Source organism: Mobula birostris, chromosome 28, assembly GCF_030028105.1.
Source record: "Mobula birostris isolate sMobBir1 chromosome 28, sMobBir1.hap1, whole genome shotgun sequence".
NCBI lineage: Eukaryota > Metazoa > Chordata > Chondrichthyes > Myliobatiformes > Myliobatidae > Mobula > Mobula birostris.
The window spans coordinates 2,717,949-2,862,127 of record NC_092397.1 but is presented as its reverse complement, the minus strand read 5'-3'; the positions used below and the strand labels follow the sequence as shown (position 1 = coordinate 2,862,127).

The 144,179-nt window shown below is 50.3% G+C and overlaps 4 protein-coding genes across 4 annotated transcripts; 1 reads left to right on the top strand and 3 right to left on the bottom strand.

Annotated features, from left to right (window-relative positions):
• Positions 1 to 12,341: 12,341 nt before the first annotated feature.
• On the bottom strand, positions 12,342 to 21,026 carry LOC140188820 (large ribosomal subunit protein mL49-like). The gene is made up of 4 exons (XM_072245470.1): positions 20,877 to 21,026; positions 17,974 to 18,133; positions 16,604 to 16,728; positions 12,342 to 12,556 (listed from the first exon to the last, which is right to left on the bottom strand). Exons 1-4 carry the CDS (start codon positions 21,024 to 21,026, stop codon positions 12,410 to 12,412), a joined length of 582 nt encoding a protein of 193 aa, XP_072101571.1. The 3' UTR covers positions 12,342 to 12,409.
• A 12,287-nt stretch (positions 21,027 to 33,313) lies between these two features.
• On the bottom strand, positions 33,314 to 91,105 carry LOC140188846 (uncharacterized). The gene is made up of 6 exons (XM_072245500.1): positions 90,280 to 91,105; positions 53,074 to 53,102; positions 49,210 to 49,371; positions 47,520 to 47,586; positions 45,333 to 45,440; positions 33,314 to 36,962 (listed from the first exon to the last, which is right to left on the bottom strand). Exons 1-6 carry the CDS (start codon positions 91,024 to 91,026, stop codon positions 36,219 to 36,221), a joined length of 1,857 nt encoding a protein of 618 aa, XP_072101601.1. The 5' UTR covers positions 91,027 to 91,105; the 3' UTR covers positions 33,314 to 36,218.
• Positions 91,106 to 100,360: 9,255 nt separating this feature from the next.
• On the bottom strand, positions 100,361 to 120,524 carry cdca5 (cell division cycle associated 5). Its single transcript, XM_072245522.1, is given in 8 exon segments — positions 100,361 to 102,393; positions 104,353 to 104,706; positions 104,708 to 104,752; positions 104,754 to 104,795; positions 107,429 to 107,470; positions 111,799 to 111,852; positions 114,497 to 114,549; positions 120,392 to 120,524. Coding segments are annotated over 8 exon segments (705 nt in total). The 5' UTR covers positions 120,426 to 120,524; the 3' UTR covers positions 100,361 to 102,312.
• A 3,827-nt stretch (positions 120,525 to 124,351) lies between these two features.
• zfpl1 (zinc finger protein-like 1) lies at positions 124,352 to 143,850 on the top strand. Its single transcript, XM_072245651.1, has 7 exons — positions 124,352 to 124,541; positions 128,251 to 128,362; positions 134,036 to 134,229; positions 138,161 to 138,227; positions 139,191 to 139,349; positions 141,301 to 141,442; positions 142,946 to 143,850. Exons 1-7 carry the CDS (start codon positions 124,440 to 124,442, stop codon positions 143,136 to 143,138), a joined length of 969 nt encoding a protein of 322 aa, XP_072101752.1. The 5' UTR covers positions 124,352 to 124,439; the 3' UTR covers positions 143,139 to 143,850.
• Positions 143,851 to 144,179: the final 329 nt, after the last annotated feature.

The following is a 144,179-nucleotide window of genomic DNA, read 5'->3' as shown; positions in this document are numbered from 1 at the left end:
CTGCCTGCCACTCTTACTTTTCACCTTACTACTTTGTGCTTCTACCCTCATTTTACACCCCCCTGTCTCTCTGCATTTGTTCCCATCCCCCTGCCACATTAGTTTAAATCCTCCTGAACAACAGTAGCAAATGCTCCCCCTAGGACATTGGTTCCAGTCCAGCCCAGGTGCAGACCGTCCTGTTTGTACCGGTCCCATGTCCTCCAGAACTGGTTCCAAAGCCTCAGAAATTTGAATCCCTCCCCCTTGCACTATTTTTCAAGTCACATATTCATCTGATATATCCTCCTATTTCTACCCTGACTAGCACGTGGCACTGGTAGTAATCCAGAGATTATTACCTTTGTCGTCCTACTTTTTAGTTTATCACCTAACTCCCTAAATTCACCTTGTAGGACCTCATCCCGTTTTCTACCTATATCGTTGGTACCTATGTGCACCACGACCACTGGCTGTTCACCCTCCCACTCCAGAATGTCCTGCAGCCACTCAGAGACATCCTTGACCCTTGCACCAGGGAGGCAACATACCCTCCTGGAGTCTCGTTTGTGGCTGCAGAAATGCCTATCTATTCCCCTTACAATTGAATCCCTTATCACTATAGCTCTCCCACTCCTTTTCCTTCCCTCTTGTGCCGCAGAGCCACCCATGCTGCCATGAACTCGGCTGCTGCTGCCTTCCCCTGATGAGACATCTCCCCCAACAGTATCCAAAACAGTATATCTGTTTAGGAGGGAGATGACCCCCGGGGACTCCTGCACTACCTGCCTACTGCTACGCTGTTTAGTGGCCACCCATTCCCTTTCTGCCTGTGTAGCCTTTACCTGCGGTGTGGCCAACTCACTGAACGTGCTATTCACGACTTTCTCAGCATCGTGGATGCTCCAGTATGAATCCAATTGCAGCTCCAGCCACTTAATGCGGTCTGCCAAAAGCTGCAGCTGGACACAGTTCCTGCACACATAGTCGTCAGGGACACTGGAAGTATCCCTGATTTCCCACATGCTGCAGGATGAACAAACCACGGGGCCGATCTCAGCTGTCATGACCTACCCAATACGTTGCCTCCACTTTTGAAATGTGGATGTGGAATGTTGCCGATTGCCTCGGGAGTGGTATGGGCCTCACTGGGAGCAAGCTTGTCCTCAGCCTCTGCTCGCCGAAGCCTCTCGAGACAAAGCCTTCCTACTCTGTCTCCCACTACTCGGTCACCCGCTACAACATCACCCACTCCATCAAACTGGGAATGGCAGGCAGTGACTAGTTTAATATGTATAAATAAGACGTACTATTTAACTGAGTGATCAATTATGTATTTAAATGAAACACAGAACAAATTAGAGCACTACCAATACCGAACTATAAAGCTACCTATTAGTTCCTCATAGTTATTGAAGGAGGAATTCATCCAGTGTACACCGCTGTGTTCTTTTGATTGACTGTAAATGAACAAAATCAGCTCTGACACCAAGCACAGATAATGGACTGCCTTCATAAAGTGTGCTCAATAATTGCATCCTCCATATCTTTATTCTCATCAGAATATTCAAGATGACCATTGATACCTTCAAATTCATTGTAGTTCCTAATTTGTAGAAGTAGTGAAACCCTTTCATTTTCATGCGCGGCCGTTTCTGACATCTTCAAGTCTGAATGCTTGAAACTGCAGTGAGCTAAACAGTTCTGAGCTGTCTTACTGCTTATTTAGACACATAGAAACATAGAAAACCTACAGCACAATACAGACCTTTCGGCCCACAAAGCTGTGCTGAACATGCCCTTACTTTAGAAATTACCTACGGTTACCCATAGCCCTCCATTTTACTAGGCTCCATGTCTCTAATATCAACCTAAGCCTTCCCTCTCACCTAGCCCTCCATTTTTCTATCATCCACATGCCTATCTAAGAGTCTCTTAAATGTCCCTGGTGTATCTGCCTCCACCACCACCCTTGGCAGGGCATTCCACACACCCACCACTCCTCTTTTAGGAGTCTCTTAAAAGACCCTATCGAATCTGCCTCCACCACCGTGGCTGGCAGCCCATTCCACACACTTACCACTCTCTGCGTAAAAGACTTAGCCCTGATCTCTCCTCTGTACTTACTTCCAAGCACCTTAACACTGTGCCCTCTCATGCTAGCCATTTCAGCCCTGGGAAAAAGCCTCAGACTATCCACACGATCAATGCCTCTCATCACCTTATACACCTCTGTCAGGTCCCTTTCATCCTCCGTCACTCCAAGGAGAAAAGGCTGAGTTCATTCAACCTATTCTCATAAGACATGCTCCCCAATCCAGGCAACATCTTTGTAAATCTCCTCTGCACCCTTTCTGTGGTTTCCACATCCTTCCTGTAGTGAAGCGACCGGAATTGAGCACAGTACTCCAAGTGGGGTCTGACCAGGATCTTATATAGTTGCAACATTACCTCTTGGCTCTTAAATTCAATCACATGATTGATGAAGGCCAATGCACCTTATGCCTTCTTAACCACAGAGTCAACCTGCACAACAGCTTTAAATGTCCTATGAACTCAGACACCAAGATTCCTTTGATCTTCTACACTGCCAAGAGTCTTACCATTATTACCATTAATACTGTATTCTGCCATCATATCTGACCTACCAAAATGAACCACCTCACACTTATCTGGGTTGAACTCCACCTGCCACTTCTCAGCCCAGTTTTCCATCCAATCAATGTCCCACTGTAACCCCTGACAGCCCTCCACACTATCCACAACACCTCCAACCTTTGTGTCATCAGCAAATTTACTAACCCATCCCTCCACTTCCTCATCCAGGTCATTTATAAAAATCACCAAGAGCAGGGGTCCCAGAACAGATCCCTGGTCACCAACCTCCATGCAGAATATGACCCATCTACAACCACTCTCTGCCTTCTGGGGGCAAGCCAGTTCTGGATCCACAAAGCAATGTCCCCTTGGATCCCATGCCTCCTTACCTTATCAATAAGCCTGGCACCTACACTACATCTACTGCTCTATCTTCCTAAATGTGTTAGTCACATCCTCAAAAAATTCAGTCAAGTGCTCATAAGGCACAACCTGCCTTTGACAAAGCCATGCTGACTATTCCTAATCATATTATGCCTCTCCAAATGTTCATAAATCCTGCATCTCAGGATCTTCTCCACCAACTTACCAACTACTGAAGTAAGACTAACTGGTCTATAACTTCCTGGGTTATCTCTACTCCCTTTCTTGAATAAAGGAACAACATCCGCAACCCTCCAATCCTCTGGAACCTCTCCCGTCCCCATTGATGATGCAAAGATCATCACCAGAAGCTCAGCAATCTCCTCCCTCGCTTTCCACAGTATCCTGGGGTACATCCCGTCCAATCCCGGTGACTTATCCAACTTGATGCTTTCCAAAAGCTCCACCACATCCTCTTCCTTAATATCTACATGCTCAAGCTTTTCAGTCCGTTTCAAGTCATCCCAACAATCATCAAGATCCTTTTCCATAGTGAATACTGAAGCAAAGCATACACACTTTTCCACTGTCACACTTGATTGATCCTATCCTCTCACGTCTTATCCTCTTGCTCTTCACATACTTGTAGAATGCCTTGGGGTTTTCTTAATCCTGTCCGCCAAGGCCTTCTCATGGCCCGTTCTGGCTCTGCTAATTTCACTCTTTAGCTCCTTCCTGCTAACCTTATAATCTTCTAGATCTCTATCATTACCTAGTTTTTTGAACCTTTCGTAAGCTGTTCTTTTCTTCTGACTAGATTTACAACAGCCATTGTACACCACGGTTCCAGAACCTTACCATCCTTTCCTTGTCTCATTGGAACATACCTGAACATTTGCCACACTTTTTCCCTGAGAACATTTGTTTCCAATTTAGGCTTCCAAGTTCCTGGCTGATAGCCTTATATAATCAAATAACCATATAACAATTACAGCACGGAAACAGGCCATGTTGGCCCTTCTAGTCCGTGCTAAACTCCTACTCTCACCGACCTGCTCCTAGTCCCACCGACCTGCACTCAGTCCATAACCCTCCATTCCCTTCCTGTCCATATATCTATCCAATTTAACTTTAAACGACAACATCGAACCTGCCTCAACCACTTCTGCTGGAAGCTCGTTCCACACAACCACAACTCTCTGGGTAAAGTTCCCCCTCATGTTATCCCTAACCTTTTGCCCTTTAACTCTCAACTCATGTCCTCTTGTTTGAATCTCCCCCACTCTCGATGGAAAAAGTCTATCCACGTCAACTCTATCAATTCCCCTCATAATTTTAAACACCTCTATCAAGTCCCCTCTCAACCTTCTTGTTCAACCTTTCTCTGTAACTTAGGAGATGAAACCCAGGCAACATTTTAGTAAATCTCCTCTGTACTCTCTCAATTTTATTGACATCTTTCCTATAATTCGATGACCAGAACTATACACAATACTCCAAATTTGGCCTTACCAATGCCTTGTACAATTTCAACATTACATCCCAACTCCTATACTCAATGCTCTGATTTATAAAGGCCAGCATACCAAAAGCTTTCTTCACCACCCTTTCCACATGAGATTCCACCTTCAGGGAACTATGCACCATTATTCCTAGATCCCTCTGTTCTAGAGCATTCTTCAATGCCTTACCATTTACCATGTATGTCCTATTTTGATTAGTCCTACCAAAATGTAGCATCTCACATCTTTCAGCATTAAACTCCATCTGCCATCTTTCAGCCCAATCTTCTAACTGGCCTAAATCTCTCTGCAAGCTTTGAAAACCTACTTCATTATCCACAACTCCACCTATCTTAGTATCATCTGCATACTTACTCATCCAATTTACCACCCCATCATCCAGATCATTAATATATATGACAAACAACATTGGACCCAGTACAGATCCCTGAGGCACACCGCTACACACCGTCCTCCAATCTGACACACAGTTATCCAGCACTACTCTCTGGCGTCTCCCATCCAGCCACAGCTGAATCCATTTTACTACTTCAATATTAATGCCTAACGATTGAACCTTCCTAACTAACCTTCCGTGTGGAACCTCGTCAAAGGCCTTACTGAAGTCTTTCCCCTTACTCCAATTAAACGTTTTCCTAACTTGTCTGTTCCTATTCCTCTCCAATGCTATGGGAAAGGAGATAGAATTGTGATCACTATCTCCAAAATGCTCCCCCACTGAGAGATCTGACACCTGAATAGGTTCATTTCCCAATACCAGATCAAGTACAGCCTCTCCTCTTGTAGGCCTATCTACATTGTGTCAAGAAACCTTCCTGAACACACCTAACAAACTCCACCCCATCTAAACCCCTTGTTCTCGGGAGATGCCAATCAATATTTGGGAAATTAAGATCTCCCACCACAACAACCCTGCTATTATTACACCTTTCCAGAATCTGAATCCCCATCTGCTCCTCGATGTCCCTGTAACTATTGAGTGGTCTATAGAAAACACCCAGTAGAGTTATTGACCCCTTCCTGTTTCTAACTTCCACCCACAGAGACTCTGTAGATAACTCCTCCATGACTTCCTCATTTTCTGCAGCCATAACACTATCTCTGATCAACAGTGCCACGCCCTCCACCTCTTTGCCTTCCTCCATGTCCTTTCTGAAACATCTAAAGCCTGGCACTCGAAGTAACCATTCCTGCCTTTGAGCCATCCAATTTCTGTGATGGCCACATCATAGCTCCAAGTACTGATTCATGCTCTAAGCTCATCCGCTTTGTTCATAATACTCCTTGTGTTAAAATAAGACACAACTCAAACCGTCAGTCTGAGCGCGTCCCTTCTCTATCACCTGCCTATTCTCTCTCTTGCACTGTCTCCAAGCGTTCTCTATTTGTGAGCCAACCGCCTCTTCCCCAGTTTCTTCAGTTCAGTTCCCACCCCCCAGTGATTCTAGTTTAAACTCTCCCCAACAGCCTTAGCAAACCTCCCCGCCAGGGTATTGGTCCCCCTGGGATTCAAGTGCAACCCGTCCTTTTTGCACAGGTTACTCTTGCCCCAAAAGAGGTCCCAATGATCTAGAAATCTGAATCCCTGACCCCTGCTCTAATCCCTCAACCGCACATTTATCCTCCACCTCATTCTATTCCTATACTCACTGTCATGTGGCACAGGCAGTAATCCAGAGATTACTACCTTTGAGGTCCTGCTTCTCAACTTCCTTCCTAACTTCCTGTAGTCTGTTTTCAGGACCTCCTCCCTTTTCCTACCTACGTTGTTGGTAACAATATGTACCATGACCTCTGGTTGTTCTCCTCTCCACTTCAGGATATCATGGATGCAATCAGAAACATCCCGGACCCTGGCACCTGGGAGGCAAACTACCAACCATGTTTCTTTTCTGCATCCACAGAATGGCCTGTCTGACCCCCTAACTATCACTGCTGCCATCCTCTTCCTTTCCTTACCCTTCTGAGCCACAGGGCCAGATTCTGTGCCAGAGGCACAGCTACTATTGGTTAAAAAAAACCTGCTGATTTTTGAACACACACACACCCAACTGCTGCTTTCTAAAACCATTGGCTTAAAGCACGTTGTCGTGTCTAAAGGCTACATAAGTGCACGTGACTGACACTGTTAGAAGCTGCTCGGCAAGTCTCCTGTCCTAATTAAGCAGCATAGTGTAACAGATAAATGAAGGGAATCCTGGCTATTTTCTCAAATTAGTTTTCATTCTTTAAGAGTTGTCCCATGTGCTATAATTATGAAACTCTTACCCCTGCTAAATTAAAAATGGTCCACTTAAGTTTGGCACATTAATGCATGGCTAAGAAGGTAGTGCAGGGGGCTGGGCTTCAGGTTCTTGGATCACTGTGATCTCTTCTTTTGTACAAAAGTCTCAGGTTGCACCTGAACCCAAGGGGGATCAATATTCTCGCAGGCAGGTCTGTTAGAGCTGTTGGGCAGCATTGAAATTAACTTGACAGGGGTGTGGGAACTAGAGTGAAGGGACTCAGGACAGATGGTAAAACAGCAAAGATAGAATACAGTCAGACTGTCAGAAAGGGCAGGCAGATGATAGAATATAATTGCAGCCAGTAGGGTGAGTATCAGTGCATTAGGGATGGAAAATCAAAAGGGGTAGCAAATACAGTACTCAAAGTGTGATATCTCAATGCATGGAGTATAAGAAATAAGGTGGATGATCTTGTTGCAATATTACAGATTGTCAGGTATAACGTTGCGGCCATCACTGAATCATGGCTAAAGAATGGTTGTAGTTGGGAGCTGAATGTCCAAGGTTACACATTGTATCGGAGGGATAGGAAGGTAGGCAGAGGGAGTGGTGTGACTCTGCTGGTAAAGAATGGCATCAAATCAGTAGCAAGGTGTGACATAGGATTGGAAAATGTTGGATCCATGTGGGTTGAGTTAAGAAACTGCAAGGGTAAAAGGACCCTGATGGCAATTATATACAGGCCTCCCAATGGTAGCTGGGATGTGGGCCACAGATTACAACAGGAAATAGAAAAGGTGTGTCTAAAGCGCAATGTTATGATAGTCATGGGAGATTTCAACACATAGGTTGATTGGAAAAATCAGGCTGGTAATGGATCTCAAGAGAGTGAGTTTGTTGAATGCCTAAGAGATGGCTTTTTAAAGCAGTTTGTCGTTAAGCGTACTAGGCGATCAACTATACTGGATTGGGTGTTATGTAATGAACGGGAGGTGATTAGGGAGCTTAAGGTAAAAGAACCCTTAGGAACCAGTGATCACAATATGATTGACTTCAACTGGAAATTGGATAGGGAGAAAGTAAAAACTGATGTAGCAGTATTTCAGTGGAGTAAAGGAAATTACAGTAGTTTCAGAGTGGAGATGGCCAAAGTAAATTGGAAGGCGATGCTGGCAGGGATGACAGCAGAGCAGTATTGGTGTGTGTTTCTGGGAAAAATGAAGAAGGTGTAGGATTGATGTATTCCAAAAAAAAATGAAATGCTCAAATGACAAAATAGTACAACCATGGCTGACAAGAGAACTCAAAGCAAATATAAAAGCAAAAGAAAGAGCACACAACAAAGCAAAAATTAGTCGTAATATGGACAACTAGGAAGCTTTTAAAAACCTGCAGTGAGCAACTAAAATAGTTATTAGAAGCATAATATGAAAACAAGCCAGCAAACAATATCAAAGTGGATAACAAAAGCTTCAAGTATGTAAAAAATAAGAGAGAGATGGTAGTGGATACAGGACCACCAGAAAATGAGGCCAGAGAAATAATAACGAGGGACAAGAAGATGGCAGATGAACTAAATGGGTAATTTACATCAGTCTTCACAGTGGAAGACACTAGCAGTGTGTCAGATGTTGAAGGGTGTGAGGGAAGACAAGTGAGTGCAGTTACTATTACGAGGAAGAGGGTAACCAAAAAGCTGAAAGACCTGAAGGTATATAAGTCACTCAGACCAGGTGAACTGCACCCTAGGGTTCTGAAAGAGGTAACAGGAGAGATTGTGGAGGCATTAGTAATGATCTTTCAAAAATCACTGGACTCTGGCATAGTGCCAGAGGACTGGAAAATTACAAATGTCACTCCACTCTTTAAGAAAGGAGAAAGCAGAGGAAAGGAAATTATAGACCAGTTAACCTGACCTCCGTAGTTTGGAAGAAATTGGTGTCAATTGTTAAGGATGAGGTTATGGAGTACTTGGTGACACAGGACAAGACTGGACAAAGTCAGCATGGTTTCCTTAAAGGAAAATCTTGCCTGACAAACCTGTTGGAATTCTTTGAGGAGATTTCAAGTAGGATAGATAAAAGGGATGCAGTAGATATTGTATATTTGGACTTCGAGGAGGACTTTGACAAGGTGCCACAAATGAGGCTGCTTACCAAGTTAAGAGCCCAAGGTATTACAGGAAAGTTACTGGCATGATTAGAGCCTTGGCTGATCAGTAGGAGGCAGCAAGTGGGGATAAAAGGATCCTTTTCTAGTTGGCTGCCAGTGACTAGTGATGTTCCACAGGGTCAGTTTTGGGACTGCCTCTTTTTATGCTGTATATCAATGATTTAGATGATGAAATAGATTGCCTTGATGCCAAGATACAAAGACTGGTGGAGAAGCAGGTGGTGTTGCAAAAACAGGGAGGGTGCAGAAGAACTTAGACAGATTAGGAGAATGGGCAGGAAAGTGGCAAATGAAACACAATGTTGGAAAATCCATGGTCATACACTTTGGTAGTAGAAGTAAATGTGTAGACTATTTTCTAAAAGGGGAGAAAATCCAAAAATCTGAGATGGGAGTCCATGTGCAGAACACCCTAAAGGTTAACTTGCAGGTAGAGTTGGTGTGAGGAAGGCAAATGTAATGTTGGTATTCATTTCAAGAAAACAAGAGTAGGGATGTGATGCTGAGGCTTTATAAGACATTGGTGAGGTTTCAGCTTGAGTATTGTGAACAATTTTGGGCTCCTCATCTGAGAAAAGTTTGTGCTGGCATTGGAAAGGTTCAGATGAGGTTCACAAGGATGATTCCAGGAATTAAATGGTTATAATACGAGGAATATTTGATAGCTCTGGGTCTGTACTTGCTGGAATTTAGAAGGATGAGGGAGGATCTCATTGAAACTTTTTGAATGTTGAAAAAGTAGATGTGGAAAGGATGTCTCTCATGGTGTGGGAGCCTAGGACAAGAGGGCACAGCCTCAGGATAAAGGGGTGTCCATTTAAAACAGAGATGCAGAGAAATTCCTTTAGCCAGAGGGTGGTAAATTTGTGGAATTTCTTACCACAGGCAGTTGTGGAGGCCAGGTCGTTGGGTGTACTTAAGGCAGAGATTGATGGGTTCTTGATCAGACATGGCATCAGAGGGTACGGAGAGAAGGCTGGGGAATGGGGCTGAGGAGGGAACAAAAGGATTCAGCCATGATTAAATGGTGGAGCAGAAGGCCGGGGAGTGGGGCTGAGGAGGGAACAAAAGGATTCAGCCATGATTGAATGGTGGAGAGAAGGCTGGGGAGTGGGGCTGAGGAGGGAACAAAAGGATTCAGCCATGATTGAATGGTGGAGCAGAAGGCCGGGGAGTGGGGTTGAGGAGGGAACAAAAGGATTCAGCCATGATTGAATGGTGGAGAGAAGGCTGGGGAGTGGGGCTGAGGAGGGAACAAAAGGATTCAGCCATGATTGAATGGTGGAGCAGAAGGCTGGGGAGTGGGGCTGAGGAGGGAACAAAAGGATTCAGCCATGATTGAATGGTGGAGCAGAAGGCCGGGGAGTGGGGCTGAGGAGGGAACAAAAGGATTCAGCCATGATTGAATGGTGGAGCAGAAGGCCGGGGAGTGGGGTTGAGGAGGGAACAAAAGGATTCAGCCATGATTGAATGGTGGAGGGAAGGCTGGGGAGTGGGGCTGAGGAGGGAACAAAAGGATTCAGCCATGATTAAATGTAGCAGACTCGATGGGCCAAATGGCCTCGTTCTGCTCCTGTCTTATGGTCAAGTTGATCCTCCAAGAGTCCACAACCTTGTTGTTGGGTTTGAAGGCTTGTGTGCCTCAATGACCTGGAGAGCTATATTGGCTGGACCCTAAGTGGACTTCACAGACAAAAGTCACACCACACTCTTCGGCACAATTCTCCATGCCCGGCGACACACCCATCCTAGCTTTTCATTTGCCCACATTTGCTCCACGTCCCTCTAAGCTTTCCCTATCCACATACCTGATTAAGTGTTTTTAAAATGTTGTTACTGTACCTGCCTCAACCACTTCCTCTGGCAGCTCGTTCCACATATACACCAGCCTCTGGGTGAAGAGGACGTCCCTCAGGTTCCGATTAAATCTCTCCCCCCTTTCACCTTAAGCCTGTGCCCTCTTGTTACTAAATCGCCAACCCTGGGGAGTAGACTGAGTGCATTTACCCTGTCTGTGCCCCTCGTGATTCTACACACCTCTGTAAGGTCACTCCTCGATCTCCTATGCTCCAATGAATAAGATCCAAACCTCCCTCCACGACTCAGTCCCTCGAATCTTGGTAGCATCCTCGTCAACCTCCTCTGAATGACTTGCCAGCTTGTGCTCTTCCCCCTCCCTTGGTCTATTTCATGTATTTCAGAGATACAGTGCAGAGCAGGTCCTCCCGGCCCAACGAGCCACACCACCCAGCAACCCACCGATTTAACCCAGCCTAGTCACAGACAGTTTACAATGACCAATTAACCTACCAACCGGTACTCTGGGAGGAAACTGGACCACCGGAGGAAACCCACGTTCTCACGGGAAGAACGCACGAACTTTCTTACAGAGCACTCCGGATTTGAACTCTGAAGCCCCGAGCTGCAATAGCATAGCGCTAACCGACACGTGGCGCCCTGAATAAACAGTTAGTGATGAAGATGGCGTGGTCCAGGTTAAAAGATAGAGTAGGTTAAACGATGGCCGCGGTACGATAATGGTACTGTGAGATAGGGGTGTGGGAGGGGGAACAGATCGTTCAGTCTCTCCCTCACTCCATCTGTGACAAAAGGCATTTTGAGATGTAATATTGTCACACTAAACCCTTCCCTTTCCCTCCACTAGGACCACAGCCGCGTCAGGAGCATTGGAGGCTTGCGTCCCTCAACGACCCGGAGAGCTACGTTGGCTGGAGTCAGGGCTTTAGGCTTTGGCTCTTGGTAGGGTCACCCATGCAAAGCAGGTCAAAGGGTAGAGGACAGACTAAGAGTGATCCACCGGCCCTCCAGGTTCAGGGGTTCAGCTCAGGGCTAACAACCTTGACTGGGAAAACAAAATTGTTACAGAAACAGCAATGAAGAATCCTTCTACATCCGAATCCTACGGTATTCCTGAGTCTCCACCCATGACTTGCATGGCTGACAGCACTGAAAACTGAGCTATTGACACGATAAAGGAAGCCCTGAACACTGCCAGAGATGGAGGACCTTCACTGCTACCCTAAATGGCAGCGGCAAAACAGGGAGTAGAGAGAGAACTCCTCCCCCTCCCGTTCCACTTCTGATGAAGACTCTCCGACCAATATGTCGACTGTTTATTCCCCTCCACAGATGCTGCCTGACCCGCTGAGTTCCTCCAGAACTGTGTGCCTGTGGCTCCTTCGAACTTCCAGCTTAACGACATCTCTCCTGTAACACGGTGACCACAATTACAAATCACAAAAATGAAAATGACATGCCGGGCAGGAAACCAGAGCAAGTTGTCGGTTTAATGGAGACACAAAAGATGTTGGAATCATGATGGATGATCTCAGAGAGACGAGTAGATCAATATACTGTCTAAGCTGATGAGTCGCTCCGCTGTTCACACTGACCTCTACTTTACTGGGCTGGTGTGCATTCACAAGAGATATGTTTCTTATAACGTGAAAACAGGAGATTTTCTACTGTAGATTTCTGTTTTAATCAAACAATCTCAGCACGCTGTTTAACATCCATTCACAAAACTCAGAACCCCTTCTCCAGCAGCCACGATTTCAGCTCTTTGTCAAAGTAACCTTTCACCCGCAGACTCATTGTCACCTCGTTGACCTGTGTGAGCGGCGTCTTGCCCGTCAGCTGCGCGAGGTATTCCTTCACATCCTTGTCGAGTGTCTGAGGAAGGCAAGAGGGCACCAGAGGGGTTAAAACATGCAGAACAACAACACTCGTGCACAGGACAGAGCGATAGGAAGCTCAAATACCATCTATAAACTTGCTGATGATACAACCATTGTTGGTAGAAGCTTACGTGGTGACGAGAGGGCATACAGGAGTGAGACATGCCAACTAGTGGAGTGGTGTCACAGCAACAACCTGGCATTCAACGTCAGTAAGACAAAAGAACTTATTGTGGACTTCAGGAAGGGTAAGATGAAGGAACACATACTAATCCTCATAGAGGGAGCAGAAGTGGAGAGAGTGAGCAGTTTCAAGTTCCTGGGTGTCAAGATCTCTGAGGATCTAACCTGGTGTCAACATATTGATGTAGTTATAAAGAAGGCAAGACAGCAGCTATACTTCATTAGGAGTTTGAAGAGATTTGGCATGTCAACAAATACATTCAAAAACTTCTATAGATGTACCGTGGAGAGCATTCTGACAGGCTGCATCACTGTCTGGTATGGAGGGGCTACTGCACAGGACTGAAAGAAGCTGCAGAGGGTTGTAAATCTAGTCAGCTCCATCTTGGGTATGAGCCTACAAAGTACCCAGGACATCTTCAGGGAGCGGTGTCTCAGAAAGGCAGTGTCCATTATTAAGGACCTCCAGCACCCAGGGCATGCCCTTTCTTCACTGTTACCATCGGGTAGGAGGTACAGAAGCCTGAAGGCTCACACTCAGCGATTCAGGAACAGCTTCTTCCCCTCTGCCACCCGATTCCTAAATGGACACTGAACCCCTAGACACTACCTCACTTTTCTTAATATACATCACTTCTGTTTCTCTAATCTATTCAATCTATACAGTAATTGATTTACTTATTTATTACTATTTTTATATATTTTTTTCTGTTAGATTATGTATTGCATTGAACTGCTGCTGCTAATTTAACAAATTTCACGTCACATGCCGGTGGTAATAAACCTGATTCAGATTCTGGTGTGTACGCAGAAGGGATTAATTCAGTTGAGACCCTCCGTTGGTCGTGGTTGACCATGAGTATTACGTCCCAGCTGTCTGGCGAGCCAGGGCAGTATGATATGGAGAGCAGGCTCTTGCCCTTGTAACCCTCTCCACACATCTGATGAATCCAAAGGCAGAGGCCGATACAGTAGGTACCAGCATCGTTGCAGGAGTTGCCAGTCGACATTGAACTCAACATAGCACTGCCTTAGGGTCTCCAGCTCCAGATTGTTCAGTTAGGCCTTCCGTGGGGAAAAGGGCCTGTTCTTATGCAGTACTGATTTACGTTCTACGATGCAGGGTTTGTGCAATTCTACTCTTCACTCTGGAGCACCTGGACAACCGCTACACATATGCCAGGCTTCTGTTTATTGATTACAGCTCAGCGGTCAACACCATCATCGCTCAGTGTTAATCGGCAAGTATTAAAACCTGGGCCTCTGTACCTCCCTCTGCAACTGGATCCTTGACTTCCTCATCAGAAAACCTCATAATACTGATACACCTGAATTGAGCTATTCCTCCTCAAATTGTATCATATTATGATCACTGCCTCCTAAGGGTTCATTTACCTTAAGCTCCCTAAAGAAATCCATTTCATTAAATAACACCCAATCCAGAATAGACTTTCCCCTAGTGGGCTCAACCATGAGCTGCTCTAAAAGGCAATCTTGTAGGCAATCTACAAATTCCCCCACTTAGGATCCAGGATTAACCGGATCTTCCCAATCTACATGCATACTGAAATCCCCCATGGCTATCGTAACATTGCCCTTTTGACATGCATTTTCTATCTCCCATTGTAATTTGTAGCCCACATCCAGGATACTGTTCAGAGGCCTGTATATGACTCCCATCAGGGTATTTTTAACCTTGCAGTTTCTTAAGTTGACTCACAATGATTCTACATCTTCCTTATGTCACCTCTTTCTAAGGATTTGATTTCATTTGTTTACCAACAGAGCCACACCATCCCCTCTGCCTACCTGCCTGTACCTTCGATACAATGTGTATCCTTGGATATTAAACTCCCAACTATGATCTTTCAGCCACGACAGTGATGCCCTCATTGTCATACCTACCAATTGCTAACTGCACTCCATGATCATCTACCTTATTTTGTATACTGGGTATTCAAATATAACACCTTCAGTCCTGTATTCATCATCCTTTTTGACTTTGTCCCCATGTTACACTGAAACTCATCCTGCTGACTGCAATTTTGCCCTGTCATCTGCCTGTCCTTCCTGACAGTCTCACTGCATACCAAGACAGTCTCTCTCCACACAGCACTGCAGAAAAGATTTAGAGTCATAGAATCATAGAAAGATACAGCACAGAAACAGGCCCTTTGGCCCATCTAAACAGTGCCCACCCATTTAAACTGCCTACTCCCATCGACCTGCACCGGGACCATAGCCCTCCATACCCCTATCATCCATGTACCTATCCAAACTTCTATTAAAAATTGAAATTCAGTTTGCATGCGCTTGTGCTGGTAGCTCACAACACACTCTCACCTCCCTCTGAATGAAATAGTTTGCAGCCATGTTTCTCCTTAAACATTTCCCCTTTCACCCTTAACCCATGACCTCCAGCTGTCGTCCCACCCAACCTCAGTGGAAAAAGCCTGCTTGCATTTACTCTATCTATACCCCTCCTAATTTTTGGAAGATGTTGTCATGACTCGAGGGACTGAGTTATGGAGAGATTGAACTGGCAGGGACTTTATCCCCTGGAGACTGAGGGCTGATTTTACGAGTCATGAGGGGCACAGACAGGGTGAATCAAGAACTAGATGGCAGAGGTTTAAGGTGAGAGAAAAGGATCTTATCAAAGCTTGTGGGCTAACTCTGAGTATATTTGCATGGAACACTATCACAGGAAAGTAACTTCCATCATCAAAGACCCCCAGCATCCAGGCCATGCTCTGTTCTCTCTCCTACCATCGGCAAGGAGGTACAGGAGCTTTTGGTCCCACACCACCATGTTCAGTTATTACTGTAAGCAGTCCTGGTCACCTACCTGCAGGAGAGATATCAATAAGACTGAAAGAGTGCAGAGAAGATTTGTCAGGACATGAGGACCCGAGTTATAGGGAAAGGCTGAACAGATTGGGATTTTATTCCCTGGAGCGTAGAAGATTGAGAGATTTGTTTACAAAAGTATGAGGGGGAAAAGATAGGATAAATGTAAGCAGGCTTTTTCCACTAAGGTTAGGTGGGACTAGAACCAGAGGTCATGGGTTAAGGGTAAAAGGTGAAAAGTTTAAGGGGAACATGAAGAGGAAATTCTTCACTCAGAAGGCGGTGAGAGTGTGGAACGAGCTGCCAGTGGGAGCGGTGGACACGAGTTTAAGAGAAGGTTGCATAGGTACCTGGATGTGAGGGGTAAGGAGGGTTATGGTCCATGGGAGCCCTTCATACTTACTCCATCCATGTACCTATCCAAACTTCTTTTACAGTTGAAAGGTGCAGGTCGATGGGACTAGGCAGAATAATAGTTCGGTATGGACTATGTGAGCAGAAAAGCCTGTTTCTATGATTAAGTATGTGTATCTATGTCACCTTGTGATTCATTTTCTTGGGGGCATTTACAGGAAAATAAAGAAATACAATTGAATTTATGAAAAAATATACGACAAAGACTGAGAACTCACCACAAAATGCTGGAGGAACTCAGCAGGACAGGCAGCATCTTTGGAGTTGAATAAACAGTCAACGTTTCGGGCTGAGACCTTTCATCAGGAGGAGACTGTTTATTCCTCTCTATGGATTCTGCCTGACCTGCTAAGTACCTGCAGCTTTTTCAGTGTGTTGCTCTGGAGCTCAAGCATCTGCAGAATCTCTCCTGTTTCTGACACACAGCTAATGTGCAAGAGAAGACAATTTGGGGAAATAAAATATTTTTTTAAACTACAATACTGACAACATGAGTTGTAGAGAACTTAAAGTGAGTCTATAACATTGGGTGTAGAAATGGAGGGAACGTTTCGTTTAAACAGTTTTAAGACGACGCAAGGAAACGATCACGTACCCAAATGTCGCCCTCTATCTTCCGAATGACCGTCATCTTTCTGTTGCCATGCGTGATGTCCGTATAAACTGGGAGGTTGTGCATGCGGGAACGCCGGATCATATACGGCAGGTCAGGGGGTGGATCTGGAAAAGATTAAACACCGATTACACACCGTGGACCCGGCAAACACCAGGTCCTTACTGACTCAATGAGCTCACTGGTCACACACCTGGGCTGAAGGTAACCTGAGCCGGGCTGATTGGATTTGAGAGGGACTGAGGGGCAGCTTCTTCACGCACAGGGCGGTGGGTGCATGGAACGAGCTGCCAGAGAAGATGTTTGAGTCAAGTACATGAACCTCATTGAGGGGTGACCTCATTTAAACCTATCAAATGTTGAAAGGCCTCAGTAGAGTGGATGTGGAGAGGATGTTTCCTATAGTGGGGGAGTCTAGGGCCAGAGGACACAGATAGAGTGCGTGTGGAGAGGATGTTTCCTGTAGTGGGGGAGTCTAAGACCAGAGGACACAGATAGAGTGGATGGGGAGAGGATGTTTCCTATAGTGGGGGAGTCTAGGACCAGAGGACACAGATAGAGTGGATGTGGAGAGGATGTTTCCTATAGTGGGGGAGTCTAGGATCAGAGGACACAGATAGAGTGGATGTGGAGAGGATGTTTCCTATAGTGGGGCAGTCTCGGACCAGAGGACACAGATAGAGTGGATGTGGAGAGGATGTTTCCTGTAGTGAGGGAGTCTAGGACCAGCGGACACAGATAGAGTGGATGTGGAGAGGATGTTTCCTATAGTGGGGGAGTCTGGAACCAGAGGACACAGCCTCAGAATAGAGGGACATCAATTTAGAACAGTGATGGTGAGGAATTTCTTCAGCCAGAGGGTGATTATTCTGTGGAACTCAATGCCAAAGGCGGCCGTGGAAGCCAAGTCACTGGGCATATTTAAAGTGGAGTTTGATAGGTTCTTGTTTAGTCAGGGCATCAAAGGTTACGGGGGGAAGGCAGGAGGATGGGGTTCAGGATGATAATAAATCAGCCATGATGGAATGGTCAGGTAGACTCGATGGGCTGATGGCCTAATTTTGTCTTATGTTGATTGATGGTCTGAGGCAGAGTGAAGGAGAATGAGGAGGCTGTGCCAGGCAGGGGAAGGGTGTCTGGGTGCAGTTACTAGAGAGAGGGACAGGTGGATGATAGATACTTTGATTTGGTGGGATAGCAGCCAGAGGTGGTTGGCAGAGTGACGCTGGGCTGAAAGATAAGGGGGAGATTGACGCCCTCATGCAGGGTATCGACCCGAAACACCGACAATTCCCCCTCCCACATCCACACATGCTGCTCGATCCTCCAGCATTGCATCGGACGACACAGACCTCGAGGTGGACACCATCCCGATGGGGTGGGGTAACGGTCGTGTTTCGGAGGAACTGGCACGGTGGTGGGTGGAATCAATCTCTCCACAAAATGGAATTCCTCCGTCGACTCAACAATCCCCGGATATGTGGAACCAGAACCCGGAGCCGTGCAGTAACTCTAGGACAAAACGGAAACGTCACTGAGAACCTTCACAACTGGTGGTCCTGTGAGATCAAACTACCAAAAGCTGCCTGACAGCTGGCTCCTTACCTTCCCTTTCTTTATTGCTTGCTTAGTGGCTCTTTGTTGCTTTTTAAAGCTCCACCAATCTTCCAGTTTCCCACTACTCTCAGTGACTTTGTACACACAAGCTTTTAGTTTGATGCCTTCTTTTATTTCCTTAGTTATCCACGGCCGGCTCTCCCCACCCTTACTGTCCACAACTCCCTAACCCTAACCCGTACGTCTTTGGGATGAGGAGGGAAACTGGAGCACCTGGAGAAAACCACAGCGGTTACAGGGAGCACGTACAAACTGTTAACCGACAGTAGCAGGATTCGAAGCCAGATCACTGGTGCTGTAAAGCATTACGTTAGCCGTGACACTATTGTTTACTCTTATTGGAGAGGTGCGTAATTGTGTCTGTAACCTCCTCTGGCAAAAAGTTCCTGGCACTCTGACTCTCTGTGTTTAAAAAACTTGACCATCACATCGTCAAACTTCCCTCCCCCTCACCTCCAACCTATGCCTGTAGTGTGACATTTCCACCAGGGTAAAAGACTCTGTAACCATCTGCCTAACTATCATGTCTGTGCGCGGACCAAGACCAGATCACAGGCAGCACGCTAAACTCCTTGAAATGGAAACAAACAGGGATTGCCGGAGGTTACAATGGGCAATGGGCACCACTTGCAGCCTGCTCCTAACACATCCTTGGGTACGTTAGCTGTTGATGCAAAAACACATTTCACTGTGTGTCATGATGTACACGGGACAAATACATTTAAATCTGAATCAGGTCATTGACAGGATGCAGAGCTGCTCTGAGAATTAAAGCCAGAAGAATGAAAGATCAAACTTGAAAGCAGAACATAGGGTTAATGACAGGATTCTCAGCAGTGAGGAGGAACAGAAGGATTTTGGGGTGCACGTCCATAGATTCCTCAAAGTTGCAGCACAAGTTGAATTGGTGGTTAAGAAGGCATTTGGTGTGCTGGCCTTCATTAGTTGGGGGATTAAGTTCAAAAACCTTGAGGTAATGTTACAGCTCTATAAAACTCTCGTTAGAGTTTACCACATCAGTGATATGTGAACTGTTACAGCTCTATAAAACGCTATTTAGAGTTTACCACATCACTGATCGGTGATCTGTTCGTTGTTCGCAACAGCTGACTGGAGTTTTGAAGTGGCCGGCGCTCCGCCGAGATAAGGAGAAGCCGGCGCTCGGCCAGGAGAAGGTTTGGAAGGGCTGACCTGGGTGCAGACTATGCTGCTGCCTGCTACTCAAAGACATAGGAGCATGCAGTGTAACAATGAGTGACTGTCTTGGATGTTTTCCTGCGATCGCAAGACCTAGTTGCACATTGATAATGTGAGATGCGGCAGACCTGTTTCCCTTGTTTGGTGGGGAGACAAGTGATGAGGCAGCAGCGTGCTCTCCGTTGTAGTGAGGACAAGGACTCAAGCCGTGGGCTTGCCTGCTGCTGCAGCCCAGGTGAGAACATGCTGGAGGCAGTGTAACCTGGCGTCTGTGCTCAGTTGGAGGCTGCCCTCTCCCGTCAGTGCTGCCCTCCAGTGTTTGACCGGCGGAAGGACAAGCAGGATTGCCAGGAGCTGTCCCATCAATTGGCAAATCGCTCATGGACTTGGTCTATATATGTGCTTTCTTGCATAACGATGTGAGTGTGTTTTGAACGTACGTTCGGCACCTGGGCCCCAGGGGAACACGATCTCATTCGACTGTATCTATGGATGGTAAGAATGATCATGAAACTTCCTTTGATTAGACCACACGGAGTACTGTGTTCAGTTCCGGTCACCTCATTATAGGAAGGATGAGGACACTTTAGAGTGGGTGCAGAAGCTGCCTGGATTAGAGAACATGTCTAATGAGAATGGGTTGAGCGAGCTTCTCTTTGGAGTGAAGGAGGATGAGAGGTGACTTGATAGGAGTGTACAAGACTATAAGGGGCATAGATCAAGTGGACAGGCAGAGGCATTTTCCCGGGAGTGTGTGGAAATGGTTAATAGAAAAAGGCATAATTTTAAGGTGATTGGAGGAGTATAGGGGATGTCAGAGATAGGTATTTTTTACACAGAGAGTGCTTGGTGTGTGGAATGGGTTACTGGTGGTGGAGTCAGAGACAGATACATTCGGGGACACTGCGTCGTAAACAGGCACATGGATGAAAGAAAAATAGGAGGGAAGGGTTAGGTTGAACTTAAAAGGTCGGTACAACAACGTGGACCGAAGGGCCTGTACTGTTCAAGGTTCTAAGCAGAGGCAGAGTTGAGCCCCATGATCTAATCGGAAGACCCAACCTGAAACTGAGAACTTTCAAATGGCAATTAATTCAACTTTTGACTTTACGACTCGGGGGAGCGCGAGGTGAGCTGGCCCCGCCCACTCAATCTGGCCGCGCCCCGTCTCCTCGTTATGGCTCCACCCACCTGTTCTGGCCACGCCCCGTCCCAGACTCCGCCCATTCTAGCCTCGCCTCGTTATGGCTCCACCCGCCCGTTTTGGCCACGCCTCCCAGCTCGGTGTCCGGGCAGCCGACTCTCCTCAATCGACGACTCCGGACTTGTACTCCTCCCGCCGCCGGGACCGCAACCAACCGCACTCCCCCGTCCCTCAAGTTACTGCCCCAGCCTTCCCGGTGGGTCCTGCTCCCGGTCTGATCGCCGCCCTGCCCGCTACCTGAGGCCGAGGGACAATGAGGCGTGCAGCCCTCAGCAAACGGTTCAAAGCAACCGCCGCCATCTTCTGCCGGCTATTGACAGTCCGCGCCTGCGCAATCGGCGGGAGTGGGCGCAATACACATGCGTGGAGACGGCATGGTCCGGGCATTCATCGTTCAAGACCGGCCTCTCTGGGAACAACAACACGCATGCGCAGTTTCGGCAGCTAAAGCGGCGCCTGGAGTCCGGTTTATCGTCCCGGCATGCGTCGTGAAATTTGTTAACTTAGCAGCAGTAGTTCAATGCAATAAGAAGCAAATTTAATAATAATAATAATAAGTCAATTACAAAATACGTATATCGAATAGATTAAAAATCGTGCAAAAACAGAAATAATATATAATAAAAAAGTGAGTTCGTGTTCACAGGTTAATGTCCATTTAGGAATCGGGTGGCAGAGGGGAAGAAGCTGTTCCTGAATCGCCGAGTGTGAGCCTTCAGGCTTCTGTATCTGCTACCTGATGGTCACAGTGAGAAAAGGGCATGTCCTGGGTGCTGGAGGTCTTTAATAATGGACGCTGCCTTTCTGAGACATCGCTCCCTGAAGATGTCCTGGGTACTTTGTAGGCTAGTACCCAAGATGGAGCTGACTAGATTTACAACCCTCTGCAGCTTCTTTCGGTCCTGTGCAGTAGCCCCTCCATACCAGACAGTGATGCAGCCTGTCAGAATGCTCTCCACAGTACAACTATAGAAGTTTTTGATTGTATTTGTTGACGTACCAAATCCCTTCAAACTCCTAATGAACTATAGTTGCTGGCTTGCCTTCTTTATATGTTGGGATCAGGTTAGATCCTCAGAGATCTTGACACCCAGGAACTTGAAACTGCTCACTCTCTCCACTTCTGAACCCTCTATGATCCCAGCAGGATCCTTCAGAAACAACGTGACCAGCAGGTTCCGTCCTCCCTTCGCAAACTTACCGTCGGTGGTAACGGTTTCAGACTGGAACCACTGAATTACTGCAGCAATAAAGACCATGGCCATTCTGCCCATCACGTCTGCCCTGGCTTTGTGTAACCCAGCACATCGCGTCTGCAGATTTTATCCAGCAACTGCCCTGGCAGTGTATTCCAGTCTGTAACCCACTCCAGCAGGCAAAATATTTCCACTTTTGGAGACCCTTCTTAGGAAAATTGTGTATAATTATGTTTTTCTTGTGAATGCTGTGATGTGATAGAAACAGGGAAACATAGAAAACCTACAGCACAATACAGGCCCTTCAGCCCACAAAGCTGTGCCGAACACGTCCTTACCTTAGAAATTACCAAGCCCTCTATTTTTCTGAGCTCCGTGTACCTATCCAGGGAAAAAACATCCAGCGAGTGGCTATTCTATGAGCGAAAACATCTCGTTAAATCCACTCGCTGGATTTTTTTTTGTCTTTGGCACCATTCTTTGTAAATTCCAGAGTCTGCTGTGCGTAAAAATCCCAGGAGGTCAGCAGTTTCTGAGATACTCAAATCACCCTGGGCGGCACCTAATTAATTAGCTTGTTTGTTTCGGCTTTTTTCTGAAAGATGTGCCGGACGCTCTCCGGCTGGCAATGCACCCCTGACGCTGAACATTCCTAATCTTATCATGTTCATAAATCCTGCCTCTCAGGATCTTCTCCATCAACTTACCAAACACTGAAGTAAGACTCACTGGTCTATAATTTCCTCGACTATCTCTACTCCCTTTCTTGAAGAAGGCAACCCTCCAATCCTCCGGAACCTCTCCCGTCCCCAGTGATGATGCAAAGATCATTTCCAGAGGCTCAGCAATCTCCTCCCTCGCCTCCCGCAGTAGCCTGGGGTACATCTCGTCCGGTCCAGATGACTTATCCAATTTGATGCTTTCTAAAAGCTCCAGTGCATCCCCTTTCTTAATGTCTATGTGCTCAAGCTTTTCAATTCATTATGGCCTTCACAGAAGGGTACACAGCGATCAGGGAAGAGATTTTGAGAGTAGGATAATACATGAGTTACTGAGCATGCTTGGAGCCAAGGACAACGCTTTATCGCCCTGAGGGTGATCCCTGGCCCGAGAGGTTCAACTGGACATTGGTAGACATACTCAGAACCCTGGAGATCAGCAAGATGAACAAATAGTGTCAGTATATTCAGCACCTGGTCCACTGCAGTAACTGTACACAGAATGAAACCACTGGATACTTGCTATGTTATTCGATAGAACATAGAATAGTACAGCACAGTACAGGCCCTTCGGCCCACAATGTTGTGCCGACCCTCAAACCCTGCCTCCCATATAACCTCCCCCCCACCTTAAATTCCTCCATATACCTGTTGAGTAGTCTCTTAAACTTCACTAGTGTATCAGGCAGTGCATTCCACGTACCAACCACTCTCTGAGTAAAAAACCTTCCTCTAATATCCCCCTTGAAATTCCCACCCCTTACCTTAAAGCCATGCCCTCTTGTATTGAGCAGTGGTGCCCTGAGGAAGAGACGCTGGCTGTCCACTCTATCTATTCCTCTTAATATCTTGTATACCTCTTTCATGTCTACTCTCATCCTCCTTCTCTCCAAAGAGTAAAGCCCTAGCTCCCTTAATCTCTGATCATAATGCATACTCTCTAAACCAGTCAGCATCCTGGTAAATCTCCTCTGTACCCTTTCCAATGCTTCCACGTCCTTCCTATAGTGAGGCAACCAGAACTGGACACAGTACTCCAAGTGTGGCCTAACCAGAGCTGCATCATTACGTCGCGACTCTTAAACTCTATCCCTCGACTTATGAAAGCTAACACCCCATAAACTTTCTTAACAACCCTATCCACCTGTGAGGCAACTTTCAGGGATCTGTGGACATGTACCCCCAGATCCCTTTGCTCCTCCACACTACCAAGTATCCTGCCATTTACGCGATGTTCAGGCGTGAAGCGAGATCGCTTGTTACCTCTGTTTTGGTACCGGTGGGGAAGACTTGCCACAGAAGACCTATCTTAAGGTTGTCATGCTGAAGGGTTTCAGCCTGAAACATCGACTGTGCTCTTTTTCGTAGATGCTGCCTGGCTTGCCGAGTTCCTCCAGCATTTTGTCTGCGTTCCTCTGATTTCCAGCGTCTGCAGATTTTCTCTGATTTGTATGTCTGACTTCAGTAAGGAGTTGGAAAACGATTATGAACCAGCAAATGTCTCTGCTACCAAGCAAAATGAACAGAACCAGAGGAGATATGACCAAAAGATCAGGTTCTTCGAACGGAGGCTGGGAGACAGCATTCTCATAAGAAATTGGGGCTTGCAGGGTAGCATAAGTTGGCTGACCGTTGGGTGGCTACGCGTTACGTAGTGGAGAGTCAGACGACAATGTGCCAGTTTTCCAGAAGACGGAATTCTCCATCAGAAGTACTTTTTCAATGGAGAGGTATGTGTTGACCCAGAGCCTGACATGGACTTCACACCTAGTAGGAGGTCTCTGCGCCAAAGTTGGAGAACAGAGTGACGAGCAGTGGAGAGGCCTGGAGGCCCGAAGGGAACCAACCCACAAAGTCGTATGGACTCGGAGGATGAGAAAATGGGGGCGTGGTACACGTTACCTGGTGCAAACTCCAGGAGAATCCTGAACCGCCCCATACTGACTCGCATTTAACGGGAGTAGGAGAGGGGTGGGGGTCTAGCAGTCGACAGGCAGACCTGTGGCTGGACATCGAAGGGAAGTTGGGCTCCGATGTAATTGGGGATGAAGCAGAGCTCAGTCAGGTGACGGGAATTCGAGTTGCCGGAATGCACCAGTAAAAGGCAGGGAGAGGCCTCCCCAATTAGACCGAAAAGGTCCAAGTGACTGCTCGGGTCTGAAGATGGGAAACGATCAATAAAGTGAACAGAAACTCTCATTTCTCTGAAGTGACGTCGAACTTGAGATTTTCATGATTATGAAGGAAATGGGAAAAGGCAGAGAGGCCTAACTTTGGTTTCGATTCCAGACCAGATTCAGGTTAGATCAGATTCACACATGAAATGCTGGAGGAAATCAGCAGGTCAGACAGCATCTATGAAGGGGAATGAACAGTCAATGTTTCGGGCTGAGAGTCCTGATAAAGGGACTTGGTCAAATATGTTGACTCTTTATTCCTCGCCAAATGCTGAGTCCCTCCAGCATTTTGTGTGTGTTACTCTGGATTTCCAGCATCTGCAGGATCTCTTCTGTTTGTGTAGGGTGACACAGTCGCGTAGTGGTTAGCACAATGCTTTATAGTACAGGTGACCCGGGACAATTCCCAACGCTGTCTGTAAATTTGCAAGCTCTCTCCATAATCACGTGGGTTTCTTCCTGGTGCTTTGGTTTCCTCCCACAATCCGAAGGGTTAACAATTGGTAGATTAATCGGTCATTGTAAATTGCCCCGTGAATAGGCTGGGGTGAAATTGGACAAAGGACAGGAGGGGCTGACTCCACCCTGTATAAATGATGGTGAGGTGGTGTCCATGGGTTCATAGACCGTTTGGAAATCTGATGGCGGAGGGGAAGAAGCTGCTCCTAAAGTGTTGATTGGAGCAGGGGTGTGGGGGTTCGGGCTCCCGATGGTATTAAAGAGAAGAAGGCATGTCCTGGGTGGTGAGGATTCTTCATGGTGGATGCCACCTTCTTGAGGAACTGTGTTTTGAAGATGTCCTCGATGGTGGGGAGGTTTAAGCCTGTGATGACGCAGGTCAGTCAGCGTCAATGGAGAGGAATAAATGGTTGAAAGGTCTCAAACCAAAACATCTACTCTTTATTTCTCCCTTTGCTTCCCAGTCCTGCATAAGGGTCTCAGACATAAATATCAGTCGTTTCTATACATGCTGAGTCCCCCCAGCGTTTTGTCTGTGTCTCTCCAGATTTCCAGCGTCTGTAGATTCTCTTGTGTTCAGATTTATTTATTTGTCAGGTGTACATTGAAACATCCAGTGGAAATGTGGCGTTAACATTAACAGCCAACACATGGATGTGGCCGGAGGGCAGCCCGCGAGAGTCGCCAACCTTTCGGGCGCCACCATGCTCGGCAAAACACCGCAAACGCAGAACACAAGAAGCAACAAAACCAAGGCAAAACAAACCCCGTTCCTCCCTCACACCCACCCACGCATTCACGCACACACACAGCCCTCCAACCCCCCAACCCCAGGGCAACCCGTTTCTGGACCTGGGGTTTTCATCTTTGAGTTTGAACAAGGATTAACTTGTCCGCTAATAGGAGACACTGTGAACTGAGCGGCGTTGAAGTCGGAGGGTCAAAGTTCATCCTTCGCTCCCTGCTGACTCAGCGACCCTCAACCATGGCTGCCACGCCCCAGTTGACTCAGAGTAATTAACAAAAAATATGTGCTCATGGACACTGTTCTCAGATGGGGAGTGAGGTGCTTTTCCCACCTGTTGGTTCCACCATCACAGGAGGCCGTTCTGCCTCGGCTTTGGGCCAGCTCCCTACTGGAGCAATCCCATCAGTCCTATCCCCCCCCCGTCCTTCCCTCAAGCATTCTCTCTCGTGCCCCAGCCCCACCCCAACCACTGACTCTTTTGCTGTCTTTCTACATCAGACCATAAGACAAAGGAGCAGAGTTAGCCCATTCAACCCATCGTATCTGCTCAACCACCCCATCATGGCTGATTTACTATCCCTCCCAACCCCAGCCTCCTGCCTTCTCCCCGTAACCTCTGACAATCTGACTAATCAAGAACCCACCACCTCAGCTGTAAACCCTGTATACCCAATGATCTGGACTCTACAGCCACCTGTGGCAATGGATTCCAGAGATTTCCCACTCTCTGGTTAAATAATTAGTCATTTAAACATCAAACTAAATGAATCCCTTCTGACTGCACAATGTCCACATCCCTCTGTGCTGTGCACATTGGAAAATTGGTTTATCACACACTAAGGTACAGTGAAAAATTTGCTCATGCATGTGATCCATAGAGGTCATTTCATAAATCAATGTATACTTATTATCGAAGTATGTATGTGGTTTACAGCCCTGAGATTCGACTTCTCCGCAGACAGTAACACACACACACACTTACTTACAGACACACATACAAACAGACACACACATACAGACAGACATACACGGACACGGACACACACACATGCAGATAGACACACGCATACAGACAGAAATAAATAGAAATAGAAAAAGTAGTGTAGTATTGTTCATGGCTTCAATGTCCATTGAGAAATCGGACGGCGGAGGGGAAGAAGCTGTTCCTGAAGCATTGAGTGTGTGTCTTCAGACTCCTGTACCTCCTCCCTGAAGGTAGCAATGAGAAGAGGGCACATCTGGGTGATGGGGGTCCTTAATGATGGACGCTGCCTTTTTGAGGCATCGTTTTTTGAAGATGTCTTCAATGGCTGGGAGGTTAGTGCCCATGATGGAGTTTACTTCGATCCTGTGCAGTACAACCCCACACCCCAGACCCCACACCCCACACCCCACACCCCAGACCCCACACCCCAGACCCCACACCCCAGACCCCACACCCCACACCCCACACCCCAGACCCCACACCCCAGACCCCACACCCCAGACCCCAGACCCCAGACCCCACACCCCAGACCCCAGACCCCAGACCCCACACCCCAGACCCCACACCCCACACCCCACACCCCAGACCCCAGACCCCAGACGATGATGCAGCCACCTGCAATGCCCTCCATGGCACATCTGTTGAAATACCAAATTTCCTCAAACTCTTAATGAAATATAGCCACTGTTCATATTTGTCCATATAAAGAACACAAAAATTAAAAAGTACAATAAATATAAATTCATTATCATTATCGTTTCATGCTGTGACATGTAACATGGGTGATCGTTGTTTTTCCATGACCATGATTGTTCTTGGCAAACTTTTCTACTGAAGTGGTTTGCCATTGCAAATACTCAGCCATTATCAATACTGCTGAGAGATTGTCTGCCTGGCATGAGTGGTCACATCACCAGAACTTGTGAGGAGCACCAGCTGCTCCCATGACTTCACGTGACCCTGATCGGGAGCTCAGCCGGTGCTACTCCTTGCCCAAGGGTGACTGCAGGACAGCGGAAGAAACGAGCGCCTTTTGTAGAGACGTATCTCCACCCAACACCCAGTAAGTATGTGAGACAGCTTACATCCGTGTATTGGTTGTATGTCGATAAAGTGACACGAGACACAGGAGTGACTGACAGGAACTGAGAATTGAGTTTATTGATCATGTGCTCATCAAAACATATACTGTGTTAATAACCAACACGCCCACGGGATGTTCTGGGGGGTGGGGGGCAGCCCCATGTATTACCATATATTCTGGCAACAACATGGCATGTCTACAATGTCCAGTCAAACACAGAACGACAAAGCAACAAGCCCCGTTCCTCACTCCCTCCCTACGACCCTACGAAATTACAATGCCATGAGAAGGGTACTGGCCCAGGTTGACTGGAAAGAGACAGAAATTACAATGGCATGAGAGGGGAAGCGGCCAAGGTTGACTGGAAAGAGACACTAGCAGGAAGGACAGCAGAGCAGCAATGGCTGGAGTTTCTGCAAAAAAATGAGGGAAATGCAAGACAGATATATTCCAAATAAGAAGAAATTTTCAAATGGAAGAAGGACAATATTGTGGCTGACAAGTGATGTCAGAGCCAAAGTAAAAGCTTTGGTGGAAGAAATAAACGAGCAGATTATTATTTAGATGGGGAGAGAATTAAAAATGCAGAGATGCAAAGGGACATGGGAGTCCTTGTGCAGGATACCTTAAAGGTTAACCTCCAGGTTGAGTCGGTTGTGCAGAAAACAAATGTAATTTTGGTATTCATTTCTAGAGGTATAGAATATAAGAGCAGGGATGTTATGTTGAGGCTCTATAAGGCACTCGTGAGACCACACTTTGAGTATTGTTTGCAGTTTTGGGCTCCTTATTTTAGAAAGGATATGCTGACATTGGGGAGGGTTCAGAGAAGATTCACGAGAATGACTCCAGGAATGAAAGGGTTACCATATCAGGAACGTCTGGCAGCTCTTGGGCTGTATTCCCTGGAGTTCAGGAGAATGAGGGAGGACCTCAATGAAACATTTCCAATGTTAAAAGGCCTGAACAGATTAGATATGGCAAAGTTATTTCCCACGGTAGCAGAGTCCAGGACAAGAGGGCACAACTTCAGAATTGAAGGACGTCCTTTTAGAACTGAGATGCGGAGAAATTTCTTTAGTCAGAGGGTGGTAAATCTGTGGAATTTGTTGTCACAAGTGGCTGTGGAGGCCAAGTCATTGGGTGTATTTAAGGCAGAGATAGATAGGTTCTCGATTAGCCAGGGCATCTAAGGGTGTGGGGAGAAGGCAGGGGAGTGGGGATGACTGGAAGAATTGGATCAGCCTATGATTGTATGGGGGAGCAGACTCGATGGGCTGAATGGCCTACTTCTGCTCCTATATCTTATGGTCTACATGCTATGTGAGCACACACACACACACTTAAACACAGACAGGCAGACATACACGAACTACATACACACACACACATATACACACACGCACACAGACATAGTGTCACGTACCCTGTGGCAGGAATAAAGAACCAGCAGAGATGGAAAACACTTTGGAGTCTCATATTGCTATAAGCTACTAATATTTATTAGTAACCACGCAATACAGTAATATAAATGTAAATAAATCAAACTGGTCAGCAATGATTATATATATTTATTTATTTATTTATATAAGTATATCAGTAAGTGTGGATATATATGTATGAAAAACCAAGCTTCTTCAAGTCTAGGGGTAAAAAGATACAGTCTTACGATGATGAGTAAAGATCAGTTCAGTTCAGTTCAGTTTGTGGTATTGAGTTGAGTAGTGATGGAGAGAGAGAGAGGGAGAGATTTGAGTCTTCAAGTGAGCTGACGCCGTCGATCTTCTTGTTGTCCTTCAAAATCCTTTAAAAGTCACCGACTGTGACTTTAACAAAGGGGACCGGTTTTCTGTGGTGGAGCTATCCCCCAGGCGAGGGTGGACACATGGACAACTCCCCACCAGTCAACCCCTTTCCTTTTCACTGCAAGAGCGATGGATCGATCCGCCTGATCAGTCCTCCAAAATCCACTTTTCCTGCGGGCACAACAATGCTCATTCAGTGTCCAGATCATGTGTCTGAGGCCTGTATCATCTGACCTCCTATTTTATCTTCCCGTGCTGAGCATCAACTGTCATTCAAATAACACCTCCTTCCTCTCTCTGTGAAAGAAATACAAGCAGGCAAAAGTCCTTGAGAAGTGTCAACGACCTGCCGAAAATCATAACACCGAGTGTCCATTAAATAACGCCTTCGGTCACCATAGCAACTTACGAGCTGCTCGGTGCTGTCTCCAACGCAGCAGAAATCCAAAAGTTAATTCCAGTGCCTTAAAGTGACAGTCCAACGTTAGTCTTTGTCTCTCTCTCTCTCTCTCTCTTCAAAACAAGATATCGATGTTAAATAACTCTCTCTCCCTTTTCAAAAGCACAGCTAGTAGGGGTAAACGAACACAGTTCATAGGGGTAATTCAGGACCCTATCACAGAATCCTCCATCCCTTTATCTGTAGGATAAGTTATGGGGAATTCGCAGAGTGAAAAATTATAAATCTAACTTGGATTTGTGTTTGTTTGTGAATTTTAACCAGGGTTAACTTCTCCCTTAATAGAAAACATTATCTGCTGAAAAGTGTTGAACTGGGAAGGTGACAGATTATCCTCCCTTCTCCACGGACACAGCGTTACTCAAACGTGGACCCGGTCGTCATACCCCAGTTGGCTCAGTAAAATTCCAAAATAAATGTCTTCGTGAACACTGTTCTCAGACAAAAAAGAGGCTGTATCCCCCTGTCAGTTGCATGTTCACTGGAGGCCATTCTGCTCCTCAGCTCTGTGCTAGCCCCCTACTAAAGGAATAAGTCATTGGAGCTGAGGGCAAAGGACGACCCGGTGTTCAGCTCACTTCTTCGGGGAGCTCTGCTCACGTCAGCCCTGAACTGAATCTGAAACTCCAGCCTGCAGCGACCAGCTCTCCCCTCAGCCCTGAACTGGTTCTGGCTGTACACTCACTTTCAGGGGACACTGCAGTTCCTGTTCTGTGTTCTATTCACTTACTTTTTAAAAATTGTTTACACGATTTGTTGTTTTTAATCGCACATCGGATGTTTAACAGTCTTTTCATGGATTCTGTTGTGTTTCTTTATTTTGTGGAGACCTGCAAGAAGGTGAATCTCAGGATTGTAAAAGATTTACATACATTGATAATGAATACACTTTGAACTTTGGGGCAATGTCATCAGTTCCATCCCCTCCCTTATCTCCCTGAGGCACGGCATCTCAATCTCACTCATGTTACGCCCTTCCACTCAAAGTCGAAGTCAAGTTCATTGTCACATCCACAAGTATGTTTATGTACAGGGACGATGACACACAGCTCCAAAACACAACCTCCAGAAGAAACGCAAGATATGATTTTAAACTGAGATTAGTTCATTTGTCACGAATATCAAAACATGCAGTGAAATGTGGAGTCTCAGTGTAAAAGGCTTGCTTGCATAATTTTGTATACCTCGATGAAATCTCCCCTTATTCTCCTACGCTCCACGAAATAAAGTCCTACCCTGTTCAACCTTTCCCCATAACTCAGGTCCTCAAGTCCCGGCAACATCCTTGGAAATTTTCTCTGCTCTCTTTCAATCTTATTGAAACACTGATGCCTTTGAACGAAAAATCCTACAAAACGTAGCGGATTTGGCCCAGTAAAGGCCTCCCAGCCATTCAGCACATCTACATGAAACGCTGTTGCAGGAAAGCAGCATCCACCATCAGAGACCCCTACCACCCAGGCCATGCTCTCTTCTCACTGCTGTCATCAGGTAGAAGGTCCAGGAGCCTCAGGACTCACACCACCAGGTTCAAGAACAGTTATTCCCCCTCAGCCATCAGCCTCTTGAACAAAAGGGGATAACTACACTCACTTGCCCATCCATTGAGGTGTTCCCACAACCAATGATCTCATTTTAAGGGCTCTTTATCTCATGTTCTCGTTATTTATTGCTATTTATTTATATTTGCATTTGCACAGTTTGTTGTCTTCTGCCCTCTACTCGATTTTTCATTGATCCGGTTGTAGTTACTATTCTATAGATTTGCCAGCAGGAAAATGAATCTCGGGCTTGTACATGGTGACATAAATGTACTCTAATAATAAAACTTACTTTGATCTTTTTGAACTTTGACTGGTATGTATTTTGAGAAGTATCACAAGAGATATGTTTCTTATAACGTGAAAACAGATTTTCTACTGTAGATTTGTGTTTTAATCAAACAATCTCAGCACACCATTTTACATCCATTCACAAAACTCAGAACCCCTTCTCCAGCAGCCATGATATCAGCTCTTTAGTAACAGGGAAAGTCCTGCCTGACAAACCTGTTGGAATTCTTTGAGGAAATTACAAGTGGGATAGATAAAGGGGATGTAGTGGATGTTGTATATTTGCACTTTCAGAAGGCCTTTGACAAGGTGCCACACATGAAGCTGCTTACAAAGTTAGGAGGCCATGGAAAGTTGCCGGCATGGTTACAGTATTGGCTGATTGATGGGAGGCAGCGAGTGGAAATAAAAGGATCCTTTTCTGGTTGGCTGCCAGTGACTAGTGGTGTTCCACAGGGGTTGGTGTTGGTTTTTATGCTGTTTATAATAGTATTTAGATGACAGAATAGATGGCTTTGTTGCCAAGTCTGTAGATGATACGGAGATTGGTGGAGAGGCAGGTAGTGTTGAAGAAACAGGTAGGCTGCAGAAGGACTTAGATTAACAGAATGGGCAAGAATGTTGGGAAATGCATGTTCATGCACTTTGGTAATAGAAATAAATGTGCAGACTATTTTCTAAACAGGGAGAAAATCCAAAAATGTGAGATGCAAAGAGACTTGGGAGTTCTTGTGCAGAACACCCTAAAGGTGAACTTGCAGGTAGAGTCAGTTGTGAGGAAGGCAAATGCAATGTTAGCATTCATTTCGAGAACACAAGAGTAAGGATGTGAGGCCTCAGCTTGAGTATTGTGAACTGTTTTGGGCTCCTCATCTAAGAAAAGATGTGCTGGCATTTGAGAGGGGTGATTCTGGGAATGACAGGGCTATCATTCGAGGAACATTTGATGGCTCTGGGTCTGCACTCGCTGGAATTTACAAGGATGAGGGGGGATCTCATTGAAACCTTTCGAATGTTGAAAGGTCCAGACAGAGTAGATGTGGAAAGGATATTTCCCATGGTGGGGGAGTCTAGGACAAGAGGGCACAACTTCAGGGTAGAGGGGCGTCCATTTAAAACAGAGATGCAGAGAAATTTCTGTAGCCATGGGGTGGTGCATTTGTGCAATTTATTAGCACAGGCAGCTGTAGTGCCAGGTTTAAGGCAGAGATTAACAGGTCCTTGATTGGCCATGGCATCAAAGATTACAGGGAGAAGGCTGGGAGCGGGACTGAAGAGGGGAAAAGGAATCAGCCATGATTGAATAGCAGAGCAGACTTGATGGGCCAAATGGGATTATTATGCTATGTCTTATGGTAATCATCGACATGCAGACTGGTTGTTTCATTGTCTTTGTTATTGTATCACTTTTCATAAATCCTACTGCTTTACTGTGAATGCCGACAGGAGAATGAATCCGAGGGTTGTATATGTTGCCATGTACGCACTTTGATAATAAATTTGCTTTAAACTTTGGAACTTTACAACCATCAGGCTCCTGAACCATCGTGGAAAACGTCACTCACCCCAGCTCTGATTCCACAATCGCTTTCAAAGACTCTACAACTCAAGTTCGCAATATTATCGTTTAATTTTTAATTTGCACAATGCGCCTTCTTTTGGACACCGGTTGTTTCTCAGTCTTTGCTTATGAATAGTTTTTCATTTATTCTATTGTATTTCTTAATTTTCCTCTGAATGCCCGCAAAAAACAAATCTCATGGTTGTTTCCGGTGACATATATGCATATACCTTGATAATAAAATTTACTTTGAACTTTTTGACTTTACTTTGACTTTATTGTTGCTTTGGCGATCGCTGGCCTCTTCAATGATCGCTGACAAGCACTCGCTACGAATAATGAGCACCAGACACTCACAACCTCCTTGAGAATCTTTTGCTCTCCACGGACACTCATAGCCCCCCTTGGGATGCTCTTGTTAACCATGGACGCTCATGGAGTTCAACGTTGACTGGCAACTCGCGCGACATCATTGGTGCCCAAATGTATCAGTCCCTGCCATTCGTTTGGGTTCATCAGACGTGGGGAGAGGGGAAGCCTGCTATATGGGGATCAGTTTGCTCTGCATATCATACTGCCCTGGCTTGTGTATCGAGACAGCTCGGATGCAACAAGCAACAGGTCCCTCAGTTAAGAAGATGCATAATGTGTTGGTATTCGTTAGTCAGGGGGTTGAGTTCAAGAGCTGTGAGGTAATGTTACAGCTCTATAAAACCCTGGTCAGACCACACTGGGAGTATTGTGTTCACTTCTGGTCAGCTCAGTACAGGAAGGATGTGGAAGCTTTAGAGAGGGTGCAGAGGAGATTTACCAGGATGCTGCCTAGACTAGGGAGCATGTCCTGTGAGGAGAGTTTGAGCGAACTTGGTTTTCACTCTTTAGAGTAAATGGATGAGAGATGGCTTGATAGAAGTGTACAAGATGATAAGAGGCATAGATTGAGTGAACATCCACAGACATTGTCCCAGGGTGGAAGTGGCTAATACAAGGTGTTTGGAGGAATGTATGGGGGGGGGGGGGGGGATGGGATGGATGTCAGAGATAGGTGTTTTTACACAGCGCAGAGATTGGTGGGTGCATGGAACACCCTGCCAGAGGTGGTGGTAGGGGAGATACATTAGGGACATTTAAGATACCCTTACATAGCTACTTGGATGAAACAAAAATGGGGGGCTTTGAAGGAGAGATTGATCTTGGAGTAGTTTAAAGGGTTTGCACAGCATCGTGGGCTGAACGGCCACTGTGCTGTAATTTTCTACATTCTCTGTCCTACTTACAGGGAAGGACAAACACAGCCCAACACATACCAACAGCAATGGGGAGAGAAATGTGACAGGAGAGATTCACTGCCGTTCTGCTTCAAACCCCTGAGCTAAACTTCAGGTAGATGGTAGTGGGGATACCACTCCCTCGTACTTGGACGTCTGCCCTAGAGGATACATTATGAAACTGCAACCCCATGGTGTTTCATCCCAGGGGAATCCTTCGTGGATGACTCCCAGTGGAATCCGCTCTCCTGCCGGTCTTTGGGAACATCCTGGGTCGGTCAGACACAATTCAGCTTATTGTGACTGTGCTGGTTCCAGGCAGAGTCAGTGAATCCGTAAGACATAAAACCATAATATGTGGAGCAGAAGGCCATTTGGCCCATTCAGTCTGCTCTGCCATTCAATCATGGGCTGATCCAATTCTTCCATTCATCCCCATTCCCCTGCCTTCTCCCTATACCCTTTGATGCCCTGGTGAGTCAAGAATTATCTATCTCTGCCTTAAATACACCCAGTGACTTGGCTTCCACAGCCACTCGTGACAACAGATTCCACAGATTTACCACCCTCTGACTAAGGTGATTTCTCCCCATCTCTGTTCTAAATGGACGTCCTTCAATCTTGAAGTCGTACCCTCTTGTCCTAGGATCCCCTACTATGGGAAATAACTTCCCCAAATCTTTGCCTCCCCATTTTCCCAGGGTTTTACAAAAGATTCCTGTCCCGTTGCTGGCCTGATTCTTCCCTGCAATCCAGCGGATTCCACCCCACTGCTGCTGTCTGCATGCATTCAGGCTCCTTCCATCTGCTGTTCGCCGACAATATCACATCTCTGCACCAGACCCCCATCCCCATCCACCCTAACTTTCATCCCTCAACGGAAACTTCCCCGTGTCCTGTGAATCCCGTGGAGAGTGATTCGATTCCAACTCCGCCACTGTCTGTGTAAAGTTTACATGTCCTCCCCGTGGCTGTGTGGGACAACCCCCTCCTCCCCCTGCCCAGGAGCTCCAGTACCCTGCCACCACAACGGTGTGTGGGACAGTGGGGTTAATTGTCTTCATGCGTTGGTGGGAATGTGGGATCAGTTTAAATGTGAGTGAGGGTCAGCATGGACTAAATGGGCCGATGGGTCTCTAAACGTGATGTACCTCTCTGAGAGTTGAAGGGCAATTGGGTGACTTTCCTCCCTGTGTGGCTGGAGACAGGGAGGCAGTTCCTGGGGACGGGAGGAGGGAGGGTTTGAAAGTTCGGGAGGTTTCGGGGTGAAGAAGAGGGGCCGCCTTTACTCCAGCCTTCCCCGGCACTGGGCCTTGGGAGGCTTGGACTCCCTCCGGTCGCAGTCCTGGGGCAGAGGTAGCAGCCAGTCCCGGCCGGGGGCGGCCGTCACCACCCCATCCGCTCCGGACCATCCGCGGCCCTGCCACCCTTGCCCCTGCACGTCCGCCGGCTGTTCACCTACCCATTGCTGGGCCCGGCCCGCCGTCCCGGTCTGCCAGGCTGTGGCGCGGTCTCCCGGCAGTGAGGGGAGGCCAGGCTCGGGCCTACTCCTGCCTTGGGCCCAACAGCCAACAGCCTCAGGCCTCAGCCATGAATCGCGTACTGATGTCCACAGCCGCGGACTGGGACATCGCTGCCGCCCATCACTGGCGGTCTCCCACCGGCCTTTGCCGCCTGCCACCATCGGCTCTCCCTCAGGAACCAGGGGCCCGAATGGGTCGTCGGGAGTCAGCTTCAGGCTGCCAGGCACACTCGGGCCCTGCTCCTGGGCGGCAGACAGCCAGTCAGGGGCCTCAGCGTACAGGCCCCAGCCAGGCCGTGGGGCCTCAGACACCAATGGCCCCTCCTCCTCCGCTTCCTCCTCCTGTTGTTGGTGGTTGGTCCAGATTTCCGAGGCTGCGGGGCCAAGATTCCCAGGGCCTACGGCCTCCCACTCAGCTGCCAACCGGTTGGAGTTATCGATGTCCAGAAAGGCTGTGGGCTGTGGGCTGGCCTCACCGCAGCAGAGCTTAGGCCTCAGCACCCGCTCCTACAACAGAGAAGGGTGGCAGGTTAGGGAGCCGTTCAGTGCAGAAAATGGTCTCTCAGCCTATCCCCTCCTGCTAGCCATGGATCCCCATCCCAGCTGGTCCCATCTGCCTGACTTTGGTCCTTGTCCCATCAGGCTATTAATTGGACCACACTGGGCATATTGTGAGGGTTTTTGGGCACTTTAACTACAGAAGGACATGACAGGCCAGGAGAGGGTCCAGACAAAGATTGCAAGATCGTCGGAACGAACAGCTTAACGTAGGAAGAATGTTTGACGCCTCTGGGCCTGTACTTAAGAAGAATGAAGGTGAAGTTTTACTGACATTGGAGAGAGTGGGACAGTGGGATTAGTGTGGGGACTGACACAGGGCTGTGGGGAGAGAGTGGGACAGTGGGATTAGTGTGGGGACTGACACAGGGCTGTGGGGAGAGAGTGGGACAGGGGGATTAGTGTGGGGACTGACACAGGACTGTGGGGAGAAGGTGGGACAGTGGGATTAGTGTGGGGACTGACACAGGGCTGTGGGGAGAGAGTGGGACAGTGGGATTAGTTTGGGGACTGACACAGGGCTGTGGGGAGAGAGTGGAATTAGTGTGGGGACTGATACAGGGCTGTGGGGAGAGAGTGGAATTAGTGTGGGGACTGATACAGGACTGTGGGGAGAGAGTGGGACAGTGGGATTAGTGTGGGGACTGACACAGGGCTGTGGGGAGAGAGTGGGACAGTGGGACAGTGGGATTAGTTTGGGGACTGATACAGGGCTGTGGGGAGAGAGTGGAATTAGTGTGGGGACTGATACAGGACTGTGGGGAGAGAGTGGGACAGTGGGATTAGTGTGGGGACTGACACAGGGCTGTGGGGAGAGAGTGGGACAGTGGGATTACTTTGGGGACTGACACGGGGCTGTGGGGAGAGAGTGGGACAGTGGGATTAGTTTGGGGACTGACACAGGGCTGTGGGGAGAGAGTGGGATAGTGGGATTAGTTTGGGGGCTGACACAGGAGAGTGGGATTACTTTGCGGACTGACACAGGGCTGTGGGGAGAGAGTGGGGCAGTGGGATTAGTTTGGGGGCTGACACAGGACTGTGGGGAGAGAGTGGGACAGTGGGATTACTTTGGGGACTGACACGGGGCTGTGGGGAGAGAGTGGGACAGTGGGATTAGTTTGGGGACTGACACAGGACTGTGGGGAGAGAGTGGGACAGTGGGATTACTTTGGGGACTGACACGGGGCTGTGGGGAGAGAGTGGGACAGTGGGATTAGTGTGGGGACTGACACGGGGCTGTGGGGAGAGAGTGGGACAGTGGGATTAGTTTGGGGACTGACACAGGGCTGTGGGGAGAGAGTGGGATAGTGGGATTAGTTTGGGGGCTGACACAGGAGAGTGGGATTAGTTTGGGGACTGACACAGGGCTGTGAGGAGAGAGTGAGACAGTGGGATTAGTTTGGGGACTGACACAGGGCTGTGGGGAGAGAGTGGGGCAGTGGGATTAGTTTGGGGGCTGACACAGGAGAGTGGGATTAGTTTGGGGACTGACACAGGGCTGTGAGGAGAGAGTGAGACAGTGGGATTAGTTTGGGGGCTGACACAGGAGAGTGGGATTAGTTTGGGGACTGACAGGGCTGTGGGGAGAGAGTGGGACAGTGGGATTAGTGTGGGGACTGACACAGGACTGTGGGGAGAGAGTAGGACAGTGGGATTAGTGTGGGGACTGACACAGGACTGTGGGGAGAGAGTGGGACAGTGGGATTAGTGTGGGGACTGACACAGGACTGTGGGGAGAGAGTGGGACAGTGGGATTAGTGTGGGGACTGACACGGCTGTGGGGAGAGAGTGGGACAGTGGGATTAGTGTGGGGACTGACACGGGGCTGTGGGGAGAGAGTGGGACAGTGGGATTAGTTTGGGGACTGACACAGGGCTGTGGAGAGAGAGTGGGACAGTGGGATTAGTGTGGCGACTGATACAGGGCTGTGGGGAGAGAGTGGGACAGTGGGATTAGTTTGGGGGCTGACACAGGAGAGTGGGATTAGTTTGAGGACTGACACAGGACTGTAGGGAGACAGTGGGACAGTGGGATTAGTGTGGGGTCTGACACGGGGCTGTTGGGAGAGAGTGTGACAGTGGGATTAGTTTGGGGGCTGACACAGGGCTGTGGGGAGAGAGTGGGACAGTGGGATTAGTTTGGGGGCTGACACAGGAGAGTGGGATTAGTTTGGGGACTGACACAGGGCTGTGGGGAGTGAGTGGGACAGTGGGATTAGTTTGGGGATTGATGCAGGGCTGTGGGGAGAGAGTGGGACAGTGGGATTAGTGTGGGGACTGACACGGCTGTGGGGAGAGAGTGGGACAGTGGGATTAGTTTGGGGACTGACACAGGGCTGTGGAGAGAGAGTGGGACAGTGGGATTAGTTTGGGGGCTGACACAGGAGAGTGGGATTAGCTTGAGGACTGACACAGGACTGTAGGGAGAGAGTGGGACAGTGGGATTAGTGTGGGGTCTGACACGGGGCTGTGGGGAGAGAGTGGGACAGTGGGATTAGTTTGGGGGGCTGACACAGGGCTGTGGGGAGAGAGTGGGACAGTGGGATTAGTGTGGGAACTGACACGGGGCTGTGGGGAGAGAGCGGGACAGTGGGATTAGTTTGGGGATTGATGCAGGGCTGTGGGGAGAGAGTGGGACGGTGGGATTAGTGTGGGGACTGACATGGGGCTGTGGGGAGAGAGTGGGACAGTGGGATTAGTTTGGGGACTGACACAGGGCTGTGGGGAGAGAGTGGGACAGTGGGATTAGTTTGGGGGCTGACACAGGAGAGTGGGATTAGTTTGGGGACTGACACAGGGCTGTGGGGAGAGAGTGGGACAGTGGGATTAGTGTGGGGACTGACACAGGACTGTGGGGAGAGAGTGGGACAGTGGGATTAGTGTGGGGACTGACACAGGACTGTGGGGAGAGAGTGGGACAGTGGGATTAGTGTGGGGACTGACACAGGACTGTGGGGAGAGAGTGGGACAGTGGGATTAGTGTGGGGACTGACACGGCTGTGGGGAGAGAGTGGGACAGTGGGATTAGTTTGGGGACTGACACAGGGCTGTGGAGAGAGAGTGGGACAGTGGGATTAGTGTGGGGACTGATACAGGGCTGTGGGGAGAGTGTGGAATTAGTGTGGGGACTGACACGGGGCTGTGGGGAGAGAGTGGGACAGTGGGATTAGTTTGGGGGCTGACACAGGGCTGTGGGGAGAGAGTGGGACAGTGGGATTAGTGGGGGGTCTGACACGGGGCTGTTGGGAGAGAGTGGGACAGTGGGATTAGTTTGGGGGCTGACACAGGGCTGTGGGGAGAGAGTGGGACAGTGGGATTAGTTTGGGGGCTGACACAGGAGAGTGGGATTAGTTTGGGGACTGACACAGGTCTGTGGGGAGAGAGTGGGGCAGTGGGATTAGTGTGGGGACTGATACAGGGCTGTGGAGAGAGAGTGGAATTAGTGTGGGGACTGACACAGGACTGTAGGGAGAGAGTGGGACAGTGGGATTAGTGTGGGGTCTGACACGGGGCTGTTGGGAGAGAGTGGGACAGTGGGATTAGTTTGGGGGCTGACACAGGAGAGTGGGATTAGTTTGGGGACTGACACAGGGCTGTGGGGAGTGAGTGGGACAGTGGGATTAGTTTGGGGATTGATGCAGGGCTGTGGGGAGAGAGTGGGACAGTGGGATTAGTGTGGGGACTGACATGGCTGTGGGGAGAGAGTGGGACAGTGGGATTAGTTTGGGGACTGACACAGGGCTGTGGAGAGAGAGTGGGACAGTGGGATTAGTGTGGGGACTGATACAGGGCTGTGGGGAGAGTGTGGAATTAGTGTGGGGACTGACACAGGGCTGTGGGGAGAGAGTGGGACAGTGGGATTAGTTTGGGGGCTGACACAGGGCTGTGGGGAGAGAGTGGGATAGTGGGATTAGTTTGGGGGCTGACACAGGAGAGTGGGATTAGTTTGAGGACTGACACAGGACTGTAGGGAGAGAGTGGGACAGTGGGATTAGTGTGGGGTCTGACACGGGGCTGTTGGGAGAGAGTGGGACAGTGGGATTAGTTTGGGGGCTGACACAGGGCTGTGGGGAGAGAGTGGGACAGTGGGATTAGTTTGGGGGCTGACACAGGAGAGTGGGATTAGTTTGGGGACTGACACAGGGCTGTGGGGAGAGAGTGGGGCAGTGGGATTAGTGTGGGGACTGATACAGGGCTGTGGAGAGAGAGTGGAATTAGTGTGGGGACTGACACAGAACTGTAGGGAGAGAGTGGGACAGTGGGATTAGTGTGGGGTCTGACACGGGGCTGTTGGGAGAGAGTGGGACAGTGGGATTAGTTTGGGGGCTGACACAGGGCTGTGGGGAGAGAGTGGGACAGTGGGATTAGTTTGGGGGCTGACACAGGAGAGTGGGATTAGTTTGGGGACTGACACAGGGCTGTGGGGAGAGAGTGGGACAGTGGGATTAGTGTGGGGACTGACACAGGACTGTGGGGAGAGAGTGGGACAGTGGGATTAGTGTGGGGACTGACACAGGACTGTGGGGAGAGAGTGGGACAGTGGGATTAGTGTGGGGACTGACACAGGACTGTGGGAGAGAGTGGGACAGTGGGATTAGTGTGGGGACTGACACGGCTGTGGGGAGAGAGTGGGACAGTGGGATTAGTTTGGGGACTGACACAGGGCTGTGGAGAGAGAGTGGGACAGTGGGATTAGTGTGGGGACTGATACAGGGCTGTGGGGAGAGTGTGGAATTAGTGTGGGGACTGACACGGGGCTGTGGGGAGAGAGTGGGACAGTGGGATTAGTTTGGGGGCTGACACAGGGCTGTGGGGAGAGAGTGGGACAGTGGGATTAGTGGGGGGTCTGACACGGGGCTGTTGGGAGAGAGTGGGACAGTGGGATTAGTTTGGGGGCTGACACAGGGCTGTGGGGAGAGAGTGGGACAGTGGGATTAGTTTGGGGGCTGACACAGGAGAGTGGGATTAGTTTGGGGACTGACACAGGTCTGTGGGGAGAGAGTGGGGCAGTGGGATTAGTGTGGGGACTGATACAGGGCTGTGGAGAGAGAGTGGAATTAGTGTGGGGACTGACACAGGACTGTAGGGAGAGAGTGGGACAGTGGGATTAGTGTGGGGTCTGACACGGGGCTGTTGGGAGAGAGTGGGACAGTGGGATTAGTTTGGGGGCTGACACAGGAGAGTGGGATTAGTTTGGGGACTGACACAGGGCTGTGGGGAGTGAGTGGGACAGTGGGATTAGTTTGGGGATTGATGCAGGGCTGTGGGAGAGAGTGGGACAGTGGGATTAGTGTGGGGACTGACATGGCTGTGGGGAGAGAGTGGGACAGTGGGATTAGTTTGGGGACTGACACAGGGCTGTGGAGAGAGAGTGGGACAGTGGGATTAGTGTGGGGACTGATACAGGGCTGTGGGGAGAGTGTGGAATTAGTGTGGGGACTGACACAGGGCTGTGGGGAGAGAGTGGGACAGTGGGATTAGTTGGGGGCTGACACAGGGCTGTGGGAGAGAGTGGGATAGTGGGATTAGTTTGGGGGCTGACACAGGAGAGTGGGATTAGTTTGAGGACTGACACAGGACTGTAGGGAGAGAGTGGGACAGTGGGATTAGTGTGGGGTCTGACACGGGGCTGTTGGGAGAGAGTGGGACAGTGGGATTAGTTTGGGGGCTGACACAGGGCTGTGGGAGAGAGTGGGACAGTGGGATTAGTTTGGGGGCTGACACAGGAGAGTGGGATTAGTTTGGGGACTGACACAGGGCTGTGGGGAGAGAGTGGGGCAGTGGGATTAGTGTGGGGACTGATACAGGGCTGTGGAGAGAGAGTGGAATTAGTGTGGGGACTGACACAGAACTGTAGGGAGAGAGTGGACAGTGGGATTAGTGTGGGGTCTGACACGGGGCTGTTGGGAGAGAGTGGGACAGTGGGATTAGTTTGGGGGCTGACACAGGGCTGTGGGGAGAGAGTGGGACAGTGGGATTAGTTTGGGGGCTGACACAGGAGAGTGGGATTAGTTTGGGGACTGACACAGGAGAGTGGGGAGAGAGTGGGGCAGTGGGATTAGTGTGGGGACTGATACAGGGCTGTGGAGAGAGAGTGGAATTAGTGTGGGGACTGACACAGGACTGTAGGAGAGAGCGGGACAGTGGGATTAGTGTGGGGTCTGACACGGGCTGTGGGAGAGAGTGGGACAGTGGGATTAGTTTGGGGGCTGACACAGGAGAGTGGGATTAGTTTGGGGACTGACACAGGTCTGTGGGGAGAGAGTGGGGCAGTGGGATTAGTGTGGGGACTGATACAGGGCTGTGGAGAGAGAGTGGAATTAGTGTGGGGACTGACACAGGACTGTAGGGAGAGAGTGGGACAGTGGGATTAGTGTGGGGTCTGACACGGGGCTGTTGGGAGAGAGTGGGACAGTGGGATTAGTTTGGGGCTGACACAGGAGAGTGGGATTAGTTTGGGGACTGACACAGGGCTGTGGGGAGTGAGTGGGACAGTGGGATTAGTTTGGGGATTGATGCAGGGCTGTGGGGAGAGAGTGGGACAGTGGGATTAGTGTGGGGACTGACATGGCTGTGGGAGAGAGTGGGACAGTGGGATTAGTTTGGGGACTGACACAGGGCTGTGGAGAGAGAGTGGGACAGTGGGATTAGTGTGGGACTGATACAGGGCTGTGGGGAGAGTGTGGAATTAGTGTGGGGACTGACACAGGGCTGTGGGGAGAGAGTGGGACAGTGGGATTAGTTTGGGGGCTGACACAGGGCTGTGGGGAGAGAGTGGGATAGTGGGATAGTTTGGGGCTGACACAGGAGAGTGGGATTAGTTTGAGGACTGACACAGGACTGTAGGGAGAGAGTGGGACAGTGGGATTAGTGTGGGGTCTGACACGGGGCTGTTGGAGAGAGTGGGACAGTGGGATTAGTTTGGGGGCTGACACAGGGCTGTGGGGAGAGAGTGGGACAGTGGGATTAGTTTGGGGCTGACACAGGAGAGTGGGATTAGTTTGGGGACTGACACAGGGCTGTGGGGAGAGAGTGGGGCAGTGGGATTAGTGTGGGGACTGATACAGGGCTGTGGAGAGAGAGTGGAATTAGTGTGGGGACTGACACAGAACTGTAGGGAGAGAGTGGGACAATGGGATTAGTGTGGGGTCTGACACGGGGCTGTTGGGAGAGAGTGGACAGTGGGATTAGTTTGGGGGCTGACACAGGGCTGTGGGGAGAGAGTGGGACAGTGGGATTAGTTTGGGGGCTGACACAGGAGAGTGGGATTAGTTTGGGGACTGACACAGGAGAGTGGGGAGAGAGTGGGGCAGTGGGATTAGTGTGGGGACTGATACAGGGCTGTGGAGAGAGAGTGGAATTAGTGTGGGGACTGACACAGAACTGTAGGGAGAGAGTGGGGACAGTGGGATTAGTGTGGGGTCTGACACGGGGCTGTGGGGAGAGAGTGGGACAGTGGGATTAGTTTGGGGGCTGACACAGGAGAGTGGGATTAGTTTGAGGACTGACACAGGACTGTAGGGAGAGAGTGGGACAGTGAGATTAGTGTGGGGTCTGACACGGGCTGTGGGAGAGAGTGGGACAGTGGGATTAGTTTGGGGGGCTGACACAGGGCTGTGGGAGAGAGTGGGACGGTGGGATTAGTGTGGGGACTGACATGGGGCTGTGGGGAGAGAGTGGGACAGTGGGATTAGTTTGGGGACTGACACAGGGCTGTGGGGAGAGAGTGGACAGTGGGATTAGTTTGGGGGCTGACACAGGAGAGTGGGATTAGTTTGGGGACTGACACAGGGCTGTGGGGAGAGAGTGGGGCAGTGGGATTAGTGTGGGGACTGACACAGGACTGTGGGGAGAAGGTGGGACAGTGGGATTAGTGTGGGGTCTGACACGGGGCTGTTGGGAGAGAGTGGGACAGTGGTATTAGTTTGGGGACTGACACAGGGCTGTGGGGAGAGAGTGGGATGGTGGGATTAGTGTGGGTCTGACACGGGGCTGTGGGGAGAGAGTGGGACAGTGGGATTAGTTTGGGGACTGACACAGGGCTGTGGGGAGAGAGTGGACAGTGGGATTAGTTTGGGGACTGACACAGGGCTGTGGGGAGAGAGTGGGACAGTGGGATTAGTTTGGGGGCTGACACAGGAGCGTGGATTAGTTTGGGGACTGACACAGGGCTGTGGGGAGAGAGTGGGCAGTGGGATTAGTTTAGGAAGCTCTTTGCTCCTGCAACAGTACAGCAGGTTAGAAGCATTGCCCTTCCAAAGCTGTGGGTCAGCCGGCCGATTGCCTGACCCCTCCCCAGCTGCTAATTGAGGGGACTCACGGTTACTCTCTGCAGCCCCCCGATGGTTTTCTCCGCACTGGACAGTCTGTGGGTGAGATCACTGATCCTCCTGTTGAAACTCGTCCTCTCCTCCTCCATATCTGAGACCTGGAACGACAACAGGCCGAAGGTTCAAGATTCAAGATGGTTTCGTGTCATTTCCAGCACGGGAGTGTAAACGAGAGCAAAACCAGTATATATATATATATATATATATATACATCTCCATCAGATTTCGAGATGGATAATGAACTCATGAACATTACCTCATTATTTTTCTTTCTTTTTGCACTACTTACTAATTTCATGTATATTTCTAATAGTAGTATATAGTTTTGTTAAATTATTACGCATTGCAAAGTACTGCAGCAACGGAGCAAAATAATTCACATGCCAATGACATTAAATCTGTTTCTGTATCTGATTGATTGTAAAACCATAAAGTGATGCCAGGCAGAGGACAGGACGTCCCTACAACAGCTGTCAAACCTGCCCAGCACATCGCTGGCACCAGCAAGGGCATGTATACAAACAGGTGCCGGAAAAGGGCCAGTAACGTCATGAAGGGTCGCACCCACTCTGCCCATGGACCATCTGTCCCACTCCCATCGGGGGGGGGGAGGCCATGTAACAGTTTTCAGAACCAAAATCAGCTTTATTACAGGAGATAGCTCAGTGCAGACCCTTCAGCTGAACTTCTAACTCACCCATGATCAGTCTAACCCATCCCTCCCGCATGGTCCTCCATTTTTCCATCATCCATGTGCCAATCTAAGAGTTTCTTAGCTGTCCCTAATGTATCTGCCTCCACCAACACCCAGCCCCCGTCGAGGGGGAGAGGGGGAGAGGGGGAGAGGGGGAGAGGGGGAGAGGGGGAGAGGGGGAGAGGGGGAGAGGGGGAGAGGGGGAGAGGGGGAGAGGTCAGTAAGAGCAGCGGTCCCCTGCAACCGGGCCGCAGAGCATGTGCTACCGGGCCGGGAGGAAAGGATATGATTTGGCGATATGAGTCAGCTGCACCTTTCCTCATTCCCTGTCACGCACTGTTGAGCTTGAACGCACGCGAGGTCATTACCCGCACGTCATCCATGTCAGCGCGGGAAGATCAACTCCTCGAGCTTGCAAATGACGGTGGGCTGAAAAGTCTGTTTGACATAACATCTCTGCCGGCATTCCGGATCAAAGTCAAGGCTCAATATCCTGAGATAGCCACGGAAGCACCGAAAACGTTGCTTCCATTTCCAACATATCTCTGCAATGAATGCAACGAAAACTACACTGCGGATTAGACTGGACATAAGGAACCCCGTTCAAGTATCGCTGTCTCCCATCACCCCTCGATGGGACCGTCTTGTTGCAGAGAAACAAGCCCAGGGCTCTCACTGATTCAGTGATATTGGTGCATTGCAATAATTTTATCTGTTCATAGAGGGAAAATATGTGCTGTGTGTTTAATATCCAAACATTACTTAAAATGTTATGATGCTATTGACCTATAAGTGACTTATAATTGACTTATCACTATAATCATGCGAGGAAAATATGCGCTGTGTGTTTAATATTAAATTCGTTAGATAATTCCTTTTAGAAACAAAATTGAGTGTATTAGCCACTTATCACCTATATTCCAGTCGTGATTAACACCTCCCCCCCATCAAACAGAATCGCTAGAAACGTTTTGTCGAAAAAAATCGGCACATGCACACATGCACAAGTCACGCATGCGCACTGGTGCCCGTGCAAGGCTTCATGGTCATTGTAGTCTTTCTCAGGGTAAACACAACATATTTACTGCTACTCTTGTCCGTTGGCAACCCTACCCCCCCCCCCCACCCCCGGGTCGGCCGGTCCGCAAGAATATTGTCAATAATAAACCGGTCCGCAGTGCAAAAAAGGTTGGGGACCCCTGAGTGAGAGGGTGAAGGGTTACGGAGAGAACGGGCTTGGGGAAAAAATTCAGCTATGATTGAATGGCAGAACAGACACGATGGGCTGGATGGCCTAATTCTGCTCTAAAGTCTTTTTGAAGGGAATCTCCAACCAATACTAACCCGTACCTAAGGTCCATGAGAAACTGACGGGGATCATGTGGTCCATTAGGATGGAGTTGGGTGCCTCCCCACCTTTGGGTGGCTGATCTCAAACAGTCACCCCCCTCCCCATCCCCACTTTCCTCCCTCCGACACTCACAATCTGCTCGAGTTTCTGCTCCATGGTCCTGTTGGCCTGCTGTGCACGAGACAGGTGATGTTGCAACCTGCAGGACGGAGATCGAGGTACAGGTCAGATCTTAACTGCCCCTCTGCGGGGCGACACAGCAGCGAAACGTTATTACGGCAGCAGTGACCCCCGTTCAATCCCACTCCTGTCTGTAAGGAGTTCGCACGTTTTCAACCCCTCCCCCCAATAGCGGCTGCCGAAGTTTCAGAAGTCAAGTTTATTTGTGAGTGAAATTTGTACCGTTTCTGTCAACGAGCAGCACGATCAGAGCGTGTTGGAGCCAGCGTAACGTACCCACAACAGCACAGAACACAACAAGCGACAAAGAACACACTCACACCCACCACTCTCTGTGTGAAACCTCTGACATTCCTCCAATCATCTTAAATTTATGCCCCCTCATCTTAGTCATTTCAACCCTTGGAACAGTGCCTGACCGTCCAAGGACTAGATCCCCCTTTGCACTAAATACAGGGATGGTACAGGCCCTTCGGCCCACAATGTCATGCTGACCCTTTAACCTACTCCAAGATCAATCTCACCTTCCCTTTCACATAACCCTCCATTTTTCTATCATCCATGTTTCTAAGAGTCTCTTAAATGTCCCTGATGTACCTGCCTCTACCATCACCCTTGGCGGGACGTTCCACACACCCACCACTCTCAACCTACCTCTGACACCTCACCCCCACCCCCCCGCCGATACTTACTTCCAATCACCTTAAAATTACACCCGCTGGTATAAACCATTTCCTCCCTGGGAGAAACTCTCTGGCTGTCCACTCGATCTGTGCATCTTATCATCTCATACACCTCAATCAAGTCACCTCTCATCCTCCTTCGCTCGAGAGAGAAAAGCCCAAGCTCACTCAAGACATGGTCTCTAATCCAGGCAGCATCCTGGTGAATCTCCTCTGCACCCTCTCTAATCCAGGCAGCATCCTGGTGAATCTCCTCTGCACCCTCTCTAATTCAGGCAGCGTCCTGGTGAACCTCCTCTGCACCCTCTCTAATCCAGACAGCATCCTGGTGAATCTCCTCTGCACACTCTCTAATCCAGGCAGCATCCTGGTGAATCTCGTCTGCACCCTCTCTGATCCAGACAGCATCCCGGTGAATCTCCTCTGCACCCTCTCTAATCCAGACAGCATCCTGGTGAACCTCCTCTGCACCCTCTCTAATCCAGACAGCATCCTGGTGAATCTCGTCTGCACCCTCTCTAATCCAGACAGCATCCTGGTGAATCTCGTCTGCACCCTCTCTAATCCAGACAGCATCCCGGTGAATCTCCTCTGTACCCTCTCTAATCCAGGCAGCATCCTGGTAAATCTCCTCTGCACACTCTCTAAAGCTTCCACATCCTTCCTATAGTGAGGTGACCGGAAGCGAACGCAATACTCCCAGTGTGGTCTAACCAGGGTTTTATAGAGCTGTAACATAAGAGCCCTTGAACACAACCCCCTGACTAATGAAGGCGAACACACCAAACATCTTCTTAACTACCTCATCAAAAAAGAGAAAATCTGCAGATGTTGGAAATCCAAGCAACACGCACAAGCTGCTGAGAAATTCAGGCAGAGTCTATGGAGAAGAGTAGTCAGTCGATGCTTCGGGCCAAGACCCTGCAGCTGGATCTTTCTGACTCTCCCTGTGTAGTTACCTGGAGAACAGCTCCCTGAGGTCACCATGTTCCACCCGGGCTCGACACAGCTCAGAGTCCTGGTATTCGTGACCAGACTGGAATTCCGAGTCCTTCTCTTCCATCTGACTCGTGGCACAGGCCAGACAGTGGAGTCTGTCCTTGTTCTCTTCTCGTAGGACCCTGGTGGGGGGGGGGGGGCACAGTTCAAAGTTCAGTGTAAAATTTAGAAACATAGAAAACCTACAGCACAATACAGGCCCTTCGGCCCACAATGCTGTGCCAAACATGTATTTACTTTAGAAATTACCAAGGGTTACCCATAGTCCTCTATTTTTCTAAGCTCCATGTACCTATCCAGGAGTCTCTTAAAAGACCCTATTGTATCCGACTCCACCACCATCGCCGGCAGCCCATTCCACACGCTCACCACTCTCTGCATTAAAAACTTACCCCTGACTTCTCCTCTGTACCTACTTCCAAGCACCTAGAAACTGTGCCCACTCCTGTTAGCCACTTCAGCCCCGGGAAAAAGCCTCAGACTATCTACATGATTAATGCCTCTCATCATGTTATATACCTCTATCAGGTCACCTCTCATCCTCCGTCGCTCCAAGGAGAAAAGGCCGAGTTCACTCAACCTATTCTCATAAGGCATGCTCCCCAATCCAGGCAACATCCTTGTAAATCTCCTCTGCACCCTTTCTATGGCTTCCACATCCTTCCTGTAGTGAGGTGACCAGAAGTGAGCACAGTACTCCAAGTGGGGTCTGACCAGGGTCCTATATAGCTGCAACATTACGTCTCGGCTCTTAAACTCATTTCCACGATTGATGAAGGCCAATGCACCATATGCCTTCTTAACCACAGAGTCAACCTGCACAACAGCTTTGAGTGCCCTATGGACTCGGACCCCAAGATCCCTCTGACCCTCCACACTGCCAAGAGTCTTACCATTAATACTATATTCTGCCATCATATTTGACCTACCAAAATGAACCACCTCACACTTATCTGTGTTGAACTCCATCTGCCACTTCTCAGCCCAGTTTTGCATCCTATCAATGTCCCGCTGTAACCTCTGACAGCCCTCCACACTATCCACAACACCTCCAACCTTTGTGTCATCAGCAAACTTACTAACCCATCCCTCCACTTCCTCATCCAGGTCATTTATAAAAATCACGAAGAGTAAGGGACCCAGAACAGATCCCTGAGGCACTCCACTGGTCACCGACCTCCATGCAGAATATCACCTGTCTGCAACCACTCTTTGCCTTCTGTGGGCAAGCCAGTTCTGGATCCACAAAGCGATGTCCCCTTGGATCCCATGCCTCCTTACTTTCTCAATAAGCCTTGTATGGGGTATCTTATCAAATGCCTTGCTGAAATCCATATACACTACATCTACTGCTCCTTTTCGGTAGTGAATACTGAAGCAAAATATTCATTAAGTACCTCAGCTATCTCCTCTGGTTCCACTGTCATACTTGATCGGTCCTATTTAAAATCAAAGTATGCATCTGCTCATTATAGGAAGGATGTGGAAGCTTTAGAGAGGGTGCAAAGGAGGTTTACTAGGATGCTGCCTGGATTACAGAGCATATTTTATGAGGAATGGTTGAGCGAGCTGGGGCTTTTATCTCTGGAGTGAAGGAGGATGAGAGGTGACTTGATAGAGGTGTACAAGATGAGAAGAGGCACAGATCGAGTGGACAGTCAGAATCTTTCTCCTAGGTGGAAATGGGGAATACTTGGGGATGGAATTTTAAGGTAATTGGAACAAAGCATTGGTGGGGGGGGGGGGAATGTCAGAGGTAGTTACTTTGCACTGAAAGTGGTGAATGTGAGGAACACCCTGTCAGGGGTGGTGGTGGAGGCAGATACATCAGGGACGTTTAAGAGAATCTTAGATAGGCTCATGAATGATGGAAATGTGGGAGGGAAGGGTTAGGATTTTGGCAGCCCATTGTGGGCTGAAGGGCCTGTACTGTCCCTGTATTTAGTGTAAAGGAGTTCCTTAACTATGGAATTCAGTACCTAAAACTGTAAATGATGCAAACTGGGTTAACACCTTCAAACATCAGCTCAAATCCTGGAGCAACGCACACAAAATGCTAGTGGAACTCAGTTGGTCAGGCAGCATCTCTGGAGATGAATAAACAGTCGATGTTTCAGGCCGGGATCCTTCTTCAGGATTGGAAAGGAAGGGCAAAAGAGGTCAGAGTGAGAAGTTGGGAGTGGGGGAGGAAGGAGTACAAGGTGAAACCAGAAGAGGGGAGAGGGTGACGTGAAGAGCTAGGAAGTCAGTTCGTGAAAGAGCTAAAGGGCTGGAGAAGGAAGAGGACAGAAGTCCATGGAAGAAAGAAAAGGGGGAGGAGCACCAGAGGGGGGTGACGGACAGGTAAGGAGATAAGGTGAGAGAGGGAAATTGGAATGGTGAAGGAAGTGAGGGTTGGCCATTACCCGAATTTAAGACATCGATGTTCATGCCAACAGGTTGGAGGTTATCCAGACGGAATATAAGGTGTTGCTCTTCTAACCGGAGTGTGGCCTCATGGTGGCAGCAGAGGAGACCATGGACTGACGTTGGAATGGGAATGGGAAGTGGAATTGAAATGGGAGGCCACTGGGAAATCCTGCTTTCTGTGGCGGATGGAAAAAATGTGCTCAACACTGAGCTCAAAACCTATTTATTTATTTAACCTTGGTTTCAACTAAAACATTTTTGTCTTTTATTCTAATGTTTGCTTCTTTTTTGCATTGTAAAACACTCTGAGCTGCATTGTTTGTTTGATAAATACTTTGTGAATATGTTATTCCAGCTGAAAGGCCCTCAAACGTGCAAAGCGAAAAGAGGCTTCCAGCGCAGACAGTCAAAGAGGAGAGGGCAAGAGTAAAGTGTGAACACGGGAGAGTCTGCAGATGCTGGAAATCCAAAGCAACACAGACAAGATTTTAGAAGGATGAGAGGGGATCTGATTGAAACATATAAGATTATTAAGGGATTGGACACGCTGGAGGCAGGAAACATGTTCCCGATGTTGGGGGAGTCCAGAACCAGAGGCCACAGTTTAAGAATAAGGGGTAGACTATTTAGAACAGAGTTGAGGAAAAACTTTTTCACCCAGAGAGTTGTGGATCTGTGGAATGCTCTGCCTCAGAAGGCTGTGGAGGCCAATTCTCTGGATGCGTTCAAGAAAGAGTTAGTTAGAGCTCTTAAAGAAAGCGGAGTGAAGGGATATGGGGAGAAGGCAGGAACAGGGTACTGATTGTGGATGATCAGCCATGATCACAGTGAATGGCGGTGCTGGCTCGAAGGGCTGAATGGCCTACTCCAGCACCGTTGACGCTGACCGTTCCTCCTGCAGCTTTGTGCTGCCGGAGGTTCTGAAGAAGCTAATTTTCCCAGAGAGCGGAGAAAATTCCAAGCAGGGTGAGAGAACGGAAAGAGAGTGGGTGATGTGTGGAGCGCGCTGCCTGGGGTGGGAGTAGAGGCCGACACAGTGGGGGCTGTTAAGAGACGTTTGTTTGGCACAGGGATGTGAGGAAAATGCAGGCACGTGCACTTCCTGTTGGATGAAGAGATTCGGTCAGTTGATCATTTGATTACTAATTTAACTGGTTCAGTACAACATTGTGGGCCGAAGGGCCTGTTCCTGTACTGTGCTGGTCTATGTTTGGGGGGGTGGCTTAAAGGGCACATGGGGGTGGGGGGGAGCGAGAGATACAGAGAGGGGCCAGAGAAGACAGTTTGCGGCAGAGGGACCGAATGGCAGATTGATTTCTCAAGGGGAGGGACTGGATCGATTTTGGCGCTAAGCCACGTCGTTGTTCTACCTCCTGACAAGCCTACCGGCACGAAGAGGATCCTTACAGACTTACTTTAGTTTCAGAGGGTCTGTCAGCAGCTCCTGCAGAAAGACAGAGAAACTGGTTATCAGCCCCGTAACCTTGCCAGTAAACTTTTCACATCACCCCGGCCCGCCAGCCCTTGGCTTTACAATCCTTCCTTCTCGGTTGCTGGGTGCTCTGACCCTACCTCAGCCTCTCCAGGCCCCTTTCCTCTTGCTGGGTACATCCTTGGACATCGGTAAACTCACCGCACAGCCAGAGGTGCAGAATCATCTTCAAACCACCCCATTAACCCACCTGCGGCCTGGTATCACAGGTACTCCCTTTCTCCTATCCTCCCTGTCCCCCATAACTTCAAACCAACTCTTTATTTCTTTCCCACTTCTGGCAAAGAGTATCTGACCCATTGCTCTTCTCTGCAGATGCTGCCTGACCTGCCGAGTGTTTTCGCTACCATCGTGCTCTCAATCTCATCTGCACGCCGAGCTGCCAATCTCTACCATCCGGTGCTGTGCCTGCCTCAAAATTCAGCAGGTCCGTCCCTGAACCTCTTCACGTCTCTTCTCCCACCCCCCCCCACCAACTTTCAAAATGCTCCTTAAACTCCCCCACTTTGACGGTGATCTAAGCCTTCATACCTCCCTCTGCAAGTTAGTGCAGAGTTTAAGTTAAATTCATTATCCAAGTACAGATATGTCACCATTTACAAAGCAGAGAGTCGTTTTCTTGTGGGCATTCACAGTACTTGGGTGGCAGGATGGAGATATGTCTCTACCAAAGGAGGTGTAAGGTGCTAGCCTGCAGGTCACCCTCGGGCAAGGTGTGACACCCGCTTAGCCCCTCGATCAGGGTCACGCGAGGCCATGGGAGAGGTGGTGGATGGTCGTACGAGCAGCCGGTGCAGATCACAAGTCCTGGTTATGTGACCACTGACACCAGGCAGACAATCTCTGACGAGGATTGATGATGGCTGGGGTCACCCGTCTTGTAAAGACACTGCCCAGAAGAAGGCAATGGCAAACCATTTCTGTAGAAAAATTTGCCACGAACGATCATGGTCACGGAATGACCACGATTGTCCCCGTCACACGGCATGGCGCATAACGATGATGTCACACGACACAGCACATAATGATGATGTCATACCACAGCACATAATGAATGAACAATTCTCAGTAAACACAAAGAAGCAAAAAAAATAACAATAATCAATAAATAAGCAATAAATATTGAGAACATGAGATGAAGAGTCATTGAAAGTGAGTCCGTAGGTTGTGGGAACAGTTCAGTGTTGGGGTGAGTGAAGTCATCCACACTGGTTCAGGAGCCTGATGGTTGAAGGGTAATAATTGTTCCTGAACCTGGTGCTATGGGTCCTGAGGCTCCTGGACCTCCTTCCTGATGGCAGCAATGGAAGAGAGCATGGCCTGGGTGGTGGGGGTCCCTGATGATGGAATCTGCTTTCCTGTGACACTGCTCTGGACAGATGTGCTCAGTGGTGGGGAGCACTTTGCTGCGATGGACTTTCCCGTCCAAGGCCATACCAGGCCGTGACACAACCAATCAATTTTTGTGGATGAATCACGGTCAGATACTTTGTTACGTGTCGTCATATCGTTAAGCCAACATCATGAAAAACACGAAGGCCCTGGGGAGTGTTGGAGAACAGAGGCGCCCACGTGTGCGGGTAGGTTCCCTGAAAGTGGCGTCACAGGTAGACTGGGCGGCAAGGAATGTCATTAACAGGCTGGCCTTCATCGGACAGGGCACTGAGAACCGGAGCTGGGCTGTCACGTTGCTGTTGTACGAAACTTGGGTCGACTGTGTTGAGTTTTTCTCGCCCGGTTATAGAAAAGATGTCATGAAGCTAGAACGAGCGCAGAGGAGATTTGTAAGCATGTTACCAGTACTTGAGGGACTGACTTTGACAGAGAGGTCGGACATTCTGGGACATTACTCCACAGGAGACTGAGTGGTGACCTTATAAAGGTGTATAGAACCACGAGGGACACAGATAGGGTGTAGGGGACTGAGGGGTGACCTTACAGAGGTGTGTAGAACCATGAGGGACACAGATAGGGTGTAGGGGACTGAGAGGTGACCTTACAGAGGTGTGTAGAACCATGAGGGACACAGATAGGGTGTAGGGGACTGAGGGATGACTGTATAGAGGTGTGTAGAACCATGAGGGACACGGATAGGGTGTAGGGGACTGACCCAGGTGCAATTCTTTTGTGGGACTAAATTAGATTGGAATCTTTGTGGTTATGGATTGATCAGAAGACACTGGACCAGAATAAGGCCATTCAGCCCAACAGGTCTCTCTCTGCCATTCCATCATGGCTGATTTATTATCCCTCTCAACCTCATTCTCCTGCCTTCTCCCTGTAACTAATCAAGAAGCTATCAACCTCCGCCTGGCCTTCACAATGCCCATGCAATAAATTCCAGATTCACTACCTTCTGGCTAAAGAAAATCCTCTAAATCGATTTCTGTTCTAAATGGATGGCCCTTTATTCAGAGACTGTGTCCTCTGGTCCTACACTCACCCCCAACAGGAAACATCCTCTCCACATGTTGGGACCAACGACATAGGCAGGAAGAGGGATGAGGTCCTGAAGTGTGAGTTTTGGGAATTAGGCAGAAGGCTGAAGAACAGGACCTCAAGGGTGACGTTCTCAGGATTGCTGCCAGTGCTACGTGACAGTGATGGTAAGAATTGGAGGAGATGGCAGTTGAACGCGTGGCTGAGGAGTTGGTGCAGGGAGCAGGGTTTTAGATTTTTAGATCATTGGGATCTCTTCTGGGGAAGGTGGGACCTGTACAGATTGGATGGGTTGCACCTGAACTCGAGGGGGAGCAATATCCTTGCAGGTAGGTTTGCTAGCATGGTTCGGGAGGGTTTAAACTAATTTGCGAGGGGGATGGAACCCAGAGCGATAGAGCAGTGAAAGAAGTGCATGGAGTAAAGCCAGATCTAACATACAGAGAGGCTTTGAGGAAAGAGAAGCAGAATAAACGGTGTAAAGACAGTAAGGTAGAAGGGCTGAAATGTGTGTACCTCAATGCAAGAAGCAACAGGAACAAAGGTGATGAACTGAGAGCTTGGATACATACATGGAATTATGATGTAGTGGCCATTACAGAGCCTTGGCTGGCACCAGGGCAGGAATGGATTCTCAATATTCCTGGATTTCAGTGCTTTAAAAGGGATAGAGAGGGCGGAAAGAGGGGAGGAGGGGTGGCATTACTGGTCAGGGATACTATTACAGCTACAGAAAGGGTGGGTAATGTAGCAGGATCCTCTTTTGAGTCAATATGGGTGGAAGTCAGGAACAGGAAGGGAGCAGTTACTCTACTGGGGGTATTCTATACAGCCCCTGGTAGCAGCAGAGATACAGAGGAGCAGATTGGGAGGCAGATTTTGGAGAGGTGCAAAAATAACAGGGTTGTCATCATGGGTGACTTTAACTTCCCTAGTATTGATTGGCACCTGATTAGTTCCAAGGGTTTAGATGGGGCAGAATTTGTTAAGTGTGTCCAGGATGGATTCCTGTCACAGTATGTGGACAGGCCGAATGCCATACTAGATCTAGTACTAGGTAATGAACCGGGTCAGGTCACAGATCTCTCAGTGGGTGAGCATCTGGGGGACAGTGACCACTGCTCCCTGGCCTTTATAATTATCATGGAAAAGGATAGAATCAAAGAGGACAAGAAAATTTTTAATTGGGGAAAGGCAAATTATGAGGCTATAAGGCTAGAACTTGTGGGTGTGAATTGGGATGATGTTTTTGCAGGGAAATGTACTATGGGCATGTGGTCGATGTTTAGAGATCTCTTGCGGGATGTAAGGGATAAATTTGTCCCGGTGAGGAAGATAAAGAATGGTAGGGTGAAGGAACCATGGCTGACAAGTGAGGTGGAAAATCTAGTCAGGTGGAAGAAGGCAGCATACATGAGGTTTAGGAAGCAAGGAGCAGATGGGTCTATTGAGGAATATAGGGAAGCAAGAAAGAAGCTTAAGAAGGGGCTGAGAAGAGTAAGAAGGGGACATGAGAAGGCCTTGGTGAGTAGGGTAAAGGAAAGCCACAAGGCATTCTTCAATTATGTGAAGAAAAAAAGGATGACAGGAGTGAAGGTAGGACCGATTAGAGATAAAGGTGGGAAGATGTGCCTGGAAGCTGTGGAAGTGAGTGAGGTCCTCAATGAATACTTCTCTTCGGTATTCACCAATGAGAGGGAACTTGATGATGGTGAGGACAATATGAGTGAGGTTGATGTTCTGGAGCATGCTGATATTAAGGGAGAGGAGGTGTTGGAGTTGTTAAAATACATTAGGACAGATAAGTCCCCGGGGCCTGACGGAATATTCCCCAGGCTGCTCCATGAGGCAAGAGAAGAGATTGCTGAGCCTCTGGCTAGGATCTTTATGTCCTCGTTGTCCATGGGAATGGTACCGGAGGACTGGAGGGAGGCGAATGTTGCTCCCTTGTTCAAAAAAGGTAGTAGGGATAGTCCGGGTAATTATAGACCAGTGAGCCTTACGTCTGTGATGGGAAAGCTGTTGGAAAAGATTCTTAGAGATAGGATCTATAGACATTTAGAGAATCATGGTCTGATCAGGGACAGTCAGCATGGCTTTGTGAAGGGCAGATCGTGTCTAACAAGCCTGATAGAGTTCTTTGTGGAGGTGACCAGGGATATAGATTAAGGTAGTGCAGTGGATGTGATTTATATGGATTTTAGTAAGGCATTTGACAAGGTTCCACACGGTAGGCTTATTCAGAAAGTTAGAAGGCATGGGATCCAGGGAAGTTTGGCCAGGTGGATTCAGAATTGGCTTGCCTGCAGAAGGCAGAGGGTGGTGGTGGAGGGAGTACATTCATATTGGAGGATTGTGACTAGTGGTGTCCCACAAGGATCTGTTCTGGGACCTCTACTTTTCATGATTTTTATTAACGACCTGGATGTGGGGGTAGAAGGGTGGGTTGGCAAGTTTGCAGATGACACAAAGGTTGGTGGTGTTGTAGACAGTGTAGAGGATTGTCAAAGATTGCAGAGAGGCATTGATAGAATGCAGAAGTGGGCTGAGAAGTGGCAGATGGAGTTCAACCCGGAGAAGTGTGCGGTGGTACACTTTGGAAGGACAAACTCCAAGGCAGAGTACAAAGTAAATGGCAGGATACTTGGTAGTGTGGAGGAGCAGAGGGATCTCAGGGTACATGTCCACAGATCCCTGAAAGTTGCCTCACAGGTGGATAGGGTAGTTAAGAAAGCTTATGGGGTGTTAGCTTTCATAAGTCGAGGGATAGAGTTTAAGAGTCGCGATGTAATGATGCAGCTCTATAAAACTCTGGTTAGGCCACACTTGGAGTACTGTGTCCAGTTCTGGTCACCTGACTATAGGAAGGATGTGGAAGCATTGGAAAGGGTACAGAGGAGATTTACCAGGATGCTGCCTGGTTTACAGAGTATGCATTATGATCAGAGATTAAGGGAGCTAGAGCTTTACTCTTTGGAGAGAAGGAGGATGAGAGGAGACATGATAGAGGTGTACAAGATAATAAGAGAAATAGATAGAGTGGATAGCCAGCGCCTCTTCCCCAGGGCACCACTGCTCAATACAAGAGGACATGGCTTTAAGGTAAGGGGTGGGAAGTTCAAGGGGGATATTAGAGGAAGTTTTTTACTCAGAGAGTGGTTGGTGGGTGGAATGCACTGCCTGAGTCAGTGGTGGAGGCAGATACACTAGTGAAGTTTAAGAGACTACTAGACAGGTATATGGAGGAATCTAAGGTGGGGGGTTATATGGGAGGCAGGGTTTGAGGGTTGGCACAACATTGTGGGCCAAAGGGCCTGTACTGTGCTGTACTATTCTATATTCTATCTATGTTCTACATCCACTCCATCTGTGTCCTCTGGTCCTGGACTCCCCATTATAGGAAACATCCGCTCCACATCCACTCTATCTGTGTCCTCTGGTCCTAGACTCCCCCACTATAGGAAACATCCTCTCCACATCCACTCTATCTGTGTCCTCTGGTCCGAGACTCCCTCACTATAGGAAACATCCTCTCCAGATCCACTCTATCTGTGTCCTCTGGTCCTAGACTCCCCCACTACAGGAAACATCCTCTCCACATCCACTCTATCTGTGTCCTCTGGTCCTAGACTCCCCCACTATAGGAAACATCCTCTCCACGTCCACTCTATCTGTGTCCTCTGGTCCTAGACTCTCCCACTACAGGAAACATCCCTCCTCGTCCACTCTGTCTGTGCCCTCTGGTCCTAGACTCCCCCACTATAGGAAACATCCTCTCCACATCCACTCCATCTGTGCCCTCTGGTCCTAGACTCCCCCACTATAGGAAACATCCTCTCCACATCCACTCTATCTGTGTCCTCTGGTCCTAGACTCCCCCACTATAGGAAACATCCTCTCCACATCCACTCCAGCTGTGCCCTCTGGTCCCAGACTCCCCCACTACAGGAAACATCCTCTCCACATCCACTCTATCTGTGTCCTCTGGTCCTGGACCCTCCCACTATAGGAAACATCCCTCCTCGTCCACTCTGTCTGTGCCCTCTGGTCCTAGACTCCCCCACTATAGGAAACATCCTCTCCACATCCACTCTATCTGTGCCCTCTGGTCCTAGACTCCCCCACTATAGGAAACATCCTCTCCACATCCACTCTATCTGTGTCCTCTGGTCCTAGACTCTCCCACTATAGGAAACATCCCTCCTCGTCCACTCTGTCTGTGCCCTCTGGTCTAGGACTCCCCCACTATAGGAAACATCCTCTCCACATCCACTCTATCTGTGTCCTCTGGTCCTAGACTCCCCCACCATAGGAAACATCCTTTCCACATCCACTCTATCTGTGTCCTCTGGTCCTAGACTCCCCCACTATAGGAAACATCCTCTCCACATCTACTCTATCTGTGCTCCCTGGTGCTCGACTCCCCCACTACAGTAAACATCCTCTCCACATCCACTCTATCTGTGTCCTCTGGTCCTAGACTCTCCCACTATAGGAAACATCCCTCCTCGTCCACTCTGTCTGTGCCCTCTGGTCCTAGACTCCCCCACTATAGGAAACATCCTCTCCACATCCACTTTATCTGTGCCCTCTGGTCCTAGACTCCCCCACTATAGGAAACATCCGCTCCACATCCACTCTGTCTGTGTCCTCTGGTCCTAGACTCCTCCACTATAGGAAACATCCTCTCCACATCCACTCTATCTGTGCCTTCTGGTTCTAGACTCCCCCACTATAGGAAACATCCTCTCCACATCCACTCTATCTGTGTCCTCTGGTCCAAGACTCTCCCACTATAGGAAACATCCCTCCTCGTCCACTCTGTCTGTGCCCTCTGGTCTAGGACTCCCCCACTATAGGAAACATCCTCTCCACATCCACTCTATCTGTGCCCTCTGGTCCTAGACTCCCCCACTATAGGAAACATCCTCTCCACATCCACTCTATCTGTGTCCTCTGGTCCTAGACTCCCCCACTATAGGAAACATCCTCTCCACATCCACTCTAGCTGTGCGCTCTGGTCCTAGACTCCCCCACTACAGGAAACATCCTCTCCACATCCACTCTATCTGTGTCCTCTGGTCCTAGACTCCCCCACTATAGGAAACATCCTCTCCACATCCACTCTATCCGTGCCCTCTGGTCCTAGACTCCCCCACTACAGGAAACATCCTCTCCACATCCACTCTATCTGTGTCCTCTGGTCCCAGACTCCCCCACTACAGGAAACATTCTCTCCACATCCACTCTATCTGTGCCCTCTGGTCCTAGACTCCCCCACTACAGGAAACATCCTCTCCACATCCACTCTATCTGTGTCCTCTGGTCCTAGACTCTCCCACTATAGGAAACATCCCTCCTCGTCCACTCTGTCTGTGCCCTCTGGTCCTAGACTCCCCCACTATAGGAAACATCCTCTCCTCGTCCACTCTGTCTGTGCCCTCTGGTCTAGGACTCCCCCACTATAGGAAACATCCTCTCCACATCCACTCTATCTGTGTCCTCTGGTCCTAGACTCCCCCACTATAGGAAACATCCTCTCCACATCCACTCTATCCGTGCCCTCTGGTCCTAGACTCCCCCACTACAGGAAACATCCTCTCCACATCCACTCTATCTGTGTCCTCTGGTCCCAGACTCCCCCACTATAGGAAACATCCTCTCCACATCTACTCTATCTGTGCTCCCTGGTGCTCGACTCCCCCACTACAGTAAACATCCTCTCCACATCCACTCTATCTGTGTCCTCTGGTCAGAGACTCTCCCACTATAGGAAACATCCCTCCTCGTCCACTCTGTCTGTGCCCTCTGGTCTAGGACTCCCTCACTATAGGAAACATCCTCTCCACATCCACTCTATCTGTGCCCTCTGGTCCTAGACTCCCCCACTATAGGAAACATCCACTCCACATCCACTCTATCTGTGTCCTCTGGTCCTAGACTCTCCCACTATAGGAAACATCCCTCCTCGTCCACTCTGTCTGTGCCCTCTGGTCCTAGACTCCCCCACTATAGGAAAATCCTCTCCACATCCACTCTATCTGTGTCCTCTGGTCCTAGACTCTCCCACTATAGGAAACATCCCTCCTCGTCCACTCTGTCTGTGCCCTCTGGTCTAGGACTCCCCCACTATAGGAAACATCCTCTCCACATCCACTCTATCCGTGCCCTCTGGTCCTAGACTCCCCCACTATAGGAAACATCCTCTCCACATCCACTCTATCTGTGTCCTCTGGTCCTAGACTCCCCCACTATAGGAAACATCCTCTCCACATCCACTCTATCTGTGCCCTCTGGTCCTAGACTCCCCCACTATAGGAAACATCCTCTCCACATCTACTCTATCTGTGCTCCCTGGTGCTCGACTCCCCCACTAGAGTAAACATCCTCTCCACATCCACTCTGTCTGTGTCCTCTGGTCCTAGACTCTCCCACTATAGGAAACATCCCTCCTCGTCCACTCTGTCTGTGCCCTCTGGTCTAGGACTCCCCCACTATAGGAAACATCCTCTCCACATCCACTCTATCTGTGTCCTCTGGTCCTAGACTCCCCCACTATAGGAAACATCCTCTCCACATCCACTCTCTCTGTGTCCTCTGGTCCTAGACTGTCCCACTATAGGAAACATCCCTCCTCGTCCACTCTGTCTGTGCCCCCTGGTCTAGGACTCCCCCACTATAGGAAACATCCTCTCCACATCCACTCTATCTGTGTCCTCTGGTCCTAGACTCTCCCACTATAGGAAACATCCCTCCTCGTCCACTCTGTCTGTGCCCTCTGGTCTAGGACTCCCTCACTATAGGAAACATCCTCTCCACATCCACTCTATCTGTGTCCTCTGGTCCTAGACTCTCCCACTATAGGAAACATCCCTCCTCGTCCACTCTGTCTGTGCCCTCTGGTCCTAGACTCCCCCACTATAGGAAACATCCTCTCCACATCCACTCTATCTGTGTCCTCTGGTCCTAGACTCTCCCACTATAGGAAACATCCCTCCTCGTCGACTCTGTCTGTGCCCTCTGGTCTAGGACTCCCCTACTATAGGAAACATCCTCTCCACATCCACTCTATCTGTGTCCTCTGGTCCTAGACTCCCCCACTATAGGAAACATCCTCTCCACATCCACTCTATCTGTGCCCTCTGGTCCTAGACTCCCCCACTACAGGAAACATCCTCTCCACATCCACTCTATCTGTGCCCTCTGGTCCTAGACTCCCCCACTACAGGAAACATCCTCTCCACATCCACTCTATCTGTGTCCTCTGGTCCCAGACTCCCCCACGACAGGAAACATCCTCTCCACATCCACTCTATCTGTGCCCTCTGGTCCTAGACTCCCCCACTACAGGAAACATCCTCTCCACATCCACTCTATCTGTGTCCTCTGGTCCCAGACTCCCCCACTACAGGAAACATCCTCTCCACATCCACTCTATCTGTGCCCTCTGGTCCTAGACTCCCCCACTACAGGAAACATCCTCTCCACATCCACTCTATCTGTGTCCTCTGGTCCTAGACTCTCCCACTATAGGAAACATCCCTCCTCGTCCACTCTGTCTGTGCCCTCTGGTCCTAGACTCCCCCACTATAGGAAACATCCTCTCCTCGTCCACTCTGTCTGTGCCCTCTGGTCTAGGACTCCCCCACTATAGGAAACATCCTCTCCACATCCACTCTATCTGTGTCCTCTGGTCCTAGACTCCCCCACTATAGGAAACATCCTCTCCACATCCACTCTATCCGTGCCGTCTGGTCCTAGACTCCCCCACTACAGGAAACATCCTCTCCACATCCACTCTATCTGTGTCCTCTGGTCCCAGACTCCCCCACTATAGGAAACATCCTCTCCACATCTACTCTATCTGTGCTCCCTGGTGCTCGACTCCCCCACTACAGTAAACATCCTCTCCACATCCACTCTATCTGTGTCCTCTGGTCATAGACTCTCCCACTATAGGAAACATCCCTCCTCGTCCACTCTGTCTGTGCCCTCTGGTCTAGGACTCCCTCACTATAGGAAACATCCTCTCCACATCCACTCTATCTGTGCCCTCTGGTCCTAGACTCCCCCACTATAGGAAACATCCTCTCCACATCCACTCTATCTGTGTCCTCTGGTCCTAGACTCTCCCACTATAGGAAACATCCCTCCTCGTCGACTCTAACTGTGTCCTCTGGTCCTAGACTCTCCCACTACAGGAAACATCCCTCCTCGTCCACTCTGTCTGTGCCCTCTGGTCCTAGACTCCCCCACTATAGGAAAATCCTCTCCACATCCATTCTATCTGTGTCCTCTGGTCCTAGACTCTCCCACCATAGGAAACATCCCTCCTCGTCCACTCTGTCTGTGCCCTCTGGTCTAGGACTCCCCCACTATAGGAAACATCCTCTCCACATCCACTCTATCCGTGCCCTCTGGTCCTAGACTCCCCCACTATAGGAAACATCCTCTCCACATCCACTCTATCTGTGTCCTCTGGTCCTAGACTCCCCCACTATAGGAAACATCCTCTCCACATCCACTCTATCTGTGCCCTCTGGTCCTAGACTCCCCCACTATAGGAAACATCCTCTCCACATCTACTCTATCTGTGCTCCCTGGTGCTCGACTCCCCCACTACAGTAAACATCCTCTCCACATCCACTCTGTCTGTGTCCTCTGGTCCTAGACTCTCCCACTATAGGAAACATCCCTCCTCGTCCACTCTGTCTGTGCCCTCTGGTCTAGGACTCCCCCACTATAGGAAACATCCTCTCCACATCCACTCTATCTGTGTCCTCTGGTCCTAGACTCCCCCACTATAGGAAACATCCTCTCCACATCCACTCTCTCTGTGTCCTCTGGTCCTAGACTCTCCCACTATAGGAAACATCCCTCCTCGTCCACTCTGTCTGTGCCCTCTGGTCAAGGACTCCCCCACTATAGGAAACATCCTCTCCACATCCACTCTATCTGTGCCCTCTGGTCCTAGACTCCCCCACTATAGGAAACATCCTCTCCACATCCACTCTATCTGTGTCCTCTGGTCCTAGACTCTCCCACTATAGGAAACATCCTCTTCACATCCACTCTATCTGTGTCCTCTGGTCCTAGACTCTCCCACTATAGGAAACATCCCTCCTCGTCCACTCTGTCTGTGCCCCCTGGTCTAGGACTCCCCCACTATAGGAAACATCCTCTCCACATCCACTCTATCTGTGTCCTCTGGTCCTAGACTCTCCCACTATAGGAAACATCCCTCCTCGTCCACTCTGTCTGTGCCCTCTGGTCTAGGACTCCCTCACTATAGGAAACATCCTCTCCACATCCACTCTATCTGTGCCCTCTGGTCCTAGACTCCCCCACTATAGGAAACATCCTCTCCACATCCACTCTATCTGTGTCCTCTGGTCCTAGACTCTCCCACTATAGGAAACATCCCTGCTCGTCGACTCTGTCTGTGCCCTCTGGTCTAGGACTCGCCCACTATAGGAAACATCCTCTCCACATCCACTCTATCTGTGTCCTCTGGTCCTAGACTCCCCCACTATAGGAAACATCCTCTCCACATCCACTCTATCTGTGCCCTCTGATCCTAGACTCCCCCACTACAGGAAACATCCTCTCCACATCCACTCTATCTGTGTCCTCTGGTCCTAGACTCCCCCACTATAGGAAACATCCTCTCCACATCCACTCTATCCGTGCCCTCTGGTCCTAGACTCCCCCACTACAGGAAACATCCTCTCCACATCCACTCTATCTGTGTCCTCTGGTCCCAGACTCCCCCACGACAGGAAACATCCTCTCCACATCCACTCTATCTGTGCCCTCTGGTCCTAGACTCTCCCACTACAGGAAACATCCTCTCCACATCCACTCTATCTGTGTCCTCTGGTCCTAGACTCTCCCACTATAGGAAACATCCCTCCTCGTCCACTCTGTCTGTGCCCTCTGGTCCTAGACTCCCCCACTATAGGAAACATCCTCTCCACATCCACTCTATCTGTGCCCTCTGGTCCTAGACTCCCCCACTATAGGAAAATCCTCTCCACATCCACTCTATCTGTGTCCTCTGGTCCTAGACTCTCCCACTATAGGAAACATCCCTCCTCGTCCACTCTGTCTGTGCCCTCTGGTCTAGGACTCCCCCACTATAGGAAACATCCTCTCCACATCCACTCTATCCGTGCCCTCTGGTCCTAGACTCCCCCACTATAGGAAACATCCTCTCCACATCCACTCTATCTGTGTCCTCTGGTCCTAGACTCCCCCACTATAGGAAACATCCTCTCCACATCCACTCTATCTGTGCCCTCTGGTCCTAGACTCCCCCACTACAGGAAACATCCTCTCCACATCCACTCTATCTGTGTCCTCTGGTCCTAGACTCCCCCACTATAGGAAACATCCTCTCCACATCCACTCTATCCGTGCCCTCTGGTCCTAGACTCCCCCACTACAGGAAACATCCTCTCCACATCCACTCTATCTGTGTCCTCTGGTCCCAGACTCCCCCACGACAGGAAACATCCTCTCCACATCCACTCTATCTGTGCCCTCTGGTCCTAGACTCCCCCACTACAGGAAACATCCTCTCCACATCCACTCTATCTGTGTCCTCTGGTCCTAGACTCTCCCACTATAGGAAACATCCCTCCTCGTCCACTCTGTCTGTGCCCTCTGGTCTAGGACTCCCCCACTATAGGAAACATCCTCTCCACATCCACTCTATCTGTGTCCTCTGGTCCTAGACTCCCCCACTATAGGAAACATCCTCTCCACATCCACTCTATCTGTGTCCTCTGGTCCTAGACTCCCCCACTATAGGAAACATCCTCTCCACATCCACTCTATCTGTGTCCTCTGGTCCTAGACTCTCCCACTATAGGAAACATCCCTCCTCGTCCACTCTGTCTGTGCCCTCTGGTCTAGGACTCCCCCACTATAGGAAACATCCTCTCCACATCCACTCTATCTGTGCCCTCTGGTCCTAGACTCCCCCACTATAGGAAACATCCTCTCCACATCTACTCTATCTGTGCTCCCTGGTGCTCGACTCCCCCACTACAGTAAACATCCTCTCCACATCCACTCTGTCTGTGTCCTCTGGTCCTAGACTCTCCCACTATAGGAAACATCCCTCCTCGTCCACTCTGTCTGTGCCCTCTCTTCTAGGACTCCCCTCTATAGGAAACATCCTCTCCACATCCACTCTATCTGTGTCCTCTGGTCCTAGACTCCCCCACTACAGGAAACATCCGCTCCACATCCACTCTATCTGTGTCCTCTGGTCCTAGACTCCCCCACTATAGGAAACATCCTCTCCACATCCACTCTATCTGTGTCCTCTGGTCCTAGACTCCCTCACTATAGGAAACATCCTCTCCAGATCCACTCTATCTGAGTCCTCTGGTCCTAGACTCCCCCCCCCTATAGGAAACATCCTCTCCACATCCACTCTATCTGTGCCCTCTGGTCCTAGACTCCCCCACTATAGGAAACATCCCTCCTCGTCCACTCTGTCTGTGCCCTCTGGTCCTAGACTCCCCCACTATAGGAAACATCCTCTCCACATCCACTCTATCCGTGTCCTCTGGTCCTAGACTCCCCCACTATAGGAAACATCCTCTCCACATCCACTCCATCTGTGCCCTCTGGTCCTAGACTCCCCCACTATAGGAAACATCCTCTCCACATCCACTCTATCTGTGTCCTCTGGTCCTAGACTCCCCCACTATAGGAAACATCCTCTCCACATCCACTCCAGCTGTGCCCTCTGGTCCCAGACTCCCCCACTACAGGAAACATCCTCTCCACATCCACTCTATCTGTGTCCTCTGGTCCTAGACTCCCCCACTATAGGAAACATCCTCTCCACATCCACTCTATCCGTGCCCTCTGGTCCTAGACTCCCCCACTACAGGAAACATCCTCTCCACATCCACTCTATCTGTGTCCTCTGGTCCCAGACTCCCCCACTACAGGAAACATCCTCTCCACATCCACTCTATCTGTGCCCTCTGGTCCTAGACTCCCCCACTACAGGAAACATCCTCTCCACATCCACTCTATCTGTGTCCTCTGGTCCTAGACTCTCCCACTATAGGAAACATCCTCTCCACATCCACTCTATGTGTGTCCTCTGGTCCTAGACTCCCCCACTACAGGAAACATCCTCTCCACATCCACTCTATCTGTGTCCTCTGGTCCCAGACTCTCCCACTGCAGGAAACATCCCTCCTCGTCCACTCTGTCTGTGCCCTCTGGTCCTAGACTCCCCCACTATAGGAAACATCCTCTCCACATCCACTCTATCTGTGTCCTCTGGTCCTAGACTCTCCCACTATAGGAAACATCCCTCCTCGTCCACTCTGTCTGTGCCCTCTGGTCTAGGACTCCCCCACTATAGGGAAACATCCTCTCCACATCCACTCTATCTGTGTCCTCTGGTCCTAGACTCCCCCACTACAGGAAACATCCTCTCCACATCCACTCTATCTGTGTCCTCTGGTCCTAGACTCCCCCAGTATAGGAAACATCCTCTCCACATCCACTCTATCCGTGCCCTCTGGTCCTAGACCCCCGCACTACAGGAAACATCCTCTCCACATCCACTCTATCTGTGTCCTCTGGTCCCAGACTCCCCCACTACAGGAAACATCCTCTCCACATCCACTCTATCTGTGCCCTCTGGTCCTAGACTCCCCCACTACAGGAAACATCCTCTCCACATCCACTCTATCTGTGTCCTCTGGTCCTGGACCCTCCCACTATAGGAAACATCCCTCCTCGTCCACTCTGTCTGTGCCCTCTGGTCCTAGACTCCCCCACTATAGGAAACATCCTCTCCACATCCACTCTATCTGTGCCCTCTGGTCCTAGACTCCCCCACTATAGGAAACATCCTCTCCACATCCACTCTATCTGTGTCCTCTGGTCCTAGACTCTCCCACTATAGGAAACATCCCTCCTCGTCCACTCTGTCTGTGCCCTCTGGTCTAGGACTCCCCCACTATAGGAAACATCCTCTCCACATCCACTCTATCTGTGTCCTCTGGTCCTAGACTCCCCCACCATAGGAAACATCCTTTCCACATCCACTCTATCTGTGTCCTCTGGTCCTGGACTCCCCCACTATAGGAAACATCCTCTCCACATCTACTCTATCTGTGCTCCCTGGTGCTCGACTCCCCCACTACAGTAAACATCCTCTCCACATCCACTCTATCTGTGTCCTCTGGTCCTAGACTCCCCCACTACAGGAAACATCCTCTCCACATCCACTCTATCTGTGTCCTCTGGTCCTAGACTCCCCCACTATAGGAAACATCCTCTCCACATCCACTCTATCCGTGCCCTCTGGTCCTAGACCCCCGCACTACAGGAAACATCCTCTCCACATCCACTCTATCTGTGTCCTCTGGTCCCAGACTCCCCCACTACAGGAAACATCCTCTCCACATCCACTCTATCTGTGCCCTCTGGTCCTAGACTCCCCCACTACAGGAAACATCCTCTCCACATCCACTCTATCTGTGTCCTCTGGTCCTGGACCCTCCCACTATAGGAAACATCCCTCCTCGTCCACTCTGTCTGTGCCCTCTGGTCCTAGACTCCCCCACTATAGGAAACATCCTCTCCACATCCACTCTATCTGTGCCCTCTGGTCCTAGACTCCCCCACTATAGGAAACATCCTCTCCACATCCACTCTATCTGTGTCCTCTGGTCCTAGACTCTCCCACTATAGGAAACATCCCTCCTCGTCCACTCTGTCTGTGCCCTCTGGTCTAGGACTCCCCCACTATAGGAAACATCCTCTCCACATCCACTCTATCTGTGTCCTCTGGTCCTAGACTCCCCCACCATAGGAAACATCCTTTCCACATCCACTCTATCTGTGTCCTCTGGTCCTGGACTCCCCCACTATAGGAAACATCCTCTCCACATCTACTCTATCTGTGCTCCCTGGTGCTCGACTCCCCCACTACAGTAAACATCCTCTCCACATCCACTCTATCTGTGTCCTCTGGTCCTAGACTCTCCCACTATAGGAAACATCCCTCCTCGTCCACTCTGTCTGTGCCCTCTGGTCCTAGACTCCCCCACTATAGGAAACATCCTCTCCACATCCACTTTATCTGTGCCCTCTGGTCCTAGACTCCCCCACTATAGGAAACATCCTCTCCACATCCACTCTGTCTGTGTCCTCTGGTCCTAGACTCCTCCACTATAGGAAACATCCTCTCCACATCCACTCTATCTGTGCCTTCTGGTTCTAGACTCCCCCACTATAGGAAACATCCTCTCCACATCCACTCTATCTGTGTCCTCTGGTCCTAGACTCCCCCACTATAGGAAACATCCTCTCCACATCCACTCTATCCGTGCCCTCTGGTCCTAGACTCCCCCACTACAGGAAACATCCTCTCCACATCCACTCTATCTGTGTCCTCTGGTCCCAGACTCCCCCACTATAGGAAACATCCTCTCCACATCTACTCTATCTGCGCTCCCTGGTGCTCGACTCCCCCACTACAGTAAACATCCTCTCCACATCCACTCTATCTGTGTCCTCTGGTCATAGACTCTCCCACTTTCGGAAACATCCCTCCTCGTCCACTCTGTCTGTGCCCTCTGGTCTAGGACTCCCTCACTATAGGAAACATCCTCTCCACATCCACTCTATCTGTGCCCTCTGGTCCTAGACTCCCCCACTATAGGAAACATCCTCTCCACATCCACTCTATCTGTGTCCTCTGGTCCTAGACTCTCCCACTATAGGAAACATCCCTCCTCGTCGACTCTAACTGTGTCCTCTGGTCCTAGACTCTCCCACTATAGGAAACATCCCTCCTCGTCCACTCTGTCTGTGCCCTCTGGTCCTAGACTCCCCCACTATAGGAAAATCCTCTCCACATCCACTCTATCTGTGTCCTCTGGTCCTAGACTCTCCCACTATAGGAAACATCCCTCCTCGTCCACTCTGTCTGTGCCCTCTGGTCTAGGACTCCCCCACTATAGGAAACATCCTCTCCACATCCACTCTATCCGTGCCCTCTGGTCCTAGACTCCCCCACTATAGGAAACATCCTCTCCACATCCACTCTATCTGTGTCCTCTGGTCCTAGACTCCCCCACTATAGGAAACATCCTCTCCACATCCACTCTATCTGTGCCCTCTGGTCCTAGACTCCCCCACTATAGGAAACATCCTCTCCACATCTACTCTATCTGTGCTCCCTGGTGCTCGACTCCCCCACTACAGTAAACATCCTCTCCACATCCACTCTGTCTGTGTCCTCTGGTCCTAGTCTCTCCCACTATAGGAAACATCCCTCCCCGTCCACTCTGTCTGTGCCCTCTGGTCTAGGACTCCCCCACTATAGGAAACATCCTCTCCACATCCACTCTATCTGTGTCCTCTGGTCCTAGACTCCCCCACTATAGGAAACATCCTCTCCACATCCACTCTCTCTGTGTCCTCTGGTCCTAGACTCTCCCACTATAGGAAACATCCCTCCTCGTCCACTCTGTCTGTGCCCTCTGGTCTAGGACTCCCCCACTATAGGAAACATCCTCTCCACATCCACTCTATCTGTGCCCTCTGGTCCTAGACTCCCCCACTATAGGAAACATCCTCTTCACATCCACTCTATCTGTGTCCTCTGGTGCTAGACTCTCCCACTATAGGAAACATCCCTCCTCGTCCACTCTGTCTGTGCCCCCTGGTCTAGGACTCCCCCACTATAGGAAACATCCTCTCCACATCCACTCTATCTGTGTCCTCAGGTCCTAGACTCTCCCACTATAGGAAACATCCCTCCTCGTCCACTCTGTCTATGCCCTCTGGTCTAGGACTCCCTCACTATAGGAAACATCCTCTCCACATCCACTCTATCTGTGCCCTCTGGTCCTAGACTCCCCCACTATAGGAAACATCCTCTCCACATCCACTCTATCTGTGTCCTCTGGTCCTAGACTCTCCCACTATAGGAAACATCCCTCCTCGTCGACTCTGTCTGTGCCCTCTGGTCTAGGACTCCCCCACTATAGGAAACATCCTCTCCACATCCACTCTATCTGTGTCCTCTGGTCCTAGACTCCCCCACTATAGGAAACATCCTCTCCACATCCACTCTATCTGTGCCCTCTGGTCCTAGACTCCCCCACTACAGGAAACATCCTCTCCACATCCACTCTATCTGTGTCCTCTGGTCCTAGACTCCCCCACTATAGGAAACATCCTCTCCACATCCACTCTATCCGTGCCCTCTGGTCCTAGACTCCCCCACTACAGGAAACATCCTCTCCACATCCACTCTATCTGTGTCCTCTGGTCCCAGACTCCCCCACGACAGGAAACATCCTCTCCACATCCACTCTATCTGTGCCCTCTGGTCCCAGACTCTCCCACTACAGGAAACATCCTCTCCACATCCACTCTATCTGTGTCCTCTGGTCCTAGACTCTCCCACTATAGGAAACATCCCTCCTCGTCCACTCTGTCTGTGCCCTCTGGTCCTAGACTCCCCCACTATAGGAAACATCCTCTCCACATCCACTCTATCTGTGCCCTCTGGTCCTAGACTCCCCCACTATAGGAAAATCCTCTCCACATCCACTCTATCTCTGTCCTCTGGTCCTAGACTCTCCCACTATAGGAAACATCCCTCCTCGTCCACTCTGTCTGTGCCCTCTGGTCTAGGACTCCCCCACTATAGGAAACATCCTCTCCACATCCACTCTATCCGTGCCCTCTGGTCCTAGACTCCCCCACTATAGGAAACATCCTCTCCACATCCACTCTATCTGTGTCCTCTGGTCCTAGACTCCCCCACTATAGGAAACATCCTCTCCACATCCACTCTATCTGTGCCCTCTGGTCCTAGACTCCCCCACTACAGGAAACATCCTCTCCACATCCACTCTATCTGTGTCCTCTGGTCCTAGACTCCCCCACTATAGGAAACATCCTCTCCACATCCACTCTATCCGTGCCCTCTGGTCCTAGACTCCCCCACTACAGGAAACATCCTCTCCACATCCACTCTATCTGTGTCCTCTGGTCCCAGACTCCCCCACGACAGGAAACATCCTCTCCACATCCACTCTATCTGTGCCCTCTGGTCCTAGACTCCCCCACTACAGGAAACATCCTCTCCACATCCACTCTATCTGTGTCCTCTGGTCCTAGACTCTCCCACTATAGGAAACATCCCTCCTCGTCCACTCTGTCTGTGCCCTCTGGTCTAGGACTCCCCCACTATAGGAAACATCCTCTCCACATCCACTCTATCTGTGTCCTCTGGTCCTAGACTCCCCCACTATAGGAAACATCCTCTCCACATCCACTCTATCTGTGTCCTCTGGTCCTAGACTCCCCCACTATAGGAAACATCCTCTCCACATCCACTCTATCTGTGTCCTCTGGTCCTAGACTCTCCCACTATAGGAAACATCCCTCCTCGTCCACTCTGTCTGTGCCCTCTGGTCTAAGACTCCCCCACTATAGGAAACATCCTCTCCACATCCACTCTATCTGTGCCCTCTGGTCCTAGACTCCCCCACTATAGGAAACATCCTCTCCACATCTACTCTATCTGTTCTCCCTGGTGCTCGACTCCCCCACTACAGTAAACATCCTCTCCACATCCACTCTGTCTGTGTCCTCTGGTCCTAGACTCTCCCACTATAGGAAACATCCCTCCTCGTCCACTCTGTCTGTGCCCTCTCTTCTAGGACTCCCCTCTATAGGAAACATCCTCTCCACATCCACTCTATCTGTGTCCTCTGGTCCTAGACTCCCCCACTACAGGAAACATCCGCTCCACATCCACTCTATCTGTGTCCTCTGGTCCTAGACTCCCCCACTATAGGAAACATCCTCTCCACATCCACTCTATCTGTGTCCTCTGGTCCTAGACTCCCTCACTATAGGAAACATCCTCTCCAGATCCACTCTATCTGTGTCCTCTGGTCCTAGACTCCCCCACTACAGGAAACATCCTCTCCACATCCACTCTATCTGTGTCCTCTGGTCCTAGACTCCCCCACTATAGGAAACATCCTCTCCACGTCCACTCTATCTGTGTCCTCTGGTCCTAGACTCTCCCACTACAGGAAACATCCCTCCTCGTCCACTCTGTCTGTGCCCTCTGGTCCTAGACTCCCCCACTATAGGAAACATCCTCTCCACATCCACTTTATCTGTGCCCTCTGGTCCTAGACTCCCCCACTATAGGAAACATCCTCTCCACATCCACTGTGTCTGTGTCCTCTGGTCCTAGACTCCTCCACTATAGGAAACATCCTCTCCACATCCACTCTATCTGTGCCTTCTGGTTCTAGACTCCCCCACTATAGGAAACATCCTCTCCACATCCACTCTATCTGTGTCCTCTGGTCCAAGACTCTCCCACTATAGGAAACATCCCTCCTCGTCCACTCTGTCTGTGCCCTCTGGTCTAGGACTCCCCCACTATAGGAAACATCCTCTCCACATCCACTCTATCTGTGCCCTCTGGTCCTAGACTCCCCCACTATAGGAAACATCCTCTCCACATCCACTCTATCTGTGTCCTCTGGTCCTAGACTCCCCCACTATAGGAAACATCCTCTCCACATCCACTCTAGCTGTGCCCTCTGGTCCTAGACTCCCCCACTACAGGAAACATCCTCTCCACATCCACTCTATCTGTGTCCTCTGGTCCTAGACTCCCCCACTACAGGAAACATCCTCTCCACATCCACTCTATCCGTGCCCTCTGGTCCTAGACTCCCCCACTACAGGAAACATCCTCTCCACATCCACTCTATCTGTGTCCTCTGGTCCCAGACTCCCCCACTACAGGAAACATCCTCTCCACATCCACTCTATCTGTGCCCTCTGGTCCTAGACTCCCCCACTACAGGAAACATCCTCTCCACATCCACTCTATCTGTGTCCTCTGGTCATAGACTCTCCCACTATAGGAAACATCCCTCCTCGTCCACTCTGTCTGTGCCCTCTAGTCTAGGACTCCCTCACTATAGGAAACATCCTCTCCACATCCACTCTATCTGTGCCCTCTGGTCCTAGACTCCCCCACTATAGGAAACATCCTCTCCACATCCACTCTATATGTGTCCTCTGGTCCTAGACTCTCCCACTATAGGAAACATCCCTCCTCGTCGACTCTAACTGTGTCCTCTGGTCCTAGACTCTCCCACTATAGGAAACATCCCTCCTCGTCCACTCTGTCTGTGCCCTCTGGTCCTAGACTCCCCCACTATAGGAAACATCCTCTCCACATCCACTCTATCTGTGCCCTCTGGTCCTAGACTCCCCCACTATAGGAAACATCCTCTCCACATCCACTCTATCTGTGTCCTCTGGTCCTAGACTCTCCCACTATAGGAAACATCCCTCCTCGTCCACTCTGTCTGTGCCCTCTGGTCTAGGACTCCCCCACTATAGGAAACATCCTCTCCACATCCACTCTATCTGTGCTCCCTGGTGCTCGACTCCCCCACTACAGTAAACATCCTCTCCACATCCACTCTATCTGTGTCCTCTGGTCCTAGACTCTCCCACTATAGGAAACATCCCTCCTCGTCCACTCTGTCTGTGCCCTCTGGTCCTAGACTCCCCCACTATAGGAAACATCCTCTCCACATCCACTTTATCTGTGCCCTCTGGTCCTAGACTCCCCCACTATAGGAAACATCCTCTCCACATCCACTCTGTCTGTGTCCTCTGGTCCTAGACTCCTCCACTATAGGAAACATCCTCTCCACATCCACTCTATCTGTGCCTTCTGGTTCTAGACTCCCCCACTATAGGAAACATCCTCTCCACATCCAGTCTATCTGTGTCCTCTGGTCCAAGACTCTCCCACTATAGGAAACATCCCTCCTCGTCCACTCTGTCTGTGCCCTCTGGTCTAGGACTCCCCCACTATAGGAAACATCCTCTCCACATCCACGCTATCTGTGCCCTCTGGTCCTAGACTCCCCCACTATAGGAAACATCCTCTCCACATCCACTCTATCTGTGTCCTCTGGTCCTAGACTCCCCCACTATAGGAAACATCCTCTCCACATCCACTCTAGCTGTGCCCTCTGGTCCTAGACTCCCCCACTACAGGAAACATCCTCTCCACATCCACTCTATCTGTGTCCTCTGGTCCTAGACTCCCCCACTATAGGAAACATCCTCTCCACATCCACTCTATCCGTGCCCTCTGGTCCTAGACTCCCCCACTACAGGAAACATCCTCTCCACATCCACTCTATCTGTGTCCTCTGGTCCCAGACTCCCCCACTACAGGAAACATCCTCTCCACATCCACTCTATCTGTGCCCTCTGGTCCTAGACTCCCCCACTACAGGAAACATCCTCTCCACATCCACTCTATCTGTGTCCTCTGGTCATAGACTCTCCCACTTTCGGAAACATCCCTCCTCGTCCACTCTGTCTGTGCCCTCTGGTCTAGGACTCCCTCACTATAGGAAACATCCTCTCCACATCCACTCTATCTGTGCCCTCTGGTCCTAGACTCCCCCACTATAGGAAACATCCTCTCCACATCCACTCTATCTGTGTCCTCTGGTCCTAGACTCTCCCACTATAGGAAACATCCCTCCTCGTCGACTCTAACTGTGTCCTCTGGTCCTAGACTCTCCCACTATAGGAAACATCCCTCCTCGTCCACTCTGTCTGTGCCCTCTGGTCCTAGACTCCCCCACTATAGGAAAATCCTCTCCACATCCACTCTATCTGTGTCCTCTGGTCCTAGACTCTCCCACTATAGGAAACATCCCTCCTCGTCCACTCTGTCTGTGCCCTCTGGTCTAGGACTCCCCCACTATAGGAAACATCCTCTCCACATCCACTCTATCCGTGCCCTCTGGTCCTAGACTCCCCCACTATAGGAAACATCCTCTCCACATCCACTCTATCTGTGTCCTCTGGTCCTAGACTCCCCCACTATAGGAAACATCCTCTCCACATCCACTCTATCTGTGCCCTCTGGTCCTAGACTCCCCCACTATAGGAAACATCCTCTCCACATCTACTCTATCTGTGCTCCCTGGTGCTCGACTCCCCCACTACAGTAAACATCCTCTCCACATCCACTCTGTCTGTGTCCTCTGGTCCTAGACTCTCCCACTATAGGAAACATCCCTCCTCGTCGACTCTAACTGTGTCCTCTGGTCCTAGACTCTCCCACTATAGGAAACATCCCTCCTCGTCCACTCTGTCTGTGCCCTCTGGTCCTAGACTCCCCCACTATAGGAAAATCCTCTCCACATCCACTCTATCTGTGTCCTCTGGTCCTAGACTCTCCCACTATAGGAAACATCCCTCCTCGTCCACTCTGTCTGTGCCCTCTGGTCTAGGACTCCCCCACTATAGGAAACATCCTCTCCACATCCACTCTATCCGTGCCCTCTGGTCCTAGACTCCCCCACTATAGGAAACATCCTCTCCACATCCACTCTATCTGTGTCCTCTGGTCCTAGACTCCCCCACTATAGGAAACATCCTCTCCACATCCACTCTATCTGTGCCCTCTGGTCCTAGACTCCCCCACTATAGGAAACATCCTCTCCACATCTACTCTATCTGTGCTCCCTGGTGCTCGACTCCCCCACTACAGTAAACATCCTCTCCACATCCACTCTGTCTGTGTCCTCTGGTCCTAGACTCTCCCACTATAGGAAACATCCCTCCTCGTCCACTCTGTCTGTGCCCTCTGGTCTAGGACTCCCCCACTATAGGAAACATCCTCTCCACATCCACTCTATCTGTGTCCTCTGGTCCTAGACTCCCCCACTATAGGAAACATCCTCTCCACATCCACTCTCTCTGTGTCCTCTGGTCCTAGACTCTCCCACTATAGGAAACATCCCTCCTCGTCCACTCTGTCTGTGCCCTCTGGTCTAGGACTCCCCCACTATAGGAAACATCCTCTCCACATCCACTCTATCTGTGCCCTCTGGTCCTAGACTCCCCCACTATAGGAAACATCCTCTTCTCATCCACTCTATCTGTGTCCTCTGGTCCTAGACTCTCCCACTATAGGAAACATCCCTCCTCGTCCACTCTGTCTGTGCCCCCTGGTCTAGGACTCCCCCACTATAGGAAACATCCTCTCCACATCCACTCTATCTGTGTCCTCTGGTCCTAGACTCTCCCACTATAGGAAACATCCCTCCTCGTCCACTCTGTCTGTGCCCTCTGGTCTAGGACTCCCTCACTATAGGAAACATCCTCTCCACATCCACTCTATCTGTGCCCTCTGGTCCTAGACTCCCCCACTATAGGAAACATCCTCTCCACATCCACTCTATCTGTGTCCTCTGGTCCTAGACTCTCCCACTATAGGAAACATCCCTCCTCGTCGACTCTGTCTGTGCCCTCTGGTCTAGGACTCCCCCACTATAGGAAACATCCTCTCCACATCCACTCTATCTGTGTCCTCTGGTCCTAGACTCCCCCACTATAGGAAACATCCTCTCCACATCCACTCTATCTGTGCCCTCTGGTCCTAGACTCCCCCACTACAGGAAACATCCTCTCCACATCCACTCTATCTGTGTCCTCTGGTCCTAGACTCCCCCACTATAGGAAACATCCTCTCCACATCCACTCTATCCGTGCCCTCTGGTCCTAGACTCCCCCACTACAGGAAACATCCTCTCCACATCCACTCTATCTGTGTCCTCTGGTCCCAGACTCCCCCACGACAGGAAACATCCTCTCCACATCCACTCTATCTGTGCCCTCTGGTCCTAGACTCCCCCACTACAGGAAACATCCTCTCCACATCCACTCTATCTGTGTCCTCTGGTCCCAGACTCCCCCACTACAGGAAACATCCTCTCCACATCCACTCTATCTGTGCCCTCTGGTCCTAGACTCCCCCACTACAGGAAACATCCTCTCCACATCCACTCTATCTGTGTCCTCTGGTCCTAGACTCTCCCACTATAGGAAACATCCTCTCCTCGTCCACTCTGTCTGTGCCCTCTGGTCTAGGACTCCCCCACTATAGGAAACATCCTCTCCACATCCACTCTATCTGTGTCCTCTGGTCCTAGACTCCCCCACTATAGGAAACATCCTCTCCACATCCACTCTATCCGTGCCCTCTGGTCCTAGACTCCCCCACTATAGGAAACATCCTCTCCACATCCACTCTATCTGTGTCCTCTGGTCCTAGACTCCCCCACTATAGGAAACATCCTCTCCACATCCACTCTAGCTGTGCCCTCTGGTCCTAGACTCCCCCACTACAGGAAACATCCTCTCCACATCCACTCTATCTGTGTCCTCTGGTCCTAGACTCCCCCACTATAGGAAACATCCTCTCCACATCCACTCTATCCGTGCCCTCTGGTCCTAGACTCCCCCACTACAGGAAACATCCTCTCCACATCCACTCTATCTGTGTCCTCTGGTCCCAGACTCCCCCACTACAGGAAACATCCTCTCCACATCCACTCTATCTGTGCCCTCTGGTCCTAGACTCCCCCACTACAGGAAACATCCTCTCCACATCCACTCTATCTGTGTCCTCTGGTCATAGACTCTCCCACTATAGGAAACATCCCTCCTCGTCCACTCTGTCTGTGCCCTCTGGTCTAGGACTCCCTCACTATAGGAAACATCCTCTCCACATCCACTCTATCTGTGCCCTCTGGTCCTAGACTCCCCCACTATAGGAAACATCCTCTCCACATCCACTCTATCTGTGTCCTCTGGTCCTAGACTCTCCCACTATAGGAAACATCCCTCCTCGTCGACTCTAACTGTGTCCCCTGGTCCTAGACTCTCCCACTATAGGAAACATCCCTCCTCGTCCACTCTGTCTGTGCCCTCTGGTCTAGGACTCCCCCACTATAGGAAACATCCTCTCCACATCCACTCTATCCGTGCCCTCTGGTCCTAGACTCCCCCACTATAGGAAACATCCTCTCCACATCCACTCTATCTGTGTCCTCTGGTCCTAGACTCCCCCACTATAGGAAACATCCTCTCCACATCCACTCTATCTGTGCCCTCTGGTCCTAGACTCCCCCACTATAGGAAACATCCTCTCCACATCTACTCTATCTGTGCTCCCTGGTGCTCGACTCCCCCACTACAGTAAACATCCTCTCCACATCCACTCTGTCTGTGTCCTCTGGTCCTAGACTCTCCCACTATAGGAAACATCCCTCCTCGTCGACTCTAACTGTGTCCTCTGGTCCTAGACTCTCCCACTATAGGAAACATCCCTCCTCGTCCACTCTGTCTGTGCCCTCTGGTCCTAGACTCCCCCACTATAGGAAAATCCTCTCCACATCCACTCTATCTGTGTCCTCTGGTCCTAGACTCTCCCACTATAGGAAACATCCCTCCTCGTCCACTCTGTCTGTGCCCTCTGGTCTAGGACTCCCCCACTATAGGAAACATCCTCTCCACATCCACTCTATCCGTGCCCTCTGGTCCTAGACTCCCCCACTATAGGAAACATCCTCTCCACATCCACTCTATCTGTGTCCTCTGGTCCTAGACTCCCCCACTATAGGAAACATCCTCTCCACATCCACTCTATCTGTGCCCTCTGGTCCTAGACTCCCCCACTATAGGAAACATCCTCTCCACATCTACTCTATCTGTGCTCCCTGGTGCTCGACTCCCCCACTACAGTAAACATCCTCTCCACATCCACTCTGTCTGTGTCCTCTGGTCCTAGACTCTCCCACTATAGGAAACATCCCTCCTCGTCGACTCTAACTGTGTCCTCTGGTCCTAGACTCTCCCACTATAGGAAACATCCCTCCTCGTCCACTCTGTCTGTGCCCTCTGGTCCTAGACTCCCCCACTATAGGAAAATCCTCTCCACATCCACTCTATCTGTGTCCTCTGGTCCTAGACTCTCCCACTATAGGAAACATCCCTCCTCGTCCACTCTGTCTGTGCCCTCTGGTCTAGGACTCCCCCACTATAGGAAACATCCTCTCCACATCCACTCTATCCGTGCCCTCTGGTCCTAGACTCCCCCACTATAGGAAACATCCTCTCCACATCCACTCTATCTGTGTCCTCTGGTCCTAGACTCCCCCACTATAGGAAACATCCTCTCCACATCCACTCTATCTGTGCCCTCTGGTCCTAGACTCCCCCACTATAGGAAACATCCTCTCCACATCTACTCTATCTGTGCTCCCTGGTGCTCGACTCCCCCACTACAGTAAACATCCTCTCCACATCCACTCTGTCTGTGTCCTCTGGTCCTAGACTCTCCCACTATAGGAAACATCCCTCCTCGTCCACTCTGTCTGTGCCCTCTGGTCTAGGACTCCCCCACTATAGGAAACATCCTCTCCACATCCACTCTATCTGTGTCCTCTGGTCCTAGACTCCCCCACTATAGGAAACATCCTCTCCACATCCACTCTCTCTGTGTCCTCTGGTCCTAGACTCTCCCACTATAGGAAACATCCCTCCTCGTCCACTCTGTCTGTGCCCTCTGGTCTAGGACTCCCCCACTATAGGAAACATCCTCTCCACATCCACTCTATCTGTGCCCTCTGGTCCTAGACTCCCCCACTATAGGAAACATCCTCTTCACATCCACTCTATCTGTGTCCTCTGGTCCTAGACTCTCCCACTATAGGAAACATCCCTCCTCGTCCACTCTGTCTGTGCCCCCTGGTCTAGGACTCCCCCACTATAGGAAACATCCTCTCCACATCCACTCTATCTGTGTCCTCTGGTCCTAGACTCTCCCACTATAGGAAACATCCCTCCTCGTCCACTCTGTCTGTGCCCTCTGGTCTAGGACTCCCTCACTATAGGAAACATCCTCTCCACATCCACTCTATCTGTGCCCTCTGGTCCTAGACTCCCCCACTATAGGAAACATCCTCTCCACATCCACTCTATCTGTGTCCTCTGGTCCTAGACTCTCCCACTATAGGAAACATCCCTCCTCGTCGACTCTGTCTGTGCCCTCTGGTCTAGGACTCCCCCACTATAGGAAACATCCTCTCCACATCCACTCTATCTGTGTCCTCTGGTCCTAGACTCCCCCACTATAGGAAACATCCTCTCCACATCCACTCTATCTGTGCCCTCTGGTCCTAGACTCCCCCACTACAGGAAACATCCTCTCCACATCCACTCTATCTGTGTCCTCTGGTCCTAGACTCCCCCACTATAGGAAACATCCTCTCCACATCCACTCTATCCGTGCCCTCTGGTCCTAGACTCCCCCACTACAGGAAACATCCTCTCCACATCCACTCTATCTGTGTCCTCTGGTCCCAGACTCCCCCACGACAGGAAACATCCTCTCCACATCCACTCTATCTGTGCCCTCTGGTCCTAGACTCCCCCACTACAGGAAACATCCTCTCCACATCCACTCTATCTGTGTCCTCTGGTCCCAGACTCCCCCACTACAGGAAACATCCTCTCCACATCCACTCTATCTGTGCCCTCTGGTCCTAGACTCCCCCACTACAGGAAACATCCTCTCCACATCCACTCTATCTGTGTCCTCTGGTCCTAGACTCTCCCACTATAGGAAACATCCCTCCTCGTCCACTCTGTCTGTGCCCTCTGGTCCTAGACTCCCCCACTATAGGAAACATCCTCTCCTCGTCCACTCTGTCTGTGCCCTCTGGTCTAGGACTCCCCCACTATAGGAAACATCCTCTCCACATCCACTCTATCTGTGTCCTCTGGTCCTAGACTCCCCCACTATAGGAAACATCCTCTCCACATCCACTCTATCCGTGCCCTCTGGTCCTAGACTCCCCCACTACAGGAAACATCCTCTCCACATCCACTCTATCTGTGTCCTCTGGTCCCAGACTCCCCCACTATAGGAAACATCCTCTCCACATCTACTCTATCTGTGCTCCCTGGTGCTCGACTCCCCCACTACAGTAAACATCCTCTCCACATCCACTCTATCTGTGTCCTCTGGTCATAGACTCTCCCACTATAGGAAACATCCCTCCTCGTCCACTCTGTCTGTGCCCTCTGGTCTAGGACTCCCTCACTATAGGAAACATCCTCTCCACATCCACTCTATCTGTGTCCTCTGGTCCTAGACTCTCCCACTATAGGAAACATCCCTCCTCGTCGACTCTGTCTGTGCCCTCTGGTCTAGGACTCCCCCACTATAGGAAACATCCTCTCCACATCCACTCTATCTGTGTCCTCTGGTCCCAGACTCCCCCACTATAGGAAACATCCTCTCCACATCCACTCTATCTGTGCCCTCTGGTCCTAGACTCCCCCACTACAGGAAACATCCTCTCCACATCCACTCTATCTGTGTCCTCTGGTCCTAGACTCCCCCACTATAGGAAACATCCTCTCCACATCCACTCTATCCGTGCCCTCTGGTCCTAGACTCCCCCACTACAGGAAACATCCTCTCCACATCCACTCTATCTGTGTCCTCTGGTCCCAGACTCCCCCACGACAGGAAACATCCTCTCCACATCCACTCTATCTGTGCCCTCTGGTCCTAGACTCTCCCACTACAGGAAACATCCCTCCTCGTCCACTCTGTCTGTGCCCTCTGGTCCTAGACTCCCCCACTATAGGAAACATCCTCTCCACATCCACTCTATCTGTGCCCTCTGGTCCTAGACTCCCCCACTATAGGAAAATCCTCTCCACATCCACTCTATCTGTGTCCCCTGGTCCTAGACTCTCCCACTATAGGAAACATCCCTCCTCGTCCACTCTGTCTGTGCCCTCTGGTCTAGGACTCCCCCACTATAGGAAACATCCTCTCCACATCCACTCTATCCGTGCCCTCTGGTCCTAGACTCCCCCACTATAGGAAACATCCTCTCCACATCCACTCTATCTGTGTCCTCTGGTCCTAGACTCCCCCACTATAGGAAACATCCTCTCCACATCCACTCTATCTGTGCCCTCTGGTCCTAGACTCCCCCACTACAGGAAACATCCTCTCCACATCCACTCTATCTGTGTCCTCTGGTCCTAGACTCCCCCACTATAGGAAACATCCTCTCCACATCCACTCTATCCGTGCCCTCTGGTCCGAGACTCCCCCACTACAGGAAACATCCTCTCCACATCCACTCTATCTGTGTCCTCTGGTCCCAGACTCCCCCACGACAGGAAACATCCTCTCCACATCCACTCTATCTGTGTCCTCTGGTCCCAGACTCCCCCACTACAGGAAACATCCTCTCCACATCCACTCTATCTGTGCCCTCTGGTCCTAGACTCCCCCACTACAGGAAACATCCTCTCCACATCCACTCTATCTGTGTCCTCTGGTCATAGACTCTCCCACTATAGGAAACATCCCTCCTCGTCCACTCTGTCTGTGCCCTCTAGTCTAGGACTCCCTCACTATAGGAAACATCCTCTCCACATCCACTCTATCTGTGCCCTCTGGTCCTAGACTCCCCCACTATAGGAAACATCCTCTCCACATCCACTCTATCTGTGTCCTCTGGTCCTAGACTCTCCCACTATAGGAAACATCCCTCCTCGTCGACTCTAACTGTGTCCTCTGGTCCTAGACTCTCCCACTATAGGAAACATCCCTCCTCGTCCACTCTGTCTGTGCCCTCTGGTCCTAGACTCCCCCACTATAGGAAACATCCTCTCCACATCCACTCTATCTGTGCCCTCTGGTCCTAGACTCCCCCACTATAGGAAACATCCTCTCCACATCCACTCTATCTGTGTCCTCTGGTCCTAGACTCTCCCACTATAGGAAACATCCCTCCTCGTCCACTCTGTCTGTGCCCTCTGGTCTAGGACTCCCCCACTATAGGAAACATCCTCTCCACATCCACTCTATCTGTGCTCCCTGGTGCTCGACTCCCCCACTACAGTAAACATCCTCTCCACATCCACTCTATCTGTGTCCTCTGGTCCTAGACTCTCCCACTATAGGAAACATCCCTCCTCGTCCACTCTGTCTGTGCCCTCTGGTCCTAGACTCCCCCACTATAGGAAACATCCTCTCCACATCCACTTTATCTGTGCCCTCTGGTCCTAGACTCCCCCACTATAGGAAACATCCTCTCCACATCCACTCTGTCTGTGTCCTCTGGTCCTAGACTCCTCCACTATAGGAAACATCCTCTCCACATCCACTCTATCTGTGCCTTCTGGTTCTAGACTCCCCCACTATAGGAAACATCCTCTCCACATCCACTCTATCTGTGTCCTCTGGTCCAAGACTCTCCCACTATAGGAAACATCCCTCCTCGTCCACTCTGTCTGTGCCCTCTGGTCTAGGACTCCCCCACTATAGGAAACATCCTCTCCACATCCACGCTATCTGTGCCCTCTGGTCCTAGACTCCCCCACTATAGGAAACATCCTCTCCACATCCACTCTATCTGTGTCCTCTGGTCCTAGACTCCCCCACTATAGGAAACATCCTCTCCACATCCACTCTAGCTGTGCCCTCTGGTCCTAGACTCCCCCACTACAGGAAACATCCTCTCCACATCCACTCTATCTGTGTCCTCTGGTCCTAGACTCCCCCACTATAGGAAACATCCTCTCCACATCCACTCTATCCGTGCCATCTGGTCCTAGACTCCCCCACTACAGGAAACATCCTCTCCACATCCACTCTATCTGTGTCCTCTGGTCCCAGACTCCCCCACTACAGGAAACATCCTCTCCACATCCACTCTATCTGTGCCCTCTGGTCCTAGACTCCCCCACTACAGGAAACATCCTCTCCACATCCACTCTATCTGTGTCCTCTGGTCATAGACTCTCCCACTATAGGAAACATCCCTCCTCGTCCACTCTGTCTGTGCCCTCTGGTCTAGGACTCCCTCACTATAGGAAACATCCTCTCCACATCCACTCTATCTGTGCCCTCTGGTCCTAGACTCCCCCACTATAGGAAACATCCTCTCCACATCCACTCTATCTGTGTCCTCTGGTCCTAGACTCTCCCACTATAGGAAACATCCCTCCTCGTCGACTCTAACTGTGTCCTCTGGTCCTAGACTCTCCCACTATAGGAAACATCCCTCCTCGTCCACTCTGTCTGTGCCCTCTGGTCCTAGACTCCCCCACTATAGGAAAATCCTCTCCACATCCACTCTATCTGTGTCCTCTGGTCCTAGACTCTCCCACTATAGGAAACATCCCTCCTCGTCCACTCTGTCTGTGCCCTCTGGTCTAGGACTCCCCCACTATAGGAAACATCCTCTCCACATCCACTCTATCCGTGCCCTCTGGTCCTAGTCTCCCCCACTATAGGAAACATCCTCTCCACATCCACTCTATCTGTGTCCTCTGGTCCTAGACTCCCCCACTATAGGAAACATCCTCTCCACATCCACTCTATCTGTGCCCTCTGGTCCTAGACTCCCCCACTATAGGAAACATCCTCTCCACATCTACTCTATCTGTGCTCCCTGGTGCTCGACTCCCCCACTACAGTAAACATCCTCTCCACATCCACTCTGTCTGTGTCCTCTGGTCCTAGACTCTCCCACTATAGGAAACATCCCTCCTCGTCGACTCTAACTGTGTCCTCTGGTCCTAGACTCTCCCACTATAGGAAACATCCCTCCTCGTCCACTCTGTCTGTGCCCTCTGGTCCTAGACTCCCCCACTATAGGAAAATCCTCTCCACATCCACTCTATCTGTGTCCTCTGGTCCTAGACTCTCCCACTATAGGAAACATCCCTCCTCGTCCACTCTGTCTGTGCCCTCTGGTCTAGGACTCCCCCACTATAGGAAACATCCTCTCCACATCCACTCTATCCGTGCCCTCTGGTCCTAGACTCCCCCACTATAGGAAACATCCTCTCCACATCCACTCTATCTGTGTCCTCTGGTCCTAGACTCCCCCACTATAGGAAACATCCTCTCCACATCCACTCTATCTGTGCCCTCTGGTCCTAGACTCCCCCACTATAGGAAACATCCTCTCCACATCTACTCTATCTGTGCTCCCTGGTGCTCGACTCCCCCACTACAGTAAACATCCTCTCCACATCCACTCTGTCTGTGTCCTCTGGTCCTAGACTCTCCCACTATAGGAAACATCCCTCCTCGTCCACTCTGTCTGTGCCCTCTGGTCTAGGACTCCCCCACTATAGGAAACATCCTCTCCACATCCACTCTATCTGTGTCCTCTGGTCCTAGACTCCCCCACTATAGGAAACATCCTCTCCACATCCACTCTCTCTGTGTCCTCTGGTCCTAGACTCTCCCACTATAGGAAACATCCCTCCTCGTCCACTCTGTCTGTGCCCTCTGGTCTAGGACTCCCCCACTATAGGAAACATCCTCTCCACATCCACTCTATCTGTGCCCTCTGGTCCTAGACTCCCCCACTATAGGAAACATCCTCTTCACATCCACTCTATCTGTGTCCTCTGGTCCTAGACTCTCCCACTATAGGAAACATCCCTCCTCGTCCACTCTGTCTGTGCCCCCTGGTCTAGGACTCCCCCACTATAGGAAACATCCTCTCCACATCCACTCTATCTGTGTCCTCTGGTCCTAGACTCTCCCACTATAGGAAACATCCCTCCTCGTCCACTCTGTCTGTGCCCTCTGGTCTAGGACTCCCTCACTATAGGAAACATCCTCTCCACATCCACTCTATCTGTGCCCTCTGGTCCTAGACTCCCCCACTATAGGAAACATCCTCTCCACATCCACTCTATCTGTGTCCTCTGGTCCTAGACTCTCCCACTATAGGAAACATCCCTCCTCGTCGACTCTGTCTGTGCCCTCTGGTCTAGGACTCCCCCACTATAGGAAACATCCTCTCCACATCCACTCTATCTGTGTCCTCTGGTCCTAGACTCCCCCACTATAGGAAACATCCTCTCCACATCCACTCTATCTGTGCCCTCTGGTCCTAGACTCCCCCACTACAGGAAACATCCTCTCCACATCCACTCTATCTGTGTCCTCTGGTCCTAGACTCCCCCACTATAGGAAACATCCTCTCCACATCCACTCTATCCGTGCCCTCTGGTCCTAGACTCCCCCACTACAGGAAACATCCTCTCCACATCCACTCTATCTGTGTCCTCTGGTCCCAGACTCCCCCACGACAGGAAACATCCTCTCCACATCCACTCTATCTGTGTCCTCTGGTCCCAGACTCCCCCACTACAGGAAACATCCTCTCCACATCCACTCTATCTGTGCCCTCTGGTCCTAGACTCCCCCACTACAGGAAACATCCTCTCCACATCCACTCTATCTGTGTCCTCTGGTCCTAGACTCCCCCACTATAGGAAACATCCTCTCCTCGTCCACTCTGTCTGTGCCCTCTGGTCTAGGACTCCCCCACTATAGGAAACATCCTCTCCACATCCACTCTATCTGTGTCCTCTGGTCCTAGACTCCCCCACTATAGGAAACATCCTCTCCACATCCACTCTATCCGTGCCCTCTGGTCCTAGACTCCCCCACTACAGGAAACATCCTCTCCACATCCACTCTATCTGTGTCCTCTGGTCCCAGACTCCCCCACTATAGGAAACATCCTCTCCACATCTACTCTATCTGTGCTCCCTGGTGCTCGACTCCCCCACTACAGTAAACATCCTCTCCACATCCACTCTATCTGTGTCCTCTGGTCATAGACTCTCCCACTATAGGAAACATCCCTCCTCGTCCACTCTGTCTGTGCCCTCTGGTCTAGGACTCCCTCACTATAGGAAACATCCTCTCCACATCCACTCTATCTGTGTCCTCTGGTCCTAGACTCTCCCACTATAGGAAACATCCCTCCTCGTCGACTCTGTCTGTGCCCTCTGGTCTAGGACTCCCCCACTATAGGAAACATCCTCTCCACATCCACTCTATCTGTGTCCTCTGGTCCCAGACTCCCCCACTATAGGAAACATCCTCTCCACATCCACTCTATCTGTGCCCTCTGGTCCTAGACTCCCCCACTACAGGAAACATCCTCTCCACATCCACTCTATCTGTGTCCTCTGGTCCTAGACTCCCCCACTATAGGAAACATCCTCTCCACATCCACTCTATCCGTGCCCTCTGGTCCTAGACTCCCCCACTACAGGAAACATCCTCTCCACATCCACTCTATCTGTGTCCTCTGGTCCCAGACTCCCCCACGACAGGAAACATCCTGTCCACATCCACTCTATCTGTGCCCTCTGGTCCTAGACTCTCCCACTACAGGAAACATCCCTCCTCGTCCACTCTGTCTGTGCCCTCTGGTCCTAGACTCCCCCACTATAGGAAACATCCTCTCCACATCCACTCTATCTGTGCCCTCTGGTCCTAGACTCCCCCACTATAGGAAAATCCTCTCCACATCCACTCTATCTGTGTCCTCTGGTCCTAGACTCTCCCACTATAGGAAACATCCCTCCTCGTCCACTCTGTCTGTGCCCTCTGGTCTAGGACTCCCCCACTATAGGAAACATCCTCTCCACATCCACTCTATCCGTGCCCTCTGGTCCTAGACTCCCCCACTATAGGAAACATCCTCTCCACATCCACTCTATCTGTGTCCTCTGGTCCTAGACTCCCCCACTATAGGAAACATCCTCTCCACATCCACTCTATCTGTGCCCTCTGGTCCTAGACTCCCCCACTACAGGAAACATCCTCTCCACATCCACTCTATCTGTGTCCTCTGGTCCTAGACTCCCCCACTATAGGAAACATCCTCTCCACATCCACTCTATCCGTGCCCTCTGGTCCGAGACTCCCCCACTACAGGAAACATCCTCTCCACATCCACTCTATCTGTGTCCTCTGGTCCCAGACTCCCCCACGACAGGAAACATCCTCTCCACATCCACTCTATCTGTGCCCTCTGGTCCTAGACTCCCCCACTACAGGAAACATCCTCTCCACATCCACTCTATCTGTGTCCTCTGGTCCTAGACTCTCCCACTATAGGAAACATCCCTCCTCGTCCACTCTGTCTGTGCCCTCTGGTCTAGGACTCCCCCACTATAGGAAACATCCTCTCCACATCCACTCTATCTGTGTCCTCTGGTCCTAGACTCCCCCACTATAGGAAACATCCTCTCCACATCCACTCTATCTGTGTCCTCTGGTCCTAGACTCTCCCACTATAGGAAACATCCCTCCTCGTCCACTCTGTCTGTGCCCTCTGGTCTAGGACTCCCCCACTATAGGAAACATCCTCTCCACATCCACTCTATCTGTGCCCTCTGGTCCTAGACTCCCCCACTATAGGAAACATCCTCTCCACATCTACTCTATCTGTGCTCCCTGGTGCTCGACTCCCCCACTACAGTAAACATCCTCTCCACATCCACTCTGTCTGTGTCCTCTGGTCCTAGACTCTCCCACTATAGGAAACATCCCTCCTCGTCCACTCTGTCTGTGCCCTCTGTTCTAGGACTCCCCTCTATAGGAAACATCCTCTCCACATCCACTCTATCTGTGTCCTCTGGTCCTAGACTCCCCCACTACAGGAAACATCCTCTCCACATCCACTCTATCTGTGCCCTCTGGTCCTAGACTCCCCCACTATAGGAAACATCCTCTCCACATCCACTCTATCTGTGTCCTCTGCTCCTAAACTCCCCCTCTACAGGAAACATCCTCTCCACATCCACTCTGTCTCGAATGGGGTAGTTCAGGTTGGATGGACAAACACTGTGAGTTGTTGTGGTGTGGTGGGGTGGGATTTGCCAGTACCCCCAGCCCTCCTCTCCTTACCTGGAACGGGTGCTGGCCGTCAGAGCGTGGCGACGCTTCTCCCTCCAGCAAGAGCGAGGCCTCGGAGCTGGAGTCGGAGTCGGTGAGCGGCCCGGGGCCCCTCGCTCCCGGGGCTGGCGGGACCCGATGTCGGTGGCATCGGTGGGGCTCGAGCTGCTCCCCCCGTCGGCCCGGAGCCCTGTCCTGCCCGGCTCCGGGTTCCGACGTCTCGGTCCTCGGCCTCCCAGCGCAGGCCTCGTCCGCCGGCTGCCGCCGTCCCTGCGGCTTGTTCGCCGGCGCCGGCCGCTGGTTGAGGGCGCTGAGCGTGGCCGGGCTCAACACCCGGGTGGTTATCTCGTCCAGGAAGTGGGAAAACTTCACCTTCTGCCGCACCATCCGCTCCCTCGCCTCCGTCAGCCCTGCCGCCTGGGGGCCGAGGCCTCCCCTCACCGGGCCCCACCTCACCGACACCACCTCCATCGACTTGGCCTTCCTGAGCTGCTCGGAGCCAGGGCGCGCCCCATGGCGGGTGGCTGGCGTGCCCTCCTCCTCCTCCGGAGCGGAGGACCCGGTCCCGGTCTCGGCCTCGCTCAGGCTCCGCACGTCGGCCCAGGAGCGCGAGTGCCGCCGGCCCTTGGCTCCCAGGCGCTGGGTTTCGCAGCCGCCGTCCGAGGAGGAGGACGAAGAGAAGCCGAGCTCCTCGCCCCTGCCCTGGGGCCGGCCGCTCGGCCTCCTGGCTTCCGAGTCCTGCCTGAGTCGCCTCTCCATTGGCTTCTGCTGGCTGGCCCCCTTTCCCTGCTCACGGCCCCCTTATAAAGCCCTCGCCCGGACCGCGCTGCCGCATGCCCACCCCTCCCTTCTCTTCCCTCCACAGCCCCCGGAGCTGGAGACTCTCCAGGGGCAGCGAACCGTGGGAAGTACTGCCAATACCCATCAGCGGAGCGGGAAGGAACCCGAGCGCGAACAGACCACGGCTCCCGGCAGGGCAAGGCTTCTCCCCGGGGAGATAACTGGGTCCCGAACACTGTAACTGTGTGTCTGTGTCAGTATCTCTGCGTATGTGTGTGTGTGTCTGTCAGTATTTGTTTACGTGTGTCTGTGTGAGTGTGTGTGCATGAGCGTGTGTATCAGAATCTGTATGTGTGTTTATCTGTGTGTGTTTGTCAGTATTTTTGCGTATGTGTCAGTATTTGGGTATGTATGTCTGTCTGAAAATGTGGGTGCTGTCATAGCTGCCTCACTGAGCAGCCGCAAGGCCGTTCATCCCATCAAGTCTCTGCTGGCTGTCACTGCCGCCAGTGTGCTGTACGGTGCACGGCGATGCCCAACACACCACAGTCCGCAGCACGTATTGGAGACCACCATTGCCTTCGAGATTTGAAGATTTAAACTTTTGGTTTAAGATGGTGCTGCTGAAGATGGGTGACAGCCTGCCGGCGGTTCTCAAAGCAAGAGATACAACGGAGCACGTCATGAGTAACACCTTCTCCACGGAAAATTGCGGCATCGACGAGGGACGGGCGAAGGCGGGGCTGACTCGAGGATCCAGGCGCACATCCGCAAGCGAGGCCGAGGAGTTGGGCCCTGAGAGGCAGACAAAAGCCGGAGCAGAGGCCGTCCAGCTAAATCGGGAGCCAGGCTGGATCGACGTTAGTGCCAGGCCAATTTGGAACGTTTGGATGCAGGCCGGAATGTGGCCGTGGGGTCCAGGCCCAGAGCGTATCGCTGCGGCAGGGCCCCGGCCTGGGAACCTGATGTCCCGACGGTTTAAACGCCGGGCCAGATGGGCTGAAAAGGCTGGGTGGCGGGTCCAGAGGGGAGGGGGTCGGGCCAGTTCTACTCGCTTCTCTGCGACGTTTACTCTGCTGTGGCCTGCTTTGGCTGCGAGCTCTGCGACGTTTCACTCCACTGTCCGAGGAACTGAGGCTGAGGCTCTGGGCCTGCCCCCGGGGCTTTGTGTCTACGGACTCGCACCCGTTCTGAATGCTGTTGCCTCCTTTTATTGTGTGATCATTTGTGATTCTCTCTCTGCATACATTGGGTGGTTTTGTTGGTCTTTTTTTCAAGTGGGTTCTTGCAGGTTTCATGTTTTCAGGAAATAAATCTGAAGGTGGTATGATTTATCTCACTAAACGCTGGAGGAACTCAGCAGGCCTGGCAGCATCTGTGGAAAAGGGTAGACAGTCGAGGTTTCGGGCCGGGACCCTTCATCAGGACTGGAAAGGAAGGGGGAAGGAGTCGGACCAGGAAGGTTGGGGGTTGGGGGGTGGGTGAGAGGTTTCGGTACAGGGTGGCAGGTGATAGGTGAAATGGGAGAAGGGGAGGAGGGTGAAGAAAAGAACTGGGAAGCTGATTGACGAAGGAGATAAACAATTGAAGGGGAAATTTGATTGGAGAGGACAGTGGGCCATAGGAGAGAGAAGGAGCAGATAAGGTGAGAGAGGGAAACAGGAATGGGCAATGGTCGGGGATTTACCAGGAGGTTTAGAGATCGATGTACATGCCATCAGGTTGGAGGCTACCTCCTCCAACCTGAGTGCGCCCTCATCGTGGCAGTAGAGGCCACGGACTGACACGACAGTCCACGGCCTCCTCTACTCTGCCGTGACGAGAAACGCCGGCAGTTTATTCCCCTCCACAGACGCTGCCCGTCCTGCTCAGTTCCTCCAGCGTTGTGTGTGTGTGTGTTGCTCCAGATTTCCAGCATCCACAGAATCTCTCGTGTTTGTGATTTATACATAACCCGATAATAAATGCATTTTGAAGTATTCTGGTGAATGTGATCGCGTGACAGTTAATAGATTCTCACCCCCCTCCCCCCGGTGACGAGCCGCCGGCTGCTGGGGGCTCTCTGCTGACCCATTAGCCCTGCATCGGGCAGCCAGGGTGAAACGGCGCTCGGGGCCAGGGTCAATCGATCGCCGTGGCCCCATTCAGTCAAAAGCCGGCAGGGTCCGCTGCTCAGCCACTCGGAGCCCCGAGGCCGGCGGCCGTGGGTCAGAACTCTATGAAAGGTGTGTAAAATGGTGCGGGTGGGACACAGCTGCGTCTCAACTCCCGAAACGTAAAAACAATATATTAAAAAACCACCATCAGCGGGGGAAACTACACCTCAAAAGATACCTGGAATTTAAGATTGTTTGATGTCGTTTCCACTACAGAAGTGTGAACGAGAGCAACATAATTGTTACTCCGGATCGGCCGCACCACAAAAAAAGCACAATGAACATAAGTATATAAGATAGCTTATATACGTAGTTCTGTGCAAAAGCCTTAGGCACGTGTATATATATATATATATTATGCATTGCATTATACTGCTGCCACAAAAAAAACAAATTTCATGACATAATCGAGCGATGATAAACCTGATTCTGATACGGGTCTCTATTGTGGACTGAGAGTGGGAAGGGGGCAGAAGACATAGGGGCAGGATTAGGCCATTCAGCCCATCGAGTCCGCTCCGCCATTCTATCATGACTGATCCCGGATCCCATTCAATCCCATAATACCTGCCTTCTCACAACATCCCTTGATGCTTCGACTAATCAGGGAACCAACAACTTCCGCTTTAAATATACCATGGACTTGGCCTCCACGACAGTCTGTGGCAGTGCGTTCCACAGATTCCTCTTTACTTCTGTTCTAAAGGGGTGCCCCTCAATTTTGAGGCTGTGGGAAGGGGCAGGGAGAGGGGAATCGCGGTTGGGAAAAGGGGGAAGGGAGAGGGGAGGGAGCGGGAAGCACCAGAGAGACATTCAGTAACGATCAATAAACCAGTTGTTTGGTATCAAATGACCTTGCCTGGTGTCTCGGGGCTGGGGGGTATCTACAATCACGCCACCACCCCCTGCCCCTGGCACTCCTTCCCTGCCACCTGTCCCGCGGCGCCCCACCCTCACCATTTCCAACACCCTTTGCTCCCGCCAGAATACAAACTCGCTCTCCGATCCACGTTGATAGTCAGGACTGTGCAGAAGTCTCGGGCACCCTAGTTATATGTGATGTGCACGGTATTGTAGATTGATTGTATGTCCATACCGTAACCAGAGGCACGGCAGTGTCTTGACACAAGGGGACTCTGACAGGAAATGATAAAGTAGCGGTGGTTGGGGGTGTGGGTTAGTGGGTGGAGGCGTTGATCAGCCTCACTGCCTGGGGAAAGGAACTGTTTTTGGGTCTGGTGGTCCCGGTGTGGATGCTCCCGATGGGAGTGAGTGGGGAGAGTGGGATCCTTCACGATGTTACTGGCCCCTTTTCTGTACAAACGTCCCTGATGGCAGATAGGCTACCACTGGGTGTACCAGTGAGTGTCAACGCGGACTGGGGGAACCGCTCCGTCAAGCTCCTTTGATCCTCCCACCACAAAGGCGGGATTTTTTATAGTGACGGCCCATTGTAATTTGATTTCCCATTCTGACACAATTGTCAATGGCCTCCTCTAGTCAAGTCAAGTCAAGTCAAGTCAAGTCGTCACTTATTGTCATTTCGACTATAACTGCTGATACAGTACCCAGTAAAAACGAGACATTTTTCAGGACTGCATAAAGTGCACAAAACAGTGCAGGCATTACAGTAAATAATAAACAAGACAATAGGCACAGTAGAGGGCAGTAGGTTGGTGTCAGTCCAGGCTCTGGGTATTGAGGAGTCTGATGGCTTGGGAGGAGAAACTGTTACATAGTCTGTTCGTGAGAGCCCGAATGCCTTTTGCCAGATGGCAGGAGGGAGAAGAGTTTATATGAGGGGCGTGTGGAGTCCTTCATAATGCTGTTTGCTTTACGAATGCAGCGTGTGGTGTAAATGTCTGCAATGGCGGGAAGAGAGACCCCAATGATCTTCTCAGCTGACCTCACTATCTGCTGCAGGGTCCTGCGATCTCTACTGCCACAATGAGGCCACTTTCAGGTTAGGGAAGCTACAACTCATATTCCATCCAGAAAGCCTCCAACCCAATGGCACCAACATCCATTTCTCCAAGTGATCTAGATGAGGAAGGGGAAGTGGGGGGGGGGCGGGTTAGTAAGTTTGCAGATGACATGAAGGTTGGTGGAGTTGTGGATAGTGTAGAAGGTACAGTAGAAGATAGTGTCGTAGGTTACAATGGAACATTGACAGGATGCAGGGCTGGGCTGAGAAGTGGCAGATGGAGTTCAATTCAGAAAAGTGGGAAGTGATTGACTTTGGAAGGTCAAACTAGAGGGTACAGGGTTACTGACAGGATTCTCAGCAGTGTGGAGGAACAGATACCTCAGGATCCAAGTCCATTGTTGCTGCACAAGTTGATAGGCTGGTTGAGGTGGCGTTTGGTGTGTTGGCCTTCATTAGTCGGGGGATTGAGTTCAAGAGCCGTGAGGTAATGTTACAGCTCTATAAAACCCTGGTCAGACCACACTTAGAGTATTGTGTTCAGTTCTGATTACCTCATTATAGGAAGGGTGTGGAAGCTTTAGAGTCTGTGTGGAATTTACCAGGAAACTGCCTGGGTTAGAGAGCACATCTTACGAGGCTGAGTATAGGTTGAATGAGCTCGGGCTTTTCTCTTTGGAGTGAAAGAGGATTTTACATACGTATACATGTGTGTTCGTCCATCGTCGATGTTGATGAGGATCTCGACACCATTATGATGGTGTTGAGACTAGCCCGTGATTTGGATTTAAGTGAGGGAGAGTTGTACAGTGTCAGCCTCACTCTCTATTCCCAATTCCCATCTGGATCCAGTGACAAGACAGAGTCTAGACAGCTGGAGGTGGGACTAGGTGCAGTGGATGACCAGGACGCCTCCTGTGTCTTGTCCTGCTCTACAGGTTCTACAACACTTGCAGAGACCGCCTTCTTGACCGTTGGACCTTCCATTGATCTCGTCCGCTCAATCCACCGGAGTCTATCTTCACATGCTGGGATAGACAATTCCCTATCTCACCGAGGGTTTGAGACCCGTCGGCTACCCTCACCCGGTTTAGCCGGCTTGTCGAAGCCGTTGCCCGGGGTGTGGCCGCTGTCACATGCAAACAGCTACGGGAAGCCAGAGGCGAGAGCTGAGTGCCAGGCGGGGACCAAAGGTGGGCTAACCGCCCTGAAAAGGACACGATACGTTCCCCCCACCAAGAGGTGCTACCACTTCCTGACACCCCATGCACCCCACGTATACATACACACACGCAGTATGTGTCTGGAGTGCCCATGGAGGCAAATACGTTAGGGGTATTTCATGGGGCAACACTGTAGCGTAGTGGTAAACACAACAACCTAGGTTCAATTCCCGCCACCTCCTGTGAGGAATTTGTATGTTCTCCCCATGACCACGTGGGTTTCCTCCTACAATCCAGGGCTATACCAGTCAGTAGGTTAGTCAGCCATTGTAAATTGCCCCAGATTAGGCTAGGGTGAAATTGGGGGATTGCACTGCACTGTATCTCGATAAATACATGAGTAAAAGACTTGTAGGCAAATGGATGAAAGAAAAATACAAGGCTGTGAGCTGTGAAGGGTTAGATTATTTATGGAATAAGTTAAAAAGGTTAGCACAACAGGGGGGCCTGTACTGGTTTGTGCTGTCTACGATATCCTGCAGTGGGAGGGAGAACAGCCAGAGGTCATGGTACATATTGGTACCAACGACAGAGGCAGGAAAAGGGAGGAGGTCCTGAAAACAGATTACAGGGAGTTAGGAAGGAAGTTGAGAAGCAGGACCACAAAGGTTGTCATTTCAGGATTACTGCCTGTGCCACGTGACAATGAGTATAGGAATAGAGTTCGGTGGAGGATAAATGCGTGGCTGAGGGATTGGAGCAGGGGGCAGGGATTCAGATTTCTGGATCCTTGGGACCTCTTCTGGGGCAGGTGTGACCTGTACAAAAAGGACACGTTGCACATGAATCTGAGGGGGACCAATATCCTGGCGGGGAGGTTTGCTAAGGCGACTGGGGAGAGTTTAAACTAGAATTGTTGGGGGGTGGGAACCGAACTGAAGGGACTGGGGGAGAGGTGGTTGGCTCACAAATAGAGAAAGCTTGAAGACAGTGTGAGAGGGAAGATAGGCAGGTGATAGAGAAGGGATGCACTCAGACCGACAGTTTGAGATGCGTCTATTTTAACGCAAGGGGTATTGTAAACAAAGTGGATGAGCTTAAAGCGTGGATCAGTACTTGGAGCTATGATGTGGTGGCCATTACAGAGACTTGGATGGCTCAGGGGCAGGATTGGTTACTTCAAGTGCCGGGTTTTAGATTTTTCAGAAAGAACAGGGAGGGACGCAAAAGAGGTGGAGGCGTGGCACTGTTGATCAGAGATAGTGTCGCGGCCATAGAAAAGGTGGACGCCATGGAGGATTGTCTACGGAGTCTCTGTGGGTGAGGTTAGGACAGGAAGGGGTCAATAACTTTACTGGGTATTTTTTATAGGCTGCCCAATAGTAAGAGCGATAGCGAGGAGCAGGTAGGGAGACAGGTTCTGGAAAGGTGTAATAATAACAGTTGTCATGATGGGAGATTTTAATTTCCCAAATATCAATTGTCATCCCCCTAGAGCAAGGGGTTTAGATGGGATGGAGTTTGTTAGGTGTGTTCAGGAAGATTTCTTGACACAATATGTAGATAAGCCTACAAGAGGAGAGGCTGTACTTGATTTGGTATGGGGAAATGAACCTGGTCAGGTGTCAGATCTCTCAGTGGGAGAGAATTTTGAAGATAGTGATCATAATTCTATCTTCTTTACAATAGCATTGGAGAGAGATAGGAACAGACAAGTTAGAAAAGCATTTAATTGGGGTAAGGGGCATTATGAGGCTATCAGGCAGGAAATTGGAAGCTTAATTTGGGAACAGATGTTCTCAGGGAAAAGTATGGAAGAAATGTGGCAAATGTTCAGGGGATATTTGTGTGAAGTTCTGCATAGGTATGTTCCACGGAGACAGGGAAGTCATGGTAGGGTACAGGAACCGTGGTGTACAAAGGCTGTAATAAATCTAGTCAAGAAGAAAAGCTTACAAAAGGGTCAGAGAGCTAGGTAACGTTAGAGATCTAGAAGATTTTTAGGCTAACAGGAAGGAGCTCAAGAAGGAAATTAGGAGAGCCAGAAGGGGCTATGAGAAGGCCTTGGGGTTTTCCTTAATCTTGCCCGCCAAGGCATTCTACAAGTACATGAAGAGCAGGAGGATAAGATGTGAAAGAATAGGACCTATCAAGCGTGACAATGGGAAAGTGTGCATGGAACCAGAGGAAATAGCAGAGGTACTTAATGAATACATCACTTCAGTATTCACTATGGAAAAGGATCTTGGTGATTGTAGTGATGACTTGCAGCAGACTGAAAAGCTCTTGAGCATGTAGCTATTAAAAAAGAGGATGTGCTGGAGGTTTTCGAAAGCATCAAGTTGGATAAGTCACCAGGATCAGATGAGATGTGCCCCAGGCCACTGTGGGAGGCGGGGGAGGAGATTGCTGAGCCTCTGCTGATGATATTTGCCTCATCAATGGGGATGGGAGAGATTCCGGAGGATTGGAGGGTTGCGGATGTTGTTCCTTTATTCAAAAAAAAGTAGAGATAGCCCAGGAAATTATAGACCAGTGAGTCTTACTTCAGTCGTTGGTAAGTTGATGGAGAAGATCCTGAGAGGCAGGATTTATGAACATTTGGAGAGGCATAATATGATTAGGAATAGTCAGCATGGCTTTGTGAAAGGCAGGTCGTGCCTTACGAGCCCGATTGAATTTTTTGAGGATGCAACTAAACACATTGATGAAGGAAGAGTAGTAGATGTAGTGTATATGGATTTCAGCAAAGCATTTTATAAGGTACCCCATACAAGGCTTATTGAGAAAGTAAGGAGGCATGGGATCCAAGGGGACATTGCTTTGTGGATTCAGAACTGGCTTGCCCACAGAAGGCAAAGACTGGTTGTATACAGGACATACTCTGCATGGAGGTCGGTGACCAGTTGTGTGTCTCAGGGATCTGTTCTGGGACCCTTACTTTTTGTGATTTTTATAAAAGACCTGTATGAGGAAGTGGAGGGATGGATTAGTAAGTTTGCTGGTGACACAAAAGGTTGGGGGTGTTGTGGATAGTGTGGAGGGCTGTCAGAGGTTACAGTGGGACATTGATAGGATGCAAAACTGGGCCAAGTGGCAGATGGAGTTCAACCCAGCTAAGTGTGAAGTGGTTCATTTTGGTAGGTCAAATATGATGGCAGAATATAATATTAATGGTAAGACTCTTGGCAGTGTGGAGGATCAGAGGGATCTTGGAGTCTGAGTCCATAGGACACTCAAATCTGCTGCGCAGGTTGACTCTGTGGTTAAGGCGGCATACGGTGCATTGGCCTTCATCAATCGTGGAATTGAATTTAGGAGCCAAGAGGTAATGTTGCAGCTATATCGGACCCTGGTCAGACCCCACTTGGAGTACTGTGCTCAGTTCTGGTCACCTCACTACAGGAAGGATGTGGAAGCCATAGAAAGGGTGCAGAGATCTACAAGGATGTTGCCTGGATTGGGGAGCATGCTTTATGAGAATGGGTTTAGTGGACTCAGCCTTTTCTCCTTGGAGCGACGGAGGATGAGAGGTGACCTGATAGAGGTCTATAAGATGAGAGGCATTGATCGTGTGGATAATCAGAGGCTTTTTCCCAGGGCTGAAATGGTTGCCGCAAAAGGACACAGGTTTAAGGTGCTATGGAGCAGGTAGAGGGGTGAGGTCAGGGGTGAGCAGAGAGTGGTGAGTGTGTGGAATGGGCTGCCAGCAGTGGTGGTGGAGGCAGATATGACAGGGTCTTTTAAGAGACTTTTGGATAGGCACATGGAGCTTAGTAAAATAGAGGGCTATGGGTAACCCCAGTAATTTCTAAGGTAGGGACATGTTTGACACAACGTTGTGGGCCAAAGGGCCAGTATTGTGATGTAGGTTTTCTATGTTCTATGTAACCCAACATGAGTTGAAGTACCCCACACTCACAGACACAAAGTGCAGGAGGAACTCAGCAGGTCAGGCAGTGTAGAATGAGGGGAGTAAACTGTCGGCGTGCGTTGAGGTACAGTGTTTATAGGGGCCAGGTTTGCAAAGCACTGTCTGCAAGGGTATTTTTAACCATTTATTGGTTACTTAATCAACAAATCAGAAATCCAAATACAATCATCATTATCAAACATAAAAATGGACCTTGCGTAGCATTGCTCAGAGATGGCACTATGCCCGCGAGACCAGAGATCCAGACAGACAACACAAGCTACTTCTATTCGTACTGAGTGCAGAGGACTTTCCCAAACCAGTAGGACTGTCTCAGGAAAACGTGGCATCTATGTATAACCCCACACGAGCCCTTCAGTACAGGCTGGTGGGTGTAAAATGTTCATTTGGTCTCTGCCAAATTAAACCTGTAGCTCTGTCTTAAAATAATCGAGGTTAGTAATCATCTGGGAGATTTCAGTTCAATTCAAGCAGACATCAAAGCAATAGATGGATTTGTTTTATCGAACATCTTGATTACTGGAGGGACAGGCCCACCCCTCACACTGTTGAACTGGAAGCGAGGGACTGGCGTGCACACTTTTAACGCTCATCCACGGGGGGGCCCCTGCTCTGGACAGTGACAAGAACGTCCATGCCATAGGAACGAAGAACCCACATCTCATCCACAGTACCCAGGAATCAAACACACGCACAGCTGCCAACATCCCAGGTGTTTCCCCCAAAAGACCATTGATACCGCCAGAGGTTTCCCCCCCAGTTAACTTGACAGCAAACTCTGGTAAAAAGCAAATTCACACGAACACACAGCTGACAGACTCACACTCGCAGATACATACTCACCTGAACACACAGACCCGACTTACACTGACACACTTTACTCAGATACACAGACACACAACTCACACCAAACGCAAACACACTCGACTCACAGTGACACACTGGACTTGCACCCATACACATTCCTGACTCAGCCACATACTAGGACCCCTCGTCTACCACACCCGCACAGACCCTGGCATGCACGGTTATTCAATCCAGGGCGAGTTTTTGCGACACTGACGTTATATCCCACTAGTGGAAAGCCACCTTGCGCTGAACGTTAACGTCACCACGTGGTCGTACTGTAGGGGGCTGCAGCCGACACGCACACAAGACCGAGAGGGAGAGCGAGCAGAGTTGACTGCATTTAACAGTGAGTAAGACAGAGTCAGACGGAGTGAATCTGCACTGCGTCAACTGTAAAACACAACGACAGCCTCAGCAAACGTAACAACTAGAGTGGGACCAACACTGTCTGAGATAACACCAGCACAATGATAACCTACTTTAGCAATTACCCAGTCATTTCCATCATCTTACCACAGATTTCTCTCACTTTGATTTTTTAAAACAATATATAAATGTACTGCTGCACATATTAATTTTCTAATATACTGAGGTCACAATTACAATTAATTCTCTTGTCCCCCCCCCCCCCCGATGATTGATCAAAGGAAAAACACTTCCTTGAGAACAAAATGCATCGGAAAGAGGCAAGAAGGGGAAAGATGGAAGGGAAGATCATCTGCAATTAAATCATCAGTGAGATTCTCACAAACTTCAGCGGGGAGGTGGGGATGCTGCCAGTGATCGCTCGGGGGTGGTGGGAAGCTGGCAAAAGCAATAGCTGATAGGGAAATGGAGAGTGTTAGGTCTGGCCACAGATCCTGACCACCCTGCCTAGTAGGATGGGTTTCAGGAGGTGAAAGACCCTACCAGAATGGAGAGCGGAGAGCATGTGAACAACCACACTGGGAGCCCGGAGGGTAGAGGGATGCTTAATCAGGCACACTGGCTTGGGTAGAGCGTGCAATTACATAGCCAGTTGCCCCACAGAACAGAAATCCCCAGCAAAAGTCCCCACAAGAATCTCCTCAGTCCTCTACACTCCTACTCTACAGGGCAAAGGGTTCTGTGTAGCTGCGGTAATCTTGGAGGCAGGTTCATGCGCGATTTACTGCAAAACCCAGTTTTTATATCCACAAAGGTGTCTGCTCGGCTCATAGCCGACCGTGCGCAGTTTGAGGAAGAACATCGGAATCCACTTCACTCCACCACGAGATCGAAGCGTTCGGCCTCTTCGAAGCTGGCATTCATCTGTGCTGCCCACTCATCCAGCACCGACTTCTGCAAGGCAGGGCAGGGCATCGCATTAGTGACAAACAGTGGCACAGCAGGACACACGCCACTGGCACAGGAAGGGTCCGGGGGCTTTCGAGAGCGCAGAGAGGGCTCACCCAAGGGCCCGGGTCATGAGGAGAGGTGGAACGAGGTTGGGTTGTTTTCTCTGATAGAGGTTTATGAGATCGTGAGGGGCATAGATCAAGCAGAAGGTTCAGGGTCCTTTCCCCAAATGTTGAATGCTGGAGGTTCACCAGGCTGCTGCCTGGTTTAGAGAGCACATGCTATAACAAGAGCTTGGACAAGCTTGGGTTGTTTTCTCTGGAGTGACTGAAGCTGAGGGGAGACCTGATAGAGATTTAAGATTATGAGAGGCGTAGACAGGTAGTGTCTCCCCCCCACCCACGGTAAAATAGTTAATGCCACAGGTATTGAATACGAGAGGGATAGATAGTCTTTTTCCCCAGCACGGGGAAGACCAGCACTAGAGGACATACATTAAAGGTGAGATGGTGGAAGTTTAAGAAAATGTGCCAGGAAAGTTTCAGTTTATATAAGGAGGGAGGTAGGAGCCTGGGACAGGCTACAGGGCAGGGATGGTAGTGGATACCGCACAACAGATGTGTTTAAACAGGCTGTCTGAGAGGCACATGGACAAGCAGGGACGGAAGGCTACACTTAATGTTTCGCCAGACCCAAGGCATTGGTCAGACCGCAGTCAGGAGTACTGAGAGCAGTTTTGGGGTCCCTCATCTTAGAAAGGACGTGCTGGCGTTGGAGAGGGCCCAGAGGAGGTTCACGAGAATGATTCTGGGAATGAAAGTGGAGCATTTGAAGCCTGTACTCACTAGAGTTCAAAAAGAATGAGGGTGGATTTCAATGAAACATGCTGAATAGTGAATTCTGAGCCCACTGAATTGAGGGGTGGGGGGGGGGGGGAAGACAGCACGGGAGTGTAGTGGTTAGCACAACACTCTGCCCATCTTCAGGCTGTGCTGGTCACCGAAGCAAACGACAAATATCATTGTATGTTTCAATGTACAGTACTGTGCAAACTCTTAGGCTCCCTAACCATACATGTGCGCCCAGGACTTTTGCACAGGGCTGTACAGGTGACAAATCAAGCTAATCTTTTAGGTATCTATCTCCTCTTCCAATGGTCTGGTCACCACCTCCCCACCAACATCCCCGGGGGGGGGGTTAGAGAATTATTGAGACTCTCCCAACCTCTGTGAGCATTTCCAAAAAACTTTACGAGTCTGGGGTGTGGACAACAATTTCCAATATAGGGTTAGAAGATCTGTGTGTTGCTGAAGCGTTCTGACCTTGTGGACATCCTGTATTTTTTAAATTAAGTTGTGAATCTACATAACTAAGATTACAGTGTTAGGCATCAATACCCCTCCTTGGGACAAAACAAGGTAAGTGCGGACAAAGATGCCACCAAATCAAAAGAGTCTCTGGATTGTCAACTCTTTGACACCTGGGGGGGGGGGGGGGGCAGGTACAGGTTTGCTCACTTATCTGCTACTCAGAGTTCAACACATGTGGACACTCTGTGATATCATGCTAAAATAAAAAATTGGCCACTTGAAGTCTGGTGAATTAAAAATTCCCTGACACTCGGCGAGAACTCAGGCCAGATAAACTCACAGCATCTGCCCACACCAGTTTGGGAGGTTTGCGAAAGAAAGGTTAGCTTTACATGTCTTGTACAGTGAAGCGAGCTGTTTGCATCAAATCAAAGCGGACATCACTCTTACGGACACCCAGGGATGGCAGAGACTGAGCTGACTGGTGTTGCCAGAAGCGGAAACAGAGCAGGATGCCGATTTAACCAAGAGGGAGAATGGTTTTGCTCATTTTTAACTGGCAGGTGGGATCAGAGGGTGGGGGAGGGATTGTTGATGAATCAAGGCAGTCCTGCCATCACAGGTTGGAGGAAGGATTGCACGGCAGACTCACCTCAATCTCAACTACCTTCCGTTTCTTCTTCTTCTCTTTGGCGGCGGCCACACCAGGAATGGCGCCCGGTGACAGGAGCGGGGCTGACGGCTTCTCCCGCGGGTTGACGGGCTTCACCGGCGAGACAGCTGGCAGGGCCTCGGCGGCCAGGAGCCTCTCGAAGCCGAAGAAGGAACGGCGCGCCGGGTGCCACTGGTTGGGGGTGGAGGTGTCAGAGCCGGAGCCGTCACTGGCATTGCCAGCCTGCGTGCCAAACGGGCTCAGCCGGCTGTAGGAACGCCGCACCTTCTGGGACATCACCAGGTCTGGGTCGCGCGGCAGCACTTCAGGGTCCTCAGCGGAGGGGGGTGGCGGTGACGGGCAGCGGGGGAGGTGGCTCAGCCTCAGCCCCCGGCCCAGGGGGAGACCTGACACACGTTCTCCTTCATGGCCTCGGCATGGACCTGTGGGAGGGAGCAGACCGTCACCCCGGTTGCGGAACAGCGCGTTAGGGAGGGAGGGGGGGCACTCACGACTTTCGAGGCTGCTGACCACCTCCTCATCCAGACACAAGGGTTAACATAACGTCCAGTGGCCACCAACGTCCGGGCAGAACACGCTCAGTATGCCACCACCCTCTGTCTTCTTTGGGCAAGCCAATTCTGAATCCACACAGCTAAGTTTCCCTGGACCCCACACCTCCTGTCTTACTGAATGAACCTTGTGGTACGACTTACTAAAAACCATATACACCACCTCAGAGAATTCCATCAGGCTCGTGAGGCACGAAATGCCCTTGCAAAGCCACAGAAACATGTCGCTATACAAGTCCAGAGGATTCCAGTTAATCAGGAAAACAGCCGGAATTCCCTTTATTTATTAGGGACACTATGCTGATTATTTGGGATGGGAAACTGTTGCTGAGCAGTTTCCAACTAGCGTCAGAAGCACACACTAGAGGTGGACTTGGGCGCTACGCCAATGCTTAGAGCAAACGGCTTTTAAATAGCGTCAGTTACATGTATTTGTGTTCTAAAAGTAGTGATTTTTGGCACTGATGGTTGGCAAGAAATAAGCAGCAAGATAACTCAGAGCTCTCTTTGCTCATTGCGGTTTCCAGCATTCAGGCTTGGAGATGCCAGAAACGGCTGGAAATGAAAATGAAATGATTTCGCTTCTTCAACAAGTTAAATACTATGAAGAATTTGAAGGTATCAACTCCAAATGTTACAATGAAAATGAAGACTTGGAAAGCATTGTACGAAGACAGTCCATTCTTTGTACTATGTGTCTGCATTGAATTTGTTCGTTTACAGTCAATCAGAAAGAAGACAGCAGCGGATGCCGAATTCCTCCAATCAATCAATATTAGGAACTAAGTTTTATAGTACTGTAGACTTTTGGTAGTGTTTCAGTTTGTTATGTTTTTCATTTAAATACACAATTTGTTACTCAGTTAAGCAGTAGTTTGTGTATTTAAAAAAAAAAAAAAACACCATTTTAACTATTTCTATGGAATTTCAGCTAATTGGGACAAAATGTCCTGGTCCCAATGTAACCTCTTCCACGTGGCTGGGTTCTGTCGGGGTCTCGATCTGTAGTTACAGCTGGCTTCTCAGACTAGCTGTGCAGCCTGGCGTTTCAATAGCTGCCAGGAGCAGCCTGGAAGACGTGCGCCTTCGGGGAGCGGCCCCATAGACGACCCGATTCCTCGCCGACTGAAGTGTCGTGAAACATTGGGACAGCAGAGTGTTGGGATGGGCTGTAGATTTTGACAGATTCTAGATCAAGGTCTGTTGGGAAATGTTTACAGATGATTGCACGGTAAGGAGGGGTTGGGGGTGGGGTGGCACAAGTGGGGGGAGGGGGAGGGTCAATGTTTCTGCTGATGATGCGTGGGGAGGAGGTGGGGGCTTTGGGGTTCTGATATCACCATCATTCATTTCTTTGGGGTTTCTTGTTTCGTGGATGTCTGTGAAGAGTAAGAATCTCAGGCTGTATACTGTATACATTCTCTCTGACATTAAATGATACCCGACTTCCCTTCAGACTTCTCTCCCCACCCCACCAAGCATAACAAAAGCTGCAGACCTGAACCAGAGCTGGCAACATGTCCTGCCTGTTAACCATTGAGTCAAAGGGTTAATCTTTATACGCTCACCTGGAACACAACAGAACGCTGTTTGCAACTGTGAGAGTGGTGAAGTGGGGTGGGACAGTGGTGACAAGTGACGATGGGTTCTGACCTGGTGCCTTGCTGTCATGCGATGTACAGTATTTATCCGCTTAGGGCAATTTTGTGAGGCCTCACTGACCGACTGGTCGCGAACATCTCCTCAGATTGAGGTGGAGATGTGCTGCAGCGAAGGGGAGCTTTGGGCAGTTTTTCAGAGCCTTGCTGTCGTGCTGGTTGTGAGCAGCGCCGTGGACCGGCAGAACGGAAGGTGTGCTGCGGTAAGAAGGGCCCGTGCACACCCAGGTAAGCATTTTAATGCTGTCCTGTCCTGATAAACACAGCACTGTAGTTCAAGGCAGATCATTGGGGTTTTTGTCTTTCTGCCTCATCGAACGGGATTCGAGAAACTATTGCACCTCAGCATAGACAAGTACAGCACAGAAACAAGCCATTTGGCCCATCTAGTCCATGTAAAATGATTGTTCTGCCTAGTCCCATTGACCCACACTAAGACCACAGCCCTCCGTACACCTCCCATCCAACTTCTCTTCAGTGTTGCAACCGAACCTGCATCCAGCACTTCCACACTCCCACCGCTCTGAGTGAAGTCCAGGTTCCCCTTAAACATTTCACGCAAACCTATGACCTATAGCTGTAGCCCCACCCAACCTCAGTGGAAAAAGCCTGCTTGCACAATACTCCACATTGGCCTCATCAACGTCTTCCATTACTTCAGCGTAACAGCCCGACTCCTGTAGTCAATGAGCTGATGCACGAAGTCCAGTGCGCCAAAAGCTTTCTGTACAACCCTGTCCACCCATGACGCCACTTTCAAGGGATTATGTATTCCCAGATCTCTGTTTTGCAGCCACTGGGGTCACTTGAGGACTGGGACAGGGAGGGAAGGAGGTGCATACTCACCCGAGGGCTTCGCCTTGGGGCTGTAGATGTGCCTGGAGTGAGCTGGACAAGACAAGAGTTTGGTTAGTTTCATCCACTACACTTAGTATAACCTATATCGGCATCTGTTAGTCTCGTGAGACCATGGATTTGCGCCTTGGAAGGTTTCCAGGGCGCAGGCCTGGGCAAGGTTGTATGGAAGACCAGCAGTTGCCCATGCTGCAAGTCTCCCCTCTCCACGCCACCGATGTTGTCCAAAGGAAGGGCACTAGGGCCAATACAGCTTGGCGCTGGTGTCGTCACAGAGCAATGTGTGGTTAAGTGCCTTGCTCAAGGACACAACACGTTGCCTCGGCCGAGGCTCGAACTCACGACCTTCAGATCACTAGACCGACGCCTTAACCACTTGGCCACGCGCCAACACTTGGTATAACCAGTTCACGAGTAAAACAGCAGGGCAATACTCTTGCACCTACGTCTGTAGAAATTTGCTAGTGATTTTGGTGACACGTCACATCTCCTCAGACTCAGAATGAATTTTGCCACTGGATACTTCCTCAGACAGCGAGAAACCTTAATTGGCCAAGTCACACCAGAAGTGGAAATCTGTTTTAAACATCTCCAGGCATTATGGCTTGCAGAGAGATCTCTCAATTCAAAGCTGCCCAGCCCCTGACCACTTCTCCTACAAAGCCAATACTTCGCGGGCCGAAGGGCCTGTATTGTGCTGGGGGTTTTCTAAAAGCAAATTCAAGAAAATTGGGAGATGCTGGAGCACACACAAATGCTGGAGGAACTGAGCAGGTCAAGCAGCATCTATGGAAAAGAGAAAAACAGCCGACATTGCAGGCAGAGACCCTTCAGCAGGTCTGGGAAGGAAGGGGGAAGAAGTTAGAAGAAGGAGGTTTTAAAAACGCGAACACGAGGAAATCTGCAGATGCTGGAAATTCAAGCAACACACATAAGAGTTGCTGGTGAACGCAGCAGGCCAGGTAGCATCTCTAGGAAGAGGTACAGTCGACGTTTCGGGCCAGGACGCTTCGCCAGGACTAACTGAAAGAAGAGAAAGTAAGAGATTTGAAAGTGGGAGGGGGAGAATAAGGTGGTGGTGGGGGAGGGGGCCAGAGGGGAGGAAATAGTACAGGGTGGCAGGTGATAGGTGGAACCGGGAGGGGGAGGGGTGAAGTAAAAAGCTGGGAGTTGATTGGTGAAGGAGATAAAGAGCTGGAGAAGGGGGAATCTGATAGGAGGAGGAGAAGCAGAGAGCGCAGTGATGGGCAGGTAAGGAGATGCGGTGAGAAAGCAAATTGCAGAGTTCCCATTCCAACATACTCATCTGACACCTCGGCAGGATGAGGCCGGAAACCGCGGACAGCAGCCTGATGGGTCGCACCACCCTCCAGTACGGAGGGGCCAGATCAGAAAACGCTGCAGAGGATTGTGAACTCGGCCAGTTTCGCCCTGGGTGTGAGTCTCCCCAGCGTCGAGGACGCCTTGAAAAGGCAGCACCCTTCATTATGGACCCCAACCACCACTGAAGACACACTCTATGCTTCAGGAACAGCCTCTTCCCCTCCAACGCCGGACTGTGAAATGGACAGTGAACCACGAACACCACCGGGCCCTTTTGCTCTCCCTTTGAAACACATCTATAATCGAGCAATTTATAGTGTTTTTAAATGTATTGCACTATATGCTGTGACAGAACAAATTTAATGACAAAGTTTGTCATGAAAAACTTCACAGGGATTTTCCTGGGACTGGAGGGCTCCATCAGGACCGCTTCGGGACCACCAGACTCAGAAAGTGACTTTCCACAAGCAGTAAAGCTAATCAACACCCCCCCCCCCCCCCCCCAACCACCACTGCTTTATCATTTCCTGTCAGAGTCACCTTATGTACAGACACTCCTCTGCCTAGCGTCACTTTATGGACATACTTTCTACTCTTATGGACATACAATGGGGGGGGGGGGGGGGAAAGAAGAGATATCACAGAAACATTTCCTTTTTTTTTTGGCACGTGCCTGAGAGGAGGGAGGGAGAGAGAGAGACAGAGACTGACTGACTGACTGAGTGGCGCGCCAGTCCTCACACAGACATTGTCTCAGTATCTTCCCTTTATTTTACAAGGTCGAGTTGCGATCTCGACACTCAACCTGGCACAGATGGAAGGCGTAGTCGGGAGCGGACCCGACTGGTCTGGCGCCGATGTTATTGTGCCAACAGCCGGCCCTCAATGAAACATTTCCAGTGTTAAAAGGCCTGAACGGATTAGATATGGCAAAGTCATTTCCCATGGTGGCAGAGTCCAGGACAAGAGGGCACGACTTCAGAATTGAAGGACGTCCTTTTAGAATAGAGACGCGGACAAATTACTTGAGTCAGAGGGTGGTAAATTTGTGGAATTTGTTGCACAAATGGCTGAGGAGGCCAAGCATTTGGGTGTATTTAAGGCAGAGATAGATAGGTTCTTGATTAGCCAGGGCATCAAAGAATATGGGGAGAAGGCAGGGGAGTGGGGATGACTGGAAGAATTGGATCAGCCCATGATTGAATGGCGAAGCAGATTCGATGAGCTGAATGGCTTACCTCTGCTCCTGTATCTTATGGTCTTATTGTGTTTTTTGGGCTGCATCAGACCCAGAGTAACAATTATCTTGTTCCCCATTACACTTGTGTACATTAAACAATCTTGTCTGTAAGTGCTGGTACAGCTTCCCCCAAGAGCAATGCAGGCTGAGGGGTGACTTCGCAGAGATGTATGAAAATCTCAAAGTGAGCACGTCAAGTGGATGATCACAAACTTTATCGTCAGTGTAGGGGCGTCTGTAACCAGAGGGCACAGGTTGAAGGCGAGAGGAGAGAGACTCAAGAGGAACCCGAGGGGAAACTTCTTCATGCAGAGGGTCGTCTGGGCACCGAACGAGCTGTCAGAGGAAGTAGCTGAGGCAGGTACATCAACAAGATCTAAAGGGCACTCGGAATGGACTGACTTTGCCTCACCTCACGGCGAAGGGACGGGTTGATCAGCACTGCAGCTGAGGAGATATGCGCACGGGGGGTTACAGAGTCATATCGGACAGAGGCAGGTCCTGCGGTTTGAGATGATATTTATGCATCGGTCCACCCAAGGGGACCACAACCTTGTCGGGGGCTCGTGTGCCTCAGTGACCCAGAGAGCTGCGTTGGCTGCAGTCAGGGTTTTACGCTTTGGCTCTTGGTCGGGTCACCCGCGCCAAACAGGTCAAAGGGCAGAGGCCAGACTAAGAGTGGTCCGGGGGTTCAGCTCGGGGCTAACAACCCTGACTGGTCAAACAAAATTGTTACGGAAACAGCAAAGAAGGATCTACGCCGGAGTGCGAAGGTATGGACAGACGGAGACTGAGCGCCTTCAGAGCTGCCCTAAACACCAGCAGCGTAACGGGCAGCAAGTATTGGTCCACGTCTATCTGAGCCGGCGTCTGGCTCACGTCCCTCCAAACTGGGGTTCCCAACCTGGGCTCCATGGCACCCTGCTTAATTGGAATTGGCCTGCAGCACGATCTCCTGTTCTAAAGTTTCTCTACCCCGGATATGGATAGGACAGGTTTGCAGAGACATGGGAGAACTGAGGGCAAATGGGGCAGGCTTAGATGGACCCCAGGGCCTGTTTGGCAAATCGGTCAGTCACTTGGATGTAGAAATTTAATTCAGAAACGCCAGTTGATGGACAGTGAGTGAGAAAGAAAATCTGCCGCAGGGACTCTGCGTGTTGTAAAGCATCTGTAGAGATGAACCGGACTGTCCATCTCCCTGCCCGAGGAGACAGCTACCGGTCTCGTTCGATGGGCGAGCGGGGGACGACAAATGGCCTTCAATCGCCACTACCCGGCTCAGCCGAAAACTAGAGGACATGGGTTAAAGGTGAGGAGAGAAAGGTTGAAAGCGGGCAACGTATTCCTCCCCGCATTGGTACATGGGGCAAACTGGCAGGGGAAGTGGGAGAGGGTGGGTAGAATAACATCTACAAGACAGTAGGGACGTGGATCCAAACGTGGCTACGGGGACGGGGTCAGACAGACACCTTGGTCGGCATGGACTAAAGGCCTGTTTCTGTCCGGTGTGACTAACTCTGTGCACGTCCCCTCAGCTGCAGCGTCCGTCAACCCTCTCCTCCTCCAAGAAGTTGGGCAGTCAGTCCATGCCAGCGCCAGTCCAAGGCAACATCAGACCAAAACGTCAGTCTGACATCGCTAAGGCAAGACTGTAACTCAGTCTACAACAATAAGTCAATCTATGACACATTTAAAATAAAATTACCCCAGTCACAGCTGCTGTCTCCTTTTTCTCCCTCACACACTCCACCCCACCCAAAAATAAAAAAAACTCACATAAGCATTCTCCACTTACGTTTTTCTGAGGTTTGATCTTCTTCAAAACAATGGAGCGTTTGACCGCCGGCACCTGCATAAAAATCACATCAGTCACAAGAACCTCCAGCACAGGTCGGGCTGCCTCCCAGCTCCCCCTCCATCGTACATAGGCTAATGCACACCACACCCCTTCCTGCAAGAAATTCTATTGCCTTCAAGTCAAGTTGCTTTTACTGTCATTTTAACCATAACTGCTGGTACAGTACACAGTAAAAACAAAACAACATTCCTCCAGGACCACGGTGCTACATGAAACAACACAAAACTACACTAGACTTCAGGCCTACACGGGACTACATAAAGGGCACAAAACAGTGCAAGACAGTACAATAATTAATAAAAACAATAGGCACAGTAAAGGACAAATCACTATATAATAAATGATGTAAATGTAAACAATGTTTTAGCAGGAATTGAGAAAGAAATGAGCAAAATTGCAAAGGGAGTGAAGTGGTGTTCAGCTGAGTGTGTGCAGGTGTAGGTGGGTGCCAGTCTAGACTCTTGAGTATTGAGGAGTTTGATGGCTTGGGGGAAGAAACTGTTACACAGTCTGGTCGTGAGAGGCCGAATGCTTCGGTGCCTTTTGCCAGATGGTAGGAGGGAGAAGAGTTTGTATGAGGGGTGTGTGGGGTCCTTCATAATGCTGTTTGCTTTGCGGATGCAGCGTGTGGTTAACTCCCCCAGTTCAAAAAAAAACACAAAATGCACAGCTCAAGAGACTAAAAGAAATAGGATTTTCCCTGCAGAGGTGAACACACTTGCACACTTGTGTTCTTGATGTTTATTGCTTATTTATTATTGAATTTGCAGTTTGTTGCCTTTTGCTGTTTGTCTGACTTGTGTGCAGTTATTCACTGATTCTATCATGTTTCTTTGTAGTTACTGTGTAAGAAAATGAATCTCAGAGTTGTATACAGTGGCATACAAGTACTCTGATAATAAATGTATCAAAGTTTACTCTGCTGTCTGCTGAACTGAGGCTGTGGCCGTGAACCTCCTCTGGGAACCCACACAAGAGTCAGCAAGTTGCGACAGGCACAGAACCTTCAGCACAGTCAGGCTGCCTCTCCCCTCCACTGTACACAGGCTAACGCGCACCACACACCTCCACTGTACGCAGGCTAACGCACACCACCACCACACACCTCCACTGTACGCGGGCTAACGCGCACCACACCCCTCCACTGTACGCAGGCTAACGCGCACCACACACCTCCACTGTACGCAGGCTAACGTGCACCACACCCCTCCACTGTACGCAGGCTAACGCGCACCACACCCCTCCACTGTACGTGGGCTAACGCGCACCACACCCCTCCACTGTGCACAGGCTAACGCGCACCACACCCCTCCACTGTACGCAGGCTAACACGCACCACACCCTCCTGGTAAGAAATGTTATCGTCTTTAATTCCCCCAGTTCTTCAGAGTAAAAAAAAAGTACAAGCAATGATTAAATTAAACAATCATTTTTGAAATAAAACTGTGGTATTGTTCCTGAAACTAGCACAGGATCGACAGGATGAATGGCCACCTTATGTCATGTGGAACGGTGAGAAGTTTTTGTAAAGGACCGCATGAATTGTAATTTATTTATCTGCGGGTTTGAAGATACAACACCGTAACAGGCGCTCCCGGCCCAGCGAGCCCGAGACGCACAATTACATGCACGTGTCCAATTAACCTCCCAACCTGTAGGTTTCTGGCGTGTGGGAGGAAACCAGAGCACCCAGAGGAAACCCACACGGTCACAGGGAGAACGTACAAACTCCTTACAGACAGGCGACAGGAATCAAACCCGGGACACCGTGCTGTCAAGCATCACACTAGCCACTACACTACCAGGCCGCCCCAATGATCTTCATTACCCTGATAACAGATACCAATTTAAATTCCTTAAAAACCTGTGTATAAAAGAATCACATACATTCTCAGATTCAGGCTGAAAAACCTGCGAATAAAATCATATACAGTCTCTGATTCAGATTCATTTATTGATCACACATATATTGAAACAGACAGTGAAACGTGTCATTTGCATTAACAACCAACACAACCTAGGGGTGTACTGGGGGCAGCAAGTGTCATCACACATTCAGGCACCAACATACGCACAGTGGCCACTTTATTAGGCAGACCTGCTCGTTACTGTAGATATCTAATCAGCCAATCACATGGCAGCAACTCAATGCATAAAAGCATGCAGACATGGTCAAGGGGATCAGTTGTTGTTCAGACCAATTAGAATGGGGGAGGAAATGCGACCTAAGTGACTTTGACCGTGGAATGACTTGGTGCCAGATCGGGTGGTTTGTGCGTCTCAGAAACCGCTGATCTCCTGGGATTTTCACGCAGAACAGTCTCTAGAGTTTGCAGAAAGTGGTGTGGGGGAAAAAAAAAAAATCTAGTAAGGGGCAGGTCTGTGGGCAAAAACGCCTTGTTAATGAGAGAGGTCAGAGGAGAATGGCCAGACTGGTTCAAGCTGACAGGAAGGCAACAGTAACTCAAATAACCAGACGTTACAACAGTGGTGTGCAGAACAGCATCTCTGAACACACATCACGTCGACCCTTGAAGTGGACAGCAGGCTACAGAAGAGAACACTAGGACCTACTGAATGCATCAGGCAACTGATTACGTTTGTGATCACTGAACATACCAAGCATTACACTCACCGGCACTTCTTCACTCTCCGTTGCTGATCTTCTCCTTGCTGGTGAGGACGCACCTGAAAGATGGGCAGAGTGAAACCAACACCCTGGGCCTCTGCGGCTTGAGGTGAGAACCGTCCACTGCCGTCACATAGAACAATCCCAATTTATCCCCCTGGGCAAATACGATCTTGTCACCTCCCCACCCCCACTCCCCAACTCTGGCACTCTCATCCTGCACCAGCCACTTTTCATCTTTTGTGTGTCCTGTCGCGTGACGTGGGCAATCGTGGTCTTTCCATGAACCTGGGCAACAAAGTGGATTGCTGTTGCCTTCCTCTGGGCACTGCCTTTACAAGGTGGGCGACCCCAGCCATTATCAACACTGTTGAGAGACTGTCTGCCTGGCGTCAGCGGTCACGTAACCAGGGATTGTGATCTGCACCGGCTGCTCGTACGACCATCCACCGCCTGCTCCCACGGCTTCACGTGACCCTGATCGTGGGCTAAGCCGGTGCTACCTTTGACCAAGGGTGACCTGCAGGCTGGCGAGCCTTACACCTCCTTTGGTAGGGACACATCTCCAACCTGCCTCACTAGTTATATTATGATAAGCTTGCCAGTGACCTTATACTGTCTTATTTTACGGGGGCTCCGTGGCAGTGTGGCAGGTTAAAGCCACACTGTTTCAGAGTTCGGAGATCAAGTCCGGTGCAGCGAGAAGCTTGTACCACATGACTGCGTGGGTCTCCTCCCACAGTCCAAAGACGTACGGGTCAGTAGGTTAATTGGTCGTTGTGAATTGTCCTGCGATTAGGCCAGGGTTAGATCAGGTCTAGTTGGCATTGTGGCTCACTGGGCCAGAAGGGTCTGTTCCACACTGTCTCGCTAAATAAACATGCACCTCGCACTTCATGCCGACACGTCAATCTTCAGACCGTGCTACATCTGTAAAAGTTTGCCAGTGTTTTAGTCGACAAACCAAATCGCCTCAAATTCCTCGTGAAGTAGAGCCGCTGTCTTGTCTTCTTTATAACTGCATCGATGTGTTGGGACCAGGTTAGATCCTCAGAGATCTTGACACCCAGGAACTTGAAACTGCTCACTCTCTCCACTTCTGATCCCTCTATGAGGATTGTTATGTGTTCCTTCATCTTACCCTTCCTGAAGTCCACAATCAGCTCTTATCTTTCTGACGTTGAGTGCCATGTTGTTGCTTTGACACCACTCCACTAGTTGGTATATCTCACTCCTGTACACCCTCTCATCACCACCTGAGATTCTACCAACGATGGTTGTATCATCAGCAAATTTATAGATGGTATTTGAGCTATGCCTATCCACACAGTCATGTGTACACAGAGAGTAGAGCAGTAGGCTAAGCACACACCCATGAGGTACGCAAGTGTTGATCGTCAGTGAGGAGGACAGGTTATCACCGATCCACACAGATTGTGGTCTTCCGGTTAGGAAATCGACGATCCAATTGCAGAGGGAGGTACAGAGGCCCAGGTTCCGTAACTTATTATTTAGGATTGTGAGAATGTTGGTGTTAAATGCTGAGCTATAGTCGACAAACGGCATCCTGAAATAAGTGTTTGTATCCTCCAGGTGATTCAAGACTGTGTGGAGAGCCATTGAGATTGTGCCTGCCGTTGACCTATTGTGGCGATAGGCAAATTACAGTGGGTCCACGTCCTTGCTGAGGCAGGAGTTGATTCTGGCCGTGACCAATCTCTCAAAGCATTTCATCACCGTAGATATGAGTGCTACATAGTCATTAAGGCAGCTCACATTATTCTTCTTACGCACTGGTATAATTGTCTTTTTGAAGCAAGTGGGCATTTCCGCCCGTAGCAGTGAGGGGTTCAAAATGTCTTTGAACACTCCTGCCAGTTGGTTGGCACAGGTTTTCAGAGCCTTACCAGGTACTGCAACAGGATCTTCCACCTTGCGAGGGTTCACTCTCTTCAAAGACAGCCTAACATCAGCCTCTGAGACACAGATCACAGGGTCATCAGGTGCAGCAGGGATCCTCACAGCTGTGGTTGTGTTCTCTCTTTCAAAGCGTAAATAGAAGGCGTTGAGTTCATCTGGTGCCATTCATGCTACAGAGTTACGCTTTGTAGGAAGTAATGTCTTTCAAACCCTGCCAGAGTTGTCATGCATCCAATGTCACCCCCAACCTCAATTGAATTGTCTCTTCGCTCTTGAAATGGCCCTCTGCAAGTCATACCCGAGACAGACCTGGGTCGCCAGACTTGAAATCCACAGATCTGGCCTTCAGCAGATGACGGACCTCCTGGTTCATCCACGACTTTTGGTTTTGGAATGTTCAGCAAGTCTTTGTGGGCTCACACTCATCCCCACAGGTTTTAGTGCAGTCGGTGAGAACTGCAGCATACTCATCCAGATTCAAAGATGAATGTCTGAATACAGTCCAGTCCACCGATCCAAAGCAGCCCTGTAGGCACTCCTGTGCTTCACTCGTCCTCACTGCTGGTGCTGCTGTCTTCAGTCTCTGCCTGTGCTCAGGGAGTAGAGGCCCAGCCAGTAGAATTACAGAATACTGACTATAATTCATGTTTTCCCCTCTTATTACCCTATTGCAAAGTACTGCTGGCAGAAAGTAAACAGCTTTCACAACACGCACAAAATGCTGGAGGAACTCAGCCGAGGCAGGCAGCGTCTACGGAAAAGAGTAAGCAGCTGACATTTTGGGCCGAGACCCTTCTTCAGGACCAAGGTTTCACGACATACGCCGGTGATATTAAACCTGATTCCGAATCAGAACAACGTTCATTATCACTGACATATACTGAGAAGTTTATCGTTTCACAGCAGCAGTACAGTGCAATACCTACAAAAAATTACTCTAAATTATAACAAGAAAGATAAAAACAGTGCAAAGGAGAACAAAGTAGTAAGGTAGTGTTTGTTCAGAAACCTGATTGCAGAAGGGAACACGTTGAGTGTGTGTCTTCAGGCTCCTGTACTTCCCCCCGCCGATGGTAGCAGTGAGAGGACATGTCCTGGGTGATGGGGGTCCTGAATGATGGATGCCAGCTTTTGCAGATGTTGAGAGGTTGGTGCCCGTGATGGAGTTGGCCAAGTTGGGGCCTCCAACATGAGAATCTGACTTTACGCAAACTGCCTTGCGCAGCTTTTAAATTATCTTTCAATGTTCCATGGTGCCCAGTTATGACCAGACTCTTGTACACACTTCATTAGACCAGGGGTTTCATCCTGGGGTCCCTCAGTTAATGGTAGGGAGTCCATGGCAGAAAAGACGTTGCGGACCCCTGCACCAATCTGCTCCAGAGGGCAGGCCACTTAGTTTACAGGTACAACACCAAAGTCATGAAAAAAGACACCTTACTCAGAGCTCTGTCATGGCCAAACATTCCCATAATGACAGAGGATACACACAACACCCTCATAATGACTGATCCTTCCCCTCACCCATTTTCTAATTATGGCTTCTCTCCCCGAGACTATCGCTCGGTAGCACTCACATCAACAGTGAGCAAATGCTTTGAGAGGTTGGTCACGACTAGACTGAACTCTTGGCTCAGCAAGGACGTTGCAACTTGCCTATCGCCACAACAGGTCAACAGCAGACGTAATCTCAGTGGCTCTCCACACGGCTTTAGACCACCTGGACAACACAAACACCTACATCAGGATGCTGTTCATCCGTTACAGCTCCGCATTTAACACCATCATTGCCACGATCCTGATTGAGAAGTTACAGAACCTGGGCCTCTGTACCTCCCTCTGTAATTGGATCCTCGACTTCCTAACCGGAAGACCTCAATCTGTGTGGATTGGTGATAACCTATCCTCCTCACTGACGATCAACACTGGTGCACCTCAGGGGTGTGTGCTTAGCCCACTGCTCTACTCTCTGTATACACATGACTATGTGGCTGGGCATAGCTCAAATACCATCTATAAATTTGCTGATGATACAACCATCGTTGGTAGAATCTCAGGTGGTGATGAGAGGGCGCACATGAGTGAGATATGCCAACTAGTGGAGTGGTGCCACAGCAACAACCTGGCATTCAACGTCAGTAAGACGAAAGAGCTGATTGTGGACTTCAGGAGGGGCAAGATGAAGGAACACATACCAATCCTCAGAGGGATCAGAAGTGGAGAGAGTGAGCGGTTTCAAGTTCCTGGGTGTCAAGATCTCTGGTCCCAACATATCGATGCAGTTATAAAGGCGGCAAGACAGTGGCTATACTTCATTAGGAGTTTGAAGAGATTTGGCATGTCAACAAATACATTCAAAAACTTCTATTGTTGTACTGTGGAGAGCATTCTGACAGGCCGCATCACTGGCTGGTATGGAGAGGCTACTGCACAGGACCGAAAGAAGCTGCAGAAGGTTGTAAGTCTGGTCAGCTCCATCTTGGGTACTAGTCTACAAAGTACCTGGGATATCTTTGGGGAGTGGTGTCTCAGAAAGGCAGTATCCATTATTAAAGACCTCCAGAACACAGGGCATGCCCTTTACTCACTGTTACCATCAGGTAGGAGATACAGAAGCCTGAAGGCACACACTCAGCGATTCAGGAACAGCTTCTTCCCCTCTGCCGTCCAATTCCTAAATGGACATTGAATCTTTGGACACTACCTCACTTTTTAAAATATATAGCATTTCTGTTTTTGCACATTTTAAAAAATCTATTCAATAAACATAATTGATTTACTTGTTTATTTACTTTTTTCTCTCTCTGCTAGGTTGCTTATTGCATTGAACTGCTACTGCTAAGTTAACAAATTTCTCGACACATGCCGGTGATAATAAACCTGATTCTGATTAATTTTCCTGCGGGCACGCTCAACAAATCTATAGAATAGCAACTATAACAGGATCAGTGAAAGATCAACCAGAGCACAGAAGACAATAACTGTGCACACGTAAATAAATAGATAGCAATAAACGAGAACATGGGATCATGAGATGAAGAGTCCTTAAAGTGAGATCATTGGATGTGGGAATTTATCAGTTATGGGCAAGTGAGTGGACTCCAGGAAGGGCAAAATGAATGAACACACACCAGTCCTCAGAGGGATCAGAAGTGGAGAGAGTGAGCAATTTCAAGTTCCTGGGTGTCAACACCTCTGAGGATCTAACCTGAGCCCAACATTTTAAAGTAGCTATATTTCATTAGGAGATTGAGTATATTTGGTATGTCACCAAAGCCACTCGCAAATTTTCGTAGACTACATCACGGGCTGGCAAGAGGAGGTCGGGCGGGGGGGGCGGGGTAGTTGAGAGCTACTGCACAGGGTTGAAATAAGCTGCAGAGAGTTGTAAACTCAGTCAGCTCCATCACGGGCACCGGGCTCCGGAGTATCCAGGGCATCTTCAAGGAGCGATGCCTCAGAAAGGTGACGTCCATCATTACTGACCCCCATCACCCAGGACGTGCCCTCTTCTCATTGCTACCATCAGGGAGGAGGTACAGGAGCCTGAAGACACACACTCAGTGATTCAGGAACAGCTTCTTCCCCTCCGCCACCCGATCTCTGAATGGACATTGAACCCATGGACACTACCTCACTACTTTTTAATTTCTAGTTTTGCATTGCTGGTTTAGTTTAACTATTTAATATAGATCACGGTTTTTGTTCTGTGATTAAGTATGGCATTGTACTGCTGCTGCAAAGTTAACAAATTCCACCACATTTGCTGTTGATTATTAAACCTGATGCCCGATGAAGTCCAGCCCTGCTGACGGGGCTCGGCCCAAAGCGTCGACTGTCTATTCCCTCCCACCCCAGCACATGCTGCCTGACCTGCCGAGCTCCCCCAGCATTCTGTGTGCGTCCACCTCATCTCAGCTCGGCCTCCAGCATGCAGTGTCGCCACTCGGCCCAGGGGAGCGGCAGAGCCACCTCACTCACCTCCGGCGTGACCCCGCTTGCCCAGTGCCGCCATCTTAGGCCCGTCTTTATCCGCCAAGTACCGCGCTCGTGTCTGGAAACGGCTTCAAATCGCCCGCCGCCGTTTCCGATTGGCTGATCGACGTCCCGCCTTCCCTTCCTATTGGTCAGAAGTTCCGTCAAATAGACATATTCCAGTGATTGGCCGTCACCGTTCATACTTCCGATTGGTCTACGTACACGTCAGTCCCCCTTCAGCCACGGCGACTCCTGAGTGGCTGGTCCGCGTGGAGGATAGTCCCGCCCATCCCCTCACCTTGGCGTCTATTGGATTGGTGGCCTATCAATTTCCCGGTCACTCAGGAAAACCGGCCTCGCTATTGGATGGCTTTGCGGAGCTGAACCCGCCCCCATCCCGATACGAAAATAGCACTCGAAATAACTTTAGTTGTTTTAAAAGAAGTTTATTATCATTGTAATTGGTTTTCTTGCTTTTGAGGCAGTGATACAGTACAAAACGTGAAAAAAAGTTCTAAAAATGTTTGTGTTGCTCAAAAATATTCTAAGCAATGTTTCCCTAAATCACAGGGAAAGGCTGACTAGTTTGGGACATTATTCCCCAGCGTGTGGGACACTGAGGGGAGATTTGACAGAGGTATGCAAAATGATGAGGGGTATAGAGAGGGTGAATGCAAGCAGGCTTTTCCCACTGAGGTTGGGTAGCACTTCAACCAGGGGTCATGGGTTAAGGGTGAAAGGTGAATTATTTAATAAATAATTAATTAGTGTGCCCACTTTGTGAATAAATGATTAAGGGGGAGCAGGTAGTGAGATTAATGAATACCCTGCCACCACTGAGGTCCCATCACTGGGACAGTGAGCTGTGCTGTGCACTACGTTCACTGTGAATTATATTTTATTAATCCATTAATCTATTTTGCATGGTGTGTGTGATATACCTTGTGGATGCACCGTGGTTTGGAGGGACGTTGTTTCCTTTGGTTGCGCACATGTACAGTCAGATGACAATAAACTTGAAATTGAACAATCTCCCTCGTTATGATCTTCCACTTTATCGTCTGTCTGCACTGCACTTTCTCTGGCGCTGTTACACTTTATGCTGCATTCTGTAACTGTTCCCCGTCAACACACTGTGCAAGGATTTGATCTGAATGAACGCTATCAGAATCGGGTTTAATATCACCGGTACATGTTGTGAAATTTGTTGTCTTTATGGCAGCAGTACAATGAAAAAAAGTGAACTGCAGTAAATATATATATAGTGCAGAAACAAAAATAAAAAAGTAGTGAGGTAGTGTTCATGGATTCAATATCCATTCAGAAATCAGATGGTGGAGAGGAAGAAGCTGTTCCTGAATCGTAGAGTGTGTGTCTTCAGGCTCCTGTACCTCCTCCCTGATGGTAGCAATGAGAACAGGGCATGCAACACACACAAAGTGCTGGAGGAGCTCGGCAGGACAGGGCATGATCTGGATGCTGAGGGTGCTTCATTGGAGAAAGCTTTTCACTGTATAAGTCCATAAGATTTCAGAGCAGAATTAGGCCATTTGGTCCATCGACTCTGCTCTGCCATTTCATCATGGCTGATCCATTTCCCTCTCAGCCCCAATCTCCTGCCTTCTCCCCATATCCCTTCATGTCCTGATCAGTCAAGAATCTATCAAACTCTGCCTTAAATATACATAAACACTTGGCCTCCACATCAAATTCCACAGTCTCACCACTCTCTGGCTGAAGAACTTCCTCTTCATCTCCATGCTAAAAGGATGTCTCTCTATTCTGAGGCTGTGCCCTCTGGTCCAAGACTCTCCCACCATAGGAAACATCCTCTCCACGTCCACTCTATCTGTGTCCTCTGGTCCTAGACTCCATCACTATAGGAAACATCCTCTCCACATCCACTCTATCTGTGTCCTCTGGTCCTAGACTTCCCCACTATAGGAAACATCCTCTCCACATCCACTCTATCTGTGTCCTCTGGTCCTAGACTCCCGCACTATAGGAAACATCCTCTCCACATCCATTCTATCTGTGTCCTCTGGTCCTAGACTCCCCCACTATAGGAAACATCCTCTCCACATCCACTCTACCTGTGTCCTCTGGTCCTAGACTCCCCCACTACAGGAAACATCCTCTCCATATCCACTCTATCTGTGCCCTCTGGTCCTAGACTCCCCCACTATAGGAAACACCCTCTCCACATCCACTCTATCTGTGTCCTCTGGTCCTAGACTCCCCCACTATAGGAAACAGCCTCTCCACATCCACTCTATCTGTGTCCTCTGGTCCTAGACTCCCCCACCATAGGAAACATCCTCTCCACATCCACTGTATCAAGGCCTTTCCACATTCAATAGGCTTCAATGACGTCCCGCCTCATACATCTGAATTCCAGTGAGTAGAGGTTCAGATACTCTTCACAGACAATCCAGGAAACATTTTCGTGAACCTTCTCCAATGTCAGCACATCCTTTCTAAGATCAGGGACCCAGAACTGCTCACAATACTCCAAGTGAGGCCTTGCCAGTGCTTTATGAAGCCTCAACATTACACCCTTGCTTTTATATTCTAGTCCTCTTGAAATGAATGCTAGCATTACATTTGCCTTACTCACCACAGATTCAACCTGCAAGTTAACCTTTAGAGAATCCTGCACAAGGACTCCCAATTCCTTTGCAGCTCGGATTTTTGAATCCTCTCTGCATTTTGGTACATGTGACAATAATAAAGCAAAAATCCATTTGAACCCTTTCAACTTCTTCCATCTGGAGACGTTGTAAGATTTTCTACGCCCGCACTTCCAGACTGAAAAACGGCTTCTTCCCCAGAGCTATAATTGCTCTGGACCAATTGATCAAGCATCATCCATAAATTTGTTATATTGCTACTTTAATACTGGATTTATGGCTGTCATGCATCTGAGTTGCGCTTTTGTACTGCTGGACATTGCTTGTACTGGCTGGTTACTAGATTTAATTTATTGTTTTTATATTTTATTTGTTGTTTTTATATTTTGTTTGTTGTTTTATAGCTTTGAGTACGAGAGTTGCAAACTCATTTTCGCTGTATTGGTGCATGACAAATTGTAATGACAATAAAGATATTTCATTTCATTTCAGCCTGCACGGGACACCAAATCAGTGCTGTTAGTGGGATCTTGCTGTGCTGAGATAGCCTGGACAGACATTACCGTTTAGCAGGGAGTTCCCCCGCCCTATCCCTCTGGACATCTCAGTCTGCTTTCAGCTCCGTCACGGGGCTATTGCACAGGATCAAAGTAAGCTGAAGAGAGTTGCGCGCTTCGTTCTACCATGGGCTCTGCCCTCCAGGACATCCGCCAAGAGCGATGCCTCAAAAAGGCAGCATCCATTATCAAGGACCTCCATCACCCAGGACATGCCCTGTTCTCATTGATGCTGTGAGCGATCCAGGAACAGCTTCTTCCCCTCTGCCATCCGATTTCTGAATTTACGTTGAAGCCATGAACACTGCCTCACTGCAACACACATCAAAGTTGCTGGTGAACGCAGCAGGCCAGGCAGCATCTCTAGGAAGAGGTGCAGTCGACATTTCAGGCCGAGACCCTTCGTCAGGACTGTACCTCTTCCTAGAGATGCTGCCTGGCCTGCTGCGTTCACCAGCAACTTTGATGTGTGTTGCTTGAATTTCCAGCATCTGCAGAATTCCTGTTGCTCACTATTTTTTTTCTTTTGTTGTTCTCTTTTTGCATATATGTATGTGTTTCTTATTGCAATTTATAGCTTATATTCTGTATTGTAATCTCAGAACAACAGATTTCACGACATACATCCGCTACATGAAAGCTGATCTGATTCTGTTGAGGTGGAGAGCAGAAGCCTAGGATCTAAAATACCTCGGCCACTTTGCCGCCTGTGGGCAGAGCGGGAGGGAAGGTGACGGCGGACGGACCGGAACGTCATCAGTTTGCGCCGACACCCGGAAGAGACGTGGCAGCAGTGGCGGCGGCGGGGACAGTGGGAGGGAGAAGGCAAGGGAGAGGTGGCGGTGGAGGGGCCGAGTGGACGCCATGGGACTCTGCAAGTGCCCGAAGCGCCGCGTCACCAACCTCTTCTGCTTCGAGCACCGTGTTAATGTGTGCGAGCACTGCCTGATCTCCAAGCACAGCAAGGTGGGCGGCGCGACGGGGACCCGGTGGGAGGGATCCCGTGACCCAGTGTGGGAGAGATCCAGCGGTTCGGTATCCCAGTGTGGGAGGGATCCAGTGACCCGTGACCCAGTGTGGGAGAGATCCAGCGGTTCGGTATCCCAGTGTGGGAGGGATCCAGTGACCCGTGACCCAGTGTGGGAGAGATCCAGCGGTTCGGTATCCCAGTGTGGGAGGGATCCAGTGACCCGTGACCCAGGGTGGGAGAGATTCTGATCCAGCGGTTCAGTATCCCAGTGTGGGAGGGATCCCGTGACCCGTGACCCAGTGTGGGAGAGATTCTGATCCAGCGGTTCGGTATCCCAGTGTGGGAGGGATCCAGCGGTTCAGTATCCCAGTGTGGGAGGGATCCAGTGACCCGTGACCCAGTGTGGGAGAGAATCTGATCCAGCGGTTCAGTATCCCAGTGTGGGAGGGATCCCGTGACCCAGTGTGGGAGAGATCCAGCGGTTCGGTATCCCAGTGTGGGAGGGATCCAGTGACCCAGTGTGGGAGAGATCCAGCGGTTCGGTATCCCAGTGTGGGAGGGATCCAGTGACCCGTGACCCAGGGTGGGAGAGATTCTGATCCAGCGGTTCAGTATCCCAGTGTGGGAGGGATCCCGTGACCCGTGACCCAGGGTGGGAGAGATTCTGATCCAGCGGTTCAACATCCCAGTGTGGGAGGGATCCAGTGAACCACGACCCAGTGTGGGAGAGATTCTGATCCAGCGGTTCAGTATCCCAGTGTGGGAGGGATCCCGTGACCCGTGACCCAGGGTGGGAGAGATTCTGATCCAGCGGTTCAACATCCCAGTGTGGGAGGGATCCAGTGAACCACGACCCAGTGTGTGAGAGATCCAACAATTCAGTATCCCAGCGTGGGAGGGATCCAGTGAACCATGACCCAGTGTGGGAGAGATCCCAGTGGATTTGCATCCCAGTGCAGAAGAGAGTAAACAGTGATCCAGTGTAGTAGGATTGAGTAATCCACTGTGTTAGGAGTGTTGTGATCCAGTGTCGTGGGGATCCGGTGGTTCAGTGTGTCAGGAGACCGACTGTGGTCCAGTTCATGATTTCGCCAGTGATCCAGTGAGTTAGAGGTCACGTTAGTGATTGGGAGGTGATCCAATGAATTGGGGATCCAGTGACAGGGGTCAGTTAGGTGACCTTGGCGGTGATCCGTGAGTTAGGGGACCCACTGGTGGTCTAGTTCATGAGGGAGCTGGTGTATGTAATGCTGGGAATTGGGCCTGAGTTATAAGGAATGATTGAATAGGTTGGGACTTTATTCCATGGAGTGTAGGAGAATGAGGGGAGAGGAGAGATTTGATAGAAGTATACAAAATTCTGAGGGGTACAGATAGGGTAAATGCAAGCAGGCTTTTTCCGCTAAGGTTGGGTGAGACTACAATCAGAGGTCGTGGGTTAAGGGTGGAAAGTTTAAGGGGAACATGAGGGGAAACTTCTTCACTCAGAGGGTGGTGAGAGTGTGGAATGAGCTGACAGTACAAGTGGTGGATGCGAGCTCGATTTCAACATTGAAGAGACGTTTGGAGAGGTACATGGATGGGAGGGGAGGGATATGGAGGGCTGTGGTCCCGTGCCGGTCGATGGGAGCAGGCAGTTTCAATGGTTCAGCACAGACTAGATGGGCAGAAGGGCTTGTTTCTGTGCTGTACTTCTCTGTGACTCTGTGTATTTGGGATCAGGTCAGTGGGTCTGGGGTTAGCCATCCAGAGTGTGAGGTGTCTGGCTGGGATTGTTTAGACCGTCGAGTCAGTACGAGAAGTCCAGCTCATAACTCAGTTCATTGTTATGTTGTAACAGTACTGTTCACCCTGTGAAAGGTAAAAAAAAATCTTTCAGCTGGAGAGATTGCAAAGGAGATTTATGAAGACTTGAGGGACTGAGTTATGGGGAGAGGTTGAGAGGCTGGTGCTTTATTCCCTGGAGTTTATGGGACTGAGGGAGTGACCTTATAGAGGTGTATAGCACCATGAGGGACACAGATAGGGTGAATGTGAACAGTCTTTTCACCAGGGTTTGAGAATCAAGAACCAGAGGGCACAGATTTAAGGTGAGAGGGGAGAAATTTAATAGGAACCTGAGGGGCAACTTCTTTGCCCAGAGGGTGATCAGTACATGGAACGAGCTGCCAGAGAGCGGCACCTGGACAGGTACACGGATAGGAAAGGTTTAGAGGGATATGGACAGGTACATGGATAGGAAAGGTTTAGAGGGATACGGGCAGGTACACGGATAGGAAAGGTTTAGAGGGATATGGACAGGTACACGGATAGGAAAGGTTTAGAGGGATATGGACAGGTACACGGATAGGAAAGGTTTGGGGGATACGGACAGGTACACGGATAGGAAAGGTTTAGAGAGATACGGACAGGTACACGGATAGGAAAGGTTTAGAGGGATATGGACAGGTACACGGATAGGAAAGGTTTAGAGGGATACGGACAGGTACACGGACAGGAAAGATCTAGAGGGATATGGACAGGTACACGGATAGGAAAGGTTTAGAGGGATACGGACAGGAAAGGTTTAGAGGGATACGGATAGGAAAGGTTTAGAGTGATACGGACAGGTACACAGATAGGAAAGGTTTAGAGGGATACGGACAGGTACACGGACAGGAAAGGTTTAGAGGGATACGGACAGGTACACGGATAGGAAAGGTTTAGAGGGATACGGACAGCTACGCGGATAGGAAAGGTTTGGAGGGATACGGACAGGTACACGGATAGGAAAGGTTTAGAGGGATACGGACAGGTACACGGATAGGAAAGGTTTAGAGGGATACGGACAGGTACACGGATAGGAAAGGTTTAGAGGGATACGGACAGGTACACGGATAGGAAAGGTTTAGAGGGATACGGACAGGTACACGGATAGGAAAGGTTTAGAGGGATACGGACAGGTACGCGGATAGGAAAGGTTTAGAGGGATACAGACAGGTACACGGACAGGAAAGGTTTAGAGGGATATGGACAGGTACATGGATAGGAAAGGTTTAGAGGGATATGGACAGGGACACGGATAGGTACATGGATAGGAAAGGTTTAGAGGGATATGGACAGGTACACGGATAGGAAAGGTTTAGAGGGATACGGACAGGTACGCGGACAGGAAAGGTTTAGAGGGATACGGACAGGTACACGGATAGGAAAGGTTTGGAGGGATACGGACAGGTACATGGATAGGAAAGGTTTAGAGGGATACGGACAGGTACATGGATAGGAAAGGTTTAGAGGGATATGGACAGGTACACGGATAGGAAAGGTTTAGAAGACAGACCCTGTGCTTAATGTTATTGGTCCGTATAATGGTTGGGAATCTTTGATTTAGAGGGACAAGGCTCAAGCATGCCGTACTGTGCAATAGTGTGAGGCACCCCAGCTGTAGATAGGTGCATAACCTAGACTTCTGCACAGTTCTGTAGGCCAGTGGAACTTTGTCGGCATGGATGAGATGGGCCGAAGGGCCTGTTTTAATGCTGGGTGTCTTTGTGGTACTATCTCGGGGTGTTTGCATGGAATGAGCCTTGGAAAGGATCGGAGGGATCCCGGAGGTTGTCTCCGTGACGATCAGGTGCGCGCCCTTGTTGGTGGGAGGATTGTGCCGGAGACCTGCGGGATTTAACCTGTCTGCCTCCCTCCCCCCCCCCCCCCCCCCCGCGACAGTGCATCGTTCAGTCATACCTCCAATGGCTCCAGGACAGTGACTACAGTCCCAGCTGCCGGCTCTGCAGTGCGCCACTCGCCGAGGCCGACACGGTCCGGCTGGTCTGTTACGGTGAGTGCTGCTCTCCCCTGCTCAGCTCGCGTGCTTTCTCTCTCTCTCTCTCTCTCTCTCTCTCTCTCTCTCTCTCTCTCTCTCTCTCTCTCTCTATCTGCCCCCCCCCCCCGCCCCACCCCTCTCAGGTGAGCGGCAAAGGTGACTGAATGAAGGCTGGTCCAAACTGCACAGGGAGTCATTGCAAGTTTCAAGTTTGTTTAATGTCATTTCCAGTACACAAGTGTAAAGGAGATCAAAATAATTGAATTGACTTTATTTCTTACATCCTTCATATACCTGAGGAGTAAAAATCTTCAAGTTACGTCTCCGTCTAAATGTGCAAAGTGTAATTTATAGTAATTTATAATAAATAGTATGTACAACAGGACAGTCAATATAGCATAGAAATACAGTTGTATCAGTGTGAATTAATCAGTCTGATGGCCTGGTGGAAGAAGCTGTCCCGGAGCCTGTTGGCTCTGGCTTTTACACTGCAGTACCATTTCCCGGATGGTAGCAGCTGGAACAGTTTGTGGTTGGGGTGACTCGGGTCCCCAATGATTCTTCAGGCCCTTTTTACACACCTGTCTTTGTAAATGTCCTGAGTGGTGGGAAGTTCACACCTACAGATGCGCTGGGCTGTCCGCACCACTCTCTGCAGAGTCCTGCGATTGAGGGAAGTACAGTTCCCATACCAGGCAGTGATGCAGCCCATCAGGATGCTCTCAATTGTGCCCCTGTAGAAAGTCCTCAAGATTTGGGAACCCTCACTGAACTTCTTCAACTGTCTGAAGTGAGAGGTGCTGTTGTACTTTTTTCACCTCATAGCCGGTACGTACAGACCACGTGAGGTCCTCGGTGATGTGGATGCCGAGGAACTAAAAGCTGTTCACCCTCTCAACCCCAGATTCATTGGTTGTCTCCACTCCTCCTGTCGTCCACAACCAGCTCCTTTGTTTTTGCGACGTTGAGGGAGAGGTTGTTTTCTTGACACCACTGTGTCAGGGTGATGACTCCTTCTCTGTAGGCTGCCTCATTATTATCTGAGATTAAGCTAATCAGTGTAGTATCGTGAACAAATTTAATTAGCAGATGTGGAGTAACAATTAGCAAATTGTTATTCCACGTCTGATGCAGCACCAAAAAACACAGTAAGATAAAGAACACAATAATAAAAAACCCACAATAAATATGAATACATCAGGTAGCTGGTAAGACCATAAGATATAGGAGCATATTTCGGCCTATTGAGTCTGCTCTGCCATTTCATCATGGCTGATTCATTTCCTCTCAGTCGCAATCTCCTGCCTTTTCCCCGTATCCCTTCTACCTTGACTAATCAATAATCTATCAAACCCTGCCTTAAAGAAAAGACTTGGCCTCCACAGCTGCCTGTGGCAAAGAATTACACAGATTCACCACTCTTTGACAAAAGAAATTCCTCATCTCCGTTGTAAATGGACGTCCCTCTACTCTGAGGTGTCCCTTCTGGTCTTAAGACTCCCCCACTACAGGAAACATCCTCTCCATGTCCACTCTATCACAACCTTTCAATATTCGAGAGGTTTCAGTAAGGTTACTCTGCATTCTGAATTCTCCTGCAGTATCCCAGAGCCACCCAAATGCTCTTCATAGGAGAAGCCGTTATGGACACAGGTTGATTGTATGCCCATAAAGTGACACTTATCACAGGACTGTCGTACATTAGGTGACTGGCAGGAAATGATAAAGTATTCTGGCATCTTTCCCTTCCTTTCTAGTCCCGAAGAAGGGTCTCAGCCCTAAACATTGACTGTGTACTCTTTTCCATAGATGCTGCCTGGCCTGCTGAGTTCCTCCAGCGTTTTGTGTGTGTTGTGATGACAAAGCCAGTGGTGGTTGGGGGTGTGTGGAGAGGTGGGCTAGGTGTTGAAGAGGGGACCTCCGGTGGTCAGGGTCAAACATGGATGTTCCATCCTAGCTGTCTACGCAAGCCAGGGCAGTACAATATGGAGAGCAGGCTGTGGCTTCCCCTCTCCACGCAGCTGATGAACCCAAAGGAACGGCAGAGACCGGTACAGTTTGGCACCAGCGGTGTCGCAGGAGTAGCTAGTTAGCTTAGGACTGCAGCTCCGGATTTTTCCCTTGGGTTCACTCCCAAAGCCTTCCTTGTGGGTGGGTATAGCGGCAAGGCAGCGGAGGTTTGAGATCAGAGTTTTCCGAGATGAGCTGCCGACCGCGGCTGACAAGCCCCGTCTACCCGGAGCGACTGGTTTCTAATGTGCCAGGAACCTGCCTTTGCCCCTTCTGTCAGTGGAAACGGTTCCGCTCGCTTCAGTAGTTAAGCCACACGTGAAGGCCAGGAGCTGGACCGAGTTGTCGGAGGCGGTTTGAGGCGCACGTCATTGGGGTTATTTTATAGGTAGTGGGAGCTTGTCTCCATTATCACCACTGCAACTGGATGATCAGCCTTACTGCTCGGGGGAAGCAACTGTTTTTGAGTCTGCGGGTCCTGGTGTGGCTGCTACGTTGCCTCCTCCCTGGTGGGAGTGGGACAAACGGTCCGTGTGCATACACCCCGAGAGTGCTGCTAACAGGCTGGGTTTCAACAGGCCGGAGCACTGTGTGCATCACAGGTAGACGTGTTTGTCCAGAAAGCTTTTGGCCCATTGGCCTTCGTAAATCAAAATACTGAGTGCAGGAGGTGAGATGTAATGTTGAAATTGTATGAGAGATTGGTGAGGCCTAATTTGGAGTGTCGTGCGCAGTTTTGGTCACCTACCTGCAAGAAAGATGTAAATAAGTTTGAAAGAGCGCAGAGAAAATTTACAAGCATGTCACTGTTTCTGGAGGGCCCGAGTTCCAGGGAAAGACCGAATAGGTTAGGACTGTATTCCCTGGAGTGTCGGAGAATGAGGGGAGGAATACAAAATTTGAGGGGTATAGATAGGGTAAATGCAAGCAGGGTTTTTCCACTGAGGTTGGGTGGGACGACAACCAGAGGTCATGGGTTAAGAGTGAAAGGTGAGGAGTTTCAGGGGAACATGAGGGGGAACTTCTTCACTCAGAGGGTTGTGGGTGTGTGACGTGAGCTGCCAGCACAAGTGGTGCATGCGAGCTCGATATTGATGTTTAAGAGTAGTTTGGATAGGTACATGGATGGCAGGGGGTGGAGGGCTATGGTCCCGGTGCAGGTCGCTGGGAGTAGGCAGTTTAAATGGTTCAACACAGACTAGATGGGCCGAAGGGCCTGTTTCTGTGCTGAACTTTTCTATGCTCTAACTCTGACCACTGGTGCTGTCGGTGTTACGTACCCTGTAACTGGGTTGCCAAACCAGCAGAAATGGATCACTCAGTTGGAGTCTAGATTACTAGAACTAAGTAAGTTTTATTAAAGAAACAAGCAACACAGTATTCTAATCAAAAGGATAATAAATGCAACAGATCAGCAATGATAAACACACATGTACACAGAATTAGGATAACAGGATCAATCAAGCTCTATCGTCGTCTAGGGGTAAATGACCAGTTTCAAAGTGACGCAAAGTTCAGTTCAATTGAATTCAGTTCAGTTCACAGTAATCACTGCCGTGGGAGATGGACAGTGGGGGGAAGGAGAGAGAGAGCAAAACGAATGAATATTCAAACAGCTTCCACACACAGACCTTCGATATTCTTCGCAGTCAGCTTTCGGGTGAGCCCTTTGTGATGTCTTCTGAGGTCACCGACCGTGACCCCTCCATTTCCAGATACGATCGTTTCTCTGCGGTGAACCTGTCACCCAGGCAAGAGCAGACACACACACCAGGTTCCCGCCGATCGTACCTTTCCACGCTGTGCGTCTATGGCTTGGTCCCGCGATCAGCCTTCCAAAACTTCCCACCGACTTGTGGGAGACGCACCGCTTCCAGGGTCTCGTTACCTCGGGGTGTCATGTGTGTCTTGCCTTAGCGAACCTGTCGCTTTTTATCCCCTTGCTGGGGTATCGCCTGTCCATCACTTCAAACAGTTCAGGGTTCAAAGGGGGAGCCGATCTTGACAGCTCTCCTTCCGTTAAACTCTCCCGTCCCTTCATTAACATCTCCAAATGCTGCTACATTGTTTTCCTTATCTCTCTTTCTCCTGAAGACAGGTGGCAGACCAACTGCTGATCCCACTGGTGCCAGCACAGGACGGCTAACATCTTAGTCCATGTGTACTCTCGTCACACGGCGTATAGTTTGCACGCTCTCCCAGTGACTAGCGGTTTCCCAACTTCGTCCCACATCCGGAAGATTGGCTGACCTGAATTCCCACCGCCCCCCACCCCTCCTCCAGGGTGCAGGGTAGAATCTGGAGAGGTTGGACAGGGAAGGGAATGTGATTAGTGTGGGGGCTCAGGGGTTAGCACAGCCGGAGTGGGCCAGAAGGCCAGTTCCTGACTGGCACTGGAGGACGGCAGAGGGAGTTGGGAGAAGGTTCAGAGGTTGATCCCTGTGACGAACTGGTGCCTGAGGAAACCAATCGATCAAAGAGAGTTGATCTCACTGACAAAGGGTCGAGCTAAGCTGCAGAGAGTTGTAAACTCAGTCAGCTCCATCATGGGCACCAGCCTCCGTAGTATCCAGGACACCTTCAAGGAGCGATGCCTCAGAAAGGCAGCGTCCATCATTAACAACCCCCATCACCCAGGACATGCCCTCTTCTCATTGCTACCATCAGGGAGGAGGTACAGGAGCCTGAAGACACACACTCAACGATTCAGGAACAACTTCTTCCCCTCTGCCATCCGATTTCTCAATGGACATTGAACCCATGAACACGACCTCACCACTTTTTTATTCCTATTTTTGCATTACTTATTTAATTTAACTATTAAATATATCCATTTACTTACTGTATTTCAGTTTTTTCCATTATTATGTTTTACATAAGACAGCAGGTTTCACAACAAATGCTGGTGATATTAAACCAGATTCTGATTACCAGAGGGAGATGCCGCACAGGGTGACAGGGTGGTTAAGAAAGTGTGTGGCGTGTTGGTTTTCATGACCCGGGGGAATCGAGTTGCAGAACAACAACATTCAAAGTAGGTGGAATGTATTCTGTCTGGAGATCTGTGACCAGGGATCCATGGTATTCCATACAGATCCGTTCTCGGCTCTCTCCTCTTCCTGATTTTTATAGATGACTTTGAGAATGTGTTTTTTGCAGCAGCAGTACAGTGCAATACACAATAATAGAAAAAATGTGAATTACTGTAAGTATATTTATATTAAATTAAATAATTAGTGCAAAAATAGAAATAAAAAAGTAGTGAGGTCGTGTTCATGGGTTCAGTGTCCATTCAGAAATCGGACGGCGGAGGGGAAGAAGCTGTTCCTGAATCGTTGAGTGTGTGTCTTCAGGCTCCTGTACCTCCTCCCTGATGGTAGCAGTGAGAAGAGGGTATGGCCTGGGTGATGGGGGACCTTAATGATGGACGCTGCCTTTCTGAGGCATCGCTCCTTGAAGATGTCCTGGATGCTACGGAGGCCAGTGCCCGTGATGGAACTGACTGAGTTTACAACTCTCTGCAGCTTATTTCCATCCTGTGCAGTAGCCCCCTCACTCCATACTAGACAGTGATGCAGCCAGTCAGAATGCTCACCCACCCCGATCTCTGGGGCCGGAACAGCGCAGTCGCCGAATGTAACTGTATTGTGTCCTTTCTTTCTCTTGGTTGCCACTCAGACCTCTTCCACTGGTCGTGCCTGAACGACTTGGCGTCACGGTTACCGAGGAACACAGCGCCGGCCGGATACCGGTGCCCGAGCTGCAGTGGGCCCATCTTCCCCCCAGACAACATGGTCAGTCCGGTGGCCAGCGTGCTGAAGGAGAGGCTCACCACCGTCAACTGGGCCCGGGCCGGCCTCGGCCTCCCACTGGTGAGGAAGGGTTGTGTGCGCTGGGGGTGGGGTCACGGGCGCCAGACTGGGTATAGAGTCGAACCCCTAGAGCTCTGTGCCAGAGTCGTGTTTGTCAGTCTCTGTGCGTGTATCTGTAAGACCTTAAGACATAGGAGCAGAATTAGGCCATTCAGCCCATCAATTCTGCTCTCCATCATGACTAATTTATTATCCCTCCATTCTCCTGCCTTCTCCCTGTAACCTTTGATGTCTCTTTGTAGGGGTGTGTGTGTGTGTGTGTGGTGTTTCCAATAGTGGAGGAGTCTAGGACCAGAGGACACAGATAGGGTGGATGTGGAGAGGATGTTTCCTATAGTGGGGGAGTCTAGGGCCAGAGGACACAGATAGAGTGGATGTGGAGAGGATGTTTCCTATAGTGGAGGAGTCTAGGACCAGAGGACACAGATAGAGTGGATGTGGAGAGGATGTTTCCTATAGTGGGGGAGTCTAAGACTAGAGGACACAGATAGAGTGGATGTGGAGAGGATGTTTCCTATAGTGGAAGAGTCTAGGACCAGAGGACACAGATAGAGTGGATGTGGAGAGGATGTTTCCTATAGTGGGGGAGTCTAGGACCAGAGGACACAGATAGAGTGGATGTGGAGAGGATGTTTCCTATAGTGGGGGAGTCTAGGACCAGAGGGCACAGATAGAGTGGATGTGGAGAGGATGTTTCCAATAGTGGAGGAGTCTAGGACCAGAGGACACAAATAGAGTGGATGTGGAGAGGATGTTTCCTATAGTGGAGGAGTCTAGGACCAGAGGGCACGGATAGAGTGGATGTGGAGAGGATGTTTCCTATAGTGTGGGAGTCTAGGACCAGAGGACACAGATAGAGTGGGTGTGGAGAGCATGTTTCCTATGGTGGGGGAGTCTAGGACCAGAGGACACAGATAGAATGGATGTGGAGAGGATGTTTCCTATGGTGGGGGAGTCTAGGACCAGAGGGCACAGCCTCAGTATAGAGGAACGTCCATTTAGAACAGAGATGAGGAGTAATTTCTTTAGCCTGAGGGCGGTGAATCTGTGGAATTCGTTGCCACGGATGGTAGTGGAGGCCGAGTTGTTGGGGATATTTAAACAGAGATCAATGATTCTTGTTTTGTCAGGGCGACAAAGGTTACGGGGAGAAGGGAAGAGAATGGTTGAGAGGGATGATAAATCAGCCATTATGGAATAGCAGAGCAGAATCGATGGGCTGAATGGTATAATTCTGCTCCTGTGTCTTATTGCCTCAGAGCTGTGCACAGCTGTGTATGTGGGTGTGTGGATCTGTGCATCGGTGTGTGAGTGTGTGTGCACGCGCTTGCGTGAGTGTGAGCTGCACTCTCGGAGGGAGCAGGGGAGTACGTGGTGCCGGTGTGGAGAGGGGTTCGCTCTGAGCTTGTGGGTGCAGCGGCTCCTCGGGGTGACACTCCGGAGCCGCGTTGGCAAGCTCAGGCGGATGCTGCCTGCTCTCACACCGAGGTGGAGGCAATTTCTCATCCGGACAGCTACTGCGTTCACATACAGACGCTCAGCGAGATTGGCCATAAAGTAACTTGTCTCTCAGAACACGCACATCCTCGTGCACACAGACATGCATACGCGTGTACTCGTATACACACACACACACACACACACACACACACACACACACACACACACACACACGCATACGCATACCCAATGCACACGCATGAACACAGAGACACCCAGACGTGCAGAGAAAGATGCAGGCGTGCAGGCGCATACAGAGACACAATCTGATAGCCACCTTCCCCCCCTACTCCACACACAATCCAAGCGGCAGGAGGATTTCAGAAAGGGCTGAGTTGAGGTGGAAGTTTTCGGTTCGCTCAGAGTCAGGTTTAATATCTCCATATACCTTTACCGCAGCAGTACAATGCAATACTTAATAATAGAGGAAAAAACTGTGAATTACAGTAAGTATATATATATTAAATAGTTTAATTTAACAAGTAGTGCAAAAACAGAAATAAAAAAGTGCTGAGGTAGTGTTCATGGGTTCAATCTCCATTCAGAAATTGGATGGCAGAGGGGAAGAAGCTGTTCCTGAATCGTTGAGTGTGTGTCTTCAGGCTCCTGTACCTCCTCCCTGATGGTAGCAATGAGAAGAGGGCATGTCCTGGGTGATGGGGGTCCGTAATGATGGACGCTGCCTTTCTGAGGCATCGCTCCTTGAAGATGTCCTGGATACTACGGAGGCCGGAGCCCGTGATGGAGCTGACTGAGTTTACAACTCTCTGCAGTTTACTTCGACCCTGTGTAGTAGCCTCCCATTCCCCCCCGCCCCATACCAGACGGTGGTGCAGCCAGTCAGAATGCTCTCCACAATACTTCTGTGGAAATTTTCGAGTATTTTTTGGTGACATATCAAATCTTATATATTAAATGTATAAGATGATGAGAGGCATTGATCGTGTGGACAGTCAGAGGCTTTTTCCCAGGGCTGAATTGGCTAACACGAGGGGGCACAGTTTTAAGGTGCTTGGAAATAGGTACTGAGGGGATGTCAGAGGCAACTTTTTTCACACAGAGAGTGGTGGGTGTGTGTGGAATGCAACACCAGCGAAGGTGGTGGAGGCAGATCCAATAGGGTCTTTTAAGAGATTCTTAGATAGGTACATGGAGTTTAGAAAAATAGAGGGCTATGCGGTAGGGAAATTCTAGGCAGTTTCTAGAGTAGGTTACACGGTCGGCACAACATTGTGGGCCGAAGGGCCTGTAATGGGCTGTAGATTTTCTGTTTTTCTTTTTTTTTTCTCAAATTCCTAATGAAGTATAGCCACTGTCTTGCCTTCTTTGCTGCATGGATATGTTCGGTCCAGGTTAGATCCTCAGACATATTGACACACAGGAACTTGAAACTGCTCATTCTTTCCACTTCTGATCCCTCTTTGAGGACTGGTGTGTGTGTGTGTGTGTGTGTGTGTGTGTGTGTGTGTGTGTGTGTGTGTGTGTGTGTTCCCTCTCCCTACCCTTTCTGAAGTCCACGATCAGCTCTTTGGTGTTACTGACGCTGAGTGCCAGGTTGTTGCTGTGACACCACTCCACCAGCTGATCTGTCTCGCTCCTGTACGCCCTCTCGTCTCCATCTGAGATACTGACAATAGTTGGGTCATCAGCAAATTTGAGCTGTGCCTCGTCACACAGTCGTGGGTGTAGAGCGAGTAGAGCAGTGGGCTAAGCACACACCCTTGAGGTGTGATTGGCTGAACACCCTGTCTGTGTCGTCAAACTCAGAGACACGGGGAGGTCAGGCGGGTGTGTGTTTGCACTCACACCGACAACCGAGTGTGTGACACCGCCACCCTCCTCACTCCCCACCACCGGGGATAGAGACCACATGAGTAACACACGTGAAATGCTGGAGGAGCTCAGCCAGTCAGGCAACATAGACCGTTGAGGCCCTTCAGCAGGACTGGCGAGGTGCCAGGATAAGAAGGTGGGGGACCAGCAGGAAGATGATAGATGGAGCCAGCTGGGGGAGAGGGGGCATGAAGTAAGAAGCTAGAAGGTGATAGGCAGAAGAGGTGAAGGGCTGAAGAAGGAGGTGTCTGATAGGAGAGGAGAGTGGACCTTGAGAAAAGGAAGGAGGTGATAGGCAGATGAGGAGAAGAGGTAAGAGGCCAGAGTGGGGAATTGAAGAAGAAGGAGGGGGGAGGAGGAAAGTACTGGAAGTTTGAGAAATTGAGGCTTTTGCCATCAAGTTGGAGGCTACCAAGGCAGAACGTGTTGCTCCTCCACCCTGAGTGAGGACTCGTGGCAGGAGGAGGAGGCCACGGACCCTGCGAACAGTAGGTCGTGAACCGGACCCCCTCACCCCCGATGCCTCAGACTCACCGTGCCCCATTTTGTGTTCTCTCCCCCCCCACCCCCACCACCACCACTTTGCCCCTCCCTGCAGGTGGAAGAGGAAGAGACGTCAGCGGAACAGGGGTCGCTCGACACCACCGACTGGTCCAGTTTCTCTGGCAAGTACAGGGGTGGGGGGAGAGAGATGGGGTGCAGGGTGGGCAGATGGTGTTCTGTCACAGAGCTCATGGGTGGGGGGGGTGGCGTGAGATGTTTGTATTTGTCTGCCCCTCCGCACCACCCTGCCCCTCCCTCCACCCCTACTCTTTCCCACTCCTTTGACTATCCCCTCTTCTTCTCCCTCTCTCCCCCACCCTTTCCCCATCGCTCCCCTCCCCTTCTCCATCTCTCCCCCTTTCCCCATCTCTCCTCTCTACCTTCCCACTACTCCACATCTCCTACCTCTCCCCCAACTCCCCGATCTTCCCCGCAAACTCACCCCCACCCATTCCTTCTCCGCGCCTTTACCTCCCACCTCCCGTTCCAAAAGACCATAAGATAAAGGAGCAGAATTGGGCCATTTGGCCCATCAAGTCTGCTCCACTATTTTATCATGGCTGATCCTCTCAGCCCCAATTTCCTGCCTTCTCCTCGTATCCCTTCATACCCTGACTAATCAAGATCTATCAGCTTCTCCTTTAAATATACCCAATGATTTGGCTTCCACTGCCATCCGTGGCAATGAATTCCACAGATTCACCACTCTCTGGTTGAAGAAATTCTTCTTTATTTCCATTCTGAAAGGACACCCCCCCTATTCTGAGGTTGTGTTCTCTGGTCTTAGACTCCCCCACCATAGGAAACGTCGTCTCCACATCCACTCAATCGAGGCCTTTCACCATTTGATAGATTTCAACGAGATCCCCCCCTCATTCTACTGAATTCTAGTGAGTACAGGCCCAGAGCCATCAAACGACAAGCCTTTCAATCCCTGAGTTATTTTCGTGAACCTCATTTGAACCCTGTCTAGTTTCAGCACATCCTTTCTAAGATAAGGAGCCCAAAACTGCTCACAATACTCCCGCTCCGCCTGTGCTCACCGGGTTGACACCCTTGCCCTCTGCTTCCACCCCCCCCCGCAGCTCCCAACGTGGATGAGCACTCGGCCAGGACCCCCGCGTTCCCCTCCGACGGCAGCTTCTCCTCCCTGCAGGAGTACGCGGACGATCCGGGCGGCGAAACCAAGGCACCGCGTTCCCAGGATGTGCAGCCCGGGAGTGAGTCGTTCTCCGTGAATGTGGGTGAGTCTGAGAGAGCCGGGCATGGGCTGGTCCCGCTCACCCGCTCTCCTAGCTCGGCGGCACCGTAGCGCAGTGGTTAGCATAACGGCACAATGCTGTACGGTACAGTCAACGGTTCGATTCCCACCACCGTCTGTACGCTCTCCCCGTGACCGCGTAGGCTTTCTCCCACAGTCCAAAGACGTACCGGTTAGTAGGTTAACAGGACATTATAAATTGTCCCATGATTAGCTAGGATTAAATCAGGGGTTTGCTGGGCAGGGCAGCTCATGGGCTGGAAGGAACTACGCTGGAGATTTTTAATTTAAAAATGCCCCTCCAACGTCCCAGTGAGGACCGCTGAGAAAATCGTTGGGATCTTTTTCTGTTGGGTTCTAATATCCTTGATCCGAGGTTCTTTCGGAAGTCAGGGAAGAGGCACAAAACCTGATGCTTCACTGTTGTTTTATGAAGTGTTGATAAAACAAAGGAACGTTGGACCGACAGTGATGGGGGTCTACTCAGATAAAGGACCATAAGGTGTAGGAGCAGAAGTAGGCCATTCGGCCCATCGAGTCTGCTCCACCATTCAATCATGGGCTGATCCAATTCTTCCAGTCATCCCCGCTCCCCTGTTTTCTCCCCATACCCTTTGATGCCCTGGCTAATCAAGAACCTATCTATTTCTGCCTTAAATACACCCAATGACTTGGCCTCCACAGCCGCTCGTGACAACAAATTCCACAGATTTACCACCCACTGACTAAAGTAATTTCTCCACATCTGTTCTAAATGGACGTCCTTCAATCCTGAAGTTGTGCCCTCTTGTCCTAGACTCCCCTACCATGGGAAATAACTTTGCCATATCTGATCTGTTCAGGCCTTTTAACATTTGAAATGTTTCTATGAGATTCCCCCCTCATTCTCCTGAACTCCAGGGAATACAGCCCAAGAGCTGACAGACATTCCTCATACGGTAAACCTTTCATTCCTGGAATCATTCTCGTGAATCTTCTCTGAACCCTCTCCAGTGTCAGTATATCCTTTCTAAAATAAGGAGCCCAAAACTGCGCACAATACTCCAAGTGTGGTCTCATGAGTGCCTTATAGAGCCTCAACATCACATCCCTGCTCTTATATTCTATACCTCTAGAAATGAATACCAACATTGCATCTGCCTTTTTAATAAGCTGTAGGTCATCGAGGCGCAGCTCCAGATCCCTAACACGGTCTCTCAGGAGATGCATCTCGGTGCACTTGGCACAGTTGTGGCCGTCTGGGAGACTGGAAGATTCCCAGGATTCCCACATCCGACACCCAGAGCAAAGTACTAACCCTACAGGCATGCTCTCTATTCCTCAAAAAAAAAATGCAAGGAGAAAAACAAGATCCCGTTACCCACTTACCTCGCCGAAGCGCGAATGAGCCAAAGCCCTCCCACTCTGCCTCAGACCACTCCATCGATGACCGCTCCGCTAGGCAGTGTCTCCCTTTTATGCCTGACCCTTCCCTGCTCTCTAACTCACGATTGGTGCTCCCGTTATAGTCAAGAGAGAGAGAAGAGAAATAAATGTTGGGCTGTCAGAGATGGAGGTCTACTCAGATAAAAGAGAGAGAGAGAAAGTGACGTTGGACAGACAGTGATTGACGTCTATTCAGCACCAGGGGCTCCTGCGCCACTCGGCCCATTCGAGACCTACCCACCTCCGTAGCAGCAAGGATGGACTGCGATGGGGAAGGCAGCAGTGGCTCGGGACCACTCGCCAGTACCCCAGGGAGGCTGTGGGTCGCGGGATCGGCCAGGGGCAATGGGAGATGGTCCGAGTGGGAGGGGATGACGGGAGCGTCCGGCTTTATCTGCACCGATCCCCTGTCCGGCTCCATCGCTCTCACCTACCCTGCTGATGCCTCGACCTGCAGCCATTACATAACCACCTCCTCCCCCTCCCCATCCGCCTTCCCTTCCCCACAGGGACGGCCCAGGCTGCCTCGCCCAGGAAGGTGTACGATACCATCGCACAGGACACCGCGAGGTCGACCGCCACACAGCTCGATTTCGACGACGACAAGTACAGGAGGCGGCCGGCACTCACCTGGTTTGCCCGTTGGGTCAGGTAAGTACCGAGATGCGGGCGGGGCAGGGACTCAAGATGGGGGGCAGCCACCTCCTCACCATCCCATCACACACTCCCGGGGTCAGACACAGAGTGAAGCTCCCTCTACACCATCCCATCACACACTCCCGGGGTCAGACACAGAGTGAAGCTCCCTCTACACTGTCCCATCACACACTCCCGGGGTCAGACACAGAGTGAATCTCCCTCCACACCGTCCCGTCACACACTCCCAGGGTCAGACACAGAGTGAAGCTCCCTCTACACCACCCCATCAAACACTCCTGGGGTCAGACACTGAGTGAAACTCCTTCTACACTGTCCCATCACACACTCCCAGGGTCAGACACACAGTGAAGCTCCCTCCCCACCGTCCCATCACACACTCCCGGGGTCAGACACAGAGTGAAGCTCCCTCTACACCGTCCCATCACACACTCCCGGGGTCAGACACAGAGTGAAGCTCCCTCCGCACCGTCCCATCACACACTCCCGGGGTCAGACACAGAGTGAAGCTCCCTCCGCACCGTCCCATCACACACTCCCGGGGTCAGACACAGAGTGAAGCTCCCTCCACACCGTCCCATCACACACTCCAGGGGTCAGACACAGAGTGAAGCTCCCTCCACACCGTTCCATCACACACTCCCGGGGTCAGACACAGAGTGAATCTCCCTCCGCACGGTCCTATCACACACTCCCGGGGTCAGACACAGAGGGAAGCTCCCTCTACACCATCCCATCACACACTCCCAGGGTCAGACACAGAGTGAAACTCCTTCAACACTGTCCCATCACACACTCCCGGGGTCAGACACAGAGTGAAGCTCCCTCCACACCGTCCTATCACACACTCCCGGGGTCAGACACAGAGTGAAACTCCCTCTGCACCGTCCCATCACACACTCCCGGGGTCAGACACAGAGTGAAGCTCCCTCCACACTGTCCCATCACACTCTCCCGGGGTCAGACACAGAGTGAAGCTTCCGCTGCCCCTCCCCTCCCCTGTCTGTGCTCCCCCCGCCCTGGGGCCTATCTCGCTCGTCTGTGCTCCCCCCGCCCTGCGGCCTATCTGGCCCGTCTGTGCTCCCCCCACCCTGGGGCCTATCTGGCCCATCTGTGCTCCCCCGGCCCTGGGACCTATCTCCCCCCGTCTATGCTTCCCTCCGCCCTGGGGCCTATCTCCCCCGTCTGTGCTCCCCCCGCCCTGGGGCCTATCTGGCCCGTCTGTGCTCCCCCGGCCCTGGGACCTATCTCCCCCGTCTATGCTTCCCTCCGCCCTGGGGCCTATCTCCCCCGTCTGTGCTCCCCCCGCCCTGGGGCCTATCTCCCCCGTCTGTGCTCCCCCGGCCCTGGGACCTATCTCCCCCGTCTATGCTTCCCTCCGCCCTGGGGCCTATCTCCCCCGTCTGTGCTCCCCCCGCCCTGGGGCCTATCTGGCCCGTCTGTGCTCCCCCCGCCCTGGGACCTGCCTCCGCACCTCTCACCCTCTGCCTCTCGCAGGAACGCGACGGGATCGGGACCGAAGAGGCGCTCGCTGACCCGGATGCAGCGTCTGTTGCTGCTGCTGGTGCTGGGCGTTCTGGCCTTCCTGACGCTCTTGGTGGTGATGTCACGGCTCGGGCGCGCCTCGGTGGAGAACGATCCCAGCTGGGACCTCATGCAGAACCCCCACATCCAGGTGGGGGCTGAGTAGAGCCCTCTGAGCGAGCTGCGCCTGTATGGGAGTCTGCGGGAGGGGCCGTGCTCCTCGCCAGCCGCTCTGCTTCTCTGGCTCAACTGGTAAATGGGCCCAGAATTCTCTCCCCCACCTCCCCTGTACTCATTTCCCTCCGAGCCAGCTGTTAAACGGTACCCCTCCCTCGAAACTATGCCCTTCCCAGCGAGAGCACTGGTGGTTTGAGACTGCGGGATGAGCCTGGGTTCGGAGATCCAAGTCTTAGCCTCGTCCTTGGAGGAAGAGGTTTTCCGCAACGCTTCCCCTTGTGGAATAGCCCGCCCTCTCCGGCACACCGCGAGTCCTGGTCTCCCCTCCCCTCCCCTCCCCTCCCCGGCCGGTAGTTGAGGAAAATGTTCCAAACAAGAAGACGAAGCTGTAACAAACAACGCACTTTATTCCCCCCCCCCCAAACCTGCTGAATTTCGATCGCCGTGACCCTTCCCACGGCTGCGGGGGTGGGGTACAGTCCCCGAACTGATTCAGAGGTCGAGGGTCATAGGCTGCAGGTCTCTGCCAGGTCCCAGACAACAGAGGAGTGGGCGCGTGTCGGCGGAGAGGGGGGGGTCAGTAGACCTCCGCCCGAAACTTCATGATGAACAGCTCGAACCAGGTCCGACCGGCGAAGAGGCTTAAATTCAGGACTGCCGGGTGTGGGGAAGAGGGAACGGGAGAGAGGAGAGGGGCAGACGGTGGGAGGGAGGGTGGAAAAGGGACGAGCAGTGGGGCGGGGAGGGAGAGGAGTGTAGGCGAGACGGAGGAGGAGGGGGGAGAGCGATGACGGAAGAGAGATGGGTGAGTGGGAGAGAGGGTTCAAGGGCGAGATGGTGGTTGGGGGAGGGAAGGGAAGGGGACAGAGAGACTGCGGTGAGCAGACACGTTGCAGGCAGGGGAGGGGATCGGTTGTCCTCCTCCTGTGAGACCCTCCCACTGGGACAGCCCCCCTGCACCCCGCTGCCTTCAGCCTCCACAGCCGCCCTGACAGGCTCGCCAGCCAGACCGTGCCGAAGTGGCCCATCC

Excerpts from the sequence above, each read along its gene's own strand:
- LOC140188820 (XM_072245470.1), bottom strand. The coding sequence starts at position 21,026 with ATGCCCGGACCATGCCGTCTCCACGCATGTGTATTGCGCCCACTCCCG. Across the intron at positions 18,134-20,876 it reads TCATTGTCCCTCGGCCTCAG|AGTTACTGCACGGCTCCGGG; the intron begins GTAGCGGGCAGG and ends GTTTTGTCCTAG. Across the intron at positions 12,557-16,603 it reads AGATAGAGGGCGACATTTGG|ACACTCGACAAGGATGTGAA; the intron begins GTACGTGATCGT and ends TGCCTTCCTCAG.
- LOC140188846 (XM_072245500.1), bottom strand. The coding sequence starts at position 91,026 with ATGGAGAGGCGACTCAGGCAGGACTCGGAAGCCAGGAGGCCGAGCGGC. Across the intron at positions 45,441-47,519 it reads AGCAGAAACTCGAGCAGATT|GTCTCAGATATGGAGGAGGA; the intron begins GTGAGTGTCGGA and ends TTGTCGTTCCAG. Across the intron at positions 36,963-45,332 it reads GGGGGCTGCAGAGAGTAACC|GAGCGGGTGCTGAGGCCTAA; the intron begins GTGAGTCCCCTC and ends TCTCTGTTGTAG.
- zfpl1 (XM_072245651.1), top strand. The coding sequence starts at position 124,440 with ATGGGACTCTGCAAGTGCCCGAAGCGCCGCGTCACCAACCTCTTCTGC. Across the intron at positions 134,230-138,160 it reads CCGGCCTCGGCCTCCCACTG|GTGGAAGAGGAAGAGACGTC; the intron begins GTGAGGAAGGGT and ends CCCTCCCTGCAG. Across the intron at positions 138,228-139,190 it reads CGACTGGTCCAGTTTCTCTG|CTCCCAACGTGGATGAGCAC; the intron begins GCAAGTACAGGG and ends CCCCCCCCGCAG.